This window comes from Staurois parvus, unplaced genomic scaffold, assembly GCF_062004578.1.
Source record: "Staurois parvus isolate SC_StPar_1 unplaced genomic scaffold, SC_StPar_1.0 ptg000581l, whole genome shotgun sequence".
Classification (NCBI taxonomy): Eukaryota; Metazoa; Chordata; class Amphibia; order Anura; family Ranidae; genus Staurois; species Staurois parvus.
Window position 1 is genome coordinate 6,318,369 of NW_028318377.1, and position 144,179 is coordinate 6,462,547.

Sequence of the window (144,179 nt, forward strand, 5' to 3'; positions counted from 1 at the left end):
TGTTGACTACCTGACATTTATCAAAATGAATCAGTCCTGGATCAACAGAAGCTATCAAGCCCCTGATGCTAATGTAACTGATTAAATTTGTTAGGGATCTGGGATCACTTGAAGACTGACTATGCTGCCTATCCTATTCCCGAATCCTGATTATGCTAGCTTCCAACAATGTTTTTGGTTTAGGGCACCACCAACACCCAAGGCCCACATTTTCTGCACCTGTTTGACAGGGGCATTGAATTTCAATTTGTTTCTAATTTTTAACAGTTTTTAACAGCAGGGCCCATTCCTGCACCAACCAAGAGTAACTGTGAGGGGTTACAGTGTTCAGGCACCAACAACACTCAAGGCTGAGTGACCGGTGCATATCATTTCAGTTTTTTAGAGCAGTGCCAATTCCAGCACTTATCAAGAGTAACTGTAAGGGGTTACAGTGCAGATGCACCAGCACTCAAGACCCATTTTTTCAACCTACTGTGTGACAGGTGAATTTTTTCAACCTACTGTGTGACCTGAGTCCCCATACCCCTTTTATGGCTAATAACTTGCATATAAGCCTTCACAATGGGCACTTTTGAGTTTACAAGTTTGAGTCCCAAAGACTTGCATTGAGTTTGATGTTCATGGATGAACAGGGGGGTGTTTGGTCCATCACTACTGGCAATACATCGATATATCAATACATATGCCAATACATCTCCTAATGGTTGACCAAGGAGACGTAAATATTCATTACTCAGGTTATTGGATTTTCCTACACTATAGAGAAGGACACATTCAACAGCAGGCAGAAGCAAACAATAACACAGCGCTTAGGAGAAACACAAGGAAAGCAGAACTATCAATTATAGCTGAGGGTGACTAGAGCCCAGGAGCCCTAATAATACATGAAGGACACCCTCTGCTTAGGGCAAAGTCTCTAGAAGTGTAACATTTGTCTCATGCAAAGAGATTTTTTAACATAGGAGATACCTATTAAAATCAGCAGGGCTTTTTGTAAAGAAACATACTATTCTAGACATTTTGGTTTCTGCAAGGTGAAAGGATGGTGGGGAGGGGGCGGTTGTCCCTCTTTGGACACATTCTGCAGTCTGTGTAACATAGGGCACCCATGGTGGAGAGAAAGAAATTCAAAATATCTATGGACTGCCTTAGTGACCTCGCCCTTACCTAACAACGGGCAAACGTTAGGATGCAAGGCATATGCAGTATATGAAAAATACATTTACCCTACACCCCAGCTTCTGACCACTGTGAAGATGATGTTACTGGCCTTCTGGCAAAATCCCTGGAAAGCCAAAGCATTTAGAATTTTTGTTGCATACATTTGCAAATACATGTGAAGACATTGTCAGAGATGAAGAAAAGACAGGACCAATGGGGTTATCTCAGGAATCATGGCGCTTTACCTCGGTGGTTCCCAGTATGAATAATGACAGAGGAAGGCCCAAAATAAAACTAAAAATGGGAATAGTTTACCAAAAATTTAAATAAAAGGTAGGCTCCATGCACACTAGGGACTTTTTTTAAGCTCAAAAAACACTGGAAAAAATGCTGGATAAAAAATGCTGGGAATAGCAGTTTTAGGAGTGTTTTAGTAGCGTTCAGAAGCGTTTAGGAGCGTTAGCATTTTATTAGTGTTTTTACAGTACATGTAGAGAAAAGAGAAAGCTAGAAAAAGGATGTTAGGAGCATTTTAGTATCGTTTAGCATTTTTTCTGCTGGAAAAATGCTGACAAAAATTCTACAAAAAAAATGTTTTTTCTCCTAGATGCTGAAGCTCAAAAAAATGCTACTAGCCTAAAGTAGTGTGAATGGACACATACTGTAGGATAACACTATTTAGCTTCTAGAAGCAGAAAAAAATACTGATAACAGCTTCTGGGAGCTTAAAAAACACTAGTGTACATGGAGCATGAAACTGTAAACTGCAACAATACGTACACAAGCAAATATGATCCACACAAATAATTGTTTGAGAGTAAGGTGAGTACCCCAAAATTAACTAACAGCCAATTACTCTAGGTGCTGGCTACACAGGGGAGGGTACTCCATCTGGTATGCAAACAAGGGGAGAAAGAGACACCAACGCAAACACACCATAGTGTAGTAGGCGATAACAGCATGACATTTATTAAATGTAAAAATGCACTCACAAAAGGTGACATATAACAAGCAGGTATAGCGAGCTGTAATGGAACATCAGAGCCAACAGCCTCTCCAGTCTTGGCCACAGGCATGGGGTAATGAGGACAGCTGCTGGCTCTGATGTTCCATCACAGCTTGTTTTACCCGAATGTCACCTTTGTGCATGCATTTTTATATTTACATAGTTACATAGTTAGTCTGGTCGAAAAAAGACAAAAGTCCATCCAGTTCAACCATTACAAAAAAAAAGTTATAATCCTATACTTATAATTGATCCAGAGCATAATCCAATTTGCTCCTGCAGGGGAAAAAAATTCCTTCCTGATCCCCCGAGAGGAAATCGGATATTCCCTGGATCAACTTTACCTATAAATGTTATTGTGACAGAAGCGTAGGCAGGACAGAACACACAAAGAAGATGGTAAACACACAAAGCTTTACTGAACTATGGAAGGCACTCAATCAGGACAGGAAGGTAGCGTCCAGGTACCCAAAAAGGGGAAGAGAGGGGAGGAGCCCAAAATAATTGTAATCCGGCCCACGATAGGGTGCTTCAGGTAGCGATGGCCCAAGCACTCAAGGGAGCAGTCCAGGTAGCTATAATCCGGGCACGCAATGGGGCAGTTCAGGTAAGGGTAATCTGGGCATACAATAGGCAGTCCAGGGCACTCCGCAACATGCGGCTTCTAGGGACACTCACGGTAAGCGGCTTGCGGACACTCAGCAGCAGGCGGCTTCTAGGGACACTCACGGTAGCAGGCTCACGGGGACTCAGCGGGGCCCTGTCTGTGGGGTCTGACCTCAGCACAGCCCTCACATAGCTCTCTAGGGACAACAGCTGGCTCACGGGGACTCAGCGGGATCTTGGCTGTTGGGTCTGACCTCAGCACGGCCTCCACACAGCTCTCTAGGAACAACAGCAGGCTCACGGGGACTCAGCGGGGTCTTGGCTGTGGGGTCTGACCTCAGCACAGCCCTCACACAGCTCTCTAGGGACAACAGCAGGCTCATGGGGATTCAGCGGGATCTTGGCTGTGGGGTCGGACCTCAGCACAGCCCTCACACGGCTCTCTAGGGACAACAGCAAGCCCACGGACAGTCCAGGCAGGGAAATGTAAGGGGGGGGGGAGTCCACGGACAGTCCAGGCAGGGGTGATATGGACACATACTAAGGTAGTCTAAGGAAAGCAACCCCAACACCAGCTTTTGCCACAACAGAATTTTACTTAGATGTGGCAAATAAGCACAACCACAAACGCTGGAAACATACAATAAATTTACATACACCCAGCCCAAAGGCTGAGACCCTTATGCTGCACAGCATGGCACCTTCTGATGGATGAAGGTAGAAGCTGTAGTAATTTACATAACTGGGGGGCACAACTAAGCTGCCACACCTTACCTGTTATTACCCTAAAAGAGCAGGAATCAGTGTATGGGTGAATGGTATGGGCTAGCCTGCGGTGCAGCACAACAGCTTACAATCTTACACAAATCTACAGTATTCCCCCTCCCATAACTGGTCCTGTAGCACGTGCCTGAGTATTCCTTCTGAACAAAACGCCAGTCTGGCTTGAGATTGTAGGATTTTATCAGCTCTCCTATGTGAAATGTCACCTTAAGTTGTGGAGTCCTTCCAATAATCACTAACAACACTTGTGGCCTGACACAAACAGAGACCCTAACTAACTATAGGCCTGGACTCAGTCTCAAGGCGCCAACACTGAAATGAGGTGCGTGCACGATCTTACCGACCCGGGTCTGCTTTGCATCCGCTGGTGACTCTGAACAGAACAAATGTTTCTCCAACAAGCATGCGGTCTTGCCGTATATTTTGCTTAGTTCCTCTGCTCTCATCAGCCTTCCTGGCAGCAATCTCATCAGCATTCCTGGCAGCAATCTCATCAGCTTCCTGGCAGCAATCTCATCAGCATTCCTGGCAGCAATCTCATCAGCATTCCTGGCAGCAATGTCATCAGCATTCCTGGCAGCAATCTCATCAGCATTCCTGGCAGCAATCTCTGGTTACTGAGGGACGCTTTCACACCTAGATGTCATCAGATTCTCAGCTCACACGGCCCCTTATTCACCAAGCTCCAAAACATGGCTTCTCTCTCTCCTCTGTGTGCAAAACCCCACCTCTTCATGAATATACAAATATCTATGCAGTCTGAGGCTGTGTTAGGAAAACAGTGACATCTTGTGGCTAAAGCGCAGAATGTCAGTCAAAACATTAATTTACTTCCACACAAGCAGTGTTCAAACAATGAAAGCTGTTTTCCCATCTCACAGGGGCACTCACGACAGGTAGTTTCCAGGGGCAACCAGCAGACAATGTGCAGGAACACGCACGGTTTCAGGGATGGCAGCAGTCAGTAGACAGGGACCCTCACAGGACCCTCGTCAGCTTTCCAGGGACAGCAACGGTCAGCGGACAGGAACCCTCACAGCAGTCAGCGTTCCAGGGACAGCAGCGATCAGCAGACAGGGACCCTCACAGCAGTCAGCTTTCTAGGGACAACCAGCAGGCCTACAGGGACTCAGCGGGGGTCCTGGCTGAGGGGTCTGGCCTCAGTTCAGACCCCACACAGCGCTTCTCTCAAGAGCAGGGGACCAACAGGGCCGTCAGCTTGCCAGGGACACAGCAGGCTCGCAGGGACTCGGCAGGGTCTAGGCTGTGGGGTCTGACCTTGGCTCAGACCCTGCACAGCACCCTGTCCCGAGCGGGGAACGAGTACACACACCCACCTGGGTCCCAAGCCGGTCTTCTTAAATCGGCGCAGGATACTTCACGGCCAGCCCAGCATCGGGTTGCCAGGGCAACGAGGCACGCCCCCTGACTCCAGCCACGCTTTTGGGAGCGTGACCTTTGTCTCCGGCGGGCGCAGAGCGCAGGAAGCCTTGTGCCCGCGCTGCGCCCGCCGGGGGATGCGCGGAGACAGGTTGGCGGCACCGTGCCGAACCCCCGGGGTCACTTTCCCCCCATCCTGCACAGCCTTTCTGCAAAGGCTGCGTCAGGATGTGAGGAGGTGACAAGAGGAGGGGGAGAGAGGTGCCACTTCTCATCCTGTGCAGCCTAACTTGAAATGCTGCAACAGGGTGAGAAGAGGGTGAGGGGACACGGGAGACACAAGCAGCGGGGGGGGGGGGGGGGGTCAGAAAGGAGCAGGCACTCCATGACAGTTATATCCAGTTATATTCTGTGTATCTAAGAGACAATCCAGGACTTTTTTGAAGCAATCCACTGAGCTGGCCAACTCTTGAGGGAGTCTATTCCACATTTTCACAGCTCTCACTGTGAAGAATTTAATAGATTTCATGTGAAGCCACACTGCTGCAGGAAGGTACCTCTGCAAAGTGTGGTCACCAAGGCCCTGTTTACACTTGTATTTTGGGGGGGGGGGGCAGAAAAAACACAGTTGAGTGCTTTTACTATCCCCAACCCCCCCCCCCCCTTAAGCTGCAAAGACAGCTGGAGGGGGTGCACACATGCCACAGCTGCATTGCTGCATGACAAAAAATTTACCCATCGTGTCCAGCAGTGCTGTTGCTGAATGCAAGCATTTCAAGTGAATGGAGGTGCATCATAACTGCCCTGCAACCTTGTGCATTGCATGCAATTGTGCGGTGATCCAGAATTTGTAGGCTTAAAATAGGCTGCAGGGAGACAACATATAGTCTCCTCACTAATCGTCAAGTGCCACAGAAAAGAGATTCTCCAAATATCACTTTTCAGAGGAGCAGCACGCTTTGCCACTATTGTAAACCCAACCTAAATCAAAACTATCTATAGCAATATATAATTTTTATATTATGTTAGGTTTAAAAAAACACATTAAACATTAGATGAAGCTTTACACTTCTTGCCACATGTTTACCCAGCTAGCTTTGCTAACCCTTTTTCTAGAAGTAGCCCGTTGTTTACAGACCTGAATAGCTGAAGCTTATATTACACACGCAGCTAAAAAAAAGACTTATCTCCATTCCTCGCTACTCTGGATGGCAGTGTATGAAGTTGAAGTTAGCAGGATGCAGGCACAACGGGAGAAACTGATGCTAATTAAGGGGACCCTTTATAATGACAAGTGGGATGTGTAAACCTGGGGATGTGTATGCAAAAACCTCATTACTGAAGTCCCTTAAAGCCGTGTTTTTTAAGTAATGGGTCGCAACCCAAAAAGTGGGTCACAACCAGAAGTGGACTGGGCTGCTGGGCAAGTGCCCCCCCGGCCTCTCTAATACCCGAATAAAACATCCGGTGCCCTGACAACATAGCTAAATAAAAACTGCCAGCCGCACTAATATGAATGTTAAGACGGCCAGGACTGGGGCCAGGACTTTCATTTTCAACAGTGCTGTGATTACTGAACTATCCATTTTGGAAGGAAGCCATTTGTTTACTGTTTAAAAAGTGCATATATATTGTAGATTGTTCTTGCAAAAAGCATGTAATGGGTGTACATTGAATTAAATGTTTATTTGCAAAATCAATACTTTATATAAATGGAGCAGCACAGTGGCTAAATGGTTAGCACTTCCACCTAGCAGCACCAGAGTCATTGGTTCAAATCCCAACCACAGCACCACCTGCCTGGAGCCTGCATGCCCACATGGGCCTCCCCTGGGCACTCCAATTTCCTCCCACACCCCAAAGACATGCCAGTAGGTCAATTAGATCCTGTCTAAATTGGCCCCAGTATTTGTATGAATGTGAGTTAGGGACCTTAGATTGTACACCCCTTGAGGGTGGGGACCAATGTGAATGTACAATATACATGTAAAGCATTGCATAAATTGACAGCACTATATAAGTACTAATAATAAGTAAAAAAATAAATAAATATGTAAACTGAAAAAAAGATAAAATAAGCATAGCCTGATGGTGCTATAGAAGTACCTGTAATAAATAAAATTGACTCTAAACCATTATAGCTTTTATTTAAAGTTTATTTTCCAGTAGCTACTACTGAAACCCCTATACATCAAGAACTTGGATACTCCTTCTTATTCACTTCTGTCTGCTCTGTTGTCCTCAGTAATGTGAGACAAATTGAACCGATGTTTACCATTAAATGAGGGAGGATTAAACCCGTTTCTGTACAGTACAGCTGCCACCAGTGCTCTACATCCGCGCCGAGCATTCCTGGCGGATCTTTGAAGCCCCTTGTTGCAGCAGCTGTGAGAGCGCTCCACAGTGAGATCGATTGTCACTTGTGCCCTGATAATCATTTTCCACTTTAAAAAAGGACATGTTTGAAGCACCAGATAAATTCTGTAATTTCTGGCTTGCTGGCACTCCAGTGCTATAAAATTACCAGCGGGGGTACATTAAAATGATAGACCCGCCTGTTGTTTGTACGCCATATTACAACATAGACTATAATGCCTTTGTGAGAGAGACAGTTGTTTACCCTGAGTGACCCTCAGCCACAACTATGGCAATGCATCCATAAAACTTGAGAGTATCGTTGATTGGGAAATGTAGATATTCCAACAGTACATTCAGCTACAGTTGTAGTTGGGTAATGCATTCTTAACAGCTATTTAGTACAGACATGCCCTTTTTGATGTGCAAATGCAATTAGAAACAAATATCTGATATTCTCACATAGTAGTATGGCTATTTATAATGAAAGAAGAAAAGATGAAAAAAAGATGAACAGTACAGAGATGAAGAGAGAGGAAAAGCGGAGGAAACAGAGCAAGGGAGAAGAGAGCAGAGATAGAAAGAACAAAAGGGAATAGAGAGAAGAATATAGATGGTAAGAAGAGAAAGAGAAATGAGAGCAGAGAACAATGGAGAGAGTAGGAGAGGGGTGAACAGAGTATGGAGAGAGAGAGGAGAGGGGTGAACAGAGCATAAGGGAGAGAAAAGAGGGGTGAACAGAGCATAAGGGAGAGAGGAGAGGGTAGAACAGAGTATAGGGGAGAGAGGAGAGGGGTGAACAGAGAACAGGGGAGAGAGGAGAGGGGTGAACAGAGAACAGGGGAGAGGGGAGAGGGGTAAACAGAGTACAGGGAGAGAGGAGAGGGGAGGACAGAGTACAGAGTACAGGGGAGAGAGGAGAGAACTGAGTATAGAGGAGAGGGGAAAACAAAGTATAGTGGAGAGAGGAAAGGAGTGAACAGAAAAGGGGAGAGAGGAGAAGGGAGAACAGAGTATACGGGGGAAATGAGAGTGGAGAACAGAGTATAGGGGAGAGATAAGAGGGGAGAACATAGTATGGGGGGTGAATAGAGGAGAAGGAAAAGAGGACAGAGGAGAACAGAGTATAGGGGGGAGAGGAGGAGGGTGAATAGAGTATAGGGAAATGAAAGGAACAAGGGAGAACAGGGTATAATGTAAAGAGGAAGAAAAAGAGAGAATAGAGCAGGGTGTAAGAGAAAAAAGTAGAGTTGGGGAAAGAAGAGTGTATAAAGGAGAGAAGAGGACAGAAGAGATCAAAGTATAGATGGAAAAGAGGAGAGCAGAATATAGGTGGAGACAGCAAGAGGGGATATGACAGCAGAGTATGGAGGGGAGAAAAGGAGAGGGGAGACAAGAGCAGAGTGTATATTAGGCAGGAGAACAGAGTAAAGGGGAAAGAGAATAGAGTAGAGTAGAGTAGAGAACAGAGTATAGTGTAGAAGAGAAGATGGGAGAACAGAGCAGGGTGTATGGGAGAAAAAAAATACAGGGAGAAAGCAGGACAGAGGAAAGCAAAGTATAAGGTGGAAGAAGAGAGAGCAGTGTATAACTAGGAAGGAGAGCAGAGTATAGGTGGAGACAAGGAGTGAGGAGAGCAGAATACAGATGAAAAAGGCAAGTGGGGAGAGGAGAGCAGAGTATAGGAAGAGAAGAGAGGATGATAAGGGAGAGCAGAGTGTAGATGAGGAGGGGAGAATAGAGTGTAGATGAGGATGGGAGAGTAGAGTGTAGATGAGGATGGGAGAATAGAGTGTAGATGAGGAGGGGAGGCCAGAGAGTAAATGGAGATAAGGCAAAGAGCAGAGTATATAGGTAGCGAGGGGATCAGGCTATGGATAGAGATAAGAGTGGTTATAGGTGGAGAAAAAGAAAAGGAAAGAAGAGCACAGGTGGAGGGGGGGAGAGGAGAGCCAAGTGTAGACAGAGATGAGAAGAGAGCAGAATATAAGTGGAGAGGAGAGCAGAGTTTAAGTGGAAAGGAGAAGAGATGAGAACAGGGTATAGGAAGAGTGGAGGGAAGGTGAGAGCAGAGAATAAGGGGAGAGTAGAGCCTTGTAAAGGTGGAGAAAATGGAGCAGAGGAGATGGGAGGGAGACAGGAAAAGAAAGAGGAAACAGATGAGTGGAGGAGGAAAAGACAGACGAGAGGAAATGGGAAAGGAGAAGTAAAGGGAGAGGAGAGGGGAGGAGACAGGAAAAAGAAAAGAAGCTGGATGGAGAGCGTTGGAAAACTTAGATTATGCTAAAAGAAAGGAAATGCTGGAAAAGCAGAGGGTAATGGACACAGGGTTGAGGAGAAGACGACAAGTGGAATGGAGGGGAGAGGTATAGGAAAGAAAAAGAACAAAGTAATGGTGTAAAGGAGAAAGAAGAGATGAAGACAGAGGGAAGCAGATGAATAAGAGTCAATGAAAGGGGGGCAAAGGAGGGAAGAGGAGAAATAGGGGAAGAGTGGAGAACATTGATACAAGGCCCCCTCATTTATAAATATATCTCTGAATGGGAAAGATTTGGTTCATCAACATTAATGAATACTTATATGAACCATTTAATATTCAAGACACTTTATATGACCTATAAATGTATTAGTTAACCTCATTTGGAGTTGAAGCTATTTGCATTGATCATTAATGTACCAGGAAGCTCTTTTGTGAAGAGGGAACAAATACGTTCAGACCGACAAGGACAAATATTTGCACGCGCCACTCACTTTGCAATGTATTAAACAAGACTTCTCCATCACTGTCAGTGACAGCAAAGCCTCCATAGATTTCCCATTTGTATTAATCTTGTTCTGGGATCAGGACTCTTCCACTGGGCTCACAAAGCTTTGTCAGAGACCCAGAGACTTAAAACAGCTGTTCTTGTACCGGAGAGACCCCAGAGGTCAACACAAACATTTCAGGGATCCATTTAAACCTTCCTTTGAAAAACAGACTGGAAACAGATTGACATCCACTGAAAGACACGGACTGAATCTGCGAAGACACACAACTGCTGGCATTTTAAATATTCTTCTTTTGTAATGTGCTCTGCCATAGGTTGTGCTGCACAAATAAAGAGCAATATTTATGGAGGAGCAAAATCTTCAAATTCCTTTTTGCTCAAAAATGTCAGGGCAGCCATGGACAAATCCCAATCAGTTACAATCCACCCATGGTTGTTTCCCTTTATAATCTACAAATGGCGCAGAGTGAAAATTTAAAATCTGACACTTCCTAATTTCTATAAAAATAATTTTATTTTATATATATATATATATATATATATATATATATATATATATATATATATATACGCTGTATACCAATAATCTGACCAAGAGACATTTTACATAATGAATGCTCACCTGGGATGAGTGGTGCAGTTTAGGAGAAACTGATTATATCAACAGTAAAGGTTACTGAAAAACTACCTACGGTACTCTTTTTCTATTGCTTTATTTATAGGGTATGTGTTTTTGAGGAAATTAATTTAGGCATTTTGGTTTATTTAATTTATTGTTCTTTGTCTTTGTGTTTTTATTTCCTTTTTTGTGTATTTGAGCGTTATATGTGCACTGTTGTCTAAAAAGATTTATTTTCCTTTTTTTTACCCCTCTTTATTCATTTCTCTAGAAAAAAAACAATAAAAATGAGGTTAAGGAGGGACAATGAGATAAAAGTAGTTTCCAATACTCCCACCCCTTTCTTATCCTCTAGAGCTATTTGAAGCCCAATGCACCCTTAAAACACACACACACACACATACTTCTGTTCCTCACTGTATATATATATATATATATAAATAATAAAAATAATAATAGTTGAATAAATATAAATAAAAATATAATAATTAATATTAGTAGTAGTAATAATATAGTACGAATGATAATCTTGAGGTATAACTAATGGCAATTGTTTTTACCTTTACATAGCATGGAGAGATTAGAACATACGCCAGGTGTGCCCATGTTAGGGAAATTCACTCTATTTGTCCTGGTAATCTTTATCACGGAAAGTGAAAGAATATCCCAAATTTTGAGTATTCACCATGACATGAATTGAGGGGAGAGCTTTCAATAGGGACACTAGTTTTGGTGACCCCAGTGACTATCAGGAATTGTTCTCACTTTGGAGGAATTTCCTCTCACTTCCTATTACAAACATAAGACAGGAAGTGATGAAAAATCTCCCCAGTAATACACAGATGGCAAAAAAATAAAAAAAAACCTGACAGAGGCTGCAATCCTCCCTTCAAATTTAATCATAAGATATCAATCATAGGACATGAACATATGTTTCATTTATAGGAGGTTTTTACAACTTTTATTTTTGCATTTTGTGTTCAGGTATAGGAAATGGTGACAACCACAATCAATTTATTGGCTGGGTATTAAAAAAGAACTCTGACCTAGTTAAGTAGCAAGAGTTATGGTAAGTAAGGCTATGTGGAAATAATTCAGTGTAACCATTTAACACTTCAGACCATGCCACATTTTCTGTCCTGTTGCTGATGACAAACTGTCAACTGACAAGATTTCAACAGAAAGTGGAGAAACCTGTTGCCAGTTTGCTGCATAGGAATGATGCTATAAAAATAAGTGAGAGACATTTGTCTGCTTTCTAATCAGCAATTCGGGGCACTGCCGAGGGCCCGGGGTCAGTAGGGGGCCCCATGACATGCCCCTAATACCTTTTATAGGCATTTTTGGGTGTGCTTTGAGTGTGGGCAAGGACACAGGGGCCCCATGATCCCCTATTGCCCGGGGGCCCCATGAGTTGTCAGTCCACCCCTGCACGGGACAAATACCTCATGTGCCTTTATCTAACCTAAAGCTATCCACCCCGCTCACTCCAGCTGCTTATTTAATTTGGGTCATTTTGCGCTGCAGAATTTTTTAAGCATTAGTTGGGAGATCATTTTCATACTATTATATGTTTTCCATTTTTTTCTTCAATGAAGAGAGTTGGGCACCAAGAATTTTGCAAAGGGTGTCACCAATTAAAGTCTACGTATACTGTATCTCTCATTATAGGCTTTCTTTTAAGTGGGACTCTAGGCAAAAAATCTTTTTTTAGGAGCAGCACAAGTCATAAAAGTTACCTCCAAAAGACTAACATCCTATGCCTAGGTGGCTGCTGCTTACTGTACAAATCCTCTCTTCATTGCTGATGGCCCCTCCCCACAGCACTCTTGTTCTAAATCTGTAAATGAGACATCCTGCTAGTGTTTAGTGGTGATTGGAGGTGACACGCTCTCCACCTCATCCATTTAGAAAAAGCTTTAAATTCTTTTTACTGAATGCAAGGTATTCTGTGATTGGAAAAGGGGAAATCCCAAGGTTCACCTGCCCTTCCTCTTCCCACATCCAGCCACAAAACACTTTGCATTCTTAAAAAGAATACAAGACTTTTTCTAAATGGACAAGCATTCCCTATCACCACTGTACACTAGTTGGATGTCCCTGTTAGAGCACAAAAACAAGAACGCCTTGAGGAGGAATCGGTAGCAATAAAGTTAAGATTTGTACAATAAGCAGCACACAAACTATAAATAGTGTACTCCCAATTGATAGACTCATTCAGTGATCTACAATATATGCATTAATAACAAACATGTGCATAATTGATGTGTATTACATATCAAGTATAGTATTATAATACAAATTCATTGAAAAACCATGCACATAAATATATGTAAAAGCCCCAACTATGAACCAACTCATATATTTGATAATTTGATGCTCCACCACCATATAGAATGCTTGCTCACTTGACCAACAGACCGATATAAATATACAGGTCTACATGCATATAGTCCAGTGGTCTGGTGTCTCCTCCACTTGTCATATGCTCCGGTGTTCCCCTTAGGTAAAGATCAGCAAGCCTCCTTTAAATGATAGGCATTCCCCTGGGCAGCTATAAATAATACTCAAAGAGAACCTTTTATTTTAATTTTAAAACAGTATTACAATAAACAGTTTACAATAGCACACTCACATATTTCAATACAGTTACAGACTCTCAAACAGCTTTAAAATACACTCATTTACAGTTTCGGCCCTGGGCCAGAAGTGATGTCACCCGGCTCTGCCCAACACGTTTCGTCACTTGCTCACATGACTTCTTCAGGGAAGAAAAAATCAAATTGATACAGCAATGAATTGATAAACTTATGAAGGGTAATACAAGAGCTGGGGTTTAAAAATCACCCTTCATCATTATAACAGCATATTGTTTCCTTCAAAAGGACAAATCCACTTTAAACTGGAACTGCAGAAAAACAGTAGAGGAAGGATGAGATCCTCTAGGGCAGTGGTATTGAATTAAAATTCACCAAGGTGCGGGCAGTAAAATTTGCATGCATCAGAGGTCTGAATCTTATGTAGGCCCCTGTGGTGCACTTTCGCGTGCGCCAAACCATGCGTTGCTGCAGCATGGTTTTGAAAAAAAGGGGTTAGGGACTTCTTCAGGACTCTAGGAGGTAGTGCTGACCTACCCACAATGTGTGCACCAAATGCACATGTACAGACCTGAACCAGTGTCCTCAATCCCCACTGCACAACACAGTCCCCTCCTCATTCACAGCAAGATCCCTCTTGATGAGTTTCCTCAGCTCTCCCTTTATATCACCCCCTCCACCCCTTTCACAGTATTGTTCTCACATTTCCGTGACATCAACCACCCCCCTCAACAGTACTGTCCTCTGCCCCCTTTACTGAAAAGCACCCCTTTTTACATCATCCTCCCCCATGTCACTGTCCTCAGCCCCCACATTACTGTTCTCAGCCCCCACCATGTTACTGTCCTCAGCCCTCTATTACTATCCTCAGCCCCCACGTTACAGTTATCAGCCCCTCCCACGTTAATGTTCTCAGCCCCCAAAAACCACAGTCCTTAGCCTCCCACATTACTGTCCTCAGCCCCCCCACATTCAGTCCTCGGCCCCCCTTCACACTAATGTCCTTAGCCCCTTTAACTTTGCCCCCCCCTGCTGTCCTACCTTACACAGACAGTGATTGATTGCTAGGACTGCCCTTTATCCTAGCAACAAATCACCTGATTATTAACCTCGGGCAGTTCCCACCCTTCATCCAGAACTGTCCTGCCTCCAGCTGCCATCACTGTGAGGAAGACCGTGAGACAGCTGGGGGAAGAAAAGGCTCTTAAATGGCAGGAGGACTGCATGGGCCCGGATGGGACAGTGACTCGGTCTGCATCTGGACCCTGGTCCACCATTTAGTGATGCCTAATCTAGGGGGGTTTTTTACTACTCTTTCCATCGTTTCCTGTGCTGGTGACGCAACATGAGAGGGAAAATTCCAGCTGTCACCGAAAAGGTTTCCCCATAGGATGATTTTCCCTAACCTTCCACTCCATTGACAGCTGTGAAATTCTGTATTTTCTGAGAGTCTCTCATCCCAATGGTAAATCCAGCAGCAATGAAAACCTGATGGCCATTTAATCATCTTTCAATCTCAAAACAGAAAAAAGGTTTAGGTTGAAGTTTAATTTCAGTTGTGGTACAACCCTGGGTCCATCAAGGCTGTATTTGGCCTCAAGGCTTAATTTATATCTGATGGAGACTCTATCAGTGGAAGGATTTCCTTGGAATGTTTGATGAAGATATCAGATAAGTATTCCTCCCTCATGCCTTTCATTTTCAATGTTCCTCGTTATTAAAGGGAACTCTGTGAAGGGTGATAGAATGACTGTGAGTCACTTTGTATTTATTTTATTTTCCAGCTCTCATGGCTCTCGCTATTTAGACAGCCCATCTGTTCCTTGATGACTCACTTGTCATAATTGGTCCCCCAATTGGACCTTTCATCCCAGGCTGGAGAAGCAGCATGTGACACTAACCTCCATTACATCAACTGGAAAAACGGGGCCACGACCCACCATAGAAGATGTCAGGCCTCTGCTGAGTACAGGAATAACCGAGTGCCTGCTTCATGCTTGGAATGGACCCTTAAGAGTGACCTCACCACATGGACGCTTCCCATTCCAGAGAGAGGACACTCATCTACTGCTTCCAATTGTCAATATCATTACTTTATACATTAGCAACTCCCAGTCTGAATAATAGGAATTTAGTCTTATTAAATACATCTTTTCAAGGAGAAGTCGGGTGTATATTTATTAAGGACATATTCTTATTTGTTATTGTAATGCGTACTTTAATGTAACTTGTGCTTGCTGTACTGGATGTCTATTTTATTATTGCATAAATAGATTTGGCCACCTGCAATAAATGAGACCCCCTGACCAACAACTGTCAAGAGCTGGAGGCTAATTTCCTAAGGCTAATTTTCCTCTTGTGGTTGAGGGGGTAAAAACAGGCAGGTGAGCCATGCTTTTACCACCCAAACAACAAACCCTCCCCCCCCCCTTGAGCTGCAAAGGCAGCCAGATGGGGTTGTTTACTTGCCATGGTCACAATGCTTTCCTTCAAACTGCAGCATGAATGATAACCCCTTTTGCATTTGACAGGCAGCCCATTCAAGCAAAGAGGGCCTGGCCATAACCAACCTGCAACTGCGTGCAATGTGGTGAGGGCTTTTAGGGGTTACGACAGGTGGAGAGAAGCCCTAAAGGAGACAGAAAAATGGCGCAGATTCACTTCAATTATCAATTGTATGAGTAACAAATTTCTTCTTATCTATTTTGTCTGCACATTAATTGAAGTGAAGTTTCCCTGTGTTTTTAAATGAATATTCTCAACTCCTTTAGTTAGACATCTGCAATATCTCAACCACCTAGAACATGCATTGCCTTCCGACTGGTAGATGTATATTCAGAAAGAGGAACAGTAGGGCACAATCACAGTGTAGGTAATGAATGACAAATGTGGCCACTACCTCTGCATCTAGATATACAATTTTTTCCCCTTTTCTGGGTGGTTAAGACTCTGCATGGTCAAGAGGGGGCATTTATGCCACACTTAGAACTCTGTGGTGTAAATATTTAGTTTTTTAGATTTATGAAAATATAGTGTGGCTCGGATCCCACCCTCTCCTCTGGGTCCCTAAACGGTTTGGCCCCCTGGTTTTCCTCCCCCTGGCCCCTGGTGCACCCATGATATGATACTCCATGAAACGCGTTTAGCCCAAGCCTAAAAAGAACGAGCCCAAAGTCTATAAGGAATATGCAAGAGATATGTTGTTCTTTGATGTTGTAATTTTTTTATATTATTATACAGGATTTATATAGCGCCAATAGTTTGCTCCGCTCTATACAATATAAAGGGAGACAATGTAGCAACAATACAGTTCAATACAAGAGGGTTAGGAGGGCCCTGCTCCTTGGAGCTTACAATCTAAGAGGGAGGGGCTGGTGGTACAAAAGGTAATAACTGTGGGGGATGAACTGATAGGAGGAATAGAAGATTCCGTTATTAGCTGAAAGCAGGATAGGCTTCCCTGAAGAGATAGGTTTTCAGAGATCGCCTAAAAGTGGGCAGAGTAGGCTATAGTCGGATAGATCGGGGTAGAGAGTTCTGGAGGATGGGGGAGGCTCTGGAGAAGTCCCGGAGACGAGCATGGGAGAGGGAGACAAGGGAGCTAGAGAGCAGGAGGTCGTGGGAGGAGTGTAGAGGATGGTTTGGGTGATATTTGGAGACAGGATTGCTGATGTAATTTGGGGCAGAGTTATAAATGGCTTTATATGTTATTGTTAATGTTTTGAAATTTGGGCAATGGGAAGCCACTAGCGATCTTGTCAGGGGGATGATGAAGCCACGTGACCCTGTGGCGTAATGCGTAGGGGAGAGGCTTTGACGTCACGACGCTCGGCAAGCAGTGGAGAGAGCTATCAGCTGGCTGTGTAAGAAAGAAGGCTAAACAAGATCTCTAGCAGCACTCTGGAGGAGCACATGTTTATGTTTTACATGTGAGTGGAATACCGTATATTTTAAAATAAATGTTTTTGTAAGGATAAAGCACTATGTCTTGGTTATCTTTTTGGCATTTGATCTGATGGAGGAGGATTACTAGGACAGTGAAGGAGACTCAGACCCACTGGACAGCACTTCCATCTCACCATAGTTCAAATAAGGAACACATGCTATGTATGACCTGACTTAGTGGTTTGTTCTATACATAAGGTGAGAGCACAATCAGTGGAGGTGTACATGGATTGTTTTTGGATATATCACACGAGGTGAACTGAGGAGCATTCCATTTTTATACAACAGTGGATGCAAGATAACCATAGATTTTGATGGACACTCATATAATAGTTAATTTGTTGGATGATTTAAGTTGTTTATTTATTGATAGTGGAGCACAGCACCACATTGCTATTGAACCACTTGCCGTCTGTCTGCTGTTTATAAACGGCAGGGCGGTGGCACTCCAGGGGCGGGTTGCCGTTCATAAACGGCACCCGCCTTTTCTAGCTGTGCGAGCTCCCTGGGAGCGCACAGCACCGCGATCCGGTGCCCGCTGTGTCCTCCGGACACAGTGAAACACCGATCGTCAGATGGGACCTCTGTACGAGGTCCCGATCATGTGATCACTGATTGGCCAATCAGTGATCACATGCAAAGTAGTAAGCAAGATGTCACTTGTGACATCATTGCTTACTATGTGTGAAATCTGTGAATGATCACAGAGGTCACATGGTACAAGGCTATTCACAACAGCCTTGTACCATGTGACAAGGTGTGACCAATCACAGCTCTCACAGTATTTCTCAATGGCTGCAAGAATGCACACAGAGAGAAAGAGAAATGATTGCTTTTACATCCTATATGGGTGTAAAAGCAATCACTGTAAGAAAAAAAAAAAAAAAATCTTCATCACCCCCCACAAGTAGTACAGTGTCACCATGGTGACACTGTACTGCTAGGGTGACAGTATGTAAAAAAAAAAAAAAAAAACTATAAATAATAATATATAAAAAAAAAATAAAAATGTAAAAAAAATTTTTTTCAATTATAATTTTTGGCTATAAACTAATTTGGCTTATTGTTTTTTTACTAAAAATATAACAGAATACATTTTGGTCAAGATTTATGATGAAAGATTATTTATTTGCAAAATCTTATAAGAAAAACACTTTTTTTCAAAATTTATGGGCATTTTCATTTACATAGCAACAAAAATAAAAATCCCAGCGGTGAATAAATATCACCAAAATAAAGCTTTATCTGTCTCAAAAAAATGGTAAAAAATTCATATGGGTACAGTATTGCATGACCGCGCAATTGTCATTCTAAGTGTGATAGTGCTGAAAGCTGAAAATCGCCCTGGACAGGAAGGGGGTAAAAGTGTCCGGCCAGGAAGTGGTTAAAAGAACACACCAGTGTTTTCCCAAGCTGTGTTCTTCCAAAGACGGTACGTTCCCCATGTTATTACATGTTACCATGTGTAGTGTCCTCTAGTGTTAGACAAAGTGAGGTAGATTTATTGGTGGCTCCTAGTAGTTGTGTGAGTCTGAATTTACTGTGGGTTAAGTGTGAGGTCAGGCTGAAAGGCTCTGCAGACCAGACCACTATCGCCTCCCCCTGGTTCTGGAGGTTCTTGGAAACTTCTAGATACTAGTGGGCGAAGGTAAGGAGGTGGGATCTGCATACTTAGGGGAATCTGTCCAATCAGGGGCAGGAGGTTTGGCAAGGTGGCTAGGTCATCCCTTATATATGAGAGTGCCTGGCCAGCAGTAGGAGTCGGGTGGAAGATGGATTGCTGAGTTGCTGTCGTGTGGCCTGGGAGAGGGCCCCAGGGAATGAGGGGTCTGCCTTCAGGCTGGAGGAAGAAAGGAAATGAATCTGAAAGAAGGAGCTCCACTACTCTGCAGTCTAATGGAAAAGGACAGCCTGCTTAGACTGGAGAAAAACTAGCCCAGTAGAAAGTCTTAGAGCAGTTTTATCCATAGCTGCAGGACACAAGGGACAGTGTGCATACCTCTACACCCCCAGGGCCTACAGGGGAGAGGGCTGCCAGGTTAAATACCCAGCAAGTTCTCCCTGAAACAATGTAAGGACTGTTCTGGAATCCTTTGATCTGCAATACTCTTCAATGCAGCCAGGTGGGTGGGTAGTTTTCAGCTGGGGTCTGAAGAGATTCATCCAAAGGAACATAGTGCTTCTTAAAGAGACATGGTAACTGATCCTTTAATAGTAACTGATGGTAACTGATCATTTAATAGACATGGTAACTGATTTTTTTGTACAGAAAACAGGAAGTTGTCCTCAACGTTTGTGTTCTACTAATCAAGTTGGGCATCCCATTTACCCCTAAACCCTATCCAGGTTGTTTCCCCTAAATAAAACATCAGAACAAGCCCATGGACTGGTTACTGACTTTGGGAGAAAGTTGGAAAACTGCCTGGCAGTAAATAGGGGGACCCAAAATCCAGTTCCAGTTCAATTAAAATTTCTGTTTATCCTTTTCCTGCCATATATCACATTGGACAATTGGTAACTGCTTGATAGTCAATGGGGAAAAAAAAACATTATAAATACCTTTCCCCCCTTTTTTTTTAGAGATCACATACCCTCTGCTCTCAGCTGCAGCAGGGGGAGGAGAAATATCAGAACACTGATCTTCCCAGTGAATGGTTGTGCGGTTGGGGGGGGGGAGGTGGGCATTTCAGCACAAGCCTGATCATTGGATTAGCTCCCAGCACAGCCAAAAAACTGACCATGCTGTGCTCTCCTAAGAACCCTTTTCTTCAGAAAGACTTTATTGTACCGTGGATATCCTGGACCTGTTTTCTTGCTAGAAGGACAACTCATTTTCTATTTATTTTCACAAAAAGAAAAAATGACAGACAATGAAAAAAAAGTTTAAGAATAAATTTAAAGTGACAGTACTTAAGTCACAACTTAATGCACGCACCAAAAAAAAAAGCCAGAACACTTAAAGCGGAACTATTTTAAATTGTTCTTTAGCAAGGAACATACGTTCCACATTAATTATTATACCAAAATGTTTGTGTGCTGTAAACTGCCTCCAGCATTGTTCATATTTCTTTTTGCTGGAGACTGCCATTTTGCTGAAGCCCTGAGCCCAGAAGCCCAGAGCAGCAGTAAATCTTTAGGCTGTCAGCAGATCAGCCTCTACAAATTTGACACAAGGCCTAAAACAGAGAGCAACTGAGCATGTGCAGAACAGGGTGAGGCATTGTATTACTGGATTTCAAACAATATAGGCACTCAACTTTAATGTTTTACATTACTACTGAATACATGCAAAAGGGGCCAGCCTGAACTAAAGTTCCACTTTAACCACTTAAATCCAGAGGATTTACCCCCCTTCCTGACCAGGCCTCTTTTTGCTACTCGGCGCTGCACTAATTCAACTGATAATTGCGCGGTCATGCAACGCTGCACCCAAATGAAATTTACGTCCTTTTTTTCACACAAATAGAGCTTTCTTTCGGTGTAATTTGATCACCTGTGCGCTTTTTATTTTTCATGCTATAAACAAAAAAAGGCCAAAAATTTTGAAGAAAAACGATATTTTTTACTTTCAGCTATAAAAAATATATAGTAAACTCAAAGTTGGTTATAAATTTAGGCCAAAATGTATTCTGCTACTTGTTTTTGGTAAAAAAAATCCCAATAAGTGTATATTGATTGCTTTGTGTGAAAGGTATAGCGTCTACAAACTATGGTATAGATACTGTAATTTACGCCATTTTTTTGCTATACAGCGCTGCGCTAGTTTAACGGACAATTGCGCGGTCATGCAATACGGTACATAAATTAAATTTACATCCTTTTTTTTCCCACAAATTGAGCTTTCTTTCGGTGGTATTTGATCGCCTGTGCGGTTTTTATTTTATGCGCTATAAAAAAAAAGGCTGACAATTTTGAGGAAAAAAAACAATATTTTGGACTTTTTGCTATAAAACATGTCCAGTAAAAAAAAATTTAAAAATCAAATTTAGTCAAAAAAAAAAAATCAAATAGTAAATTTCTGCCAAAATGCATTCTGCGACATGTCTTTGCTAAAAAAAAAAACAATAAGTCTAAATTAATTGGTTTACCTGAAAGTTATAGCGTTTACAAATGGCGGGAAAGATACTGGGATTTTTATTTTTTTTTATACTAATAATGGCGGCGATCAGTGACTTATGGCGGCAATCAGCAACTTATGGCGGGACTGCGGTGGACATTCTGACATTGGGGGGTACTGACTTGGGGTCACTGACATCCCCAGTGACACCAATACAGTGATCAGTGCAAAAAAAAAACACTGACACTGTACTAATGGCACTGGGGAGGAAGGGGTTAAGTTTATTTTGCAGGGAAGGGTTAACTGTGTGAGGGGAGTGTTTTACTAGGGGGCGGGGGTGTGTACTGCAGGGAACACTGCTGATCAGGAGAGAGAAACTCTTCTGTCCCGATCAACTTGTCCTGGAGCTGTCAGGGAACTGACAGAAAGCACAGCTACTGCAGCTGTGCTCTCTGTCAGCGATTGCTGCCGATCGCCGGGACATAGCTGGTAACGACTGGCTGTGACCCGGCGACTGACATCCGCGGCTGTGATCGGCAGGACACGTAGGGCGGCGGCACGCCTCACGCGCGCCCCCTACCTGTTTTAAAAACACACGTTTTAAAACGTGCTTTTGCCCAGCCGTGCCACCCTGCCGCCGTATTTCTACAGTGGCTGGGCGTCATGTGGTTAATCAATTAACCTGCCCTTAGTACACCCCCAACAACATCACCCCACCCAAAGAAGAAAATTAAAAAAAAAAAAACTTTGATAGTACAATCATATTTTATTTATTTACACAAAAAGATACACTTTAATACAAACAACAAATAAAAAAATAATAATAAATAAGCTAAAGTACCTTAAAAACTCATTTTCACTCCCCCCCTCCCCGTTTAAAAAAAATCTACTGTTGTGCTCAAAAATTTGCACACCCTGGCACTATACTTTTTTTTTTAAGTATAGTGAATGCATGGAGCCATTTATTATCCCATAGTTGTTTAGCTCCTTTTAACTCCTAATGATAACAAACGTCTCTCAAATAGCCCTGATCAAAAGTTTCCCTTCCCTGGAATGTTTGGCCTTGGTACAGGCACACAAGGTGACACACACAGGTTAAAATGCCAATTAAAGGGTAATTTCCCACATCTGTGGCCTTCAAGTTGCAATTAGTGTCTGTGTATCGTCAATGAGTTTGTTAGCTCTCACGCGGATGCACTGAGCTGCCTTGATACTGAATCATCGGGAGCAGAAAAGAACTGTCAAAAGACCTTTGTAACAAGGTATTGTAACTTTTTAAAGATGGAAAAGGGTATAAAAAGATATCCAATCCTTGAATATACCAATCAGTATTGTTCAATCACTTATTAAGAAGTAGAAAATTTGGGGAACCAAGACCAAGAAAGATTGCAGCCACAACTCTCAGAAGAATTGTTTTGGATACAAAGAAAAACCCACAGGTAACTTCAGGAGAAATAAAGCCTGCTCTGCAAAAAGATGGTGTAGTTGTTTTACAATACAACAATACAAAATGAGCTGCATGGTCGAGTTGCCAGAAAAAAGCCTTTACTGTGCCAGTGCCAATGCCACCTCACTAGTTCTGGCACACTGTAATACAACCATGAGAACTATATTTGGAGAGGGGTCAACAAGGCCTATAGGGACAAGAATACCATTCCCACTGTGAAGCATCGTGATGGCTCACTGTTGTTTGGGGGGGGGGGTAAGCTCTAAAGGCATGGGGAATCTTGTGAAAATTCATGGCAAGACGAATGCAGTACATTATCAGAAAATACTGGCAGATAATTTGCATTCGTCTGCATGAAATCTGTGCACTTTTGGACTGTCCAGCATGACAATGACCCTAAGCACAAGGCCAAATTGACCCTCCAGTGGTTACAGCAGAAAAAGGTGAAGGTTCTGGAGTGGCCATCACAAGTCTCCTGACCTTAATATCACCGAGCCACTCTGGGGAGATCTCACGTGCGGTTCATGACCAAAGATTTTGCAGACCTGGAGACATTTTGCCAAGACGAGTGGACAGCTATACCACCTGCATGAATTTGGGGCCTCATAGACAACTATTACAGAAGACTGCACTCTGTCATTGATGCTAAAGGGGGCAAAACACAGTATTAGGAACTAAGGGGATGCAGACTTTTGAACAGGGGGCATTTCATTTGTTTACTTGTTGCCATGTCTTGTTTTATGAAGGTGCCATTCTGTTATGACCTACAGTTGAACATGAATCCCATAAGAAATGAAAGGAATATGTTATGCCTGCTCACAGTTTTCTTTAAGAAAATGGTACATATCAGGGGCGGACTGACCATTTGGAAACTCAGGCACTGCCCGAGGGCCCGAGGTCAGTAGGGGGCCCCATGAGATGCCCCTGATAACTTTTTCATAGACTTTTTTTAGTTTGGGCAAGGACACAGGGGCCCCATGATCCCCTATTGCCCGGGCACCCCATGAGTTGTCAGTCCGGCCCTGGTACATACTGTATATCGCCGATTCTCCAGAAGTATGCAAACTTTTGAAAACAACTGTAAATATAAAAAGCAATAGGTTTTTGTATTGCTCATTTTGTTAATCATCTCAATGAGAACATTTAGGAGTTTGCTAAGGCTTGTGTAGACAGGCATTGTTTTCCTGCGATTGAAGCTTTCATCAGACACAGATCAGCAGATTCCCATTTACCTAAATGGTGTCGTGTAGATGACAGTTCCAAGGTTGTGTTTGATCTGCTTTGCATTGCACTTCTTTGGACACAGCAGGTCCTAATATGTGTTTGCCATGCAGAAAAATCAGGTCCAACTCAGCTTTTTGTTGTGTTTTGTATTAAAACACACATTTGAGCAATGCTTTTTAAGAATACACAAATAAAACTGAACATAATTTATAGCAGCATATAAACGTGACCATAGATATGAAAACATAAACAACAAATACAAAAATTCATATTTTGTTTTTTAATGCTGCACATTTTACATGAAAGCTCTTATTAAAAAGGGCATTGCAACAAAATGCAAGGTCACCAAAGAAAATAAAAATCTGGCAAGATTCCAGGAGCATGATGCCGCAAATCTTGCGGGAAGACACTCCAATCAAGTGCAAGAGAGTCTTTTTGTGAGATTTCCCAGGATCTTGTCTGGAGGATTGTGGCGTCACTTAAGCCTTGGAGAACATTTTTCTACAATTATTATGAAGTGATATTTACAGGGAAGGGGTGCCCTGATCTATTTGGTTGACTGTATTTTATGGCAAAGTCTTCTTTAAAAGTGACAAGTTAGAACTACTATTACCAAAAGTCAAGAAAATAACCTGTTCTGGACCAATTTTGCTATTTTTTGCTTGATAAATCTGCTAATTTGAATGCTTGTATTAGCTAGAAAATTTTATTTTTTAATTTATTTTTTTATATACATTCTCTCTCTCTCTCTCTCTCTCTCTCTCTCTCTCTCTCTCCTTTATAACGGTTTATGTAACAAATCCACTACTATTAAAAAGAACAGTAGTTCGTAATTTATTTATATATATATGGTTTTTTTTGTTCTTGTTTTTTTGTTTTTTTTTAATTTATAATTATTTAACAAATCCACCAGTACAAAAAACGGAACAGTATTAATAATTCAGCATGCAATATATTCATTTATACTGCAAGAGCTGCAACTGCCATAAGTCTGATTCACCGAAGAAATAATTTTTCAATCCACCCACTACTAATAAAATGAACAGTAGTTCGTAATTTATTTATATATATGGGTTTGTTTTTTTTTAGTTTTTTTTTTTTTAATTTATAACTTTATTTAAAAAATCCACCAGTACTAAAAACGGAACAGTGTTAATAATTTAGCATACAATATGTTCATTTATACTACACAACTGCAAAAGCTGCAACTGCCATAAATGTGATTTACCAAAGAAATCATTTTTCAATCCACCCACTACTAATAAAAGAAACAGTAGTTCGTAATTTATTTATATATATATGGGTTTTTTTTTGTGTTTTTTGTTTTTTATTATTTATAACTGTTTATTTAACAAATCCACTACTATTAAAAGGAACAGTAGTTCATAATTTATTTCTATATATGTTTTTTTTTGTTCTTATTTTTTTGTTGTTTTTTTTTATTTATAACTATTTAACAAATCCATAGTAGTAAAAACGGAACAGTATTAATAATTTAGCATGCAATATATTCATTTATACTGCAAAAGCTGCAACTGCCATAAGTCTGATTCACCGAAGAAATAATTTTTCAATCTACCCACTACTAATAAAATGAACAGTAGTTCATAATTTATTTATATATATGGGGTTTTTTTTTTTTTTTTTTTTTTATAACTGTTTATTTAACAAATCCACCAGTACTAAAAACGGAACAGTATTAATAATTTAGCATACAATATGTTCATTTATACTACACAACTGCAAAAGCTGCAACTGCCATAAATCTGATTTACCGAAGAAATAATTTTTAAATCCACCCACTATTAATAAAATGAACAGTAGTTTGTAATTTATTTATATATGGGGTTTTTTTGCGTTTTTTTTTTTTATTTATAACTGTTTATTTAACAAATCCACCAGTAGTAAAAACAGAACAGTATTAGTAATTTAGCATGCAATATATTCATTTATACTACACAACTGCAAAAAGCTGCAACTGCCATAAGTCTGATTTACCGAAGAAATCATTTTTCACTCCAGTTCACTTCAATTACCCAGTCAGGTTTAAGGGAAATATATATATTTAACTCCCCTGAGCCTAATTGGGTATTTCAAGTGAACAGAGGCAGGAGTAATGATGACTTGTTTAGAGCTCTTATGTCATAAAATAACACCTGCAGGTGGAGAGGGGAGAACAGGGACTTCAGTTGTCACCTAAAATGTATCCTTTCACTCGGAAGGATTATTTGTATATTGAGTATTCATATCCATAACAAGGCTGTATTATCTAACATGTAACACATATTTATTGCTAATAATACCAAGATTATGGGTATAAAAAAAAACTACAGGCAATTCTAAAAAAAAAAAAATTAAAACGTAATATTATAATTATAAATAATAAAAAATGATGATTCCAGTTGTGAGCACATTAGAACGTTATTAACCCCTATTAAGCCTGTAGAACAGCAGGTCCCTGCAATAGAAGAGCCATTATACTCACCTCTCTGGTGGTCTGTGTCTCCTATCTTCCCTCCATTTTGGCACTGCAGCCTCTCTTACGTCGACACTTCCAGGAGTGTTGGATACCTGTGTTCTCTGCAATGTGCTCCGGTTCTGTTGTCCACCCACTATGTTCCTTCTGAGTCCTTTACTGCTGCAAGGACGAGAGGAAGAAACCACACCTAAGGGAACACAAGTATCTGACACTCCAGGAAGTGTCAAATGCCAGAGTCTACACAGCTGAAATGGAAGGATGGGAAATGGACTATTTGAGGGGGGAGTATAACAGCTCTTCCATTACAAGGACATGCTATTTTTTTTTTGTTTTACAGACTTGCCTGGATCACTTTAAATGTATTTTCACAAAGAGTTAGTTGTCAGGAACCTAATCTGCACCTGAGACCTCTGCAGTGTCTGCCTGTGGCTCTTTTTGCTGTGCCACCTGAGATGCTGGGCAGTTCCCTGACTGATTCCTTGGACAACCTTAATTTGTTTTGTTTGTTTCTAGTGAACCTTGAACTCTTTGCACAGTGGTTAAATGGTTATCACTTCCGCCTGGCAGTACTAGGGTCATTGGTTCAAAACCCAACCACGGCATCACCTTCCTGGAGTTTGTATGTTCTCCCTGTGCCTGTGTGGGTTTCCTCCGGGTACTCCGGTTTCCTCCCACACTCAAAAGATATGCTGGTAGGTTAGTTGGATTCTGTCTAAAATTCGCCCTAGTATGTGTATGTATGAATGTAAGTTAGGGACCTTAGATTGTACGCCCCTTGAGGGTTAGGGACTGATGTGAATGTACAATATATGTATGTAAAGCGCTGCTTAAAATGACGGTAAAATGAAGTACCTGAAATAAATTATAAATCAATCAATCAATGAACTTTCTATTTAAGCCATGTCTCTACACCAGCCTTTCTCAACCTTGAGGTTTCCTCAGGGGTGCCTTGGCAAACCGTCAAAAAATTGCCCAAAACTTGTATACAAGCCTGCCTTTTAGTTACACAAAGCCACAGGCAGGGGCAGACTGACCATTTGGAAACTCGGGCACTGCCCGAGGGCCCGGGGTCAGTAGGGGCCCCATGAGATGTCCCTGGTACCTTTTTCATAGGCTTTTTTGAGTTTGGGCAAGGACACAGGGGCCCCATGATCTTCTATTGCCTGGGTGCCCCATGAGTTGTCAGTCCACCCCTGGCCACAGGTTTTCATTGTGCACCATTACTACCTTCTAGCCACCAGCATCCTGACAACCAATGACATCATCAGTTGATAAGGAGGATGTCGTCTGCCTGCACAGCATCCTTGTTTGACCCTCCTCTGCCCATCTCCATCAGTGCTGGGGTCACATTAGCTCAGTGATGGAGAAAAACTGAGGGAGAAGAGAAACATGAGAATACTAGTCAGTACCAGTGTGTAATAGTGTATTTGCTTTGGAAGAGCAAATCACCTCTAATGTTGGGTCTCCTACGTGTGTGGATGTTGCTGCGTTATATAAAACTATTAGAATAGTTTTCCACATTTTGGAATGGGGTGCCTCGGGACTGTCCATAATATTAAAGGGTGCTTCAAGTCTGTCCATAATATTAAAGGGTGCCTTGACCAAAAAAAGGTTGAGAAACACTGCTGTACACTTCCTATTTGCCAGATTATTGTGCCCTCTCCAGCCAATGTCTTGCTCCTATGAATACCTGCTGCTGTCCTTACCTTTGCAACCCTCGGCTTGTTCATGGACTACGTTTCTGCCTGATCCAATCCAGCTACTACTTGTTACTGACCTTTGTCTTGTTCATCGATGATGCTTCTGCTTTTTCCCTATCTGCGTCATCCGCTACCTGACCCCCGCTTGCTCTTTTTCCTGCTGAGACAATGCAGAGGGCCACAACCTGGCAATAGCACACAGAAAAACCCATCACCACTATGAGGAGCTTTGGTGAAGACTGACCATTGCTTAGACCCCATGCCTTGGGTGATGCCTTGGGTGATCCTGTGTCATCCACTAGCGGGATCTGCTTGTGAATTCATCCAGATGACTACTGTGTGAACCTCTCTATTGCTACAGCCACTGGTCTCCGATCCTGATGGCAGACCAGGGGCTGAATGACAACTCATGGGGCCCCAGGCAATAGGGGATCATGGGGCCCCTGTGTCCTTGCCCAAACTCAAAAAAGCCTATGAAAAAAAAAGGTACCAGGGGCATCTCATGGGGCCACCTACTGACCCCAGGCCCTCGGCCAGCGCCCGAGTTTCCAAATGTTCAGTCTGCCCCTTTCCTGGACACTAGCATTTGTACCCCAAACTGGTGTCCTCTAATGCCCTGTACAGCTGCTTTCCAAGCAAAATTTGATTATAGAACTCACTTCCCTACAACACTGCCACCTCCCCCTCCCTCCCCCTCTCCGTCGGGGTCCCCCAAGGCTCTGTCCTCGGGCCCCTCCTCTTCTCCATCTACCCCTCCTCCCTTGGCAAACTTATTCACTCCCACGGCTTCAATTACCACCTCTATGCCGACGACACCCAAATCTACCTCTCCACTCCCCACCTCACCCCCTTACTCTCTGCCCGCATCGCCCACCTCTTAAACGACATATCAGACTGGATGTCGCTCCATTTTCTCAAACTTAACCTATCCAAAACCGAGCTCCTGGTCTTCCCCCCACCCCGTACCCCCCCCATCCTCTCCATCACTACTAACAACGCCACCATCAATCCCACCCCACACGCCAAAGTCCTGGATGTCACCCTGGATTCCCACCTCTCCTTCCTACCCCACATCCAACTGTTCTCTAGATCATGCAGGCTCCACCTCCACAACATCTCCAAGATACGCACATTCCTCACCCCAGACACCACCAAACAACTCGTACACTCCCTCATCATCTCACGCCTGGACTATTGCAATTCCCTTCTCACTGGCCTACCCAAACGAACGCTATCCCCACTCCAATCGATCCTAAACTCAGCGGCTAGACTCATCCACCTCCCCAACCGCTCCACATCTGCCCCCCCCTCTACCAATCACTTCACTGGCTCCCGATTGCCCAACGCATCAAATTCAAACTGCTAACTCTGACCTACAAAGCCATTCACAACACCGCCCCAAACTACATAACTGACCTGATACCCAAATACTACCCTACCCGTGCCCTCCGCTCCTCCCAGGACCTCCTACTCTCTAGCTCCCTGGTCTCCTCCTCCCACGCCCAATTGCAGGACTTCTCTAGGACTTCCCCCATCCTCTGGAACTCCCTACCCCAATCCATCAGACTGTCACCTACCCTCCTCACCTTTAGGCGCACCATGTAAACCCTCCTCTTCAGGGAGGCCTACCCCACCCTCACCTAACACCTGACCCCACCTAACAACTAACCTCCTCCACTCCTCCCACCACTCCATCCCCCACAGCCATCTCCTCCTGTGCCACCTTCCCCTCCCTCCTAGATTGTAAGCTCGAAAGAGCAGGGCCCTCGAACCCCTCGTGTAGTGTATTGTTACTGTCTTTTCTCATGTTCTGTCCCCCTTGCTACTGTACAGCGCTGAGCAAACCCTTTGGCGCTATATAAATACTGTATATTAATAATAATACTAGACCAACTGAACGACCTCTATCCTTTAAGCCCTGCTTCACATATATGTGGCCGTGCGGGCCGTGTTTTGCACGGGCACGAGAGCCCATTCATTTGAATGGACTCCCGTGCATAAAAAAAACAAAAACAAATCGCATGTGATTTGCACAGGATTGCGGTGCGGTTCCTATGCGAATCACATGCGATATACCGCACCACACATATGTGAACCCAGGCTTGATTTCAGTAGATTTCGTCAACATTGCAAAGTTTTGCAAAATATTACTCAAATTGAGCAAACAGTCTTCTGTTCCTTTATTAGATCATCCTCATTGACACTCATAGCTATGAATAGCACAGGAGAGGCGCCTATATTAGTGTCTAGTTGCGCCCTCTAGTGCTCCACTGGGGAATTTTCTTCCTAGATGAAGCGCAGCTAAGAAAGTGCTGTAGGCTTTTCACATGGCAGAGCAGATCTAGTTACTTACTCTTTTGGATTTGTTATCATCTCCAGTAATCTGGACTTGCCCTTCATTCAAAAGGCTTTACACTGAAAATACAAATAGTGTCTCAAATGAAACAACATCTTAACATAACATTTATGAGCACACATGCCAGGAAGCTTAGCGCCATCTATTTCTGGAGCTGAATGAGAATCCTTGGAACATATTTATTAAATTCAGACCAAATACAGACGCATTCCCGTGTATAGTTTGGTGGAACCAAGTATGGGATTTTAGGCTGAACCCCTCCTTTGCAGGGTGGCGAACGCGCGGTATACTTTTGATAAGTACAAATATTGTACAATTTACCATTGTAGCAATGGGAACACTAATCATTTTATAAAGATGTATTATATTGTACATGCTAAAAATGTTACACAGATGCAGGTTTACCACTGAAGGATGAGACACCCAGATGTTGGCCAATCAGCAGGAAATGAGATCCGGTGAACAGCAAATGTACTTTATAACTATGACAGAAGAACCAATAGGAGTCCAGCACAAAGAAGCAGCAAACCAATCAGTTGTCCCTTTGGTTGTGTAGTAGGCATAAACTATTCTCGTCTAATTAAAAAGCTAGGAACCACTGAAATGACAGAATGTACCAATTTAAAGAAGAACTCTAGCCCAAATACCAAATTCTTTATAGGTTCTAATGGTGGGGCTGTGATACATAAATAAATCCCATTAAAGAAAAAGTGAAATTAATGGCCCCATGTACACGGGACACTTCTGAACGATGGAAACTGACTTCTGGAAAATGTAGGTTAAAAAAACGTCTGTTTACCCGCGTTTACATACCGCGTTTATGAGTGTTTGTGTTTAGAAACGTTTTTTAAAGATAACCTCAGGAAACCTTCCGAAATGCCCAGAATGCACTGAAAAACAGTAAAAAAAAGTAACTATTTCAGACATTTTGAGAGAAATAGCGTGAGCAGAAGCAGAGAGAGCAGTAATTAAAAATACTAACCACAGCTTACAAAGCCATCCACAACACTGCCCCTAGCTACATCGCCAACCTCATCCACAGATACAACCCAAATTGCCCACTCTGCTCCTCCCATGATATTCTCCTCTCTAGCTCCCTCATCACCTCCTGCCACGCTCGCCTCCAGGACTTCTCTAGAGCCTCTCCCATCCTCTGGAACTCCCTACCACAGCATGTCTGGTCAGCCCCCACCCTGTCTGCCTTTAGGCGATCTTTGAAAACTCACCTCTTTAGGAAAGCCTACCCCACCTCCACCTAAGAACTGTACTTGAATCACCTCCACCAGATCATCCCCCGCAGCTATCACCTTTTGTATCACCTCCCCCGTCCTTTAGATTGTAAGCTCCACGAGCCGGGCCCTCCTATTCCTTCTGTACTGAAATGTATTGTAATTGTACTGTTTCCCTTATATTGTAAAGCGCTGTGCAAACTGTTGGCGCTATATAAATCCTGTATAATAATAAATAATAATATTTGTTGAGATTAGCTGTAATTTTTGTTTTGTGGTGTTTGGATGTGTTCCAGCTCATTTCTGTGCAGAAATTATTGCAGCAGTGCCTAACATATTTTTTTTTCATGCAAAACCTCAAAGTATGATGTACCGGGTCCATTTGAGTACCGGGAAAACGCTTTCCATGCATTTTTCATGATGGAAAAAGGCTATGGACAGCATCTGGAAATGAAAGAGTTAAAAAAATTTTCAAACGCAAACGCCTATAAACGCGGTTAGCCACATTTACAAGCATTTTGTGTTTGAAATGCTGATAAAATCTACTGCTGAACGCAAGTTTTCTGCGTTCAAAAAAAACGACTGTAAACTCAACTGCCTGTAAACGACAATGTGTACATGGACACATGGAAAACATTGAGAAAACATTGAAAACATTGAGAAAGCCCCTCCCCTCTCCTGAACACTCTTGGGACATTATTTTGGCCAAGGCCAGAAAACAGGAATCAAATAAGGAAAAGTAAAAAAAAAAAAAGTTATAAAAAATATAATATACCTTCCTATCTATTTACTAACATTTTAATATTAACATTAACAATTAATGTTAATTAATGTTGTTTGAGGGATTTTATTTCGCTTTATCAATTTTGTCTCAGTATATGTATCTGGTGGTAAGTGGACACAGCTAATATGGAGATTATCTGATCCCTGGAGCTGTCATGAGACATGAGATAGCAGTTGCTGATCCAACTGTGGGTATAGGATTATAACTTTTTTTTTTTAAATGGTTGAACTTGATGGACTTTTGTCTTTTTTTAGCCAGACTATGTAACTGTGTTTGCTGGACAAGGTGGCAGTTTCCTTTTTGTGGGTCCCGTGTGGTGTTCATAATAGCATGATGGCATAAAGCCCATCTCATTCCCTAATATTCCTCCATTAAAAAGCTCAGTGCAAGGCAATCAGCTATATACTCAGCTGAAGTACATATCTGAAAGCTGGCTAACCTGTCAATGGAATTGGAATTTTATTCAGCCAGGCTTGTGGTCAAGGCAGTACAATCAAATCCTTACCTTTCACTAGAGTAGCAACCCAACTTGGTCAATAATACAACCAGGGGCAGACTGACAACTCATGGGGCCCCGGGGCATTAGGGGTTCATGGGGCCCCTGTGTCCTTGCCCAAACTCAAAAAAGCCTATGAAAAAGGTACCAGGGGCATCTCATAGGGCCCCCTACTGACCCCGGGACCTCGGGCAGTGCCCAAGTCTCCAAATGGTCAGTCCGCCCCTGAATACAACTCAAGCCCACTGATTGGGAAATGGAGGAGGAGCAACAATCACCCCTCTGCTCCCTTTCAGCATATACATCTGCACTACACCGTAAACTGATTGGCTTCTAGGCTTTACAGGAGATCAAAAAGGGTTCATTACACTAACTGCATTTAAAGTATATATGGGGTGATATTTTGTTGCATATAGAACTACATTCATTATTTTTTATCTTTATTGATCTAGATGACCCTGGAAGATGCCCCCGTCAGACGAAACGTACGTTGGGCGAAGTTTAGTAGTGACATAATCACACCCACCCGCCCAGAGCCCCGGCAGTGCTGAGTGTTATGCTCTTGTTACTTCTTTGTAAGTATTTTATCTGGTTTTACTAATACTAATACTCGCAAGACCTCCTACTCTCTAGCTCCCTTGTCTCCTCCTCCCATGCTCGTCTCCAGGAATTCTCAAGGGCTTCACCCATCCTCTGGAACTCCCTACCCCAAACTATCAGGCTATCACCTACTCTGCTCACCTTCAGGTGCACTCTGAAAATCCATCTCTTCAGGGAAGCCTACCCCGCCCCCAGCTAATACTGGAATCCTCTACTCCTCCTACCACTTCATCCCCCACAGCTAATTTCCTCTTGTACCACTATCCCCTCCCTCCTAGATTGTAAGCTCCAAGGATCAGGGCCCTCTAATCCCTCTTGTATTGAACTGTATTGTTACTGTACTGTCTCCCTCCATAATGTAAAGCGCTGAGCAAACTGTTGGCACTATATAAGTCCTGTATAATAATAATAATAATTCTACAGTACTTCACTATGGGATATCCTTGTTCTCTCCTTGATGTGTGTTTGTGCTGGTGAGATCAGTATGCGATTTTGCAACTATTCTGGAGCATGCCATATTTATGCAAAAGTGACTAGAGGCATTGTTGGCTGTGAGGAAAAGAGAGTGGGAGCCATCCAACCATGTGGGATATCTTGTCATCTAAATGCTGATTTAGATCTTTTATGATGAGCCCTCTAAATATCTAGTAAGCAGCTCTCACATGGTGGCGGGTGTACACTGGATATATAAAGATTACTTTTCACTCTCGGTGGACTTTATTTATTGATTCAACACTGGAATTTATTATTGACTGATTTATTGAACTTCACTTATTGATTTTGGTTAACAGCGCAACACTATTTTTGAATTCTTGCTTTTCTTTTGAATGAAGAACATCCAATCTAGAGAGAAAATAGCCTAGTAATCTTCGATTAGCCAGCAATTGCACTGAACCAATGGAAATGCAGTTTCGCAGGAAGAATATCTCTGTAGACATGTTATGAATACAACCCTAAATGTCACGTTTGGTGCTGAAGTTCTTTAACAATCTAAGGTTATCCTGTTAAATCTTAGGAATTACTAATAGTTGGCTGGTCTGAGCTGAACTCTTCCATCACACCATGACTGACATATGAAACACATAAAGGAAAAGGAAAATTGTGTGAGATCAGGAGAATATACAGGTGATATTTTTTTCATAGAATAGGTTATTTTTCTGAAATTGTAATGCCTTTTGTATGTTCTGTTTTATCATTATTCCAAGCACTCCATTTATTTACACCCTCACATGGGTCTACTGCTGCCCTATGAGAAGGTGGGTACTTTTTATCAGGCAGAGTAGCTAGGAATGAGGTCTCCACCTTCCCTTACAGCCCTTTAACTAGTTCTCGATGATCTGTACATTGAGAAAAGCAGAGGAAAACAGTTTCCCTTAGTTTAAATGCATGGGAAAAAAGCAAAAATTACAAAGCCTTACTTGCCCATAATGGTAGACACCTCCAACTTCCATGTTCCTGCACTCAAGCTCTGGTCCAACTCCAAAACACTGAATGCCCAACCACCATGGCTGTTGCTCTGAACTTGCCACCTTCCCCCTTATGTGTGCAACTATTGGCCCATCATTGCAGTAGACCAATGGTAACAAGGGCATTGTGCCAAAGAAGAACCTATAGAAGTTGTAGATAATTGTATTACTGAGTGGCCTTGGCACTATACATGACAATTGAGCTTGCATGGCGATGCCAGCTTGTCAGGGTTTTTAAACCCCCCACAATTTTTTGGATTATCTTAAAAAAAAGTGTTACATTATGTAGCTATCATACAACCTGATCCCCGAACACTAAGTGAAAAATATTGGGGAATAATTCACAAGTAGTCAATCCTTCCTCATATCTACAGCAGGAGACAAAGGAAACATGGTGCTGGCTTCTTAAAAGATGTTCCTCCAATGATTCATTCAAAAGCTATGTGAATAAATCAAGTTTCCAAAAATTCCTTCTTCTTCCAAGACTTTTTTCTTTTTTTAAATCCACCAGGCATACACAACATAACATCATCCTGTGGACAAAATTACAATAAACCATAAAACATTAAGAGACAGACACATTGTGATTCCCCCGCAGGGTGAGTAAAGACCCCATGTCCAAAACCCGAAAATTCTATCTTCAACTTTATAGAGTACCAATTGGTGGGTTAAGTTTAGCCGGAGGGCCAGAAGGACCAAAGTCTGTTTAATAGAGAACTTGACTTAGAACAAATAAAACCAAGTGTCTTCTTGTGGAAGGTCTTCTATATGCATGAAATCATCCACTCTTGTGAACGTGAGAGGGACTCCTATCTTCATATCCCTGGAATGCAGGTGTTGCCATTGGGGAGATTCACCATTAGAGATTTTTTTTCTATCTGGATGTAGGGATGGATGGAAGATGTAGTAATTCCATGCATTTGAAAATTATTTGAGTAACCTTAGACCAAAACTGTTTAATCTTGGGGTATTCCCAGAATAATCTCAAGAGAGTACCCCCAGTCTCTCCGTATTGCCAAAGTTTATCCACATGGACTAAAACAATAAAAGCAAGAACTGTGGGGGTTAATGTTCTGCTTTTTAAATGTTTTTGTAAAATATCTGCTTTTTTTTGTGCAAAGTGCTTCTGTGCTTACTGAGATCAGCTAGTAAACAACCATGTACAAATGGAAAACAATGGATCTACGCTCTCAGGCCACTTTATTAAGTACACTTGTTCAATTGCTCGGTAGCACAATTTGCTAAGCAGCCAATCACATGGCAGCAACTCAATGCATTTAGACATCTAGACATGGTGAAGACAGCTTGCTGAAATTCAAACCGAGCATCAGAATGGGGAAGAAAGGGGATTTAAGTAACTTTGAATGTGGCATGGTTGTTGGTGCCAGATGGACTGGTCTGAGTATTTCAAAAACTGCTGATCTACTGGGATTTTCACACACAACCAGCTCTAGGATTTACAGAGAATGGTCCGAAAAAGAGAAAATATCAAGTGAGCGGCAGTTGTGTGGATGAAAATGCCTTGTTGATGTCAGAGGTGAATGGGCAGACTGGTTCGAGATGATAGAAAGGCAACTGTAACGCATGTCAATACGGACCAAAATCTCTGAGGAATGTTTCCAACACCTTGTTGAATCTATACCATGAAGAATTAAGGCAGTTCTGAAGGTAAAAGGGGCTCCAAGCTGGTACTAGCAAGGTGTACCTAATAAAGTGGCCGTGAGTGTATGTCTTGGCAACAGATATGGAGAATGATTATACTAGCAAGCAATTTTCCATAAAACAAAACTTTTGTTTTGAATTCCAGTGGCCGGTGAGTGTATAAAGCACATATACCCGTCCCCTACCATCTCCTAGGAGAAGAGCCTTCAGTTAAACCTTCATTTACTCAATCCTTTTTTTCCCCTTTCTTTCCTTTTCTTTAAAGTCACTGACTTTCTAAATCCAAAGCGGTGAATCATTCCCTGATTTAGAAAGGGATTTGTAGGGGTCCTAGGGAGACAAGGACATATTTCAATCCCAGATCTCATTGCTGTGAATCTGTGCCACCAGCAGACCTTCTTCCTCTACAACAAAACAGGTCAGGAGAGAATAGGAAAGTTTAGTGGGAATCCCAAAGCGGGACACTGCCATTCTGACAGCCCTGTGTCTCGACCTTTTCTGAGCTCCACTGGAGACAAAACCAACTTTGTTCAGGCAGACAATAGGCATCTAACAGAGGAGAGCAGACACACAGGAATCCGCATTATGTGATACTTTGCTCTGGTTTAAGTTGGCCTGTTTGAATTGATGGATCTTTCATTCAAGGTTAAATACATTGTATTCACACAAATGGGACATCCATTCCTCCCACAATATGTAAGAATGTTTGAATACTAATGTTGTCCATTACAGCCTGATACAATGGCCTCTCTTTCATTGTCTGCAGCATCTTTTCAGGGGACCTGTTGGTTGTTTTCCATCCTTGTATCATTGTTTCTTGGCCTGTTCTTATCTTGATGCTCAACAAACATCCTGTGTCTTAGTGTTCCCATGTGACTACAGCATCACTACGCCTCCAAGTACAGAGCCAGGTGTCATTGTGCAAAATTGGGCCTTGTTCCTCATACCTGGGAATCTATATTGGTTCCGTATGAATTCTACTCACGATAATAAAATATTTTTTCTTTATAGCCAGGTAAGTATAAAAAAAATGCACATTAATTTAATGTATGTATTCCCATTTTCATATAATTTGATCAGGATTTTAAAAACTACATTTAAAAAATGTTTTTCCAAATAAATATGAAACGATGCTCATAAAACTTTTGTATGAATTTTCTTTGTTTATACATACATTGGATCAGGATTAACCACTTCCCTGCCACCGTATAGTAGAACTACCGCTACAGTGTGGCAGGGCTGCGCAAAATCACGTGTATATGCGTGATTTGCAGTTCCGGGTAGGGGGAGTGCACCGCCCTACCTGCGTCACCATTAGTGGCTACGGATGTCAATTACCGGGTCCCGATTGGAGACTCCTCGCCGGCACCTGGCGATCGCCGTGTGGAACTGACAGGAGAGAGACCTGTGTGTAAACAACATAGGTCTCTCTCCTGCCATCAAGGACATGCTGCTTTGCATTTCCCTGCACAACAGAGAAATACACAGCAGCATGTTTCCCTGGTAAAACACACACAGCACATCGTGTAAAACACACAGTCATGGGCGGACTGACCATTTGGAAACTTGGGCACTGCCCGAGGGCCCGGGGTCAGTAGGGGGCCCCATGAGATGCCCCTGGAACCTTTTTCATAGGCTTTTTTGAGTTTGGGCAAGGACACAGGGGCCCCAGATCCCCTATTGCCCGGGGGCCCCATGAGTTGTCAGTCCGCCCCTGCACACAGTTAACTCTTTGATCGTCCCAGATAATAACCCCTTGCTGGCTCCTCGGCATGTCAATCACCGGTTTCCGGCAGCCGCTTCTCCGCCGGGACTCAGTGATCGTCAGCGGAGCTGACAGGGGAGAGGTCTGTATGTAAACAACACAGATCTCTCCCCTTACAGTAGGAACAGGCTGCTTTGTATTGCTCTGCATAGCAGAATACAAAGCAGCATGTCTCCCTAGTAAAACACACACAGCACACTAGTAACCCTTTGATTGCCCCAGATGTTAACCCCTTCCTGCCCAGTGTCATTAGTACAGTATCAGTGCTTTTTATTAGCACTGATCACTGTATTAGTGTCACTGGGGATGTCAGTGGCAGTTAGTCAGTTCCCCCCAGTGTCAGAATGCCCGCCACAGTCCCGCTATAAGTCTCTGATCGCCACCATTACTAGTATAAAAAAAATAAAAATTCCATTATATATACACCGCCATTTGTAGATGCTATAACTTTCACGCAAACCAATTCATTTACATGTATTTGGATTTTTTTTTTTTTTCAGCAGACATGTAGCACATTACGTTTTGGCCTAAATTTATGAAGAAATTAGATTTTTTAAATTGTTTTACTGGATATGTTTTATAGCAAAAAGTCAAAAAACCTTTTTTTTCAAAATTGGCAGTCTTTTTTTGTTTATAGCGAAAAAAAATAAAAAACCGCACAGGCAATCAAATACCACTGAAAGAAAGCTCTATTTGTGGGAAAAAAAGGACGTAAATTTCATTTGGGTGCAGTGTTGCATAACCGCGCAATTGTCAGTTAAAGTAAGGCAGCACCATATCACAAAAAATGGCCTGATCAGGAAGGGTCTATGGACAGACACAGCCTGGCTTGGGAGCTTGCCCATAAGGATGCCTCCCAGAAAAGTAAGAACCAGACAGGGACTTCCAGAAGAGAAGGTGAGAGACCTTTCTGTGCGATATTGTTGCACAGAGCAGGTAAATATAACCTCATTTATTTTTAACAAAAAAAAAACAGCCTTTAGTGATTTTAAAGGATTGATATTTGTTTTTTGTTTTTTAAAGGATAAGTTCACCATTGGGAGCATGTTACACGTTTCACCTTTTTTTTGGGGTGGAACATGTCACATGATTCCAATGCTGCAGCCGATACCCGATCCCCCCCTGTGACATTAGTATGGGGAGAAGTTCCCTGTACTAGCTGTAAGTTTTTAAAAACAGCATAGCATGCGGGGCTCCACCCACATGGTTGCAATGCTGTGGAGCGCCGTGGTAGTTCATTGATTCTTCCAGTCAGTATATCTGCTTGTCTGTACAATCCATACATCTCGTACGGCAAGCAGATATACGGACAGGTCTGCAGGAGACCTGCATGGCACCAGCAATCTGCTGAACCCTGGTACAATGCTTTACAGGCTCCTGCAGCAAAAAATAATAAATGCACATTATTTTACCTGAAAAAAATGTTCATTTATTATTTTTGGTCAAAAGGTGAACTCATCCTTTAAAAATAACAAACTTGTTATTTTTACTTGCTGTGTGTAATGGTTTTGCACAGAACAGCCCGGATCATCCTCTTCTCAGGTCCTCTGCTGGTGCTCCTTGTGCCTCCCCACTGATCTGCTCGCTATGGGAACACTTGTGCATGCTTGCTCCTCCCGAGCCAGCTTTGTCACACAGAGCATGGCTCCGGAGTTCCCCCCCTCTTCCTCCTCACTGGCTGTAATTGACAGCAGTGGGAGCCAACGATTCCTGCTGCTGTCTCTGAGCCAATGAGGAGGGAGCGAGAGGAGAGAGCCTTTGCACTCATGCACATTGCTAGATTGAGATCAATCTCAGGTAAGTATTGGGGGAGGGGAGCTTCATACAGAAGGTTTATTAACCACTTTAAAGTGGAGCTCTACCCAAAAGGAAGTTCCACTCGTTGGGAAGGCAAAATTTTGACAGGTGCCTACTCCCACTTCCATTCTGACCGCCTAGGCCACGGGTGTCAAACTGGCGGCCCTCCAGCTGTTGCCAAACTACAAGTCCCATGAGGCATTGCAAGATTGACAGTTTCAAGCATGACTCCTAAAGGCAGAGGCATGATGGGAGTTTCGCAACAGCTGGAGGGCCGCCAGTTTGACACCCCTGGCCTAGGCGATTGGAAGCAGTTCTCCACCCCCCCTCCCCTGCAGTCTTCTGGGACACATGGCAGGTCCCAGAAAACTTTGGGACAATCCACAATGTGATGTGCTGCTCATACATGCGCAATGGGCACTCGTCTGTGAAGCTGCAAGCTGTCACAGCTGGATGCCCACTGCTAAGATGCTGGCACTGGGGAGGACAGCCGGTGAACCCGGCTGGGGTGAGGACACTGCTGGATCTCTGGACAGGTAAGTGTTTGTATTCTAAAAGTCAGCAGCTACAGTTTTTGCAGCTGCTGACTTATTTTTTTCACAGGCGACTGGAGCTTCGCTTTAAGATAAAAAACCTTCTGCCTTTAGAAGCAGTTTAAGGCTCTGTTCACATTTGTGCGATGTAGGAATGCAAGTAAAATCATGGTGGAGAAGGATCTGGGAGTTCTGGTAGATCACAAGCTTAATAATGGCATGCAATGCCAAGCTGCGGTTTGTAAAGCGAGCAAAATCCTCTCTTGTATTAAAAGAGGTATAGACTCCAGAGAGAGATATCATATTACCCCGGTACAAATCATTAGTAAGACCTCATCTGGAATATGCAGTTCAGTTTTGGGCACCAATTCACAAAAAGAACATTGGGGAACTGGAGGAAGTACAGAGAAGGGCAACCAAACTGATAAGAGGCATGGAGGAGCTCAGCTATGAGGAAAGATTAGAGGAACTGAATTTATTTTCTTTTGAGAAGAGGAGATTAAGGGGGGATATGATCAACATGTATAATACATAAGGGGGGATATGATCTCCATGTATAATACATAAGGGGGGATATGATCTCCATGTATAATACATAAGGGGGATATGATCTCCATGTATAATACATAAGGGGGAATATGATCTCCATGTATAATACATAAGGGGGAATATGATCTCCATGTATAATACATAAGGGGGGATATGATCACCATGTATAATACATAAGGGGGGATATGATCTCCATGTATAATACATAAGGAGGATATGATCTCCATGTATAATACATAAGGGGGAATATGATCTCCATGTATAATACATAAGGGGGAATATGATCTCCATGTATAATACATAAGGGGGGATATGATCACCATGTATAATACATAAGGGGGGATATGATCACCATGTATAATACATAAGGGGGGGATATGATCTCCATGTATAATACATAAGGGGGATATGATCTCTATGTATAATACATAAGGGGGGATATGATCACCATGTATAATACATAAGGGGGGATATGATCTCCATGTATAATACATAAGGGGGGATATGATCACCATGTATAATACATAAGGGGGGATATGATCTCCATGTATAATACATAAGGGGGGATATGATCTCCATGTATAATACATAAGGGGGGATATGATCACCATGTATAATACATAAGGGGGGATATGATCACCATGTATAATACATAAGGGGGATATGATCACCATGTATAATACATAAGGGGGGATATGATCTCCATGTATAATACATAAGGGGGATATGATCTCCATGTATAATACATAAGGGGGGATATGATCACCATGTATAATACATAAGGGGGGATATGATCTCCATGTATAATACATAAGGGGGGATATGATCTCCATGTATAATACATAAGGGGGGATATGATCTCCATGTATAATACATAAGGGGGGATATGATCACCATGTATAATACATAAGGGGGGATATGATCTCCATGTATAATACATAAGGGGGGATATGATCTCCATGTATAAATACATCAGTGGTTCATATAGTGAACACGGTGTAGAGCTATTCACCCTGAGGTCATCACAGAGGACAAGGGGACACTCTTTACATCTGGAGGAAAAGATATTTAATCTCCAAACACGGAAAGGTTTCTTCACAGTGAGAGCTGTGAAAATGTGGAATAGACTCCCTCAAGAGTTGGTTCTGCCCAGCTCAGTGGATTGCTTTAAAAAAGGCCTGAAATCTTTCTTAGATACACAGAATATAACTGGATACTAACATTTATAGGTAAAGTTGATCCAGGGAATATCTGATTGCCTCTCGGGGAATCATGAAGGAATTTTTTTCCCAGCAGGAGCATATTGGATCATGCTTTGCTGGTTTTTTTCCCCTTCCTCTGGACCAACTGTGGGTGTAGGATTATAACTTTTTTTTCTATGGTTGAATTGGATGGACTTTTGTCTTTTTTCAGCCAGACTAACAATGTAACTTCCACCTAGGATTGTTGGTTCGAATCCCAACCACAACACCACCTGCCTGGAGTTTGCATGTTCTCCCTGTGCCTGTGTGGGGTTCCTCCAGGTACTCCAGCTTCCTCCCACACTCCAAAGACGTGCTGGTAGGTTAATTGGCTCCTGTCTAAATTGGCCCTAGTATGTGTATGTATGAATGTAAGTTAGGGGCCTTAGATTGTACGCCTCTTGAGGGTTAGGGACTGATGGGAATGTACAATATATATGTAAAGTGCTGCGTAAATTGATGGCGCTATACAAGTACCTGAAATAAATATTATGTTAGATAACTGTTGGGATATGTCCCGATTGGTACAATGGCTTCATACAAATGGAATCCTCTGTACTTATTCCTCGGTTATAAGGAGAAGACGGTACTTGTTAATAGGAAATGTTTAAAAAGAAAACAGACGGGATCTCTCCGTTACAGGAAGTCTTTCATGCTTTGTGTCCTGAGAGAAAATAATGTATCAAAGGAAGTCGTAGAAGAAGCATGACTTCAATAACGTCATGGCCCATCGACAGGGAATGTGGCGGTATGTGCGGCAGGACTGGATGCCCATCACACTCCTCAAAACACAACATGAAAGCTTTGCTGCCTCAGAACATCCAAGGCCTGTGGGAAAGAAATCTGACAAACACCACTATGTTCTATTGTGTCTTTTGTAATGTCTACGTTCATCTCTGTTGTCACACATTTAGAAAATGCGACTTTAGGTCACAAATAAAATCAGTCACTAAACAGCTATAGCTTTCCAGACAAAGTTTCCGCTGTGCTACTCAGACAACTCATTTTACCCTGAAAGTGAATCTGTCACCAAAGGCCCGTTCCCCTTCTTTCTACCTGCCGCCAGGAGTGCGATTCTCAGATACTGGAACTTGACAAGGTAGCTTGCCTCCATCACCTAGAACAGTGGTCTTCAAACTGCGGCCCGGGGGCAGGAAAAGGCCCTTTGCTTGCTTGTATCTGGCCCTTTGGACACTATTCTTTCCAATGACTGCATAGATTGAACACTATTCTTCCCACTGACACCAATGATGGGGCACTATTGCTCACAAAGTTATCAACAATAGGACACTATTCTTTCCACTGACACCAATGATGGGGCATTATTCCTCCCAAAGATATCAACAATAGGACACTATTCTTTCCACTGACACCAATGATGGGGCATTATTCCTCCCAGTAATATCAAAAACAGGGTACTATTCCTCCCACTGACACCAAAGAAGGGTCTCAATTCTTCCCACTAACACCAATGATGGGGTACTGTTCCTCCCACTGATACCAACGATGGGTCACAATTCCTCCTACTAACATCAATGATGGGGTACTGTTCCTTCCACTGATACCAATGATGGGGCACTATTCTTCCCACTGACACCAACAATGGGGCACTATTCCTCCCATTGACACCATTGCCACTAATGATGGAGAACAATTCCTCCCACTGACACCAATGAAAAGGCACTACTCCTGCCACTGACACCAATGATGGGGCACTATTCTTCCCAAAGATAACAACAGGGCACTATCCCTCCCACTGAAAATAACAATGGGACACCATTCTTTCCACTGACATCAATGATGGGGCACTATTCCTCCCACTGACACCAATTATGAGCCACTATTCCTTACACTAGTACCAATGATGGGGTACTATTCCTCCCAAAGATATCAACAACAGGGCACTATCTCTCCCACTGAAATCAACAATAGGACACTATTCTTTCCACTGACATGAATAACAGGCACTATTCCTCCCACTGATACCAACAATGGGGCACTATTCCTCCCACTGATACCAACAATGGGGCACTATTCCTCCCACTGATACCAACAATGGGTCACAATTCCTCTCACTAATACCAATTATTGGGTACTGTTCCTTCCACCAATAACAATGATGGGGCATTATTCTTCCCACTGACACCAACAATGGGATACTATTCCTCCTTCTGACACCAATGATGGAGCACTATTCCTCCCACTGATAACAATGATGGGGCACAATTCCTTCCACTGACTCTAGTGATGGGTCTCTATTCCTCCCATTGATACCATCAATGAGGCACTATTCCTCCCACTGATACCATCAAAGGGGCACTATTCCTCCCACTGATACCATCAAAGGGGCACTATTCCTTCCACTGACACCATCAATGGGGCACTATTCTTCACATTAAAACCAATGATGAGGCTTTCTTTACTCCCACTGATGTTACAGTCAGGCCCCCTAAAGTCTGAAGGACAGGTAGCTGGACCTTTGCCTAGAAAGTTTGGAGACCCCTTACCTAGAAGAACTGGTAGCCTGGCACCGTGACAGATACCCCACTTATGTGGTCATTTGGACTAGGGTGACCAAACGTCCCTGGTTTTAGGGGACAGTTCTTGATGTCCCCGAGACACTTTTTTAATAAATTCACTCAATATATCGGGTTATTTATTTTAGAGATTTATGACGGTTTTAATGTACTTTTGAATTTAGAACTTGGAGAGGATATGGATAAAAGACACTGACCAAGGCTTGTTGTTCACACGTTGCTAAGGCATCCAAATACATGTTGTATAGAATGTGGTTTGATGTCCCACCATTGACTCTATGGGCCTCCAGACACAACAAAATAAAATTAATAAGTAAGAATAATTAAAAATAAATAAATATCGTATTTTGAACATTCACTGCTATGCAGCACTTGAGAACATGGCTCTGTCTTTATTGTGGGGGGCCAAGACACATGCGTTTTCGCATTAAAACGCAACACTGTAAATGGTCCCAAAATGATCAGCAAAATAGCGTGTCCTTCACAAGCTGCGGCAATGGCCCAGTTTTCATCTATTGATGAAGGACCTGAATGCAACACAGTTAGAGCAGACCACCCCATGTGGCGGAGGAGGCATCTGTACAGATTTCAGCGGAGAAATAACTGATTAGGCCAAGCAGTCATTCGGCACATCCTTGAGGATGTTTGATCCTAGATCTGCCCCATCTGCACACTGACAGATTGGCTGTCGCCCCCACATGGAAGCACGATGCAATCACTGGCTGCCCGGGCCCCTTTCATCTCCGTCTGTCAGGGGATACTTGGGTGACATGCGCCTGGAATGGGATGTTTTCCTTATAAAATCAGCGCCTCTCACAAATGTCCCAGACACTCAATAAGATGGATTCCGTGTAGAAAAAATGGGGGCTTTTTTGTCCATTAACAAGTATGTCCAAAGAACTGTACTTTTTACACGAACCCATCATCTTCTCCCACTTATTTTCCCCATAATACACCAGAAAGATGAATGGAGCAGCACAGTGACTTAGTGGCCAGCACATACACCTTGCAGCACTGGGGTCCTTGGTTTGAATCCCAACCAGGACACTAGTTGCATGGAGTTTGCATGTGCTTGCGTGGGTTTCCTCCCATACTCCAAAGACATGCTGGCGGATAAATTGGCCCTAGCACTGTATGTGTTTGTGGGTATACAAATAGTGGCAGAACCTGGTGACACTCAGTCCAGTGGATAATGCACCTCTGATAAGGAGCCACTGAAAACAATAAGGTTTCAAGTGCACAAAAGATTGCAACGTGGTCCAGGTAGTAAGGATGGGAAGGCTAGCATGGCAGCACAGTGGCTAAATGGTTAGCACTACCGCCTGGCAGTACTAGGGTCGTTGGTTCAAATCCCAACCATGGCATCACCTGCCTGGAGTTTGCAAGTTCTCCCTGTGCCTGCATGGGTTTCCACCAGGTACTCTGGTTTCCTCCAACACTCCAAAGACATGCTGGTAGGTTTATTGGCTCCTGTCTAAATTGGCCCTAGTATGTATATGTATGAATGTGAGTTAGGGACCTTAGATTGTACACCCCTTGAGGGTTAGGGACTGATGTGAATGTACAATATATAGGTAAAGTGCTGCGTAAATTTATGGTGCTATATAAGTACCTGAAATAAATAAAATAGCAATAAAAGCAGAAAAATAGATCCCCCAAGCAACAACAGATCTTCCCAGAAACATTAGATTCCCCAGCAACAATAGACCTTCCCAGAAACATTATATCCCCTCCAGCAACAACAGATCTACACAACAAAATACCCCTCCCCCCAGTAACAATAGATCTCCCCAGCAACAATAGACCTTCCCAGCAACAAGATATCCCCTCCAGCAACAACAGATCCCCACAACAAAATACCCCCCCCAGTAACAATAAATCCCCCCAGCAACAATAGACCTTCCTAGCAACATTATATCCCCTCCAGCAACAACAGATCCCCACAACGAAATATCCCCCAGTAACAATAGATCCCCCCAGCAACAATAGACCTTCCCAGAAACATTATATCCCCTCCAGCAACAACAGATCTACACAACAAAATACCCCTCCCCCAGTAACAATAGATCCCCCCAGCAACAATAGACCTTCCCAGCAACATTATATCCCCTCCAGCAACAACAGATCCCCACAACAAAATACCCCCAGTAACAATAGATCATCCCAGCAACATTATTTCCCCTCCAGTAACAACAGATCTCCACAACAAAATACCCCCCAGTAACAATAGATCCACCACAGCAACAGTCAACCACTGCCAGAAATAATAGACCCCACCAGCAACAATAGATCACCCAGCAGCCAGCATCAATAGACCTCTCCCTCAACAGTAGATCCCTCCAACAGCAAATGATTCCCCCAAGCAGCATAAGACCCCTCCAGCAACAATAGACCCCTCACCAGCAACAATGGACCTCCCAGCAACAGTAGAACCCCCCACAACAATAGATCCCTTCAGTACACCCCTTCACCCTTTGCCATTATATTCAGAACTGGAGGTGCCAGTACTGCATTCCCCCGAGCCCAAGCTGAAATAAAGCCCTGTCCTCAAGAAAATGTTCAAAGAGTATCCAGGACCAGAACACTTTTGGTAAATTTTCAAAGAGTGATGAAAAGCTAAAGTGGCCCTGTCACCTTGTCCATTCAGCCAGGGTCTCTTCAAAGCCACCCCCTGACCCAGTTACACTCTCCTTCCCAGCATCCTCCCACATCTGGTCCAGGTGATAGCTGGAGTGGGAGTTTACATGGAGCAGTGACGTTTCCCCACCACCACCACCCCCCGTTATATGATAGAGTTCAGACACAGCGATTGGCTGCTAGGCCTGAGCACTGCATGAAGGGAGGAGGGCACATCGTCCCTCATACTTGGAAGCACTGGGTATTTCGTGTCAACTACATGTAGGTAGCAACAGCAAGGAGCACTGTGAAGCACTGTGAAGGTCAGTATAACCATTCATCCCCCTATCACGAGGACTGTTCTGCCCTACTTTCATGTACTTTTTATATCTTGTATTGAACTGCCTTAGCTTATCAGTTTTCTGTAATATGCTGACATCTAGTGGTGGTTTCTGGCCACTACAACTTGTTTACCAATGTGTTGTTGGTACCTTCCTCTGTCCTGCCCTACTATTTAGTGTAAGTTGGTTTAGTCCTAGCTAGACCGTGCCCACATCTTCCATGCTCCCTCAGTCAGTGTTAGTTATTCACAGAGATGGGACTTATGAAAGTCATTGTCTTCTTACACTTCAAAAAAACATCCACAGTACTTCAATTAGCTGAAGTAATTTTGCACTGTATTCTTTTGTGTCTTTGCAACAGAACCGACCCAGACTGCACTTGGGTACTTCCGTTAGAATACCGCTTCCCCGTCCGAACACCGACAACAGACACCACTGCTGACCATACAAGACTAATCCAGAGTAATCCAGACTACTTTATTTTAACACAGATACAAGATATATACACTCAGGGGACAATCCCCCTCCCTGCATAATGCCACAGGGCGGGGCAATCTACATTTAGTAACAAGAGCCATACCAACAGACAGTCCCATCAGGAGGGAGGGCTGCTGGAGACACCCCCCACCAAGCCAATACACATAAACACATACATCCCATAATAGTTTGCTCCCAAGCCAGACACACAATATAACAATGGGATGCACCCACATAACATCAAACAATCAACAACCCCCTACCCCAATATTAGGACAGATCACCCTGTACCCCTAACATGCACATGGTGATTTACACATAAGAGGGATATGGGGAGCTGAGATAGGGGTCTCCCCACCTCTCCAAAGTGAGCTGGGTTCCATGGGCCCCCCACCCAAAGTGACTCCCGTCACAGTCTTATTGAAAAGTTACTACGGAACTTTACTGCATCTGAGCACCACAAATCAAAAACTCTGTTTAATTCATTTTTAATATTCAAAATGCGCCCATCCATTCATGTCTCCATGTTTTATTTTGCCGAGAAATCATATTGAAAAACACCCCTTAGCATTTTTGGCAGTGACCATCTTGATCAAGGGCAAAAGATTCCTGTAGCAATTACTTCCTGAATTCAATCTGCCCTTAGCTCAGGCATGCAGGCAGGAGGGTGTGCTTAGCTAAGAAAAGTCCTCCTCCCCTCCTAAAGACTCCTGGGATGTATGCCATCATTTGCCTAGGCCTGGAAACCAGGAAGTAACTGAAAAAATTAAGAAAAAAGTTTAAAACAAGTAAATATGATTTCCTTTCCTAACAATTTACTGTTAGCAGCAAAAGGATTGAAAAAAGTCAATGTTTGCTGTGAGGGTAAAGTTCCACTCTATGCTGCCTGTGGATGGTGCCAAGTCAGCAGCCCGTAGTGTCAAGACAGTCTGGCTCTAAGGTGGTATGTCAATGCATAAAGAGTCATCTGACACAGAACAGGAATGGTCCCCATTTTGAGGGTCTGTCCCTGGAAAACAAGTGTCCCCAACATGTCCACAGCTGTAAGGTGGTACAATATAAATATAGCACTATCCCCTTAGGAGTCGCTAGAGATTTGGGTCCTCGTATAGTCCTGCACAGCCAGGCAACACAGATTTTCCACACAGACATTAACCGGTCCTTGGGCTTGTGTTTTTTGGATTTTATTAGGGCAATTTGAACTTGGATGGGGTAAGGGGTGTATAGAATGGGATGCCCAAGGGAACGGCAACTGAGGACAATCCTCCTGGAACTACGTAGAAGTCTCTTTAAACATCACAATTTTCTTCTTGGAGAGCTAGCCAGCCTCTCCTGGTGTACCACCCCAGACTCTCCTCTATCCAGCTGTCTGAAGGAATTCTTGGGCAGGGGATCCAGTGCCTGTCACTATAAAGCTAATCCAGTTTCCCACTAGAGTGCTCCCTCCCCTTACTGGCCCAGGGGGTGTAGGTCTACTCACTCAGTCCTCTGTCGTGAGCTGATGGGTTAGTTGCTGCTCTCTGGCCTGCTGCTGGGCCTCTCCTTTCCTGGTCCTTTCTCTGGGGGCCGATGAGATCCTGAGCTTTTCTCCTTTCCAGATCCACTGACTGGAGGGGAGCCCCTTCCCAGCTGGGCCCCCTCCCCGGCTCCTGCACCTGAGCGTTCTCTCTCCATATTCCACTTGAACTCTCCTGCTGCTGAGCACGCGCTCTCACATTTAAAGTGTTACTTAACCCACAACAGGAAAATCAGTCTGTATATGCAGTAAAGCATGCTTGTTATACTCACTGTGGAACCTAAGGTGTTAATCCTCCACATTGTGTAAACAGGGTGTTTGATCCTAACATTTCTGATCCCCCCCCCCTTCTTCTGGTGTCTCCTAAATATCTCCTGATAGAACAGAGGCATGTGGGTAAGCTGCACATACTCAGTTTGGTGTGAATTGCTAAAAAGTTGTTTTTTCATTGGAGAGTGTATGCGATCAGCACAGGGCCAATCAGCACTGACCAGACAGAGGTTAGAGGTTCTGCATCCTCCTAGAGCAGAGTGAAAACTCCTACAAGCTAAAACCAGTGCTCTGCTGAACACTGATAGAAGTCAAAAGATTGCTCTAACTGCTCTAACTGCTGGTGAGAAAAGGTATTTAGCTGTTTATATTTACTAAAATAATTGCATTTCTATGATCTGTGTGTGTCCAAGATTCTAAAGCAGGGGGAGGTATCAGGGAACTAACCTGCAGAGCCTCTCAGTTCTATTACACCCAGGCTTCTACTCTGCCCTTCTAACTAAAAATTGCACTCTAGCTCCACCTGGCTATCTAGAGGGGCGCCACATTAGCTCTACAATGCGCAAGTGTCTCGGTCACTCCAAAATTGTGTGGCAGAAATCTGTAGCCTATTGATCTTGCTCATAGGGAGTTTGTCTTTATATCTTAAATGTCTGCTTCTTCTTCCAAATATCTGTGACCAATTGTTTTCGGGTGTGTTAAACATGAGGGTGTGGCTATAAAAAAAAGGGGTGTGATTTTGTGGGTGTGGTTTAAAAGTGGGCGTATTTAGTTGGATTTCATTTAGAAAATCTGTTAACCTTAGCATAACTAGATTAGGGGAATGTATTTTTTTTTAACGCACAGTTATCATAGTGACACTGTACTACTCTGGGGAGGTGATCAGAGATCAAAAATAAATAAATAAATCACTAGAAAAATTGTAATAAAAAAAGAAAACAAAATGGTAAAAATGTTTGTTTTTTAAATCTTTACATACTATTACTAGTCAGTATCCCTGATCACAACCACACCAGCTATAGGATGAAGCTGTACTACACTAGTGACATTATGTAGAAAAAAAAAAAGTTTTGAATTTTTTTTAATTTCTTCATTTTCCAAAAAAATTACAACTTCAAAAAAACTCACCATGCTTCTTACTAGATACCATGCTTTCCAAAAAGGGGTCATTTGGGGGATATTTGTACTGTCCTGGAATTTCAGGGCCTCAAGAAATGAGCTGTCAGTATATCAGGATTGATGGATTTTCAAATACACACTATATTGCCAAAAGTATTGGGACTCCTTTACATGCACATGAACTTTAATGACATCCCAGTCTTAATATTGAGTTGGCCCACCCTTTGTAGCTATAACAGCTTCAACTCTTCTGAGAAATCTGTCCACAAGGTTTAGGAGTGTCTATGGGAATGTTTGACCATTCTTCCAGAAGCACATTTGTGAGGTCAGGCATGAAGGGCGAGAAGGCCTGGCTCGCAGTCTCCGCTCATAATTCATCCCAAAGGTTCTATCAGGTGGAGGAACTTGCAGACCAGTCAAGTTCCTCCACCCCAAACTCGCTCATCCATGTCTTTATGGACCTTGCTTTGTGCACTGGTGTGCAGTCATGTTGGAACAGGAAGGGGCCACCCCCAAACTCTTCCCACAAAGTTGGGAACATGAAATTGTCCAAAATGTCTTGGTATGCCGACGCCTTAAGAGTTCCTTTCACTGGAACTAAGGGGCCAAGCCCATCCACTGCAAAACAACCCCACACCATAATCCCCCCTCCACCAAACTTTACACTTGGCACAATGCAGTCAGGTAAGTACCATTTTCCTGGCAATCACCAAACCCAGACACGTCCATCGGATTGCCAGACAGAGAAACGTGATTTGTCACTGCAGAGAACATGTCTCCACTGCTCTAGATTACAATGGCGGCGTGCTTTAAGCCACGGCATCTAACGCTTTGCATTGCACTTGGTGATGTATGGCTTGGATGCAGCTGCTCAGCCATGGAAACCCATTCCATGAAGCTCTCTACGCACTGTTGTTGTGCTAATCTGAAGGCCACATGAAGTTTGGAGGTCTTTAGCTATTGACTTTGCAGACAGTTGGCGACTTCTGTGCACTGTGCGCTTCAGCATGCACTGACCCCGCTCTGTCATTCTACGTGGCCTATCATTTTGTGGCTGAGTTGCTGTTGTTCCCAGTTGTTATAATACCACTAACAACTGAGCGTGGAATATTTAGTAGCCAGGAAATGTCACAGATGGGCTTATTGCACAGGTGACAACCTATCACGGTACCACGCTTGGAGTCACTGAGCTCCTGAGAGCGACCCATTCTTTCACAAATGTTTGTAGAAGCAGTCTGCATGCCTAGGTGATGATTTTATGCACTTGTGGCCATGGAGGTGATTGGAACACCTGAATCCAATGATTTGGAGGGGGAGGCCCAATACTTTTGGCAATATAGTGTGTGTATGCCATAGTTTGTATAAACTTTAGGCTAGGTTCACACCAATGCAGTTTGTGTTTGATGCGTTTCTGCAGTGCTTTTTGTAGTGCATTTTGCACATGCATTTTTGCCATGTTTTTGATGCATTTTGCTTTTTTTTTTCCAACTTGTTGCTGGCCAGCATAAAAACGCATCAAAAACAAACACACTACATTATTTTCTCCAGTGTCTCTATTGAAGTCTATAGAACTAAAAACGCAATGTTTTCAATTTAAAAAAGTCCCTGACCCTTTCCAAAAAACACACCGTGAAAAAGCAGAGATGTGAACCTGCCCCATAGGAAATCATGTTAAATGGACTGCAAAACGCAGCGGAAAATGCACAGGTTTGAACCTAAACTCAAACAGGCTAAATATTATAAACTGATTTGGGTTCTTTTTACCAAAGAAATGTAGCAGAATACATTTTGACCTAAATACATGATGAAAGATTATTTATTTGCTAAATTTTATAACAAAAACAAAGGAAAGCACTTTTTTTCCCCCCACAATTTTCTGTCTTTTTTTGCATTTATTTAGTAAAAAAAAACAGCTGGGATCAAATAACACCAAAAGAAATTTCTATTTTTGTGAAAAATTATAAAAATTTAATTTGGGTACATTGTTGCTTGAATAATTGTCATTCAAAGTGTGACAGCGCTGAAAGCTGAAAATTAGCCTGGCCAGCAAGGGGGTGAAAGTTTCCTAATCCTACAAGAAAAACATAAGAAGCATTAAAATGCATCAAAAACACATTTGAGGCTCCGTTCACACCAATGCGTTTTTTAGTGCTTTTTGCAGAAACGCACTACAGTCCATTTAACATGGTTTCCTATGGAACATGTTCACATCTGTGCTTTTTAGAGCTTCTGAGTTTTTGGAAAGAGTCGGGGACTTTTTTTTTTAAGCAAAAAGCAACATTTTTGCTACAATAGATTTCAATGGAGAATCTGCTGAAATGCATGGTAGTGCATTTTTACCGTGTTTTGCATTTTTATTCTGCCCAGCAACGAAAAAAAAAAAATCCACTTTAACAATAAAAAAAAAAAAAAAAAGATGAACAAAATGCAAAACGTGGTAAAAACGCATCAAAGACACAAAACGAACTGCAAAAGCCACTGCAAAATGGACAAAAAGCAAACTGCGTAAGAGTGAATGGAGCCTTAACATTAAATTCAAATGTGTAAAAAAACAACAAAAAATGCATGAGAAGCACACGCACAGATGTGAACCTAGCCTAAAATAAATTTAGCATGTGCATGTATGATACATTTTGTGTAAGTATAAAATATTTGAGGTATTTATCATCTCTTAGACCAGTGGTTCTCAACCTTCCTAATGCCGCAACCCTTTAATACAGTTCCTCATGTTGTGGTGACCCCCAACCATAAAATTATTTTCGTTGCTACTTCATAACTGTAATTTTGCAGTGGGAGGAATAGTGCCACATCATTGGTGTCAGTGAGAGGAATAGTGCCACATCATTGGTGTCAGTGGGAGGAATAGTGCCACATCATTGGTGTCAGTGAGAGGAATAGTGTCCCATCGTTGGTATCAGTGGGAGGAATAGTGCCACATTGTTGGTGTCAGTGAGAGGAATAGTGCCCCATCATTGGTATCCGTGGGAGGAATTTGGTATCAGTGGGAGGAATAGTGTCCCATCATTGGTATCAGTGGGAGGAATAGTGCCCCATCATTGGTATCAGTGGGAGGAATAGTGCCCCATCATTGGTGTCAGTGGGAGGAATAGTGCCACATTGTTGGTGTCAGTGGGAGGAATAGTGCCCCATCATTGGTATCAGTGGGAGGAATAGTGTTCCATCATTGGTATCAGTGGGAGGAATAGTGCCCCATCATTGGTGTCAGTGTGGGAGGAATAGTGCCCCATCATTGGTGTTAGTGGGGGGGGGGAATAGTGCCCCATCATTGATACTAGTGTGGGGGGGAATTGTGCCCCATCATTGGTGTCAGTGGGGGGAGGAACAGTGCCCCATCATTGGTGTCAGTAGGGGGAGGAACAGTGCCCCATCGTTGGTGTCAGTGGGGGGAGGAATAGTTCCCCATCGTTGGTGTCAGTGGGGGGGGAGGAAATAGTGCCCCATCATTGGTGTCAGTGGGAGGAATAGTGCCCCATCATTGGTATTAATGACACCAATGATGGGACACTATTCCTCCCACAGACACCAATGATACTTACCTTGCTGACTCCTGCTCCAGCCTGGGCTCGCTCCCTCCCTCTCCCATCTACAGCCAGCATACCTGGCTGCAGCAGCACCATCTGCACGCTACAGACGCTTACCTGTCAGCTGTCTTCCTTTCTTCGGCCGCTCCCTCGCTCGATCTTCTTTGCTCTTCGCGCTGCTGCTCGGCTCCTCCTCTTCAAGCTCCACCTCCTCGCCGGTGATTGGCCGCCTGTGTGCCTCTCCTGAGCTACAGTTCCGGCAGCCAATCACTGGCGAGGAGGCAGAGCTGTTGAGTGATCCCGGGGATGTGGCCAGATGACAGGGGCAGCATGTCATCCCGCGCACACATCGCGGTCCAGGGAAATGTGGACGTATCTTCATGTGGGCGGACCCGCCTGGAGACTGATAGAGGAGCGGTGTCTCGGTTCCTAAGACTATCGGAAATATGTGTTTTCCGATGGTCTTAGGAGACCCCTGTGAAAGGGTTGTTCGACCCCCAAAGGGGACACGAACCACAGGTTGAGAACCGCTGTTTTAGAGAGATCACACTACTTCTCCATGACAATGCCTTCATATGATTTTCTCATCAAGAATTTAGAGCCATCTTTGTTCTGAGATCATCCAAGGTCATTTACTTCCTGGACTTGGATAGCAGAGCAGAGATGAAAACATAAAAACCCAGGTGCCTATGCAGCTCTTGTGTTCACAAACACCTGACACAGATCAGCCCCTGTTCTAGCCTCTCAGCTTGTGACTTGTTGTAAAGTTACCATGTTGCAGTCTGATCACTGAGGGAGGTTAGACTGAGGAAATGCCCCTCCTGTCTGCAGCAGACTGATGGCATAATCTCGGTTTAGGCAACACCACTGGAATGGATTTCCAGGACAAGTTTATAATGATAAAAATGCTGATTTTGTCTTTTAAAATGATACTGTTGCTGTATATGGGGGCATATCAGAGCGTTATTCATGCAGATTTGTAATTTACTGAAAGGTCCACTTTAATTTCGCCAACAGAGGGTATCACTTAAATTCAAAACTTTCTGCAGACTTTTAAAATAAAGTCTGGTGGGAAAAGGTGGCCATCCACAAAGGCTTGCAGTCATGCATGATGGCGTGTTATGGAAATGTGATCACCTCTCGTGTAACACGGTATTTACTCTCAACAGCAAGACACGCATAAAAACTTCAATTCTACTCTCTAAACAAAATATTATAACAACACGCCTTTGAAGCATTTTATCCGAGGAATATTCTTCCATGCTCTCCGAGAAAAGGTCTGGATTTTTCTTCAATGCCTCTTTAATGTAACCAAATGTTACAATAACATGCGAGTCTGTCTCTGCTTCACCTATCCTGGATGATTGAGCCCGCTCTCCCATTGCTGGTGATTGGGGTCACTGCCACTACAGACTTGTGCATTGTACTTGGAGGCTGTGTTGTATGATTTATGTTGTTTCCTGGATCCGAGTGCTTAGGAACAGACGTTTCATGATTGAGGATGTGTGAAATGGTTAAACAAATCTACGCCTGGAAGCTTGACTACAATATTAAACAGCACGACTACTGAAATTCTCACTACGCTAAGTACTACGCTAAGTACATCTTACATAGAGGGCAACTTAGATAAACTGCCTAAGGAAAATAGGAATTTTTAGTTCTTAGCTGGCTCTGGCTAGCATTTGAGCAAAATGTAATGCAGCTACAAGAAATATAGCTCAGGGCAGGGCCGGTGTATACAGGGTGTAACTGCTACTGCAGCCCTTCTCAAACATGGCTCCATGGCAGGGGCGGACTGACCATTTGGAAACTTGGGCACTGCCCGAGGGCCCGGGGTCAGTAGGGGGCCCCATGAGATGCCCCTGGTACCTTTTTCATAGGCTTTTTTGAGTTTGGGCAAGGACACAGGGGCCCCATGATCCCCTATTGCCCAGGGGCCCCATGAGCTGTCAGTCCGCCCCAGCTCCATGGAACCATTGGGTTCCCCCAGAGGTTGCCAGGGGTTGTCTGAGCAATTAATGCCACTCAGATAAATTACCAATGACATCAATAATCTTATCTGGTACCTCTAAGAAAGGTATTTTTTCCACTGACCACCAACGTATCGGGACATTCTTCACACTGACTTCCAACGTAAGGGATATTCTTCACACTGACTTCCAACGTAAGGGACATTCTTCACACTGACTTCCAATGTAAGGGATATTTTTCCTACTGACCTCCAATGTAGGGGATATTCTTCCTACTGACCTCCATTGTAAGTGACATTCTTCCCACTGACCACCAATGTATGGGCATATTCATCACACTGACTTCCAACGTAAGGGACATTCTTCCCACTGAATGAAAATGTAAGGGACATTCTTCCCACTGATCTCCAACCTAACTGACTTCCTACTGACCACCAATGTAAGACGCTGACTTCCAATGTAAGGGACATTCTTCCCATTAACTGCCAATGTAAAGGACATTCTTTCCTCTGACCTCCAATGTAAGGGACGTTCTTTCCACTGACCACCAATGTAAGGGACGTTCTTCCCTCTGATTTCCAATGTAGGGGACATTCTTCCCACTGACCACCAATATAATGGCCATTCTTCCCAATGACCCATATTGTAAAGGACATTCTTCCCACTGACCACCAATGTAAGGGACATTCTTCCCACTGACCACCAATGTAAGGGACATTCTTCCCACTGACCACCAATGTAAGGGACATTCTTCCCACTGACTACCAATATAATGGGCATTCTTCCTACTGATCACCAATGTAAGGGACGTTCTTCCCTTTGACTTCCAATGTAGGGGGCATTCTTCCCTTTGACTTTCAATGTGAGGGACATTCTTTCCACTGACCACCAAGGTAAGGAACATTCTTCACACTGTCCACCAATGTAAGGGACATTCTTCCCATCGACCACCAATGTATGGGCATATTCATCACACTGACTTCCAACGTAAGGGATATTCTTCCCACTGAATGAAAATGTAAGGGACATTCTTCCCACTGATCTCCAACCTAACTGACTTCCTACTGACCACAAATGTAAGACGCTGACTTCCAATGTAAGGGACATTCTTCCCATTAACTAACAATGTAAAGGACGTTCTTTCCTCTGACCTCCAATGTAAGGGACGTTCTTCCCACTGACCACCAATATAAGGGACATTCTTCCCACTGACTACCAAGATAATGGACATTCTTCCTACTGATCACCAATGTAGGGGACGTTCTTCCCTTTGACTTCCAATGTGAGGGATATTCTTCCCACTGACCTCCAACGAAGAGGCATTCATCCCACTGACAACCAATGTAAGGGGGAACGTCTGTACTGACTGACCATCAATGTAAGGAGGAGCTTTTCCACTGATCTCATTGAAATTGAGGGAGCAGTACAATTTTCAGTGTTGATGTTTACAATCAGAAGAAGAAGAAAATTAACACTCTCCCCCTTATTGAATCATATAACAGGCAAGGAATACCAGGCCATATTGCCTTTCAGACAGGTTCCATTTAAAGCTGATACATACACAGAGGAAGTATATATTGGAAGAGACCAGTATTCCTTTGTATGCAGTTCTAGCACACAGCACAGACTCGTCTGGAAAGGTTTCTTGTGCTGCTTTCCTTCTCCCAGTCCAATTTCTGCTGTAAAGAGGTTTGTAAACACTGATACCAAATCAAAATGTATATACCTATACTGCTGGAATAAAAATGGAATGATGTTTTAACCACTTCCCACTGACTTAGTACCTAGGCACAGTAACAAGCCGGTACTGGAGAGCTCCTGTTGTGTACTGGCGGCCACATGATTGGAATGCCCACCTCCGCCTCCTGGCATTTAGATCCTGTTAAAGGGGCAGAAGGCGTCAGCGGGAAGGGGTTAATGAATTGACTCTATGAATGATAGTTTAAAGCTGAACTCTAAGCAGAAATAAAAGACATGAATTCATGTAGCTCTGTAATCACATCATTAAATGTATTTTTAAATGAAACCGAGTGCCTGAATTTCACCTGGTATCAGCCTCTTGCAAACCCCAGTACAGCAGAGCTTAGAGTGCAAGAAGGAGAAGCAGTACAAGGAACCAATCAGTTGTGATGACAAGAAGCACACTGATAGGAGGAGAGAGCAGAGTAACAGAGGTCCCATCACTATGCTGCTTCACCTTTCACTGACCCATCACAGGCTGGGGGAAAGTCCAGGATGACCTGGGCTCAGAGGTAGTGGGTTGAATGATGCTGGTCATCAGATTAGGGACATCTAGTGACAGAAAAAACGTACTGCAGCGTACATCTCTGGATTAAAGGTGAAAATTGCTGCAAAAAAAATGGTTTTGTATTTTATAATTTAAATCAGCTATTCAATTTTTTACCTAGTTATTTTGTCTGGAACTCTGTTTTAAATGACTAGGTACAGTGTCCTTCCTGGGCGGCAGACAGATGAATATTCCTCACTGAAGGATATTTTTCTCCACATATTTTCCCTCAGTGGTAAACTTTGGACCTCTCAGAACCGCTGCAGGAGGAAGGGGTTTGAAGCCTAATTAAAGCACGCAGCCAGGAGATAACCTATTTGGGAAAATTTTGTGTAATAAATGGAATTACAGGCATGGGGCCAGCTCCACCGGATGTCATTTACAGCAAAGGAAAAAGATACTATTGTATTACGCTGAGCTCAAAATGAGCAATAATTTCAGAATAGTAATTGGCAATGAGGGCCACTGCCAAAGAAAACAAAGATTTCCTTTACAAGTGTCCAGCATGAGGAGGAATATAAAGACCACATTGAAGAAAGATCATTACAGGTTTCGTTCCCCGTTCAGAGGTTCCTTTTTATTTAATTGACAAAATTAAAAAGAAAATGTCAAATGGCTGAGATCTGCGGGATGATGGAAGAACGGAGATTAGTGGCAGAAGGTTAAGGAAGTCCTGCAAGAACGTCTTCCTGGGAAGGAGTGGAGCGGGGCCGGTATGCTGAGGGTAGAATAACAAGATGGAAGGAGCTTACCTATTGTTTGAATATACAAGCAGGGCTGGGCAAATGGATAGACAGGCAAGGCGTTTTCTTTTGGCACAAATGGGAATGTGTTTGTGAGTTAGTTCTGTTGTAATAAGCATGCTGCGCTTCCTGCAGCTGTGTTTTCCCAGGCTTGTGCTCCAAGAAAACAGTTAAACACACAATTGACATACGTGAACTCTCCCAAATGATTAGTAAATGTGTTCAGCCAGTCTTGTGATCCAGGAAATCCTGCCACGTAGCACACCGAGTATTGGACCTCCCTGCAGCCTACACTGCACTTAAGCAATACAGCCTGGTCTAAGACCCACCCCAGAGCAGCAGCACATTGATGAGGTCATCACTCTCCTCCTGTGAGCAGCTTGACTGTGTTAGACTAGGAGTCTCTTCTGTCCCCTGAAGACGTTCCTTAGCAATGAAATGCCTTGTACGGAGCTTATTCATGACATTATCCCTCATACCGATCCCAATGCGGTAGTGTTGATGTTTGCCTGTCTCTTCTATAATATAGTGAGTGCCCTGTACTGCATAAATGAACACTTCTATATCAACAGTGCCAAACAATTAGTAAATGTGTTCAGCCAGTCTTGTGATCCAGGAAATCCTGTCACGTAGCACAGCCAAGTAGTGGACCTCCCTGCAGCCTACACTGCACTTAAGCAATACAGCCTGGTCTAAGACCCACCCCAGAGCAGCAGAACATTGATGAGGTCATCACTCTCCTCCTGTGAGCAGCTTGACTGTGTTAGACCAGAAGTCTCTCATGTTCCCTGAAGACATTCCATGGCAATGAAATGCCTTGTACGGAGCTTATTCATGACATTATCCCTCATACCGATCCCAATGCGGTAGTGTTGATGTTTGCTTGTCTCTTCTATAATATAGTGAGTGCCCTGTACTGTATAAATGAACACTTCTATATCAACTGTGCCAAACGATTAGTAAATGTGTTCAGCCAGTCTTGTGATCCAGGAAATCCTGCCTCATAGCAGAGCCAAGTAGTGGACCTCCCTGCAGCCTACACTGCAGTGAATATGGCCCAGTCTAGGACCCACCCCTGAGCAGCAGCAGATTGATGATGTCATCACTCTCCTCCTGTGAGCATCTTGATTATGATAGACCAGCCTTTCTCAACCTTTTAAATAAGGAGGAACCCTTGAAGGAAGTCCAGTCTCAGGGAACCCCTGCTACTAGATCTACAGATCACTGTACATTAGTGTGATGGTCAGTGGGAAGAATCCTTCTCTTACAAACAGCTAAAAAGATCACTGGTGTTAGTGGTTACTTATCTGAAAGGTAGAAATAGCTCAAGGAACCCCTACCAACCTGTGGAGGAACCGGTTGGCTTTTTGCTAAGCTACCTGGGATGCTGGACAATTCCTTACACAGTCCTGTCTTGACCCTTGTTTCTTTTGAACATTGAACCTCCTTCTCCTCCCATGAACTTCCATGCCTTCCTGTTTGCCAGATTATTGTGTTTTTTTCAGTGAATATTTTGCTCTTGTTACTCTTACTGCCAACTGTATCTTTACTACCACTTGTTACTGACCTGCCTTGTTCCTCGACTATGCTTCTGCTTAATCCCAGCCTGTAACCACTTGTTACCAACCTTTGGCTTGTTTACTGAGTATGCTTCTGCTTAATCATGCATTCTATGCATGAAAGTTAGAAAACCTTCTGTGTGCAGCAGTCCCCCCAAAAATACTTACCTAAGCCCCATGGTGTGTACAAGAGCCTCGGCTCTCCGGAGACTCTTCCTCTTTATTGACTGATACAGCATCAAGAGCCATTTGCTCATGCTGCAGTCAGTAACAGCCAGCAGCCAATGAGGAGAGAGATGGGGCGGGACCAAACCACGGCTCTGTGTGTGTGAATGGACACACAGAGCAGTGGCTCGGGAATGAGCCTTCTTGAGTGTCTCCATAGCAAGTTGCTTGCTGTGGGGGGCGCTTGGCAGGAGGGAGAGGCAGGTGCAGGTAGAAGAACAGGTAAGTATAACATGTCTGTTATTTTTAAAAAAATGCCTTTAATATCACTTTAAGCTGCAGATGGTGGCAAGTCAACAGGCAAGCATACTGTCTGTATAGACAGGGTCTAAGCAGGTATGGTAATGTATATGTAGCGCCCATCTAGTTAGGGGGAGCTAGATAGTATTTTAGATAGAGGCTGAGTAGAAGCCTGGGATAAATCAGCCAGGTTAACTTAGGTCACGGCTGAGGGCTCTGCAGGTCAGCTCCCAGATACTTAAATAATCAAAAATGTCGAACTCCAAAATTCATAAATAATATATAAAAAGATAACTTAAGTGCTATATCACAATTTCAACTTTTTTGGTTTTCAACTTATTTGTGCTGTGTGCCAAATATATTAAATATTCAAATTAGTAATCCTTTCAATATGAATATTTCATTCAATAAAAAGCATGCACATCAATCATCTGTGTCATCTAGTCAAAGAATTTGTGAAAAAATAAATAAATAAAATGATATAAACAATGCATAAGTCTCTGTTTTGAAAATACATATGGTGACAGTCCTAAAATAAAACAGTGGTGTGATCCGCAGTGTTATTCAGAAACTTCTGTGTATCCTTAAAGTGTTTGTTCTATGCGCTCACCTCCTTATAAGCCTAATAATTAGGTGCACTTCGCTTTTTGTTCACAATTGGAACCGAATTTTGATCTCTTGGTGCATCATATCATGGATGGTGGATATCCCTTATGGGCTTCTTAATCCTCCTCTCCTCTTGTGCCTGTATCCCTGCAGGGATCTCTCCCTCCTTAAACTCGAATTTTCTCCTCCCTCTCCCCAATTGTATCCTCGATTCTCAGCGTTTATATGGAAAAAAAAGGGAATATAGTGCCTTATCCTTTAAAATACCCTTCATTTTGTGCCCAATATTGCACTCACATTTGTTAAAATCAATCAGCACTTTTTAAAATCACAATATCTTTCTTGTGTGCGCAGCACACATCCTATACTCCCCGTCCCGGGTTAGTTGTGACGTCAGAGCCCCTCCCCTACACGTTACGCCACAGGTCCACGTGGCTTCATCAGGGGGATGCGATTGGACGTTCACTTCACCCATATTGATTTATATAAAGAAGTGAACATCCAATCACATCCCCCTGATGAAGCCACTTGGTGTGCCAGACTCCTACATCCCCTTTTGTGGTTCCACCTGCCAGGCAGTACCTTAGTGCAGCCCCTGCAGGAATAGAGCAGTGACATAGCAGCAATTGGGTGGAACCACAGTGCGCAGTAGGGGACAAAGATGTAGCACCACCCCCGAAGGAGCCGTTGATAAAGACAGGTTCTCTGTTCTTTGCCACTCACTACACGGGCCTCTACCCTATTGACACATATGGTTTTGCTTCCTCTTTGAATGGAATATTGAGTGCACAGCAATTTTCTCAGCACTCTGTATTCCACTGTTACAAAGAGACACAAGAACCATTAAAGCAGTAAATGTATTGAGTATTAGTTGGCAAAGTGATTGTCAGACAAATACAATCCAATTCAATGACTATTACCCAAGTCAGCACTCTGTGTGAGCAATGGAAGTGACAGAAGCAGTAAATTAAACAACATGTAGGTAACCAGTTGATACAATAGCTCAGATCAGCATTTAGCAACACCACCCTGAATACACATTAGGCAATAAAGTGGTCTTTTGTATGTAACAAGGGAACAGAACTCCATGGCCTGCATAAGCTGGAAGCGGCTTGCCTAAGCCTAGACTGGGGTAGTCTTTAGAATGGATCTCTGCCGGCTAATGTTGGGGCCCTGTAGGTGACTGTTGGGGCACTGATAATGGAGATTGTATCCTGCAGGAAGTAAAAGCGATAGTATTGTTCTCCTTTCACTGTACTGTGCCAACACTCACTAACCCGTAGAATGCTTGGCAAACTGTATTATAATTGTGCCCTAAGATGGCAGTCCATGAGGTGTCTGATTAGACAGGAGGGAGAGGAAAGTAGTCAAGGTTCTGCTCTCAGCAGTATATCAGATGTTAAGTGCAGGTGGGCCGATGGCCCGCTCACCAACTCTTCAGGAAACACTGTAGTCTTGTGGTGAAAGGGGGCCCCCTTGCAGGTAGACTCCGAGGTAGTGCAAACTTTCTTGATCGTTCAGCAATCTGGAGACTCAGCAGGTCTCTAATCTGCAGGCAGAACAGTGGATGTGATGAATGTAACCACACCAACCAGTGGATTGAACGCTCTGGACCCATAAAATTTCGACCGCCACACAGGTCTGTTCACTCCAAACAGGTCTGAACTGCTTGATTCGTGGGACTGAGAGAGTGGGCTTTTCCAGGGCACAGAACACTGTATAAATGGTTCCTCCTGCTGCACAGGCTATAGGGATTTGTAGTTAAGAGTAACTGTAGTCCTATGACATGGCCATCGCCATGGACTACATCTCCCAGCACCCCAAACGCTTGGTATCAAAGTCTATAGGCTTGAAGCGGCCTGGGTCTCCCCCTACTGGCAGGAGGAGAATGTTGTAACAACTTAACATTCTAAGGCTCCATGTACACTGCAGCTGATAAACTCACATTTAGGAGCTTTTCTGAGTTTTTTTCAGCAGCCCCTGAACTCTCCCTAATGTTTTCCTATGTGTCCATGTACACATCGTCATTTACAGGCAGTTGAGTTACAGTCGTTTTTTTGAACGCACCAAACTTGCGTTCAGGAGTAGATTTTATCAGCATTTCAAACGCCAAACGCTTGTAAACGCGTCTAACCATATTTATAAGCGTTTTGAAAAATTTTTTAACTCTTCCATTTCCAGATGCTGTCCAGAGCCTTTTTTCATCATGAAAAATGCATGCAAAGCGTTTTCCCGGTACTCAAATGGACCCGGTACACCATACTTTGAGGTTTCGCATGAGGTTTAGACACTGCTGCAATAATTTCTGCACAGAAATGAGCTGGAACACATCCAACACCACAAAAAAAAACAAAAAAAAAAAAAAACGGCTAATCTCAACAAATACTACTCTCTATGCTTCTGCTCTCTCTATTTCTCTCAAAATCTCTGAAATATTAATTTTTTACTGTTTTTTAGTGCATTCTGGGCATTTTGGAAGGTCTCCTGAGGTTATCTTTAAAATGGAAATGCTCCAAAATGCGGTATGCAAACGTGGCTAAACAGTAGTTTTTAACCTACGTTTTCCAGCAGTCAGTTTCCATCATTCAGAAGTGCCCCGTGTACATGGAGCCTAAGGCGGGAGAGAAGCCAGATGCATTCCCAGGAAAGGTACTGTATGACACCAGGCTTCACTGGTGTCTGGCACTCCTGAAACGTTGTCAGATGTTGAAGATACTTCAGTTAGCGTAGCTTGTGAAGACCGGACTCACTGACAGGACAGGCAAATATTACATCTCTACTTTTATGGGGTGATTTTATTATTAATAATATACAGGATTTTTATAGTGACAACAGTTTGTGTGCACTTTACAATATATACAGGGAGTCAATACAGTCACAATACAAATTAAGACAAGAGGGTTAGGAGCAGGGGCGGACTGAAAACTCATGGGGCCCCCGGGCAATAGGGGATCATGGGGCCCGTGTCCTTGCCCAAACTCAAAAAAACCTATGAAAAAGGTACCAGGGGCATCTCATGGGGCCCCCTACTGACCCCGGGCCCTCGGGCAGTGCCCGAGTTTCCAAATGGTCAGTCTGCCCCTGGTTAGGAGGGCCCTGTTCCTAATAGCCTACAGTCTAAAATGATTAAAATCTTAGATTTTTTTTTCTTACAACGAGTTGCTTTAAACAAAAAGTCTTTTTAACGATAATTGTCCATGAGATTAATGGCGATAGCTGGGCCTAAGATAAAGCAAGGAGCTGAATTCTATTTCTCCATATGTGTTTGATGGCCGGGGTGATGGCACCTTTCACACGGACACCATCTGATATTACCTTGTTACTTTTTACACAAAGTGCACTTTTGACCTGAGACTCCTGTAAAGTGTAATGGAAGCTCCAGCTAGTAAAAACTGCCCACAATTTCAAATAAATTCAGTGGGAAAAAAAAAACGGATGGAAGAGTATATGGATGACCAGGAGTGGGTGGAGGCGCTACCTGATCTGTGTTAGAGATTAGAGGGCCCAGATTGTTGTGTGAAAGATAAACCTTTATTAAATAAACAATACTTTTCACACCCCGATGATGTATCATGGGTGCATTTGATTGATGGATAGTACAGGGCTAGCAGATTAGAATGGGAGTGATAAGGAACATCTGCTGCTCTCTGAGATATGTGGGGATATTTCACACCTAAGCTGGCCAGACACGAATAGAATTTTGTACTGAAATTTTTGCTTTTGGGATGTGCGTTACAATTTTTGAATGGTTACTGGAGTCAAATTGTTCAGTTTTGGCCGCAGTCAAAAGGAGTAGGATGGAAACATTTTCTGGAATGTAGGGCAGCACAGTGGCTAAATGGTTAGCACTTCCCCCTGGCAGTACTAGGGTTGTTGGTTCAAATCCCAGCCATGGCACCTCCTGCCTGGAGTTTGCATGTTCTCCCTGTGCCTGTGTGGGTTTCCTCCGGGTACTCCAATTTCCTCCCACACTCCACAGACATGCTGGTAGGTTAATTGGATCCTGTCTAAATTGGTCCTAGTATATGTATGAATGTGAGTTAGGGACCTTAGATTGTACACCCCTTGAGGGTTAGGGACTGATGTGAATGTACAATATATATGTAAAGCGCTGCATAAATTGACAGTGCTATAGAAGTACGTGAAATAAACAAACAAAATTCTAATGGTGAATGTGGTTTTTGTTTGGGAAACATTGTATAATTCGTACATATCCACTTGCCAACTGCCTAACTGGGAAAATACGTCATTATTTATACATTTAATACCAGGGTTATGGGTGCAGCTAGATGCCATATCCCTGGTATTAAAATTTTGTTCAGGTGCCGGTCTTTCTGTAAAAGTGATCTGAGTGGTGGATTAGCTGCTGGATCACTCTTAGAAGAAGTGGGAGGGATCGTCCCCCATCGTCACTTTTCGGTGGTTATCAAGCTTACCTGGATGATCAGTGAGCCCAGGAACTGATCTAGTGCATCTCAGTGGCTGGCCACAAAGATGAGCAGAGGAAAGATAGGCTCTGCTCATCTCTATGGCCTAGGAGGACCAGAGCAACGTCACTTCCAGTTCCGGCCCGATGTAAACAATGCCAATATTTTTTTTTTTTACCTAATGCTTTCCATTGGGAAGGAGAGATGTAAGGTCTTATTGACCCCAGATTTCTCCATAAAGAGGACCTGTCACTGCTTATTTCTACCACAAAGGTAACCTTTAAAAATTCAGATTTTTTTAAGTACCCTAGTTTGACGCAATTTTAAAGCATGACATGTTAAGTATCTGTTTACTCATCTTTCATATTTAAAAAAAAAATGGGTTATATATTGTGTTTTTTTGTTTAACATGGGTTTTTTTTTTATTGAGTTTGAAAAACCACTGCGCAATTACTTTGTGACATAAAAAATTGCAGTGACCACCATTTTATTTTCTAGGGCCTCTGTTGAAAATAAATATATATATATATATATAAAATGTTTTGGGGAGTTCTAAGTAATTTTCTAGCAAAAAAGCACTGACTTTTACATGTAGGAGAGAAGTGTCAGAATAAGCTTGGTCCTCAAGTGGATTTGTACTCATGTCTGGGATGACATTCAAATAGCACATCTAGTCTAACTATTAAAGCAGAGCTCCAGTCACCTGTGAAAAAAAATAAAAGTCAGCAACTCCAAAAACTGCTCACTTTGAAAAACAGTCACTCACCTAGGATACAGCGGTGCCGTCGTCGCAGCTGGGTTCACTGACCGTCCTATATCCCCAGCACCGGCATCTTAAGTGTGGGCACCCGGGTGCGACAACTTGTGGCTTCACAGCCGGGTGCCCACTGCGCATGCACAAGCGGCGCTGCGCATTGTGAGCGGTCCCGCAGTCCTCTGGGACATGTTACGTGTCCCAGAAGACTTCGGGTGGAAGGAGGGGAGGACAACTTCCACTTCTGATCGCCTAGGCGATCGCAGCGGAAGTGTGAGCAGGTACCTGTCAAATTCGGGTACCAGCTCCCCAACGGTGCCAATCCTTAGGGAGGAACGGGGGACGAGGCCTTAAAGTGGAACTTCCTTTTTTGGTTGGAGCTCCGCTTTAAAAGCTTTACTACTAAATTAGCTGATGGTAAGAAAGGTTTTTGTGATGAGAATTTTTGTATGAACGTTTGTACAAAGTTCTACTAATGTATGGACAGCCCTAGTGTGAGCATAGCCAAGCTATGTAGAGCCATATTTTTTTGCATGCTTGCTGTCAGGGAGTGAGGAGCCAGACACACAAGGAGGTGCAATTATAGGTAGGTTTATTAATATAAAAATAAGACAAGAGTCTATGCAAGTCCAACAGCGGGGGTCAAGAGCCAGGAAGAATCATCGCCAGAGCCGGGATCAGGAGCCAGGAAGAATCGTCGCCAGAGCCGGGATCAGGAGCCAGGAAGAATCGTCGCCAGAGCCGGGATCAGGAGCCAGGAAGAATCATCGCCAGAGCCGGGATCAGGAGCCAGGAAGAATCATCGCCAGAGCTGGGATCAGGAGCCAGGAAGAATGGTTGCCAGAGCCGGGGTCAGAAGCCAGGAGGAGTCTTAGCCAAAGCCAAGTCGGTATCCAGGAAAGCAATGAGTAGCTAAACAAGAGCTTGCTGTTGTGCAACAGACAGGACACGAATGCAATGGACAGCCACAAACAGCAGACTTGTATATGATAAGCCGCCACCTTCTGGAGGAGGAGCCGCAGAGGGCTGAAAGCATAAAGGATCCCACAATGCTTTGCAGACACCTAAGATGGATGCCAGCACATGGAGCAACACAAGGTCTGAGGATAGGTAGGACCTTGACACTTGCACGTGTGTTTTTATGTACAATAGTACGGGAATGTTACCTTGTAGGCCCCGTAGACAAATTTTTCAGCTGTTTCAATTGAAGTCCAAACGATGGACCAAAAACTAGTAACTCTTCCACCCCCAAAAATACTATTTTTTAACAGACACTTCTAAACCCATTTGTTTTCATTTCCATAATTACACCACACTAAACGAGCTTATAATCAACTGTCCTTACTACACTCATGCACACTATAAGGCTGCCCAAACATATGGCAATTTTTGGTCAATTTCAAACATTTTTGAGTCACCAGGCGTAGCAAGTACCCCTCTAAGTAACTTACTGGAAACAAAGAAATGTACCTCCCATGGGTTTGATTGATCACCAGAGTTCAGCAGAATGTGAAGTTGATACTGAGCAATAAATTACCACTTTCAATACAGTTTACTAAAAGAGAAAATTGGAAAAAAATCTGCCATTTCGTTAAAGGAGCTCCTATTTGTTCGTTGAATTCAATCGAGGCATCTTGATCCCATCACCATGACTGAAGCCACCATTTTATGTCTATGATTGCTTTGCGATTTTATAAAAAGAAAAAAGAAAAAAAAAAAAGGAAGAATTAACCACTTCAAGTCTGGACACTTTCACCCCCTTCCAGTCCAGGCCAATGTTCAGCTTTCAGTGCTATCACACTTTGAATGACAATATGACAATTGCGTGGTCATGCAACACTGTAGCCATATGAATTTTTTAGCATTTTTTTGAGACAGATAAAACTTTATTTTGGTGGTTAAGTGTAACAATGTGTAAAATGTGAGCGCACAAATCACTTTAAAAGTAAAAGCAGCCAAGCACAAGGTAGCCAAAATAACCCTGAAATGAATAGTATAAAGGTGATGTGCGGCGCTAAGAAAGATATAAATATATAAAAGTAGCGTATAATGATAAACATAAAATAAGATCAAGTTTCACTGATCATAATAAATCATAAATAAGTTCATCAGGTGACCAAGGTGCTCGTTACTCCTGTGACTTCCTGGAGAAGGTGAATATAGGTGTATAAGCAATGCGCACTCACCAGAAAGTGCAAGTAAATGCGCGTTATAAATTTATCCTGATGTCATCAAATGGTCATCGTGGGGTGATGGCAGGAATCTAGTGCCTCTGTGGGTAGATGGATCCTAAGGTGTAAGCTGGTTGTTATCAGGATACTCCAGAGTTCCCTTTAGTGGGATAGGCAGGTGCAGTCCTCTGGGTCTAATGGAGGCTCCCTCTCTGGAGGTTAGGATAGCATTTCCAACTGATCCATGAGTTTTGAAAGGAATTTCCTACAGTCTGGGCTCTTGCTGACAACTTCATTCCAGTTTGCATAGAATACAAGCGACAGTAATAGGCCACCACAGGGTCCCTCTTGTCATGTTCCTGGGCTTTCCGATGTCCAGGTCAAAATGAACAGAGTGCCCCTCTTAGTGAAGTCCAAGGTAAGTCTTGTAACACAGATGAACAGCAAGAGGGGTCCAAGGCCCTAATGAAAAAGGGCGACCCCACTGGAATTGGAGTACTCTAATAGCAATGGTGAGGGGCTCCCCACAGCAGCTCGGTTTTTTGGAGATGCTAAAGGCTTGTAGGCTTTGGCCCAGTTGCCTTCATGCCAGTTCTGACAGTGGAAGCCATCACTTGATAGAGCTGAGGCATCTGAGCTTGATGATGTCCAAGAATCCAGTGAGTTGTGAGAAATGAAGTTAAAGGGGCCTGTGCCTGCATCTGAGTATGATGAGTAAGTCCATCGAGTTCAACCAATAGAAAAAGGGCTTCCAGTGACTACTAACATCTAAAGGGGTGCAGGCGTGCAATATAGACCTGTGCAATTCATTTTGTTACAAATCGCAATTCTGCTGACATTTTCATTATTAGAACATTTGGATGCATTCGAATTTACAAATCAATAGTAATGAATTTCAGGGAATCCAAAATAAATTATATAGTGTATAAATAGGAAAAGTGAGCGCACTCCAGTGAGCGGCAAATGCACAAAAAGGAACTACAAGCCCTTCCAACCAAAATAGAAACAATATAAGTGCAGCGCTACAGACAATGTCCAAGTGGCAATTGAAATATATACAATCGTCAAATATAAAAGTATTAAAGATGATAGACAGTTCAGTGAAGGGGGACTCGCAGGGAGTATAGGTGTAATCCAATCCCAGGAATAGATAAATTGCCCGCTTACCAGAAGCGCAATTAGAATGCGCATGTACAGGTTACATGTAGCCGGGGTCCCATGTAGGCGCTGCTTTATAGTACCCAGATGGTCCGTCGGTGGTAAGGCGATACTGGTCTGGTTGGATCACACTGCTCCTTGGGTCCGCACAGAGAACCTAAAAATGCTGGGGCTGAGGTATGGGAACTCAGTGCCAGGTGTAAGGAGTAAAAATACTCATAGTGTAGTATGTTTTTTAAAATATTTATTAAATCCAATACGTAAAAACCATAGGAGTTACAAAACACATGCCTGCAGCCTGTAGCCAGTAAAAGCAGCTTGAAAAAAAAGGTTCTAAACATTGACCAGTGAGAAACATGGGTGGGCCGCCGGACCTCCTGACCCGGCGGCGTAACGTCAAGGCGTGCGAAGGCTCCTCCTAAATAAATTATAATGAAACAAACTATTTGAATTTGAAAATTAATTTGAATTCAAAATGGAAACATATTGCAACAAATACAGTAAGTATGTATAAAAGTGAAATAAGATGATGATTCTACTACATTTGCGACCTGCATTTAGGGTGTCGTTAACTTGGAACTGACCCTGAAGCAGATCGCAAGGGCATTGCAATCGGAATGCGGTGTGGGAAGCTGCGCAGGAACACGGCTCTCCAGCACTGCATTCTAGTTAACGAGCCCTTAATCTCCTCTTCTCAAGAGAGAATAAATTCAGTTCCTCTAATCTTTCCTCATAGCTGAGCTCCCCCATGCCTCTTATCAGTTTGGTTGCCATTCTCTGCACTTTCTCCAGTACCTCGATATCCTTTTTCTGAACTGGTGCCCAAAACTGAACTGAATAGAATAGAAAATAAAAGAATAGAAAAGAACACAATAGAAAATAATATAAAATAAAGGAATAGAATAGAACTGAATAGAAAGAATAATGTAGAACAGAAAATAAAATAATAGAATAGAAAAACTAGAATATAAAATAAAGGAATAGAATAGAATACAAGAGAATAGAAATCAGAATAGAACAGAAAATAAAACAATAGACTATAAAAGAATAAGATAGAATAGAAAGTAAAAAACTAGAATAGAATAGAAAACAAAAAAAAATAGACCAGAATAAAATAGAACGAATATAGCCAGCTTCCAAAATTCGAATTTCAAATCAATTTGAAAATAATGACTATATGAAATGAATTCTGAAAACAAATCAGTCTAAAGTAATAAATATGACAACACAAAATGATTAACTTAACAAATAAATCCAAAACAAAACTAGTTTTTCCATCGTGCAAATCTCTAGTGCAATATTTCATGCACAACTGTGTATTTATAGTAAAATCAGAACCTCCGAGATTTACATTTTTTGATTCTGCGGCCATCCAATTTTCAGTAAGTTCAGGTTATGAGATCTGGAACAGAGTTTGTGGAAATCCATGTAACAAATATAGTTAACTTGGATGATAGTTTTTTTTTTTTTGGAGTGGAGTTGAATGTTAATGTTTTATATCCATGTAGGCTCCCCAATGGGTTTTGCAATGTTACAGTCCAGGAAAAGAAACCAAAATCAACAATCCTGACATTCCTTGCACTACACGCACATCAGGTACTAAGATGTAGCTGGCATGGCGGAGCAATGTGCTGAATTGCAAAGTACTCAAGAGGTTCACTTCCTCTGTAGACTGACGTTCAAGCCGCGACTAAACGCCAGGACCAACACGGCACAAAGTGTATTCATAGCTAAAATTCCAGGTTTTAGGCTTAACCCCCTAAACTAAAAGAAATATAATATGAAGGTACTTAAAGTGTTCCTAAACCCAGGACCCTGTATTCACTATATCTGGTCTCCCCGGACCCTGCAGTCACTATATCTGGTCTCCTTGGACCCTGCATTCACTATATCTGGTCTCCCCGGACCCTGCATTCACTATATCTGGTCTCCCTGGACCCTGCATTCACTATATCTGGTCTCCCCGGGCCCTGCATTCACTATATCTGGTCTCCCCGGACCCTGCATTCACTATATCTGGTCTCCCCGGACCCTGCATTCACTATATCTGGTCTCCCAGGACCCTGCAGTCACTATATCTGCTCTCCCACAGTACACACAACATGGAAATGCAATTATTTTAGTAAATATAAACTGCTAAATGCCTTTTCTCATCAGCAGTTAGAGCAGTCTTGTGACTTCTATCAGTGTCCAGCAGAGCACTGGTTAATCTTGTAGGAGGGTTTTAATTCTCCTCTGACCATCCTATGAGGCTGCATAACCCCTGACCCTCTGTCTGAACAGTGCTGATTGCTGTGCCGACCACATACACCCTCCCAAAAAAAAAAAAGACCTCTCTAGCAATACACACCAAACTGAGCATGTTCAGACTTGTTACTGCTGCTACAACTATGGCATAGGGACTGGGGACAGTAAAATAAGGGGAGGATCAAAGAGGACAGGATCAAACATCCTTTTTACACAATATGGAGAATTTTTTTACTAATAATGGCGGCGATCAGCGACTTATTGCAGGACTGTGGGACTGCGGCGGGCATTCTGACACTGGGTGAGAACTAACTAACTGCCACTGATATCCCCAGTGACACTAATTAAAAAGCACTGACAGTGTACTAATGACACTGGACAGGAAGGGGTTAACCGCTTCCCAACTGCCCTAGAGCAGAAGTACTGCTACAGGGTGGCAGGGATGTGCAAAATCACACATATATACATGATTTGCACTTCTGGGTAGGCGGAGCATGCACGTGCACTCCCTACCCATGGCACTATTGGCTCCTCAGCATGTTAATCACCGGGTTCCGGACGATGTTTCTCTGCCAGGACTTGGTGATCATCAGCAGAGCTGACAGAGGAGAGTCTTCTGTGTAAACAACGCAGATCTTTCCCCTGCCAGCACCGACATGCTGCTTTTTATTGCTCTGCTATGCAGAGCAATACAAAGCAGCATGTTTACATAGTAAAACACACACAGCACACTATGTAAAACACAACACAGAACGCAACCCTTTGATTGCCTGAAATGTTAACTAATCATTTTTTTTGTATAATACTCCTCTAAGGGAGCGTGGCAGGGGGTGTGTCCTATGCCTACATATTTTGCTAATAAGTGTCCCTCATTCCCGTCTCAGAAAGTTGGGAGGTATACAGACAGTAAGAAGGACACTGCATCTCTGGCAGGATCAACGGGTATTTTCTGTGCTTGCTTAACCCCTTCACGCCTAAGGGTAAAACAAATCTAAATGCCTAAGCACAATTTTGCAACGTTGACATGTGTTAGTAAAACCGTCCATATCATCACAACTACTTTGTACATCCAGGTGAATTATACCGCGTTTTTTCAGGACAAATTGGGCTTTCATTTGGTGGTAAATGGTAATGGATATCTCCTGATTTTTTTTTATTATCAAAGAAAAACTTGCCCAAAATAGTAAAAAAAATTTTTTTTTTAAATTTAGCTGTGTGTTTCTTGTTACTACCATAACCTACCATCAAAAAACAACCCAAAATAAATTCTTCAGCTCTTGACGATCGCAGCGATACCATATATGTGTATGTTATTTGCTGTTTGTACCCGTAGTACAGCCCAGAAACAATAGTGCGCGTTTTGTTTTTTGTTTTATTTAAATAAAACACACTGACACTAACTGACACTGATACCAATTTTTTTTTAAACCCTGACCTTTTGACCGTGACCTTTGGCCCTGACCTTAACCCAAACACTTACCCTGGCACTGAACTAGATCAAACCTTGATCTAGCTATTTTTTCTTTATTTTTTTATTTTATTTTTTAATATTTATTTTATTTTAATTTTTACAAAACAATTTTTCCCTCTATGCCAGGAGTTAGAGAGATACAATGTATCTCTCCTCCATTCATAGAGAGAAAAAAAACATAAGGCGGCCAGGCTGTACAGTGACTGACAACTGTGATAGCCAATCAGAGGCTATCAAAGCGATCATGTGACCCGGAATCTGGAGTCCCAGGTCTCGATCGTTAGAACGGGACCCGGGGCTCTCAGTGACACCGCGGTCTTTGTGCAGGGAGCATGCTGTGCGGCACACTCCCAGCAGAAAGACAGCTACGCAAATATGCGGCCCCACGGAAAAAAGCCAAGTTCTGTGAGGCCGCATATTTGTGTGAAGTCGGCGTCAAGTGGTTAAAGAAGAAATCTGGGCAACATTAATATTTTCCCTGCAGTGGGGCTGTGCCTGCACTACATGGGTTAAATGCTCATTTCTGTCTAGGGGCTCAGAAAGCAAAGATATACTTACCTAATCCGCCGATCCTCTGAGCGCAAGACTGGCCCCTGCCCCCCCCCCCCCGCACACTAGTGGTCTCATGAATGGGCTATTTATGACGCATCACGCCCATAGACCAGCTCCTGACATGAGGACAGCAGGAACAATCCACCACTGGATGTGGGGGAGTGCGGTTTTCCGGAGGATTGTAGGCATGGGTAAGTACAGCTTTTACCTGAGCCAAAATGAGCATTTAACCCATGCACAGCCCCACTGCATGGGAATATAAAGATTTTAACCGGAGTTCTGCTTTAAAATATTCTTGGACTGAAGAAACAGCACACCTATAGACTGGTGAGAGCCAGCACGCCTATAGACTGATAAGAGCCAGCACACCTATAGACTGGTAAGAGCCAACACACCTATAGACTGGTAACAGCCAGTACACCTATAGACTGGTAAGAGCCAGCACACTTATAGACTGGTAAGAGCCAGCACGCCTATAGACTGGTAAGAGCCAGCACACCTATAGACTGGTAAGAGTCAGCACGCCTATAGACTGGTAAGAGCCAGCACGCCTATAGACTGGTAAGAGCCAGCACACTTATAGACTGGTAAGAGCCAGCACAACTATAGACTGGTAAGAGCCAGCACAACTATAGACTGGTAAGAGCCGGCACGTCTATAGTCTGGTAAGAGCCAGCACGCCTATAGACTGGTAAGAGCCGGCACACTTATAGACTGGTAAGAGCCAGCACAATTATAGACTGGTAAGAGCCAGCACAACTATAAACTGGTAAGAGCCGGCACGCCTATAGACTGGTAAGAGCCGGCACAACTATAGACTGGTAAGAGCCGGCACGCCTATAGACTGGTAAGAGCCGGCACGTCTATAGTCTGGTAAGAGCCAGCACACTTATAGACTGGTAACAGCCAGCACGCCTATAGACTGGTAAGAGCTGGCCAGGGGCAGACTGACAACTCATGGGGCCCCCGGGCAATAGGGGATCATGGGGCCCCTGTGTCCTTGCCCAAACTCAAAAAAGCCTATGAAAAAGGTACCAGGGGCATCTCATGGGGCCCTCTACTGACCCCGGGCCCTCGGGCAGTGCCTGAGTTTCCAAATGGTCAGTCCGCCCCTGGAGCCGGCACACCTATAGACTGGTAAGAGCCAGCACACTTATAGACTGGTATGAGCCAGCACTCGTATAGACTGGTAAGAGCCGGCACTCCTATAGACTGGTAAGAGCCGGCACTCCTATAGACTGGTAAGAGCCGGTACACCTATAGACTGGTAAGAGCCGGCACGTCTATAGACTGGTAAGAGCCAGCACGCCTATAGACTGGTAAGAGCCGGCACAACTATAGACTGGTAAGAGCCGGCACACCTATAGACTGGTAAGAGCCGGCACGCCTATAGACTGGTAAGAGCCGGCACGCCTATAGACTGGTAAGAGCCGGCACAACTATAGACTGGTAAGAGCCGGCACACCTATAGACTGGTAAGAGCCAGCACGTCTATAGACTGGTAAGAGCCAGCACACTTATAGACTGGTAAGAGCCAGCAGGCCTATAGACTGGTAAGAGCCAGCACACTTATAGACTGGTAAGAGCCAGCACAACTATAGACTGGTAAGAGCCGGCACGCCTATAGACTGGTAAGAGCCGGCACACCTATAGACTGGTAAGAGCCGGCACGCCTATAGACTGGTAAGAGCCGGCACGCCTATAGACTGGTAAGAGCCGGCACGCCTATAGACTGGTAAGAGCCGGCACGCCTATAGACTGGTAAGCTGCAATATAATACATTTTTTGATTGTGGGTTTAGATATACTTTAACGGCACCGCTCCCCCTCCCCCTTCCTGCTCAAGACCAGAACACTGCGTGCTTCCAGGTAGAGGACGTATATACACTCCCCACTGGTTTCCAGAAACTGTGATTTTCCATTTAATAGTGAATGATGTAATTAAAATCTAGTGCAACACAATCCATATGGAATAGACGGTCCTGGTAATTATCTGATAGTTCCGCAAGCTGCTAAAATAAAAAAGATGCAAAATGTTCTGATCCTGTCCAGACACTTTCCCCAACATTTACGATGGGTTTTATTGCAAACATTGAGAAATAACTTTTACAAGGGCCGTGCTTCTTATATATTACAACCAACCGGGCCCCCAACACTATTTCCCTCGGTCCTCCCCGCTAGAAATTGACAGACGCACAATAAGTCTGAATGAGTTATTAAACGTTTATTTGGGCAAAGGAGGAAGAGAAATCGGAGCCAAATGTCTCGGGATTTTGTTTTCATTTTGTAAAGTTTTCTTTCCCAACCCAAAAGTTATTCATGGTCCGGATACAAAAGTGTCACAGAAACACATGCTCTGCTAATTAAAGCGAAACAGTTACAGTACTTTCACACTGATCCGTCGCAAAAACACAGCAATATTGCATTGGCCATTTTACCGCGCTTTTGCCACGCTTTCTGAGCATTTTTTTAACTACTTCAAGTCTGGACACTTTCACCCCCTTTCAGTCCAGGCCAATTTTCAGCTTTCAGCGCTATCACACTTTGAATGACAATTTCGTGGTCATGCAACACTGTACCCATATGCATTTTTTAGCATTTTTTTGAGAAAGATAATACTTTATTTTGGTGGTATTTATTCACCACTGGGATTTTTATTTTTTTTTTGCTATATAAATGAAAAAGTCCAAACATTTTGAAAAAAAAGTGTTTTTCTTATAAAATTTTGCAAATAAATAATCTTTATTCATAAATCTTGGCCAAAATGTATTGAGCTATGTTTTTATTAAAAAAAAAAACAAATTAGTTTATAACCAAAAATTATAATTGTTTAAAAATGTTTTTTAAATTTTTATTTTATTTTTTAATATTATTATTATTTATGTTTTGTTTTTTGTTTTTTTTTTAACATACTGTCACCATATATATACTGCATGTTGAAATGCGTATTTATTACAAAATACATGAAAAATATTTTTAAAAATACATTTCAAATATACTGTATGTCTTTAAAAATACAAGTCTACATTTTTGTAATGCATTTACAAATATATGTATATGTTAAAATGACTTTTTTATATGTTAAAAAAAATCTGAAGAATATATTTTTAAAAAATATATTTATAAAAATATTTTTCACATATTTTGTAATATATAATAAAAATATTTCAACATGCAGTACATACATATAAATATATATATATATATTTTATATATATTGAATATGGCCAAAATTGTAGCATTTCAAATATATGTCAATTTATTTGGGAAGAATATTTTTAAAATATATTTCAAATATATTTTTCTTCCATATGGGAGAATAAATGGCAGTAGCCTGCACATGGGGGGTGGGGCATGTTACCAGGGGCTGTGGAAGCAATCAGGTGGCAGCGCCTGCTTTCACCTGACAGGCAGGAGTCTGCCTGTCAGTTTTAGATACAATTCCGGTGATTGCAACCACAGGATTGTGTGTAAAACCCCCAACTGTCAGGTCCATACGTCATTAAAGGGTTAAAGCCTAAGTGCAGCGAAAATTAAAAAAATTACAGTAGGTAATACTTGTGGAGGATGGAGTGGTTGGAAGAGTAGAGGATTCCAGTATTAGCATAGGGCGGGATAGGCTTCCCTGAAGAGATAAGTTTTCAGTCATCGCCTAAAAGTAAGTAGAGTAGGCGATAGTCTGATAGATTGGGGTAGGGAGTTCCAGAGGATGGGGGTCGCCCTGGAGAAGTCCTGGAGTTGAGCATGGGAGGAGGAGATAAGGGAGCTAGAGAGTAGGAGGTCTTGCGAGGAGAGGCGAGTACGGTTTGGGTGATATTTAGAGACAAGATCGGTTATGTAAATTGGGGCAGTGTTGTGGACAGCTTGATATGTCATTGTTAGTGTTTTGAATTTTATCCGTTGGGCAATGGGAAGCCAGTGGAGGGATTGGCAGAGAGGGGTGGCTGATACAGAATGGTTAGTAAAGTGGATTAGTCTGGCAGCAGCATTCATGATAGACTGAAGAGGGGATAGCCTGCGATGAAGTAGGCCAGTGAGGAGGGAGTTACAATAGTCAAGGCGAGATATAACAAGGGAGTGTATAAGTTGCTTAATAGTTTCCGAGGTTAGGAACGGTCGTATCTTGGAGATGTTGCACAGGTGAAGTCTACATGAGTTTGTCAGCGATTGGACCTGGGGCTGGAAGGACAGATGGGAGTCTAGGATTACACCTAGTACCCTGGCGTGAGGGGATGGACTGAGGATGGTGTTATCGATATTTATGGTGAAGTCAGTGGAGGTGGCACGGGCTGGGGGGAATACTAAGAGCTCAGTTTTGGAAATAAAAAATTGGAGTTAAAGCACTAAGTGAATTTAATTACCACCTTAATCAGCCACAGAACCTGTGGAATAACTATGTGTTTGGTTTTAAAGGGATGAGGTGGTTGGACCGAGCCTACAGCTGCTTCATGTGTCTGAAATGGATCCTTTGTAACTTTGCTGATGTGAAGTGAGATAGTACACCGTTAAGCCATGCTAGACAGAGCAGATCATGAGATACACACTGGAAGAAGAAGAATCCCAGTAGACCCAACTGGCTGCAACCTAGTCAAGGTAGGATAGTGGTGGAAGGGGAAGTGAGAACCTGTCCTGGAACCAGAGCAAGATTTCGGGCCCAACACAGGAAGAAGCAGTGCTGACAAGTGGCCAGGAGTATGGTGAGGGTGTGCATCGGGTACACCTTGTCTTTGACACGCTATAAGTGCAGGTGTGGGAGAGAGATTACTTGAGGGCTATGGACTAAGTCTGGCCACTGCTAGTACTGAGGGAGCCCTGCTTTAGGCGGTCCCTGGTAGAAGACATGGTGGTGACTCGAGTCACGTTTTGGGACCTGAATGCAAGTGTACAATCCAAACGCACACGTTCCTGCATTAAAAATGGCTGTGTGTATAAGTGGGTGTTGTTGCAACCTTTGGCTGGAACCGGGCAGAATCAGCAAGGGAGAATGTGACGTCACATGCCTGGTGAAGGGGTTCTGCAAGACTCTGAAACGTTGTCTTGCTGTAACTGTGATCGTTCATTAAAACTTTTGGACCCATATTGGTGATCCTCTGTGTGCTGGTGACATTCTCCCTTACGTTTTGGGACCTGCCTACAAATAGAACTAAGGAGCTTACATAGGTTTTCATCAATGATCCCAACTATGCCCACCCTTTCCACTCAGCTCCTCCATTCATAGAAGCCTTCCATGAATTTACAGGATCTGTAAATGGAGGATAGGTGGATGACTGATAGCTCCGCCCCCCATTCATAGATTGTGTTTCATGCATAGAAGTGGTACTAGAGAGATTCGGGAAAATACAATATATGGTCACTAGATGGAGCTAAGGATCGTATGAAACAAGTATGATCCTTAGCTCCAACTAGTGGCCATAACTGGTATTTATGGTCACTAGATGGAGCTAAGGATCCTATGAAACAAGTATGATCCTCAGCTCCATCTAGTGGCCATAAGTGGTATTTATGGCAGCACAGTGGCTAAATTGTTAGCACTTCAGCATGGAAGTACTAGGGTCATTGGTTCGAATCCCAACCAAGGCCCCACCTGCCTGGAGTTTGCATGTTCTCCCTGTGCCTGCGTGGGTTTCCTCTGGGTACTCCGGTTTCCTCCCACACTCCAAAGACATGCTGGTAGGTGAATTGGATCCTGTCTGAATTGGAGCTAAGGATCCTATGAAACGAGAATGATCCTCAGCTCCATCTAGTGGCCATAACTGGTATTTATGGTCACTAGATGAAGCTAAGGATCCTATGAAACAAGTATGATCCTCAGCTCCAACTAGTGGCCATAAGTGGTATTTATGGCCACTAGATGGAGCTAAGGATCCTATTAAACGAGTATGATCCTCAGCTCCAACTAGCAGCCATAACTGGTATTTAAGGTCACTAGATGGAGCTAAGGATCACACGAAACAAGTATGATCCTCAGCTCCAACTAGCGGCCATAAGTGGTATTTCCCACAACCACTCCATTTTTTTTTCATGGATAATATTTGTCCTGCAGAGGAAATAGAAGGAGAACATTCAATTTACCCCATTCACACCGAATGAATGTATCAGCCCATAGAGGAAATCTTCTCAGCTGGGTTTACCAGCAACTCTTACCTTCTCTGTACAAAACTAAAAAAAAAAGTTTTGGCTTTAGATATACTTTAATGGCATGGACTGATGTAAGCAGAAGAGCAAACAAGACTGGATAGGAAGACACATTAAGAATACAATACAAATGGAGAAGAAAGGGAAGGTGCAGCTGCGGGGGAGCTACAATCTTCATCTTTGGTTTCCAGTGAGGCAACAAATCGCATAAAAATAGAGAGCAGAATGTGTTTACACCAGGTAATGGTGCTGACACAAATACAAAGAGGAAATGACTCAGTACCTACATGTGTAATGCATACAGAGCTGAGCTGTTATCTAAGAGGCAGAAGATCATTTATAACAGCATGACAAGGCAAGCAGAAGGAGGAAGGCTGACACTTATCACCTGGCCAGAGAATGCAACTTGTTAGGATTAACTTCTGCTTGGATGGAATTGTGAAGAAGTCTGCACACAAAACCAATGATCTGTGGAGGAAGTTCACTGTAGACTGTCTCTGCCAATACCTGGCCTGTGTATGAGACCAGATATTCTACCGGGTAGTTAAAACAGATCTAAACATAATATACCTTGACGTCCTTGTATAGTCAATGTTTTTTTTTAATAAACAGGATTGCTTTATTGAAGGAGCAAGCAATACATGGTATATCAGGAAATGTATAATCAATGTTATACTAGATACTCATTCTATGATTGAAGCCCTTAAGATCCCTCCTTGTGCACCTCTTACAGGCCCATAACCCTTCTGAATTGTGATCAAAAAATCTTAACCAAACTTCTCAACACCAGGCTTAGCCAGATCATCCACACTCTTATAGGTCCAGACCAAATGAGTTTCATGCCTCATAAGTCTACTGGCATAAAGATTTGCAGAATATTCATGAATATTCATACTCTACAAATCAACAAGGGCACTAGAACTATAGATTCCTTGGATATAGAAAAGGCTTCCGATACAAGGGCACTAGAACTATAGATTACTTGGATATAGAAAAGGCTTCCGATACAAGGGCACTAGAACTATAGATTCCTTGGATATAGAAAAGGCTTCCGATACAAGGGCACTAGAACTATAGATTCCTTGGATATAGAAAAGGCTTCCGATACAAGGGCACTAGAACTATAGATTCCTTGGATATAGAAAAGGCTTCCGATACATGGGCACTAGAACTATAGATTCCTTGGATATAGAAAAGGCTTCCGATACTGTGGAGTGGCCATACCTTTGGTAAGTGTAGAGGTGGATGGGTTTCCCACTTCGATTTATTAAATGGTTACAGGCCTTGTATAGTCACCCAGTGTCATCCATATGCCTAGGAGGCAATCTTTTCATTTCAGCTTTATTGGGGCACTGGACAGGGCTGCCCTCTCTCTCTCCAACTCTTTTTGTCATAGCTATGGAACCCATTGTGGAGGCTCTTCATGTGTCCCATGACTCATGAAGGTTGATTGGAAGAGAGGGTAGTTTGTATACGTGGACAATCTCCTCCTGTTCTTCAATGATGAGGGGCCCTCATTACTAGGGGTGCTTCAGGCTCTGATGAGTTTCTCAAGCATCACTGGTCTCTGGGTAAGTTGGAATAAGACCTTACTCTTTCCACTCTACCCTGGTGCCACTAAACTTGCCCCCAAAGATATCCAATTACATGAATATAGAGATTTACGCACTTAGGAGCTGTAATATCTCATAATGCCGCTGAATATCTTGCCTTGAATCTGTTGCCTGTATTACAGGAAAACCAAACTGAGGTCATGGTGAAATCTGCCTTTATCTCTTTCATATCACATAAGCTTAGATCCCAAAGTTCTTTCTGACATAATATAAATATACAGCCTTAGCTAGGTCACTCCAGCATGATGCATTAGGCCTGATTGTCATAAATATGTCTCAGCTGCCCTATTGGTGACAGCACACACTGGTGGCTCCATCGTGACACCAATAACTCCTCTACCATGTTGGAAGTTGCCATCTTACAATCCCTGGAGGCTGATCAGGCATTCCTATTTCAAGGGCTGAAGGAGCTATATTCTCCCACTCCATCCATGGAAACCACAGTTAAAGCTTGGAAAGCGGGGCTCCACTATGAACCCCAGACCAAGACCTCTAAAGTGAAAGTTTAGTTGGACTTTAATGCCAATATAATGAGACCTATTTTGTCCAGTTATATATACATACAAAATGCAGTTTTTTCACTGCTGAGTGAAGTTGGCACAGGTCCTTGAAGTTAGCTGCAGTCACTGTAGTCACTACATGAGACCCAGAAGATCACATTGATCACTGTAGTAGGGGCAACTATCTAGAGCAATGCATCTCTTCCACAGCAATTCCACAAGTATGGAATATACGTGCTTATGTTGGTCCAAGTTGGCCATTATAACTATGCAATAAAAACCATACCCAGAATTCAGATTTAAATGTATGGCATACTGCTAGCCGAACTGTCTGAAAGGCTTTTTTCATATGAAGTTACTACAATGAACCAGAAATCAGGCTGACAGTAGGAGTGGCAGGACTATGATCCAGTCAAGCTCTGCTGCATTGAATGGCATTGACAGGAATTGAATTCAGAAGGTGGAAGTGTTTAAGTAGACCACAGAAAGGGATTGCACAGGGAAGACCCCAACATTATCCTTCTGCTCATTCACAGTCCAATCAGCAGGCTGGAGGTGACACAGAAATACATTCTCTCTAAAGAAGTGTCACCCATTGATTATAGATAATGAATCCCATTAGTAAATAAATAAAATGTAGCAAGTAAAACATTTTTCATGAAATGGAATTTTATATGTGTATGTATCTGCATGGCTGCAGTTTTGCTTTAATGCTCCAGTAGTAGTCAGTTTCCCCGTCTTACTCCTGGGATTAATTATAGGTTCGGTTTGGAGCCTCAGATAATTTCATGACGACCACTGTTGGCGTCTGACATAAGACAAACACCATCCTTGTAAGTCTTATTCTGACCACCCAACACTGGTGTTTTCATAAGAAATATACTTGTTTCTCCGAGTAAATATTAGCTTTGGAAAGGGGGCACTACACAGACAGCGGGTTGTTCTTCATATTGCTAACTATTTTTGCACTACCACAAACTAGGTAGATCGAACTTAAATAGCTAGGTGGATAGGACATAAATAGCTACTGATGTGAGGCTTAAATAATGCTTGCCTCTGGGAAATGTGACTGTTCAAACAAGCATGCTGAGATTCAATAATAGGGCACATGTTGGCACGGAAAGCTGGGGAAATGTCAGTGTAAGCTTGGTAATGAAATTATGGTGCTACCCTAGGTTTACTGCTTTGCCACACTCAAGGGCCTATACTTCCCTCACTTGCATCCCAGATTGCCCTGCCACTGTGGACACTGGGGAAAGTAGTGTGAAGTAGAATGTGTGGTAGTCATCCCACACCTGTGTACCTCTTGAAGTATTTCAAACCCCCTGTGTTTAGACATATACCCCTGCCATCTGCTGAACAATATTGAGCACTGTGGCATAGTCACACTTCAGCAGCACACCTGGCTTCAATCAGTGGAGTGTAAACTGAGATCACAACACTAGTTGCTGGCTGCTCTCAGCTTATACAATTGTTACTCAGGGCTGGAGCTAGACTATTTTGCACCCTGGGCAAGACCAGCTACTTGCACCCCTCTCCTCTCCGATAGGTATATCATGTGTATCCCTCTCTCCTCTATTCTAGGTATATCATGAGTGTCCCTCTCTCCTCTCTGATAGGTATATCATGTGTATCCCTCTCTCCTCTCTGATAGGTATATCATGTGTATCCCTCTCTCCTCTCTGATAGGTATATCATGTGTATCCCTCTCTCCTCTCTGATAGGTATATCATGTGTATCCCTCTCTCCTCTCCCATAGGTATATTATGTGTATCCCTCTCTCCTCTATTCTAGGTATATCATATGTATCCCTCTCTCCTCTCTTCTAGGTATATTATGAGTATCCCTCTCTCCTCTCCTCTAGGTATATCATGTGTATCCCTCTCTCCTCTCCTATAGGTATATCATGTGTATCCCTCTCTCCTCTCCTCTAGGTATATCATGTGTATCCCTCTCTCCTCTCCTATAGGTATATCATGTGTATCCCTCTCTCCTCTCCTCTAGGTATATTATGAGTATCCCTCTCTCCTCTCTTCTAGGTATATTATGAGTATCCCTCTCTCCTCTCCTCTAGGTGTATCATGTGTATCCCTCTCTCCTCTCCTCTAGGTATATCATGTGTATCCCTCTCTCCTCTCCTCTAGGTATATTATGAGTATCCCTCTCTCCTCTCCTCTAGGTGTATTATGTGTATCCCTCTCTCCTCTCTTCTACGTATATTATGAGTATCCCTCTCTCCTCTCCTCTAGGTGTATTATGAATATCCCTCTCCTCTAGGTGTATTATGTGTATCCCTCTCTCCTCTCTTCTACGTATATTATGAGTATCCCTCTCTCCTCTCTTCTAGGTATATTATGTGTATCCCTCTCTCCTCTCCTCTAGGTATATCATAAGTATCCCTCTCTCCTCTCCTCTAGGTATATTATGAGTATCCCTCTCTCCTCTCCTCTCCTCTAGGTATATTATGAGTATCCCTCTCTCCTCTCCTCTAGGTATATCTTGAGTATCCCTCTCTCCTCTCCTTTAGGTATATTATGAGTATTTCTCTCTCCTCTTCTCTAGGTGTATTATGTGTATCCCTCTCTCCTCTCCTCTAGGTATATCTTGAGTATCCCTCTCTCCTCTCCTTTAGGTATATCATGTGTATCACTCTCTCCTCTATTCTTGGTATATCATGTGTATCCCTCTCTCCTCTCTGATAGGTATATCATGTGTATCCCTCTCTCCTCTCTGATAGGTATATCATGTGTATCCCTCTCTCCTCTCCCATAGGTATATCATGTGTATCCCTCTCTCCTCTATTCTAGGTATATCATATGTATCCCTCTCTCCTCTCTTCTAGGTATATTATGAGTATCCCTCTCTCCTCTCCTATAGGTATATCATGTGTATCCCTCTCTCCTCTCCTCTAGGTATATTATGAGTATCCCTCTCTCCTCTCTTCTAGGTATATTATGAGTATCCCTCTCTCCTCTCCTCTAGGTGTATCATGTGTATCCCTCTCTCCTCTCCTTTAGGTATATTATGAGTATTTCTCTCTCTTCTCCTCTAGGTGTATTATGCGTATCCCTCTCTCCTCTCCTCTAGGTATATCATGTGTATCCCTCTCTCCTCTCCTCTAGGTATATTATGAGTATCCCTCTCTCCTCTCCTTTAGGTATATCATGAGTATCCCTCTCTCCTCTCCTCTAGGTATATTATGAGAATCCCTCTCTCCTCTCCTCTAGGTATATTATGAGTATCCCTCTCTCCTCTCCTGTAGGTATATTATGAGTATCCCTCTCTCCTCTCCTCTAGGTGTATTATGTGTATCCCTCTCTCCTCTCTTCTAGGTATATTATGTGTATCCCTCTCTCCTCTCCTCTAGGTGTATTCTGAATATCCCTCTCTCCTCTCCTCTAGGTGTATTATGTGTATCCCTCTCTCCTCTCTTCTACGTATATTATGAGTATCCCTCTCTCCTCTCTTCTAGGTATATTATGTGTATCCGTCTCTCCTCGCTTCTAGGTATATTATGAATATCCCTCTCTCCTCTCCTCTAGGTATATTATGAGTATCCCTCTCTCCTCTCCTTTAGGTATATCATGAGTATCCCTCTCTCCTCTCCTCTAGGTATATTATGAGTATTTCTCTCTCCTCTCCTCTAGGTATTTTATGAGTATCCCTCTCTCCTCTCCTCTAGGTATATTATGAGTATCCCTCTCTCCTCTCCTTTAGGTATATCATGAGTATCCCTCTCTCCTCTCCTCTAGGTATATTATGAGAATCCCTCTCTCCTCTCCTCTAGGTATATCATGAGTATCCCTCTCTCCTCTCCTGTAGGTGTATTATGAGTATTTCTCTCTCCTCTCCTCTAGGTATATTATGAGTATCCCTCTCTCCTCTCCTCTAGGTATATTATGAGTATCCCTCTCTCCTCTCCTCTAGGTATATTATGAGTATCCCTCTCTCCTCTCCTCTAGGTATATTATGAGTATCCCTCTCTCCTCTCCTCTAGGTGTATTATTAATATCCCTCTCTCCTCTCTTCTAGGTATATTATGTGTATCCCTCTCTCCTCTCCTCTAGGTGTATTATGAATATCCCTCTCTCCTCTCCTCTAGGTGCATTATGTGTATCCCTCTCTCCTCTCCTCTAGGTATATTATGAGTATCCCTCTCTCCTCTCCTCTAGGTGTATTATGTGTATCCCTCTCTCCTCTCCTCTAGGTGTATTATGAGTATCCCTCTCTCCTCTCCTCTAGGTATATTATGAGTATCCCTCTCTCCTCTCTTCTAGGTATATTATGTGTATCCCTCTCTCCTCTCTTCTAGGTATTTTATGTGTATCCCTCTCTCCTCTCCTCTAGGTATATCATGAGTATCCCTCTCTCCTCTCCTCTAGGTATATCATGAGTATCCCTCTCTCCTCTCCTCTAGGTATATCTTGAGTATCCCTCTCTCCTCTCCTTTAGGTATATTATGAGTATTTCTCTCTCCTCTCCTCTAGGTGTATTATGTGTATCCCTCTCTCCTCTCCTCTAGGTATATTATGAGTATCCCTCTCTCCTCTCCTTTAGGTATATCATGAGTATCCCTCTCTCCTCTCCTCTAGGTATATTATGAGTATTTCTCTCTCCTCTCCTCTAGGTATTTTATGAGTATCCCTCTCTCCTCTCCTCTAGATGTATTATGTGTATCCCTCTCTCCTCTCCTATAGGTATATTATGAATATCCCTCTCTCCTCTCCTCTAGGTATATTATGAGTATCCCTCTCTCCTCTCCTGTAGGTGTATTATGAGTATCCCTCTCTCCTCTCCTCTAGGTATATTATGAGTATCCCTCTCTCCTTTCCTCTAGGTATATTATGTGTATCCCTCTCCTCTAGGTGTATTATGAGTATCCCTCTCTCCTCTCCTTCCTGTGACTTTCTTCTCTCTCTAATCTCACCTCCCTTCAGTCTCCTGGATGCAGACTCAGCGCTGGCACACAGGGTGATACATGGGAGTATGCAGCCCGACTTCACCAGGGGTGAGGGATGGATGCAGCCAGCAGGGTACCTGCACTGTCAGTGCCCGCCGTCCTCTCCCCCTCAAGTGCAGAAGCTTGGGAGACCAGCGATGCTCCTAGCAAGTGTCCCAGGATTGGGGTCCGGGTCCTGCGTGTGCCCTGGGGCTCGGTGTAGCGGCACGCTGTGTGTAGCTGTCTGATGCAGTTTCTTACACCATTCTCCCTTCTACTCCCCACTTCTCCAAGCCTGTCTATTTTCTGGATGGGGGCAGGGTCAGGAGCGCCACGGGTCTCCAATCACATGGGGGGCGAGGTGCACAAACAAGAGGGGGGATGGCATTGGGCACGCCTGGGGACTGGGAGACAGACCAGGGACAGGGAGGCTTTGTGCATGGGTGGGAGTGATCGCTATCAGCCTGATCTCTATGCTGTCTATGCTGTAGTGCATCGCTGGCAATGGGAAGCCACCTGAGTGTTAGGAAGCTGGCAGAGAGTAGGTAAACCAGCAGCCATTCCCACATGGAAGAAAAATATATTTGAAATATATTTTAAAAATATTCTTCCCAAATATATTGACATATATTTGTAATGCTACAATTTTGGCCGTATTCAATATATTTCAATATATATATATATACTGCATGTTGAAATGTGTTTTTTATATATTACAAAATATATGAAAAATATTTTTTAAACATATAAAAAAGTCATTTTAACATATATTTTTACATATATTTCTAAACGCATTCCAAATGTAGATTAAATGTATTTTTAAAGACATACAGTATATTTAAAAATGTATTTTTAAAAATATTTTTCATATATTTTGTAATAAAAATGCATTTCAACAAACAGTATCTATATATATATTATTATTATGCAGTATTTATAAAGCACCAATAGTTCGCTCAGCGCTGTACATTACAAAGGGGGACAGAACATGTGACAGAACAATAACAATACAATGCAAAACATGAGGGGATCGAGGGCCCTGCTCCTTGGATCTTACAATCTAGGAGGGAGGGGATGGTGGCACAGGAGGAGATAACTGTGGGGAAGGAGTGGTAGGAAGAGTGGAGGAGGTCGGCAAGTTAGCAGGGGGTGGGGTAGGCTTCCCTGAAGAGATGGGTTTTCAGGGTGCACCTAAAGGAGAGGAGAGTAGGTGATAATCTGATGGGTTGGGGCAGGGAGTTCCAGAGGATGGGTGACACCCTGGAGAAGTCCTGGAGGCGGGCATGGGAGGAGGAGACCAGGGAACTAGAGAGAAGGAGGTCTTGTGAGGAGCAGAGTGTGCGTGCTGGGCGGTACTTGGATATTAGGTCGGTGATGTAGTTTGGGGCAGTATTATGGACAGCTTTGTACGTCAGTGTTAGGATTTTGAATTTGATCCGTTGCGCAATCGGAAGCCAGTGGAGGGATTGGCAGAGGGGGGTGGCGGAGATGGAGCGGTTGGAAAGGTGAATGAGTCTGGCAGCTGTATTCAGGATCGACTGAAGCGGGGATAGCCAGCGGCGAGGCAGGCCAGTGAGGAGGGAGTTGCAGTAGTCGAGTCGTGATATGATGAGGGAGTGGATGAGCTGTTTAGTGGTTTCTGGGGTTAGGAAAATGCGTATTTTGTCGATGTTGCGGAGGTGGAGTCTGCATGAGTGTGTTAAAGATTGGACTTGGGGCTGGAAGGATAGGTTGGAGTCCAGAATGACACCAAGTACTCTGGCCTGCGGGGCGGGTTTGATGGTGGCGTTGTTGGATGTGATGGAGAAGTCAATGGGGGGTGGTGTCCGGGCTGGGGGGAAGACAAGAAACTCGGTTTTGGAGAGGTTCAGTTTAAGGAAGTGGAGCGACATCCAGTCAGATATGTCGCTCAGTAGGTGTGATGAGGTGGTGAGGTGGGGGGTTGAGAGATAAATTTGTGTGTCGTCGGCATAAAGGTGGTAGTTGAAGCCGTGAGAGTGTATGAGTTGGCCAAGGGAGGAGGTGTAGATGGAGAAGAGAAGGGGCCTTGAGGGACCCCAAAAGAGAGGGGGAGGTGGTACCATTATAGGTAACACTGAAAGAGCGTTGTGGCAGGTAGGATGAGAGCCAGGAGAGAGCAGAATCTCTGAGGCCGAGGGAGTGTAGTTTTTTGAGGAGGAGGGGGTGGTCGACTGTGTCGAAGGCCGCAGAGAGGTCAAGGAGTAGGAGCACTGAATAGTGGCCATTAGCTTTGGCGGTTAGCAGGTCGTTGGAGAGTTTGAGTAAGGCAGTTTCGGTGGAGTGTAGGGGACGGAAGCCGGACTGTAGGGGATCGAGGAGGTTGTTGTCATTGAGGTGAGAGCTTAGGAGGGTGTATACTAGGTGCTCGAGGAGTTTGGATGTAAATGGGAGCAGGGAGATGGGTCTGAGGTTGTTCGGGTCATTGGGGTCCAGGGAGGGCTTTTTAAGTATGGGGGTGATGTGTGCATGTTTCATATGGATACATATATATATGTATCTATCTATCTATCTATCTATTTACAGTTGTGTTCAAAATAGTAGCAGTGTGTTGAAAAAAGTGAATAAAGCTCAAAATCCTTCTAATAGCTTTTATTTCCATACATTGGGAACACTACACATTCTATTCCAAATCAAAACATGAAGAAAAATAGATCAAATTTGGGTATTCCAGCCCAGGATGATTGGACTACATTCCACAGTTCTTCCCTATTTCTTGGTTTTGCCTCAGAAACTGCATTTTTGATGTCACCCCACAAGTTTTCTATTGGATTAAGATCCGGGGATTGGGCTGGCCACTCCATAACGTAAATCTTGTTGGTCTGGAATCAAGATGTTGCACGTTTACTGGTGTGTTTGGGGTCGTTGTCTTGTTGGAACACCCAATTCAAGGGCATTTCCTCTTCTGCATAAGGCAGCATGACCTCTTCAAGTATTCTGATGTATTCACACTGATCCATGATCCCTGGTATGCGATAAATAGGCCCGACACCGTAGTATGAGAAACATCCCCATATCATGATGCTTGCGCAACCATGCTTCACTATCTTCACAGTGTACTGTGGCTTGAATTCAGTGTTTGGGGGTCGTCTGACAAAATGTCTCCGGCCACTAGACCCAAAAAGAACAATCTTACTTTCATCAGTCCACAAAATGTTGCGCCATTTCTCTTTAGGCCAGTCAATGTGCTCTTTGGAAAATTGTAACTTCTTCAGCACGTCTTTTTTTCAACAGTGGGACTTTGCGGGGGCTTCTTGCAGATAGCTTGGATTCACATAGGCGTCTTCTAATTGTAACAGTACTCACAGGGAACTTTAGACCTTCTTTGATCTTCATGGAGCTGATTGTTGGCTGAGTCCTTGCCATTTTGGCTATTCTTCTATCCATTCAAATGGTAGTTTTTCACTTTCTTCCACGTCTTTCAGGTTTTGGTTGCCATTTTAAAGCATTTGCGATCATTTTAGCTGAGCAGCCTATCATTTTCTGCACTTCATTATATGTTTTCCCCTCTCCAATCAACTTTTTAATCAAGGTACGCTGTTCTTCTGAACAATGTCTGGAACGACCCATTTTCCTCAGAATTTCAGAGAGAAATGCACTGCAACCAGCATGTACATTTGCTGCCTTCCTTCCTTAAATAAGGGCAATAATTGCCACCTGTTTTTCAAAGAATGAATGACCTCACTAATAGAACTCCACACTGCTATTATTTTGAACATGCCCCTTTCAATTAGTGATTCAATTACACAGAATCAGTAGCATGCATACTGCCAAATGTGTGGTATTTCAAATATATGTCAATATATTTGGGAAGAATATTTTTAAAATATATTTCAAATATATTTTTCTTCCATGTGGGTTGCTGTGCCCTAGTTCAGCTAATGGCAGCTTCGGCCCTGCTGATAATTCTATTTCTGCACAGAGTGCCCAAATTGATTTTCTATTAAATGAACAATCTAAAAGTCACTATTAAAGTATAACTAAAGGCAAAACTTTTTTTTTAGTTTTGGATAGAGTGGAGAGGGGTTAGAACACCTGTCAGGATTTTATTGCTGTCTGTGCCCCATCAGGAAGATTCCCCCTCTCTATTTGTCCTGTTTACCATGATCATTGAAAGTGAAAGTAACAGAAAATCTCAAACTTTGGGTTGTTACCAGAAAAGTGATAGAGAGGGAAATCTTCCAGTGGGGACACAAGTTCTGGTGACCGGTGGCAATGGATTCCCTTACTTTGCAGGGATTTCCTTTTGTTTTCTGCTATGGGACAGAAAGTGAAGGGAAAGTTCCCCAATGGGACACAAACAGCTGTGGCAGTGCGGTATCCTGCCATGGTGGAAATCATGATGGAGACACAGGATTCTCAACTAAACAGGTTGAGGGGCTCCAGGCAGTTCTCACAATGCAGAGGAAACTGATTTATAAGTTTCCTCTTTGGTTTGTAAAGCCTGTTTTGGGACCTGTAGCCTGGAGATTTCTTAGAGATTTGGGAGGGATGAAATCTCCAATCCTGGGCCCATATTTTGGGAGCAGCCAGCGTGCTGATTGCACAGGTGTGTGCAGGCCTTTTAGTGGAGGCCAGGCCATGATTCTGGGCTCCACCCCGGCAAACGGAGTCAGGAGGATTCCACCCCGGCAGGCAGGAGGTCTCTGCCGTGGAGTCAGGTGGAAGCCGGACTAGCTGTGTGCTAGTGCCATACTTTGGGAAGAGTCTGCAAGAGGCAGACTTAAAACTGCGTGCAAGCCAGGAGGCTGAATATTGTTGTGTTTGATGGTGGATACCCCTGCGTGGGAAGCATTTGTGTTTTCTTGAACTTTCTTAAATAAAAGTGGGTAAAAAAAGCCCTGAAAAGAAAGTGAGTTGCTGTGTGTTTAACAAGAAGAGCTCTACCACTTGAAGCGAGGTCCCACATATGGTGGAGGATGCCGTGGGCAGAACTAGAGATCCCAGCAAGGAAGTAAGTTCATGTGTTGAACTGTGTTTGGTGCATGACTCTGCACTATCTGTGTGTGCAGGTGAGGAGATCCTGCAAGAGAAAAGGAACTTGCCTTAAAGAGACAGTGCTCCATTGTGTACCTGGACTGTGCAAAAGTGTTGTGGAGTGACTGCAAAGATGGGGCGGTCAAAACTCAAAAAAGAAGCAAGCTTTTCTGAAATGAGAGACAGAGCCCTGTGGCTGGAGGGGTTGTTACCACCAGAACAAGCCCCATACATGGCTGCACAGAGTTTGCCACAGTGGGAAGTGCATGCTGTTGTCCCTGGCAATGCTGGTGAAAGGAAACCAGTTTTCTGTGTGCAGAGTACTAAGCCTGAAAGAGGATGCAGTGTTGGAAGTTCGGCCAAGATACTGCCGCAAGAGCGCTGTTTGCGGTGCAGTGAATGGGGGCACACTGTCTCTAAATGCCCTTTGTCTCAGCCTCCATTGCAAAGTTGCATATCAAAGCAAAGGACTGCATCTGGGTTAGGCAAGCCGGCTCTGAGTGCGAGGAAGGAGAGGCAGCCTGACCACAAGTTGGAGAAGAATGTGGTTGCCCATAGCAACACATGTGATTTCAGGCCTGCGGACCCTGTGAGAGGAGTGTCGTCTGCAGAGGATTGTGGAAACGCAGAAATGAGAGTTCAGCGCATCTGGAGGAACCCACAAAGTTCAGCTGGGAGAATGCCATCTCCCATAGCAACAGGAGAAAGCCTGCCAACCAGGAGAAGGGGCTACAAGGGAGATGTGGTTCCGTATCCCAAGAAGGTTATCGGTGGAACCATACCCTGCCTGGAATGTGGTCAGTTTGGGCATGGTATCTTTTCCTGCCCCAGATTATGGAATACCACTGATGAGGGTGCTACTGAGCAAAAGGCTTCATCTGCAAGCCCAGATTCATTTTTAAAAATGTTGGCAGCTACCCCTAGCAACAGGGATCTGGTGTTACCTGCAGGGGGTGTAAGTTGGTCCGGAATGGCTGCAGTGTTGCCCCGTGACCACATGGGGAAGTCAGTCTGTGGAGACACCACAGAGGAGAGACAACGCACTCAAGTGAAGGCTATGACACCTGCTTCAGGAAATGGTAAGACTGTTTCAGTTTGTGGGACTGAGTCCAAGGAAGTGAGAGTGTGTCCTTCAGGGAGTTCCACAATACAGATGGACATGGACTGGCTGCTGTGTGCTACCCTGAGTAGTGGGGAGGCACAGGGAACAGCCCAACGATTATCAGGACTAAATATGGAAAAGGACATGGGGACTCTGCAGGTGCCTGCTATAATCCAGCAGAAGGCTGGGGATGGTAACCTAGGGGTGACCAAAACTGCCATGGCACCGTGTTCCCTAGTGATAGGTGCTGCAGAGATGCCCAGGGAAACCTCCCAGGAGCCCTCAGTGACGGAGCAGAGGATTTCCCAGGTCAGCTATGGAGCTGCAGTCATGTCTATAGGTAATGAGAATGCTCATGGTGATAATGGGTTAACTGAGGCTGTCAGTACTGACAATATGTATGGAAGTGTTCCTGAGGTGAATGAAGCGCCATCAGAGTACGGTGGTGAAGGTGTGGTATTGCAACCTGTTGAGGTTAAAAATTTAGTGCCACAGTTTTGGTTGAACAAAAGTAATATATGTGATGTGTCTGCTGAGTCACTCTGTCCTGTGTCTCCTCCTGCAGTTGGTGCGGTACTGCGTAGTACCTCTGATTGGAGCGCAGAGAAAGTAGACTGGGACAGATGGGCTGAAAACCTGTTGGCTTTGTTGAAAGGGACCTCTGTTTCCAACAGTGGAGTGGACATGACTTCTGCTGTGCTAAATGGAGGGACGGCAGAGCAGCTTATAGACAAGGGCACACTTGCTGTTGCTGCAGATGGTCTCCCTCCCAATATGGACGGGCCAAGTGAGATTGAGCACATAGCAGAGATCGTGCCCACAACCCACAAAGGATCCAATGGTGTAGGATCGAATAGTGTGATACCAAATGAGCCAGTGTTGGTGGAAGTGTCAGATGGCACAAATCAAGTGATTGGGGTCAGTAAACCAAATGTGGAATTGTGTTATGACCGTCAGGTGTCAGGACAGTTGCTGGAAGAGGTACATGTGCCAGTGGAGCTGGTGGATAGCGACGTTGCCATGGGAGACAACCACTCCACGCTGTGCACTTGGTCTCCAGACACTGCCCTGCCAAACTTTGAAATTAATTCTGACAAAGGTGTGGATGTTTCTGGCCAGGAGGAAAAATGCAAGACCCGTGTAAATGTTGATGATGAGGAAAAGTGCGACGCACTGGTAAATTGTAAATATAATGATGTGGTAGACACAGCTGAGGAAAAAGCTGCAGTTGAATTAGGCCCCCTACAGGTTCAGGAGGGTAGACTGGGAAGGGAAACTTTAAATAGCTTATCTGCCCAGAGGGAAAACTTTAAGGAAGTGGATAATTTAAAGAGGTCCCCTGACATAAAAACATCTGAAGAGCAAGACAATCGGTCTGTCCTTCAGAAGGATAGTAGGACATTGCTGTCATCTGAGACTGTCAGTGACCAAAGGAAGCATGCAGTGTACGGGGGGAAACCAACCGAGCTATGTTTTGTCAGTAAGAAGATGCCTGTACATAGAATGCAGCGAGGGTCTAAGGTAACCCCAATAAAAGAGCCCACACTTTTTGTATTTAAAAGCGTGACCCCTTCAAAGGTAAAGGGAAACCGGCGGTTGAGAGTGCAGCGTAGCTGTAATGTTATCCAACACCTAAAACTCAGGCGTCAACCTCATCCTCAGAAATGTACCAAGTTTTGGAAGTTCCTTAATGGGAAGGTGACTTGGGTGGCCCCAAGGAAAATAGAGAGGCAACGCTTTTGGAAGCGTACCCGTAAAAAGGCACGGAGTCTTTATAGGGCCCAAGTCCATGTAATAGAACACAGGGAAAGTCGTCTCATAAGACAGGAAGGAAAGTTTCCCTTAGAAAGCAAGGTCAGTCAGGAATGGGCTCATATAGGTGAAAGCTGGCACAGAGGTGCCAAAGTAAAGAGTTTGGGCTTGTGTGTTCTGCCCCCTACGGGATCAAAACAAAGGGGGGGGATATGTGGCAGTGCGGTATCCTGCCATGGTGGAAATCATGATGGAGACACAGGATTCTCAACTAAACAGGTTGAGGGGCTCCAGGCAGTTCTCACAATGCAGAGGAAACTGATTTATAAGTTTCCTCTTTGGTTTGTAAAGCCTGTTTTGGGACCTGTAGCCTGGAGATTTCTTAGAGATTTGGGAGGGATGAAATCTCCAATCCTGGGCCCATATTTTGGGAGCAGCCAGCGTGCTGATTGCACAGGTGTGTGCAGGCCTTTTAGTGGAGGCCAGGCCATGATTCTGGGCTCCACCCCGGCAAACGGAGTCAGGAGGATTCCACCCCGGCAGGCAGGAGGTCTCTGCCGTGGAGTCAGGTGGAAGCCGGACTAGCTGTGTGCTAGTGCCATACTTTGGGAAGAGTCTGCAGGAGGCAGACTTAAAACTGCGTGCAAGCCAGGAGGCTGAATATTGTTGTGTTTGATGGTGGATACCCCTGCGTGGGAAGCATTTGTGTTTTCTTGAACTTTCTTAAATAAAAGTGGGTAAAAAAAGCCCTGAAAAGAAAGTGAGTTGCTGTGTGTTTAACAAGAAGAGCTCTACCACTTGAAGCGAGGTCCCACACAGCAAAAATAAATCTGACAGGGGTTGTAACCCTCCCTTACTCTATCTAAAATGGAAAAAAAAGTTTTGCCTATAGTGCAATTTTAAATACAAATCCTTGCAAATCTGAAGTTTCTGTTGAGGCTTTATAGGAAAATGGCATTGTAGATGAATTGCAGTCCTATATTTTAAGACAGAAGAACCTTTGAAATAATGTTCTGGTCTCAGAGAACCCCTTCTAAATATTACTGCATCTCATAGCTCACTATACATAAAAGAACAAGGAGAGGAATGCTCCTTACATTTGTGGTCAGTGGGAATAACTGCCTCTTACAAGAAAGAGATCTTTGGATTTAGTGGCTACTTATCTGAGTGGCAGGAATTGCTCCTTGATCAAGGAATCAATAGCATTCACTGGAGCAGTGTTTTTCAGCCAAGGTTCTGGGGAACCATAGGTTTCCACGAGAGGTCCCCAGGGGTCCCGCAGAGATCTACTCATCAGTTACAGGCAGCTGAAAGGTAGATCGCATCCCCTCTGCTGACTCACGCACAGCTACAAGTAAACAGTGCACTGCTGCTCCCACCAGCCCCTCTCCCCCCCCTTGTCCATCCCGGGTGCTTGCATATGACATCACCTGGGTTGGACTAGAAGAGAGAATTGGTGGAGGGGCCAGCGGAGAACAGCATGGCGGAAGAGGTCTCAGAAGATGACCTGCTTAGCTCTGCAAATGAAATGACTGCTGCCCTGCTATTTGCCCTGAGCTCATGTAAAGTGCCCTTTTCCCCTGTAAGGTGCCCCGGTCCCATGAAAGGTGCTCTGATCCCATGTAAGGTGCTCAGGTCCCATGTAAGGTTCCTGCGATCCCTTGTAAGGTGCCCCGGTTTAAAACGTGATATTGCAAAACAAGTAGGGGGCGCGCGAGAGGCACGCAACCGCCCTACCCGTTCTGCAATAAAACAGCCAGCGGTTTGTCGCTTGTCTGGCAAATTTAACCACCCACCTCTCTCACAACAGTGTTGTGAAAAGAACGGTGGGTTGACCACGCCCATGGGAAAACCACACTTTAGGCGAACAGGTCCTGCTGTCTATCCTCCGTAAAGGGGTACACCTTCTTCCCCGTTTTACAGTCGAGCGTGCACACACAGACGGGACAGCAGTAAAGAGCTTTGTAGTATTTTGAGGGGGAGTTTACTTAAAAAGGGAGAAGACAGAATCTGGAGCCACTGAGTATAGCAACCACTCAGCTCCTTGTGTCCATTTCAAACCTTCACTCAACAAGCTGAAGTGAGAAGTTGATTGCTTACGATGCACAACAACTTCGGATCCTGTCTGCACCCATTTTAAGTAAATTCCCCACGAGGTAGCCCAAAGGAGGACTATCTACAAGCTCTCTTTAGCCCATTGCACAGTAAGTCCATGAACTTTACAAGCTATATAACCACGGTAACCTACGGAAAAATCTATATCTGCTCATATACATTTTAGTTGTAGACATTTGCAAATGTATGTGGAAGCCGCACTGCCTCACCAAGGCTCCTCTGTAAAGTGCGGTCCAACTCATTATTATTTATTTCAGGTACTTATATAGCGCCGTCAATTTACGCAGCGCTTTACACATATATATATTGAACATTCACATCGGTCCCTTACCCTCAAGGGGTGTACAATCTAAGGACCCTAACTCACATTCATACATGCACATATTAGGGCCAATTTAGACAGGATCCAGTTAACCTATCAGCATGTCTTTGGAGTGCGGGAGGAAACCGGAGCACCCGGAGGAAACCCACGCAGGCACAGGGAGAACATGCAAACTCCATGCAGGAGACGCCATGGTCGGGAATCGAACCCATGACCCATTTTTACTGCAAGGCAGATGTGCTAACCATACAAGAGTCTTCCTGTTGGAACATTCACAACAGAAATAAAAATGGAACCAAATGGAGCGATATAATCACGTTTCCGCCAACAATCCTGTCCTGCATCTTCTCCATCTTCATTGGCTGGCACGAGATGACATCACTTCTGCGCATGCACAGGAGCTATTCATTCTGACACACAGAGACTGGCCCGGAGCTGTAGGCTGAGCTGTGCATGTGCAGATCAGGTTACAGAGCTGGAGATGACATCGAGCAGGTAGGTAGGGGTATTTAACTGCTTGCCATCCAGCCACCGTGGAAAAACGGCCACAAGGTGGCACCGCTGGGCAAAATCACGTTTAAAACGTGATATTGCAAAACAAGTAGGGGGCGCGCGAGAGGCACGCAACCGCCCTACCCGTTCTGCAATAAAACAGCCAGCGGTTTGTCGCTTGTCTGGCAAATTTAACCACCCACCTCTCTCACAACAGTGTTGTGAAAAGAACGGTGGGTTGACCACGCCCATGGGAAAACCACACTTTAGGCGAACAGGTCCTGCTGTCTATCCTCCGTAAAGGGGTACACCTTCTTCCCCGTTTTACAGTCGAGCGTGCACACACAGACGGGACAGCAGTAAAGAGCTTTGTAGTATTTTGAGGGGGAGTTTACTTAAAAAGGGAGAAGACAGAATCTGGAGCCACTGAGTATAGCAACCACTCAGCTCCTTGTGTCCATTTCAAACCTTCACTCAACAAGCTGAAGTGAGAAGTTGATTGCTTACGATGCACAACAACTTCGGATCCTGTCTGCACCCATTTTAAGTAAATTCCCCACGAGGTAGCCCAAAGGAGGACTATCTACAAGCTCTCTTTAGCCCATTGCACAGTAAGTCCATGAACTTTACAAGCTATATAACCACGGTAACCTACGGAAAAATCTATATCTGCTCATATACATTTTAGTTGTAGACATTTGCAAATGTATGTGGAAGCCGCACTGCCTCACCAAGGCTCCTCTGTAAAGTGCGGTCCAACTCATTATTATTTATTTCAGGTACTTATATAGCGCCGTCAATTTACGCAGCGCTTTACACATATATATATTGAACATTCACATCGGTCCCTTACCCTCAAGGGGTGTACAATCTAAGGACCCTAACTCACATTCATACATGCACATATTAGGGCCAATTTAGACAGGATCCAGTTAACCTATCAGCATGTCTTTGGAGTGCGGGAGGAAACCGGAGCACCCGGAGGAAACCCACGCAGGCACAGGGAGAACATGCAAACTCCATGCAGGAGACGCCATGGTCGGGAATCGAACCCATGACCCATTTTTACTGCAAGGCAGATGTGCTAACCATACAAGAGTCTTCCTGTTGGAACATTCACAACAGAAATAAAAATGGAACCAAATGGAGCGATATAATCACGTTTCCGCCAACAATCCTGTCCTGCATCTTCTCCATCTTCATTGGCTGGCACGAGATGACATCACTTCTGCGCATGCACAGGAGCTATTCATTCTGACACACAGAGACTGGCCCGGAGCTGTAGGCTGAGCTGTGCATGTGCAGATCAGGTTACAGAGCTGGAGATGACATCGAGCAGGTAGGTAGGGGTATTTAACTGCTTGCCATCCAGCCACCGTGGAAAAACGGCCACAAGGTGGCACCGCTGGGCAAAATCACGTTTAAAACGTGATATTGCAAAACAAGTAGGGGGCGCGCGAGAGGCACGCAACCGCCCTACCCGTTCTGCAATAAAACAGCCAGCGGTTTGTCGCTTGTCTGGCAAATTTAACCACCCACCTCTCTCACAACAGTGTTGTGAAAAGAACGGTGGGTTGACCACGCCCATGGGAAAACCACACTTTAGGCGAACAGGTCCTGCTGTCTATCCTCCGTAAAGGGGTACACCTTCTTCCCCGTTTTACAGTCGAGCGTGCACACACAGACGGGACAGCAGTAAAGAGCTTTGTAGTATTTTGAGGGGGAGTTTACTTAAAAAGGGAGAAGACAGAATCTGGAGCCACTGAGTATAGCAACCACTCAGCTCCTTGTGTCCATTTCAAACCTTCACTCAACAAGCTGAAGTGAGAAGTTGATTGCTTACGATGCACAACAACTTCGGATCCTGTCTGCACCCATTTTAAGTAAATTCCCCACGAGGTAGCCCAAAGGAGGACTATCTACAAGCTCTCTTTAGCCCATTGCACAGTAAGTCCATGAACTTTACAAGCTATATAACCACGGTAACCTACGGAAAAATCTATATCTGCTCATATACATTTTAGTTGTAGACATTTGCAAATGTATGTGGAAGCCGCACTGCCTCACCAAGGCTCCTCTGTAAAGTGCGGTCCAACTCATTATTATTTATTTCAGGTACTTATATAGCGCCGTCAATTTACGCAGCGCTTTACACATATATATATTGAACATTCACATCGGTCCCTTACCCTCAAGGGGTGTACAATCTAAGGACCCTAACTCACATTCATACATGCACATATTAGGGCCAATTTAGACAGGATCCAGTTAACCTATCAGCATGTCTTTGGAGTGCGGGAGGAAACCGGAGCACCCGGAGGAAACCCACGCAGGCACAGGGAGAACATGCAAACTCCATGCAGGAGACGCCATGGTCGGGAATCGAACCCATGACCCATTTTTACTGCAAGGCAGATGTGCTAACCATACAAGAGTCTTCCTGTTGGAACATTCACAACAGAAATAAAAATGGAACCAAATGGAGCGATATAATCACGTTTCCGCCAACAATCCTGTCCTGCATCTTCTCCATCTTCATTGGCTGGCACGAGATGACATCACTTCTGCGCATGCACAGGAGCTATTCATTCTGACACACAGAGACTGGCCCGGAGCTGTAGGCTGAGCTGTGCATGTGCAGATCAGGTTACAGAGCTGGAGATGACATCGAGCAGGTAGGTAGGGGTATTTAACTGCTTGCCATCCAGCCACCGTGGAAAAACGGCCACAAGGTGGCACCGCTGGGCAAAATCACGTTTAAAACGTGATATTGCAAAACAAGTAGGGGGCGCGCGAGAGGCACGCAACCGCCCTACCCGTTCTGCAATAAAACAGCCAGCGGTTTGTCGCTTGTCTGGCAAATTTAACCACCCACCTCTCTCACAACAGTGTTGTGAAAAGAACGGTGGGTTGACCACGCCCATGGGAAAACCACACTTTAGGCGAACAGGTCCTGCTGTCTATCCTCCGTAAAGGGGTACACCTTCTTCCCCGTTTTACAGTCGAGCGTGCACACACAGACGGGACAGCAGTAAAGAGCTTTGTAGTATTTTGAGGGGGAGTTTACTTAAAAAGGGAGAAGACAGAATCTGGAGCCACTGAGTATAGCAACCACTCAGCTCCTTGTGTCCATTTCAAACCTTCACTCAACAAGCTGAAGTGAGAAGTTGATTGCTTACGATGCACAACAACTTCGGATCCTGTCTGCACCCATTTTAAGTAAATTCCCCACGAGGTAGCCCAAAGGAGGACTATCTACAAGCTCTCTTTAGCCCATTGCACAGTAAGTCCATGAACTTTACAAGCTATATAACCACGGTAACCTACGGAAAAATCTATATCTGCTCATATACATTTTAGTTGTAGACATTTGCAAATGTATGTGGAAGCCGCACTGCCTCACCAAGGCTCCTCTGTAAAGTGCGGTCCAACTCATTATTATTTATTTCAGGTACTTATATAGCGCCGTCAATTTACGCAGCGCTTTACACATATATATATTGAACATTCACATCGGTCCCTTACCCTCAAGGGGTGTACAATCTAAGGACCCTAACTCACATTCATACATGCACATATTAGGGCCAATTTAGACAGGATCCAGTTAACCTATCAGCATGTCTTTGGAGTGCGGGAGGAAACCGGAGCACCCGGAGGAAACCCACGCAGGCACAGGGAGAACATGCAAACTCCATGCAGGAGACGCCATGGTCGGGAATCGAACCCATGACCCATTTTTACTGCAAGGCAGATGTGCTAACCATACAAGAGTCTTCCTGTTGGAACATTCACAACAGAAATAAAAATGGAACCAAATGGAGCGATATAATCACGTTTCCGCCAACAATCCTGTCCTGCATCTTCTCCATCTTCATTGGCTGGCACGAGATGACATCACTTCTGCGCATGCACAGGAGCTATTCATTCTGACACACAGAGACTGGCCCGGAGCTGTAGGCTGAGCTGTGCATGTGCAGATCAGGTTACAGAGCTGGAGATGACATCGAGCAGGTAGGTAGGGGTATTTAACTGCTTGCCATCCAGCCACCGTGGAAAAACGGCCACAAGGTGGCACCGCTGGGCAAAATCACGTTTAAAACGTGATATTGCAAAACAAGTAGGGGGCGCGCGAGAGGCACGCAACCGCCCTACCCGTTCTGCAATAAAACAGCCAGCGGTTTGTCGCTTGTCTGGCAAATTTAACCACCCACCTCTCTCACAACAGTGTTGTGAAAAGAACGGTGGGTTGACCACGCCCATGGGAAAACCACACTTTAGGCGAACAGGTCCTGCTGTCTATCCTCCGTAAAGGGGTACACCTTCTTCCCCGTTTTACAGTCGAGCGTGCACACACAGACGGGACAGCAGTAAAGAGCTTTGTAGTATTTTGAGGGGGAGTTTACTTAAAAAGGGAGAAGACAGAATCTGGAGCCACTGAGTATAGCAACCACTCAGCTCCTTGTGTCCATTTCAAACCTTCACTCAACAAGCTGAAGTGAGAAGTTGATTGCTTACGATGCACAACAACTTCGGATCCTGTCTGCACCCATTTTAAGTAAATTCCCCACGAGGTAGCCCAAAGGAGGACTATCTACAAGCTCTCTTTAGCCCATTGCACAGTAAGTCCATGAACTTTACAAGCTATATAACCACGGTAACCTACGGAAAAATCTATATCTGCTCATATACATTTTAGTTGTAGACATTTGCAAATGTATGTGGAAGCCGCACTGCCTCACCAAGGCTCCTCTGTAAAGTGCGGTCCAACTCATTATTATTTATTTCAGGTACTTATATAGCGCCGTCAATTTACGCAGCGCTTTACACATATATATATTGAACATTCACATCGGTCCCTTACCCTCAAGGGGTGTACAATCTAAGGACCCTAACTCACATTCATACATGCACATATTAGGGCCAATTTAGACAGGATCCAGTTAACCTATCAGCATGTCTTTGGAGTGCGGGAGGAAACCGGAGCACCCGGAGGAAACCCACGCAGGCACAGGGAGAACATGCAAACTCCATGCAGGAGACGCCATGGTCGGGAATCGAACCCATGACCCATTTTTACTGCAAGGCAGATGTGCTAACCATACAAGAGTCTTCCTGTTGGAACATTCACAACAGAAATAAAAATGGAACCAAATGGAGCGATATAATCACGTTTCCGCCAACAATCCTGTCCTGCATCTTCTCCATCTTCATTGGCTGGCACGAGATGACATCACTTCTGCGCATGCACAGGAGCTATTCATTCTGACACACAGAGACTGGCCCGGAGCTGTAGGCTGAGCTGTGCATGTGCAGATCAGGTTACAGAGCTGGAGATGACATCGAGCAGGTAGGTAGGGGTATTTAACTGCTTGCCATCCAGCCACCGTGGAAAAACGGCCACAAGGTGGCACCGCTGGGCAAAATCACGTTTAAAACGTGATATTGCAAAACAAGTAGGGGGCGCGCGAGAGGCACGCAACCGCCCTACCCGTTCTGCAATAAAACAGCCAGCGGTTTGTCGCTTGTCTGGCAAATTTAACCACCCACCTCTCTCACAACAGTGTTGTGAAAAGAACGGTGGGTTGACCACGCCCATGGGAAAACCACACTTTAGGCGAACAGGTCCTGCTGTCTATCCTCCGTAAAGGGGTACACCTTCTTCCCCGTTTTACAGTCGAGCGTGCACACACAGACGGGACAGCAGTAAAGAGCTTTGTAGTATTTTGAGGGGGAGTTTACTTAAAAAGGGAGAAGACAGAATCTGGAGCCACTGAGTATAGCAACCACTCAGCTCCTTGTGTCCATTTCAAACCTTCACTCAACAAGCTGAAGTGAGAAGTTGATTGCTTACGATGCACAACAACTTCGGATCCTGTCTGCACCCATTTTAAGTAAATTCCCCACGAGGTAGCCCAAAGGAGGACTATCTACAAGCTCTCTTTAGCCCATTGCACAGTAAGTCCATGAACTTTACAAGCTATATAACCACGGTAACCTACGGAAAAATCTATATCTGCTCATATACATTTTAGTTGTAGACATTTGCAAATGTATGTGGAAGCCGCACTGCCTCACCAAGGCTCCTCTGTAAAGTGCGGTCCAACTCATTATTATTTATTTCAGGTACTTATATAGCGCCGTCAATTTACGCAGCGCTTTACACATATATATATTGAACATTCACATCGGTCCCTTACCCTCAAGGGGTGTACAATCTAAGGACCCTAACTCACATTCATACATGCACATATTAGGGCCAATTTAGACAGGATCCAGTTAACCTATCAGCATGTCTTTGGAGTGCGGGAGGAAACCGGAGCACCCGGAGGAAACCCACGCAGGCACAGGGAGAACATGCAAACTCCATGCAGGAGACGCCATGGTCGGGAATCGAACCCATGACCCATTTTTACTGCAAGGCAGATGTGCTAACCATACAAGAGTCTTCCTGTTGGAACATTCACAACAGAAATAAAAATGGAACCAAATGGAGCGATATAATCACGTTTCCGCCAACAATCCTGTCCTGCATCTTCTCCATCTTCATTGGCTGGCACGAGATGACATCACTTCTGCGCATGCACAGGAGCTATTCATTCTGACACACAGAGACTGGCCCGGAGCTGTAGGCTGAGCTGTGCATGTGCAGATCAGGTTACAGAGCTGGAGATGACATCGAGCAGGTAGGTAGGGGTATTTAACTGCTTGCCATCCAGCCACCGTGGAAAAACGGCCACAAGGTGGCACCGCTGGGCAAAATCACGTTTAAAACGTGATATTGCAAAACAAGTAGGGGGCGCGCGAGAGGCACGCAACCGCCCTACCCGTTCTGCAATAAAACAGCCAGCGGTTTGTCGCTTGTCTGGCAAATTTAACCACCCACCTCTCTCACAACAGTGTTGTGAAAAGAACGGTGGGTTGACCACGCCCATGGGAAAACCACACTTTAGGCGAACAGGTCCTGCTGTCTATCCTCCGTAAAGGGGTACACCTTCTTCCCCGTTTTACAGTCGAGCGTGCACACACAGACGGGACAGCAGTAAAGAGCTTTGTAGTATTTTGAGGGGGAGTTTACTTAAAAAGGGAGAAGACAGAATCTGGAGCCACTGAGTATAGCAACCACTCAGCTCCTTGTGTCCATTTCAAACCTTCACTCAACAAGCTGAAGTGAGAAGTTGATTGCTTACGATGCACAACAACTTCGGATCCTGTCTGCACCCATTTTAAGTAAATTCCCCACGAGGTAGCCCAAAGGAGGACTATCTACAAGCTCTCTTTAGCCCATTGCACAGTAAGTCCATGAACTTTACAAGCTATATAACCACGGTAACCTACGGAAAAATCTATATCTGCTCATATACATTTTAGTTGTAGACATTTGCAAATGTATGTGGAAGCCGCACTGCCTCACCAAGGCTCCTCTGTAAAGTGCGGTCCAACTCATTATTATTTATTTCAGGTACTTATATAGCGCCGTCAATTTACGCAGCGCTTTACACATATATATATTGAACATTCACATCGGTCCCTTACCCTCAAGGGGTGTACAATCTAAGGACCCTAACTCACATTCATACATGCACATATTAGGGCCAATTTAGACAGGATCCAGTTAACCTATCAGCATGTCTTTGGAGTGCGGGAGGAAACCGGAGCACCCGGAGGAAACCCACGCAGGCACAGGGAGAACATGCAAACTCCATGCAGGAGACGCCATGGTCGGGAATCGAACCCATGACCCATTTTTACTGCAAGGCAGATGTGCTAACCATACAAGAGTCTTCCTGTTGGAACATTCACAACAGAAATAAAAATGGAACCAAATGGAGCGATATAATCACGTTTCCGCCAACAATCCTGTCCTGCATCTTCTCCATCTTCATTGGCTGGCACGAGATGACATCACTTCTGCGCATGCACAGGAGCTATTCATTCTGACACACAGAGACTGGCCCGGAGCTGTAGGCTGAGCTGTGCATGTGCAGATCAGGTTACAGAGCTGGAGATGACATCGAGCAGGTAGGTAGGGGTATTTAACTGCTTGCCATCCAGCCACCGTGGAAAAACGGCCACAAGGTGGCACCGCTGGGCAAAATCACGTTTAAAACGTGATATTGCAAAACAAGTAGGGGGCGCGCGAGAGGCACGCAACCGCCCTACCCGTTCTGCAATAAAACAGCCAGCGGTTTGTCGCTTGTCTGGCAAATTTAACCACCCACCTCTCTCACAACAGTGTTGTGAAAAGAACGGTGGGTTGACCACGCCCATGGGAAAACCACACTTTAGGCGAACAGGTCCTGCTGTCTATCCTCCGTAAAGGGGTACACCTTCTTCCCCGTTTTACAGTCGAGCGTGCACACACAGACGGGACAGCAGTAAAGAGCTTTGTAGTATTTTGAGGGGGAGTTTACTTAAAAAGGGAGAAGACAGAATCTGGAGCCACTGAGTATAGCAACCACTCAGCTCCTTGTGTCCATTTCAAACCTTCACTCAACAAGCTGAAGTGAGAAGTTGATTGCTTACGATGCACAACAACTTCGGATCCTGTCTGCACCCATTTTAAGTAAATTCCCCACGAGGTAGCCCAAAGGAGGACTATCTACAAGCTCTCTTTAGCCCATTGCACAGTAAGTCCATGAACTTTACAAGCTATATAACCACGGTAACCTACGGAAAAATCTATATCTGCTCATATACATTTTAGTTGTAGACATTTGCAAATGTATGTGGAAGCCGCACTGCCTCACCAAGGCTCCTCTGTAAAGTGCGGTCCAACTCATTATTATTTATTTCAGGTACTTATATAGCGCCGTCAATTTACGCAGCGCTTTACACATATATATATTGAACATTCACATCGGTCCCTTACCCTCAAGGGGTGTACAATCTAAGGACCCTAACTCACATTCATACATGCACATATTAGGGCCAATTTAGACAGGATCCAGTTAACCTATCAGCATGTCTTTGGAGTGCGGGAGGAAACCGGAGCACCCGGAGGAAACCCACGCAGGCACAGGGAGAACATGCAAACTCCATGCAGGAGACGCCATGGTCGGGAATCGAACCCATGACCCATTTTTACTGCAAGGCAGATGTGCTAACCATACAAGAGTCTTCCTGTTGGAACATTCACAACAGAAATAAAAATGGAACCAAATGGAGCGATATAATCACGTTTCCGCCAACAATCCTGTCCTGCATCTTCTCCATCTTCATTGGCTGGCACGAGATGACATCACTTCTGCGCATGCACAGGAGCTATTCATTCTGACACACAGAGACTGGCCCGGAGCTGTAGGCTGAGCTGTGCATGTGCAGATCAGGTTACAGAGCTGGAGATGACATCGAGCAGGTAGGTAGGGGTATTTAACTGCTTGCCATCCAGCCACCGTGGAAAAACGGCCACAAGGTGGCACCGCTGGGCAAAATCACGTTTAAAACGTGATATTGCAAAACAAGTAGGGGGCGCGCGAGAGGCACGCAACCGCCCTACCCGTTCTGCAATAAAACAGCCAGCGGTTTGTCGCTTGTCTGGCAAATTTAACCACCCACCTCTCTCACAACAGTGTTGTGAAAAGAACGGTGGGTTGACCACGCCCATGGGAAAACCACACTTTAGGCGAACAGGTCCTGCTGTCTATCCTCCGTAAAGGGGTACACCTTCTTCCCCGTTTTACAGTCGAGCGTGCACACACAGACGGGACAGCAGTAAAGAGCTTTGTAGTATTTTGAGGGGGAGTTTACTTAAAAAGGGAGAAGACAGAATCTGGAGCCACTGAGTATAGCAACCACTCAGCTCCTTGTGTCCATTTCAAACCTTCACTCAACAAGCTGAAGTGAGAAGTTGATTGCTTACGATGCACAACAACTTCGGATCCTGTCTGCACCCATTTTAAGTAAATTCCCCACGAGGTAGCCCAAAGGAGGACTATCTACAAGCTCTCTTTAGCCCATTGCACAGTAAGTCCATGAACTTTACAAGCTATATAACCACGGTAACCTACGGAAAAATCTATATCTGCTCATATACATTTTAGTTGTAGACATTTGCAAATGTATGTGGAAGCCGCACTGCCTCACCAAGGCTCCTCTGTAAAGTGCGGTCCAACTCATTATTATTTATTTCAGGTACTTATATAGCGCCGTCAATTTACGCAGCGCTTTACACATATATATATTGAACATTCACATCGGTCCCTTACCCTCAAGGGGTGTACAATCTAAGGACCCTAACTCACATTCATACATGCACATATTAGGGCCAATTTAGACAGGATCCAGTTAACCTATCAGCATGTCTTTGGAGTGCGGGAGGAAACCGGAGCACCCGGAGGAAACCCACGCAGGCACAGGGAGAACATGCAAACTCCATGCAGGAGACGCCATGGTCGGGAATCGAACCCATGACCCATTTTTACTGCAAGGCAGATGTGCTAACCATACAAGAGTCTTCCTGTTGGAACATTCACAACAGAAATAAAAATGGAACCAAATGGAGCGATATAATCACGTTTCCGCCAACAATCCTGTCCTGCATCTTCTCCATCTTCATTGGCTGGCACGAGATGACATCACTTCTGCGCATGCACAGGAGCTATTCATTCTGACACACAGAGACTGGCCCGGAGCTGTAGGCTGAGCTGTGCATGTGCAGATCAGGTTACAGAGCTGGAGATGACATCGAGCAGGTAGGTAGGGGTATTTAACTGCTTGCCATCCAGCCACCGTGGAAAAACGGCCACAAGGTGGCACCGCTGGGCAAAATCACGTTTAAAACGTGATATTGCAAAACAAGTAGGGGGCGCGCGAGAGGCACGCAACCGCCCTACCCGTTCTGCAATAAAACAGCCAGCGGTTTGTCGCTTGTCTGGCAAATTTAACCACCCACCTCTCTCACAACAGTGTTGTGAAAAGAACGGTGGGTTGACCACGCCCATGGGAAAACCACACTTTAGGCGAACAGGTCCTGCTGTCTATCCTCCGTAAAGGGGTACACCTTCTTCCCCGTTTTACAGTCGAGCGTGCACACACAGACGGGACAGCAGTAAAGAGCTTTGTAGTATTTTGAGGGGGAGTTTACTTAAAAAGGGAGAAGACAGAATCTGGAGCCACTGAGTATAGCAACCACTCAGCTCCTTGTGTCCATTTCAAACCTTCACTCAACAAGCTGAAGTGAGAAGTTGATTGCTTACGATGCACAACAACTTCGGATCCTGTCTGCACCCATTTTAAGTAAATTCCCCACGAGGTAGCCCAAAGGAGGACTATCTACAAGCTCTCTTTAGCCCATTGCACAGTAAGTCCATGAACTTTACAAGCTATATAACCACGGTAACCTACGGAAAAATCTATATCTGCTCATATACATTTTAGTTGTAGACATTTGCAAATGTATGTGGAAGCCGCACTGCCTCACCAAGGCTCCTCTGTAAAGTGCGGTCCAACTCATTATTATTTATTTCAGGTACTTATATAGCGCCGTCAATTTACGCAGCGCTTTACACATATATATATTGAACATTCACATCGGTCCCTTACCCTCAAGGGGTGTACAATCTAAGGACCCTAACTCACATTCATACATGCACATATTAGGGCCAATTTAGACAGGATCCAGTTAACCTATCAGCATGTCTTTGGAGTGCGGGAGGAAACCGGAGCACCCGGAGGAAACCCACGCAGGCACAGGGAGAACATGCAAACTCCATGCAGGAGACGCCATGGTCGGGAATCGAACCCATGACCCATTTTTACTGCAAGGCAGATGTGCTAACCATACAAGAGTCTTCCTGTTGGAACATTCACAACAGAAATAAAAATGGAACCAAATGGAGCGATATAATCACGTTTCCGCCAACAATCCTGTCCTGCATCTTCTCCATCTTCATTGGCTGGCACGAGATGACATCACTTCTGCGCATGCACAGGAGCTATTCATTCTGACACACAGAGACTGGCCCGGAGCTGTAGGCTGAGCTGTGCATGTGCAGATCAGGTTACAGAGCTGGAGATGACATCGAGCAGGTAGGTAGGGGTATTTAACTGCTTGCCATCCAGCCACCGTGGAAAAACGGCCACAAGGTGGCACCGCTGGGCAAAATCACGTTTAAAACGTGATATTGCAAAACAAGTAGGGGGCGCGCGAGAGGCACGCAACCGCCCTACCCGTTCTGCAATAAAACAGCCAGCGGTTTGTCGCTTGTCTGGCAAATTTAACCACCCACCTCTCTCACAACAGTGTTGTGAAAAGAACGGTGGGTTGACCACGCCCATGGGAAAACCACACTTTAGGCGAACAGGTCCTGCTGTCTATCCTCCGTAAAGGGGTACACCTTCTTCCCCGTTTTACAGTCGAGCGTGCACACACAGACGGGACAGCAGTAAAGAGCTTTGTAGTATTTTGAGGGGGAGTTTACTTAAAAAGGGAGAAGACAGAATCTGGAGCCACTGAGTATAGCAACCACTCAGCTCCTTGTGTCCATTTCAAACCTTCACTCAACAAGCTGAAGTGAGAAGTTGATTGCTTACGATGCACAACAACTTCGGATCCTGTCTGCACCCATTTTAAGTAAATTCCCCACGAGGTAGCCCAAAGGAGGACTATCTACAAGCTCTCTTTAGCCCATTGCACAGTAAGTCCATGAACTTTACAAGCTATATAACCACGGTAACCTACGGAAAAATCTATATCTGCTCATATACATTTTAGTTGTAGACATTTGCAAATGTATGTGGAAGCCGCACTGCCTCACCAAGGCTCCTCTGTAAAGTGCGGTCCAACTCATTATTATTTATTTCAGGTACTTATATAGCGCCGTCAATTTACGCAGCGCTTTACACATATATATATTGAACATTCACATCGGTCCCTTACCCTCAAGGGGTGTACAATCTAAGGACCCTAACTCACATTCATACATGCACATATTAGGGCCAATTTAGACAGGATCCAGTTAACCTATCAGCATGTCTTTGGAGTGCGGGAGGAAACCGGAGCACCCGGAGGAAACCCACGCAGGCACAGGGAGAACATGCAAACTCCATGCAGGAGACGCCATGGTCGGGAATCGAACCCATGACCCATTTTTACTGCAAGGCAGATGTGCTAACCATACAAGAGTCTTCCTGTTGGAACATTCACAACAGAAATAAAAATGGAACCAAATGGAGCGATATAATCACGTTTCCGCCAACAATCCTGTCCTGCATCTTCTCCATCTTCATTGGCTGGCACGAGATGACATCACTTCTGCGCATGCACAGGAGCTATTCATTCTGACACACAGAGACTGGCCCGGAGCTGTAGGCTGAGCTGTGCATGTGCAGATCAGGTTACAGAGCTGGAGATGACATCGAGCAGGTAGGTAGGGGTATTTAACTGCTTGCCATCCAGCCACCGTGGAAAAACGGCCACAAGGTGGCACCGCTGGGCAAAATCACGTTTAAAACGTGATATTGCAAAACAAGTAGGGGGCGCGCGAGAGGCACGCAACCGCCCTACCCGTTCTGCAATAAAACAGCCAGCGGTTTGTCGCTTGTCTGGCAAATTTAACCACCCACCTCTCTCACAACAGTGTTGTGAAAAGAACGGTGGGTTGACCACGCCCATGGGAAAACCACACTTTAGGCGAACAGGTCCTGCTGTCTATCCTCCGTAAAGGGGTACACCTTCTTCCCCGTTTTACAGTCGAGCGTGCACACACAGACGGGACAGCAGTAAAGAGCTTTGTAGTATTTTGAGGGGGAGTTTACTTAAAAAGGGAGAAGACAGAATCTGGAGCCACTGAGTATAGCAACCACTCAGCTCCTTGTGTCCATTTCAAACCTTCACTCAACAAGCTGAAGTGAGAAGTTGATTGCTTACGATGCACAACAACTTCGGATCCTGTCTGCACCCATTTTAAGTAAATTCCCCACGAGGTAGCCCAAAGGAGGACTATCTACAAGCTCTCTTTAGCCCATTGCACAGTAAGTCCATGAACTTTACAAGCTATATAACCACGGTAACCTACGGAAAAATCTATATCTGCTCATATACATTTTAGTTGTAGACATTTGCAAATGTATGTGGAAGCCGCACTGCCTCACCAAGGCTCCTCTGTAAAGTGCGGTCCAACTCATTATTATTTATTTCAGGTACTTATATAGCGCCGTCAATTTACGCAGCGCTTTACACATATATATATTGAACATTCACATCGGTCCCTTACCCTCAAGGGGTGTACAATCTAAGGACCCTAACTCACATTCATACATGCACATATTAGGGCCAATTTAGACAGGATCCAGTTAACCTATCAGCATGTCTTTGGAGTGCGGGAGGAAACCGGAGCACCCGGAGGAAACCCACGCAGGCACAGGGAGAACATGCAAACTCCATGCAGGAGACGCCATGGTCGGGAATCGAACCCATGACCCATTTTTACTGCAAGGCAGATGTGCTAACCATACAAGAGTCTTCCTGTTGGAACATTCACAACAGAAATAAAAATGGAACCAAATGGAGCGATATAATCACGTTTCCGCCAACAATCCTGTCCTGCATCTTCTCCATCTTCATTGGCTGGCACGAGATGACATCACTTCTGCGCATGCACAGGAGCTATTCATTCTGACACACAGAGACTGGCCCGGAGCTGTAGGCTGAGCTGTGCATGTGCAGATCAGGTTACAGAGCTGGAGATGACATCGAGCAGGTAGGTAGGGGTATTTAACTGCTTGCCATCCAGCCACCGTGGAAAAACGGCCACAAGGTGGCACCGCTGGGCAAAATCACGTTTAAAACGTGATATTGCAAAACAAGTAGGGGGCGCGCGAGAGGCACGCAACCGCCCTACCCGTTCTGCAATAAAACAGCCAGCGGTTTGTCGCTTGTCTGGCAAATTTAACCACCCACCTCTCTCACAACAGTGTTGTGAAAAGAACGGTGGGTTGACCACGCCCATGGGAAAACCACACTTTAGGCGAACAGGTCCTGCTGTCTATCCTCCGTAAAGGGGTACACCTTCTTCCCCGTTTTACAGTCGAGCGTGCACACACAGACGGGACAGCAGTAAAGAGCTTTGTAGTATTTTGAGGGGGAGTTTACTTAAAAAGGGAGAAGACAGAATCTGGAGCCACTGAGTATAGCAACCACTCAGCTCCTTGTGTCCATTTCAAACCTTCACTCAACAAGCTGAAGTGAGAAGTTGATTGCTTACGATGCACAACAACTTCGGATCCTGTCTGCACCCATTTTAAGTAAATTCCCCACGAGGTAGCCCAAAGGAGGACTATCTACAAGCTCTCTTTAGCCCATTGCACAGTAAGTCCATGAACTTTACAAGCTATATAACCACGGTAACCTACGGAAAAATCTATATCTGCTCATATACATTTTAGTTGTAGACATTTGCAAATGTATGTGGAAGCCGCACTGCCTCACCAAGGCTCCTCTGTAAAGTGCGGTCCAACTCATTATTATTTATTTCAGGTACTTATATAGCGCCGTCAATTTACGCAGCGCTTTACACATATATATATTGAACATTCACATCGGTCCCTTACCCTCAAGGGGTGTACAATCTAAGGACCCTAACTCACATTCATACATGCACATATTAGGGCCAATTTAGACAGGATCCAGTTAACCTATCAGCATGTCTTTGGAGTGCGGGAGGAAACCGGAGCACCCGGAGGAAACCCACGCAGGCACAGGGAGAACATGCAAACTCCATGCAGGAGACGCCATGGTCGGGAATCGAACCCATGACCCATTTTTACTGCAAGGCAGATGTGCTAACCATACAAGAGTCTTCCTGTTGGAACATTCACAACAGAAATAAAAATGGAACCAAATGGAGCGATATAATCACGTTTCCGCCAACAATCCTGTCCTGCATCTTCTCCATCTTCATTGGCTGGCACGAGATGACATCACTTCTGCGCATGCACAGGAGCTATTCATTCTGACACACAGAGACTGGCCCGGAGCTGTAGGCTGAGCTGTGCATGTGCAGATCAGGTTACAGAGCTGGAGATGACATCGAGCAGGTAGGTAGGGGTATTTAACTGCTTGCCATCCAGCCACCGTGGAAAAACGGCCACAAGGTGGCACCGCTGGGCAAAATCACGTTTAAAACGTGATATTGCAAAACAAGTAGGGGGCGCGCGAGAGGCACGCAACCGCCCTACCCGTTCTGCAATAAAACAGCCAGCGGTTTGTCGCTTGTCTGGCAAATTTAACCACCCACCTCTCTCACAACAGTGTTGTGAAAAGAACGGTGGGTTGACCACGCCCATGGGAAAACCACACTTTAGGCGAACAGGTCCTGCTGTCTATCCTCCGTAAAGGGGTACACCTTCTTCCCCGTTTTACAGTCGAGCGTGCACACACAGACGGGACAGCAGTAAAGAGCTTTGTAGTATTTTGAGGGGGAGTTTACTTAAAAAGGGAGAAGACAGAATCTGGAGCCACTGAGTATAGCAACCACTCAGCTCCTTGTGTCCATTTCAAACCTTCACTCAACAAGCTGAAGTGAGAAGTTGATTGCTTACGATGCACAACAACTTCGGATCCTGTCTGCACCCATTTTAAGTAAATTCCCCACGAGGTAGCCCAAAGGAGGACTATCTACAAGCTCTCTTTAGCCCATTGCACAGTAAGTCCATGAACTTTACAAGCTATATAACCACGGTAACCTACGGAAAAATCTATATCTGCTCATATACATTTTAGTTGTAGACATTTGCAAATGTATGTGGAAGCCGCACTGCCTCACCAAGGCTCCTCTGTAAAGTGCGGTCCAACTCATTATTATTTATTTCAGGTACTTATATAGCGCCGTCAATTTACGCAGCGCTTTACACATATATATATTGAACATTCACATCGGTCCCTTACCCTCAAGGGGTGTACAATCTAAGGACCCTAACTCACATTCATACATGCACATATTAGGGCCAATTTAGACAGGATCCAGTTAACCTATCAGCATGTCTTTGGAGTGCGGGAGGAAACCGGAGCACCCGGAGGAAACCCACGCAGGCACAGGGAGAACATGCAAACTCCATGCAGGAGACGCCATGGTCGGGAATCGAACCCATGACCCATTTTTACTGCAAGGCAGATGTGCTAACCATACAAGAGTCTTCCTGTTGGAACATTCACAACAGAAATAAAAATGGAACCAAATGGAGCGATATAATCACGTTTCCGCCAACAATCCTGTCCTGCATCTTCTCCATCTTCATTGGCTGGCACGAGATGACATCACTTCTGCGCATGCACAGGAGCTATTCATTCTGACACACAGAGACTGGCCCGGAGCTGTAGGCTGAGCTGTGCATGTGCAGATCAGGTTACAGAGCTGGAGATGACATCGAGCAGGTAGGTAGGGGTATTTAACTGCTTGCCATCCAGCCACCGTGGAAAAACGGCCACAAGGTGGCACCGCTGGGCAAAATCACGTTTAAAACGTGATATTGCAAAACAAGTAGGGGGCGCGCGAGAGGCACGCAACCGCCCTACCCGTTCTGCAATAAAACAGCCAGCGGTTTGTCGCTTGTCTGGCAAATTTAACCACCCACCTCTCTCACAACAGTGTTGTGAAAAGAACGGTGGGTTGACCACGCCCATGGGAAAACCACACTTTAGGCGAACAGGTCCTGCTGTCTATCCTCCGTAAAGGGGTACACCTTCTTCCCCGTTTTACAGTCGAGCGTGCACACACAGACGGGACAGCAGTAAAGAGCTTTGTAGTATTTTGAGGGGGAGTTTACTTAAAAAGGGAGAAGACAGAATCTGGAGCCACTGAGTATAGCAACCACTCAGCTCCTTGTGTCCATTTCAAACCTTCACTCAACAAGCTGAAGTGAGAAGTTGATTGCTTACGATGCACAACAACTTCGGATCCTGTCTGCACCCATTTTAAGTAAATTCCCCACGAGGTAGCCCAAAGGAGGACTATCTACAAGCTCTCTTTAGCCCATTGCACAGTAAGTCCATGAACTTTACAAGCTATATAACCACGGTAACCTACGGAAAAATCTATATCTGCTCATATACATTTTAGTTGTAGACATTTGCAAATGTATGTGGAAGCCGCACTGCCTCACCAAGGCTCCTCTGTAAAGTGCGGTCCAACTCATTATTATTTATTTCAGGTACTTATATAGCGCCGTCAATTTACGCAGCGCTTTACACATATATATATTGAACATTCACATCGGTCCCTTACCCTCAAGGGGTGTACAATCTAAGGACCCTAACTCACATTCATACATGCACATATTAGGGCCAATTTAGACAGGATCCAGTTAACCTATCAGCATGTCTTTGGAGTGCGGGAGGAAACCGGAGCACCCGGAGGAAACCCACGCAGGCACAGGGAGAACATGCAAACTCCATGCAGGAGACGCCATGGTCGGGAATCGAACCCATGACCCATTTTTACTGCAAGGCAGATGTGCTAACCATACAAGAGTCTTCCTGTTGGAACATTCACAACAGAAATAAAAATGGAACCAAATGGAGCGATATAATCACGTTTCCGCCAACAATCCTGTCCTGCATCTTCTCCATCTTCATTGGCTGGCACGAGATGACATCACTTCTGCGCATGCACAGGAGCTATTCATTCTGACACACAGAGACTGGCCCGGAGCTGTAGGCTGAGCTGTGCATGTGCAGATCAGGTTACAGAGCTGGAGATGACATCGAGCAGGTAGGTAGGGGTATTTAACTGCTTGCCATCCAGCCACCGTGGAAAAACGGCCACAAGGTGGCACCGCTGGGCAAAATCACGTTTAAAACGTGATATTGCAAAACAAGTAGGGGGCGCGCGAGAGGCACGCAACCGCCCTACCCGTTCTGCAATAAAACAGCCAGCGGTTTGTCGCTTGTCTGGCAAATTTAACCACCCACCTCTCTCACAACAGTGTTGTGAAAAGAACGGTGGGTTGACCACGCCCATGGGAAAACCACACTTTAGGCGAACAGGTCCTGCTGTCTATCCTCCGTAAAGGGGTACACCTTCTTCCCCGTTTTACAGTCGAGCGTGCACACACAGACGGGACAGCAGTAAAGAGCTTTGTAGTATTTTGAGGGGGAGTTTACTTAAAAAGGGAGAAGACAGAATCTGGAGCCACTGAGTATAGCAACCACTCAGCTCCTTGTGTCCATTTCAAACCTTCACTCAACAAGCTGAAGTGAGAAGTTGATTGCTTACGATGCACAACAACTTCGGATCCTGTCTGCACCCATTTTAAGTAAATTCCCCACGAGGTAGCCCAAAGGAGGACTATCTACAAGCTCTCTTTAGCCCATTGCACAGTAAGTCCATGAACTTTACAAGCTATATAACCACGGTAACCTACGGAAAAATCTATATCTGCTCATATACATTTTAGTTGTAGACATTTGCAAATGTATGTGGAAGCCGCACTGCCTCACCAAGGCTCCTCTGTAAAGTGCGGTCCAACTCATTATTATTTATTTCAGGTACTTATATAGCGCCGTCAATTTACGCAGCGCTTTACACATATATATATTGAACATTCACATCGGTCCCTTACCCTCAAGGGGTGTACAATCTAAGGACCCTAACTCACATTCATACATGCACATATTAGGGCCAATTTAGACAGGATCCAGTTAACCTATCAGCATGTCTTTGGAGTGCGGGAGGAAACCGGAGCACCCGGAGGAAACCCACGCAGGCACAGGGAGAACATGCAAACTCCATGCAGGAGACGCCATGGTCGGGAATCGAACCCATGACCCATTTTTACTGCAAGGCAGATGTGCTAACCATACAAGAGTCTTCCTGTTGGAACATTCACAACAGAAATAAAAATGGAACCAAATGGAGCGATATAATCACGTTTCCGCCAACAATCCTGTCCTGCATCTTCTCCATCTTCATTGGCTGGCACGAGATGACATCACTTCTGCGCATGCACAGGAGCTATTCATTCTGACACACAGAGACTGGCCCGGAGCTGTAGGCTGAGCTGTGCATGTGCAGATCAGGTTACAGAGCTGGAGATGACATCGAGCAGGTAGGTAGGGGTATTTAACTGCTTGCCATCCAGCCACCGTGGAAAAACGGCCACAAGGTGGCACCGCTGGGCAAAATCACGTTTAAAACGTGATATTGCAAAACAAGTAGGGGGCGCGCGAGAGGCACGCAACCGCCCTACCCGTTCTGCAATAAAACAGCCAGCGGTTTGTCGCTTGTCTGGCAAATTTAACCACCCACCTCTCTCACAACAGTGTTGTGAAAAGAACGGTGGGTTGACCACGCCCATGGGAAAACCACACTTTAGGCGAACAGGTCCTGCTGTCTATCCTCCGTAAAGGGGTACACCTTCTTCCCCGTTTTACAGTCGAGCGTGCACACACAGACGGGACAGCAGTAAAGAGCTTTGTAGTATTTTGAGGGGGAGTTTACTTAAAAAGGGAGAAGACAGAATCTGGAGCCACTGAGTATAGCAACCACTCAGCTCCTTGTGTCCATTTCAAACCTTCACTCAACAAGCTGAAGTGAGAAGTTGATTGCTTACGATGCACAACAACTTCGGATCCTGTCTGCACCCATTTTAAGTAAATTCCCCACGAGGTAGCCCAAAGGAGGACTATCTACAAGCTCTCTTTAGCCCATTGCACAGTAAGTCCATGAACTTTACAAGCTATATAACCACGGTAACCTACGGAAAAATCTATATCTGCTCATATACATTTTAGTTGTAGACATTTGCAAATGTATGTGGAAGCCGCACTGCCTCACCAAGGCTCCTCTGTAAAGTGCGGTCCAACTCATTATTATTTATTTCAGGTACTTATATAGCGCCGTCAATTTACGCAGCGCTTTACACATATATATATTGAACATTCACATCGGTCCCTTACCCTCAAGGGGTGTACAATCTAAGGACCCTAACTCACATTCATACATGCACATATTAGGGCCAATTTAGACAGGATCCAGTTAACCTATCAGCATGTCTTTGGAGTGCGGGAGGAAACCGGAGCACCCGGAGGAAACCCACGCAGGCACAGGGAGAACATGCAAACTCCATGCAGGAGACGCCATGGTCGGGAATCGAACCCATGACCCATTTTTACTGCAAGGCAGATGTGCTAACCATACAAGAGTCTTCCTGTTGGAACATTCACAACAGAAATAAAAATGGAACCAAATGGAGCGATATAATCACGTTTCCGCCAACAATCCTGTCCTGCATCTTCTCCATCTTCATTGGCTGGCACGAGATGACATCACTTCTGCGCATGCACAGGAGCTATTCATTCTGACACACAGAGACTGGCCCGGAGCTGTAGGCTGAGCTGTGCATGTGCAGATCAGGTTACAGAGCTGGAGATGACATCGAGCAGGTAGGTAGGGGTATTTAACTGCTTGCCATCCAGCCACCGTGGAAAAACGGCCACAAGGTGGCACCGCTGGGCAAAATCACGTTTAAAACGTGATATTGCAAAACAAGTAGGGGGCGCGCGAGAGGCACGCAACCGCCCTACCCGTTCTGCAATAAAACAGCCAGCGGTTTGTCGCTTGTCTGGCAAATTTAACCACCCACCTCTCTCACAACAGTGTTGTGAAAAGAACGGTGGGTTGACCACGCCCATGGGAAAACCACACTTTAGGCGAACAGGTCCTGCTGTCTATCCTCCGTAAAGGGGTACACCTTCTTCCCCGTTTTACAGTCGAGCGTGCACACACAGACGGGACAGCAGTAAAGAGCTTTGTAGTATTTTGAGGGGGAGTTTACTTAAAAAGGGAGAAGACAGAATCTGGAGCCACTGAGTATAGCAACCACTCAGCTCCTTGTGTCCATTTCAAACCTTCACTCAACAAGCTGAAGTGAGAAGTTGATTGCTTACGATGCACAACAACTTCGGATCCTGTCTGCACCCATTTTAAGTAAATTCCCCACGAGGTAGCCCAAAGGAGGACTATCTACAAGCTCTCTTTAGCCCATTGCACAGTAAGTCCATGAACTTTACAAGCTATATAACCACGGTAACCTACGGAAAAATCTATATCTGCTCATATACATTTTAGTTGTAGACATTTGCAAATGTATGTGGAAGCCGCACTGCCTCACCAAGGCTCCTCTGTAAAGTGCGGTCCAACTCATTATTATTTATTTCAGGTACTTATATAGCGCCGTCAATTTACGCAGCGCTTTACACATATATATATTGAACATTCACATCGGTCCCTTACCCTCAAGGGGTGTACAATCTAAGGACCCTAACTCACATTCATACATGCACATATTAGGGCCAATTTAGACAGGATCCAGTTAACCTATCAGCATGTCTTTGGAGTGCGGGAGGAAACCGGAGCACCCGGAGGAAACCCACGCAGGCACAGGGAGAACATGCAAACTCCATGCAGGAGACGCCATGGTCGGGAATCGAACCCATGACCCATTTTTACTGCAAGGCAGATGTGCTAACCATACAAGAGTCTTCCTGTTGGAACATTCACAACAGAAATAAAAATGGAACCAAATGGAGCGATATAATCACGTTTCCGCCAACAATCCTGTCCTGCATCTTCTCCATCTTCATTGGCTGGCACGAGATGACATCACTTCTGCGCATGCACAGGAGCTATTCATTCTGACACACAGAGACTGGCCCGGAGCTGTAGGCTGAGCTGTGCATGTGCAGATCAGGTTACAGAGCTGGAGATGACATCGAGCAGGTAGGTAGGGGTATTTAACTGCTTGCCATCCAGCCACCGTGGAAAAACGGCCACAAGGTGGCACCGCTGGGCAAAATCACGTTTAAAACGTGATATTGCAAAACAAGTAGGGGGCGCGCGAGAGGCACGCAACCGCCCTACCCGTTCTGCAATAAAACAGCCAGCGGTTTGTCGCTTGTCTGGCAAATTTAACCACCCACCTCTCTCACAACAGTGTTGTGAAAAGAACGGTGGGTTGACCACGCCCATGGGAAAACCACACTTTAGGCGAACAGGTCCTGCTGTCTATCCTCCGTAAAGGGGTACACCTTCTTCCCCGTTTTACAGTCGAGCGTGCACACACAGACGGGACAGCAGTAAAGAGCTTTGTAGTATTTTGAGGGGGAGTTTACTTAAAAAGGGAGAAGACAGAATCTGGAGCCACTGAGTATAGCAACCACTCAGCTCCTTGTGTCCATTTCAAACCTTCACTCAACAAGCTGAAGTGAGAAGTTGATTGCTTACGATGCACAACAACTTCGGATCCTGTCTGCACCCATTTTAAGTAAATTCCCCACGAGGTAGCCCAAAGGAGGACTATCTACAAGCTCTCTTTAGCCCATTGCACAGTAAGTCCATGAACTTTACAAGCTATATAACCACGGTAACCTACGGAAAAATCTATATCTGCTCATATACATTTTAGTTGTAGACATTTGCAAATGTATGTGGAAGCCGCACTGCCTCACCAAGGCTCCTCTGTAAAGTGCGGTCCAACTCATTATTATTTATTTCAGGTACTTATATAGCGCCGTCAATTTACGCAGCGCTTTACACATATATATATTGAACATTCACATCGGTCCCTTACCCTCAAGGGGTGTACAATCTAAGGACCCTAACTCACATTCATACATGCACATATTAGGGCCAATTTAGACAGGATCCAGTTAACCTATCAGCATGTCTTTGGAGTGCGGGAGGAAACCGGAGCACCCGGAGGAAACCCACGCAGGCACAGGGAGAACATGCAAACTCCATGCAGGAGACGCCATGGTCGGGAATCGAACCCATGACCCATTTTTACTGCAAGGCAGATGTGCTAACCATACAAGAGTCTTCCTGTTGGAACATTCACAACAGAAATAAAAATGGAACCAAATGGAGCGATATAATCACGTTTCCGCCAACAATCCTGTCCTGCATCTTCTCCATCTTCATTGGCTGGCACGAGATGACATCACTTCTGCGCATGCACAGGAGCTATTCATTCTGACACACAGAGACTGGCCCGGAGCTGTAGGCTGAGCTGTGCATGTGCAGATCAGGTTACAGAGCTGGAGATGACATCGAGCAGGTAGGTAGGGGTATTTAACTGCTTGCCATCCAGCCACCGTGGAAAAATGGCCACAAGGTGGCACCGCTGGGCAAAATCACGTTTAAAACGTGATATTGCAAAACAAGTAGGGGGCGCGCGAGAGGCACGCAACCGCCCTACCCGTTCTGCAATAAAACAGCCAGCGGTTTGTCGCTTGTCTGGCAAATTTAACCACCCACCTCTCTCACAACAGTGTTGTGAAAAGAACGGTGGGTTGACCACGCCCATGGGAAAACCACACTTTAGGCGAACAGGTCCTGCTGTCTATCCTCCGTAAAGGGGTACACCTTCTTCCCCGTTTTACAGTCGAGCGTGCACACACAGACGGGACAGCAGTAAAGAGCTTTGTAGTATTTTGAGGGGGAGTTTACTTAAAAAGGGAGAAGACAGAATCTGGAGCCACTGAGTATAGCAACCACTCAGCTCCTTGTGTCCATTTCAAACCTTCACTCAACAAGCTGAAGTGAGAAGTTGATTGCTTACGATGCACAACAACTTCGGATCCTGTCTGCACCCATTTTAAGTAAATTCCCCACGAGGTAGCCCAAAGGAGGACTATCTACAAGCTCTCTTTAGCCCATTGCACAGTAAGTCCATGAACTTTACAAGCTATATAACCACGGTAACCTACGGAAAAATCTATATCTGCTCATATACATTTTAGTTGTAGACATTTGCAAATGTATGTGGAAGCCGCACTGCCTCACCAAGGCTCCTCTGTAAAGTGCGGTCCAACTCATTATTATTTATTTCAGGTACTTATATAGCGCCGTCAATTTACGCAGCGCTTTACACATATATATATTGAACATTCACATCGGTCCCTTACCCTCAAGGGGTGTACAATCTAAGGACCCTAACTCACATTCATACATGCACATATTAGGGCCAATTTAGACAGGATCCAGTTAACCTATCAGCATGTCTTTGGAGTGCGGGAGGAAACCGGAGCACCCGGAGGAAACCCACGCAGGCACAGGGAGAACATGCAAACTCCATGCAGGAGACGCCATGGTCGGGAATCGAACCCATGACCCATTTTTACTGCAAGGCAGATGTGCTAACCATACAAGAGTCTTCCTGTTGGAACATTCACAACAGAAATAAAAATGGAACCAAATGGAGCGATATAATCACGTTTCCGCCAACAATCCTGTCCTGCATCTTCTCCATCTTCATTGGCTGGCACGAGATGACATCACTTCTGCGCATGCACAGGAGCTATTCATTCTGACACACAGAGACTGGCCCGGAGCTGTAGGCTGAGCTGTGCATGTGCAGATCAGGTTACAGAGCTGGAGATGACATCGAGCAGGTAGGTAGGGGTATTTAACTGCTTGCCATCCAGCCACCGTGGAAAAACGGCCACAAGGTGGCACCGCTGGGCAAAATCACGTTTAAAACGTGATATTGCAAAACAAGTAGGGGGCGCGCGAGAGGCACGCAACCGCCCTACCCGTTCTGCAATAAAACAGCCAGCGGTTTGTCGCTTGTCTGGCAAATTTAACCACCCACCTCTCTCACAACAGTGTTGTGAAAAGAACGGTGGGTTGACCACGCCCATGGGAAAACCACACTTTAGGCGAACAGGTCCTGCTGTCTATCCTCCGTAAAGGGGTACACCTTCTTCCCCGTTTTACAGTCGAGCGTGCACACACAGACGGGACAGCAGTAAAGAGCTTTGTAGTATTTTGAGGGGGAGTTTACTTAAAAAGGGAGAAGACAGAATCTGGAGCCACTGAGTATAGCAACCACTCAGCTCCTTGTGTCCATTTCAAACCTTCACTCAACAAGCTGAAGTGAGAAGTTGATTGCTTACGATGCACAACAACTTCGGATCCTGTCTGCACCCATTTTAAGTAAATTCCCCACGAGGTAGCCCAAAGGAGGACTATCTACAAGCTCTCTTTAGCCCATTGCACAGTAAGTCCATGAACTTTACAAGCTATATAACCACGGTAACCTACGGAAAAATCTATATCTGCTCATATACATTTTAGTTGTAGACATTTGCAAATGTATGTGGAAGCCGCACTGCCTCACCAAGGCTCCTCTGTAAAGTGCGGTCCAACTCATTATTATTTATTTCAGGTACTTATATAGCGCCGTCAATTTACGCAGCGCTTTACACATATATATATTGAACATTCACATCGGTCCCTTACCCTCAAGGGGTGTACAATCTAAGGACCCTAACTCACATTCATACATGCACATATTAGGGCCAATTTAGACAGGATCCAGTTAACCTATCAGCATGTCTTTGGAGTGCGGGAGGAAACCGGAGCACCCGGAGGAAACCCACGCAGGCACAGGGAGAACATGCAAACTCCATGCAGGAGACGCCATGGTCGGGAATCGAACCCATGACCCATTTTTACTGCAAGGCAGATGTGCTAACCATACAAGAGTCTTCCTGTTGGAACATTCACAACAGAAATAAAAATGGAACCAAATGGAGCGATATAATCACGTTTCCGCCAACAATCCTGTCCTGCATCTTCTCCATCTTCATTGGCTGGCACGAGATGACATCACTTCTGCGCATGCACAGGAGCTATTCATTCTGACACACAGAGACTGGCCCGGAGCTGTAGGCTGAGCTGTGCATGTGCAGATCAGGTTACAGAGCTGGAGATGACATCGAGCAGGTAGGTAGGGGTATTTAACTGCTTGCCATCCAGCCACCGTGGAAAAACGGCCACAAGGTGGCACCGCTGGGCAAAATCACGTTTAAAACGTGATATTGCAAAACAAGTAGGGGGCGCGCGAGAGGCACGCAACCGCCCTACCCGTTCTGCAATAAAACAGCCAGCGGTTTGTCGCTTGTCTGGCAAATTTAACCACCCACCTCTCTCACAACAGTGTTGTGAAAAGAACGGTGGGTTGACCACGCCCATGGGAAAACCACACTTTAGGCGAACAGGTCCTGCTGTCTATCCTCCGTAAAGGGGTACACCTTCTTCCCCGTTTTACAGTCGAGCGTGCACACACAGACGGGACAGCAGTAAAGAGCTTTGTAGTATTTTGAGGGGGAGTTTACTTAAAAAGGGAGAAGACAGAATCTGGAGCCACTGAGTATAGCAACCACTCAGCTCCTTGTGTCCATTTCAAACCTTCACTCAACAAGCTGAAGTGAGAAGTTGATTGCTTACGATGCACAACAACTTCGGATCCTGTCTGCACCCATTTTAAGTAAATTCCCCACGAGGTAGCCCAAAGGAGGACTATCTACAAGCTCTCTTTAGCCCATTGCACAGTAAGTCCATGAACTTTACAAGCTATATAACCACGGTAACCTACGGAAAAATCTATATCTGCTCATATACATTTTAGTTGTAGACATTTGCAAATGTATGTGGAAGCCGCACTGCCTCACCAAGGCTCCTCTGTAAAGTGCGGTCCAACTCATTATTATTTATTTCAGGTACTTATATAGCGCCGTCAATTTACGCAGCGCTTTACACATATATATATTGAACATTCACATCGGTCCCTTACCCTCAAGGGGTGTACAATCTAAGGACCCTAACTCACATTCATACATGCACATATTAGGGCCAATTTAGACAGGATCCAGTTAACCTATCAGCATGTCTTTGGAGTGCGGGAGGAAACCGGAGCACCCGGAGGAAACCCACGCAGGCACAGGGAGAACATGCAAACTCCATGCAGGAGACGCCATGGTCGGGAATCGAACCCATGACCCATTTTTACTGCAAGGCAGATGTGCTAACCATACAAGAGTCTTCCTGTTGGAACATTCACAACAGAAATAAAAATGGAACCAAATGGAGCGATATAATCACGTTTCCGCCAACAATCCTGTCCTGCATCTTCTCCATCTTCATTGGCTGGCACGAGATGACATCACTTCTGCGCATGCACAGGAGCTATTCATTCTGACACACAGAGACTGGCCCGGAGCTGTAGGCTGAGCTGTGCATGTGCAGATCAGGTTACAGAGCTGGAGATGACATCGAGCAGGTAGGTAGGGGTATTTAACTGCTTGCCATCCAGCCACCGTGGAAAAACGGCCACAAGGTGGCACCGCTGGGCAAAATCACGTTTAAAACGTGATATTGCAAAACAAGTAGGGGGCGCGCGAGAGGCACACAACCGCCCTACCCGTTCTGCAATAAAACAGCCAGCGGTTTGTCGCTTGTCTGGCAAATTTAACCACCCACCTCTCTCACAACAGTGTTGTGAAAAGAACGGTGGGTTGACCACGCCCATGGGAAAACCACACTTTAGGCGAACAGGTCCTGCTGTCTATCCTCCGTAAAGGGGTACACCTTCTTCCCCGTTTTACAGTCGAGCGTGCACACACAGACGGGACAGCAGTAAAGAGCTTTGTAGTATTTTGAGGGGGAGTTTACTTAAAAAGGGAGAAGACAGAATCTGGAGCCACTGAGTATAGCAACCACTCAGCTCCTTGTGTCCATTTCAAACCTTCACTCAACAAGCTGAAGTGAGAAGTTGATTGCTTACGATGCACAACAACTTCGGATCCTGTCTGCACCCATTTTAAGTAAATTCCCCACGAGGTAGCCCAAAGGAGGACTATCTACAAGCTCTCTTTAGCCCATTGCACAGTAAGTCCATGAACTTTACAAGCTATATAACCACGGTAACCTACGGAAAAATCTATATCTGCTCATATACATTTTAGTTGTAGACATTTGCAAATGTATGTGGAAGCCGCACTGCCTCACCAAGGCTCCTCTGTAAAGTGCGGTCCAACTCATTATTATTTATTTCAGGTACTTATATAGCGCCGTCAATTTACGCAGCGCTTTACACATATATATATTGAACATTCACATCGGTCCCTTACCCTCAAGGGGTGTACAATCTAAGGACCCTAACTCACATTCATACATGCACATATTAGGGCCAATTTAGACAGGATCCAGTTAACCTATCAGCATGTCTTTGGAGTGCGGGAGGAAACCGGAGCACCCGGAGGAAACCCACGCAGGCACAGGGAGAACATGCAAACTCCATGCAGGAGACGCCATGGTCGGGAATCGAACCCATGACCCATTTTTACTGCAAGGCAGATGTGCTAACCATACAAGAGTCTTCCTGTTGGAACATTCACAACAGAAATAAAAATGGAACCAAATGGAGCGATATAATCACGTTTCCGCCAACAATCCTGTCCTGCATCTTCTCCATCTTCATTGGCTGGCACGAGATGACATCACTTCTGCGCATGCACAGGAGCTATTCATTCTGACACACAGAGACTGGCCCGGAGCTGTAGGCTGAGCTGTGCATGTGCAGATCAGGTTACAGAGCTGGAGATGACATCGAGCAGGTAGGTAGGGGTATTTAACTGCTTGCCATCCAGCCACCGTGGAAAAACGGCCACAAGGTGGCACCGCTGGGCAAAATCACGTTTAAAACGTGATATTGCAAAACAAGTAGGGGGCGCGCGAGAGGCACGCAACCGCCCTACCCGTTCTGCAATAAAACAGCCAGCGGTTTGTCGCTTGTCTGGCAAATTTAACCACCCACCTCTCTCACAACAGTGTTGTGAAAAGAACGGTGGGTTGACCACGCCCATGGGAAAACCACACTTTAGGCGAACAGGTCCTGCTGTCTATCCTCCGTAAAGGGGTACACCTTCTTCCCCGTTTTACAGTCGAGCGTGCACACACAGACGGGACAGCAGTAAAGAGCTTTGTAGTATTTTGAGGGGGAGTTTACTTAAAAAGGGAGAAGACAGAATCTGGAGCCACTGAGTATAGCAACCACTCAGCTCCTTGTGTCCATTTCAAACCTTCACTCAACAAGCTGAAGTGAGAAGTTGATTGCTTACGATGCACAACAACTTCGGATCCTGTCTGCACCCATTTTAAGTAAATTCCCCACGAGGTAGCCCAAAGGAGGACTATCTACAAGCTCTCTTTAGCCCATTGCACAGTAAGTCCATGAACTTTACAAGCTATATAACCACGGTAACCTACGGAAAAATCTATATCTGCTCATATACATTTTAGTTGTAGACATTTGCAAATGTATGTGGAAGCCGCACTGCCTCACCAAGGCTCCTCTGTAAAGTGCGGTCCAACTCATTATTATTTATTTCAGGTACTTATATAGCGCCGTCAATTTACGCAGCGCTTTACACATATATATATTGAACATTCACATCGGTCCCTTACCCTCAAGGGGTGTACAATCTAAGGACCCTAACTCACATTCATACATGCACATATTAGGGCCAATTTAGACAGGATCCAGTTAACCTATCAGCATGTCTTTGGAGTGCGGGAGGAAACCGGAGCACCCGGAGGAAACCCACGCAGGCACAGGGAGAACATGCAAACTCCATGCAGGAGACGCCATGGTCGGGAATCGAACCCATGACCCATTTTTACTGCAAGGCAGATGTGCTAACCATACAAGAGTCTTCCTGTTGGAACATTCACAACAGAAATAAAAATGGAACCAAATGGAGCGATATAATCACGTTTCCGCCAACAATCCTGTCCTGCATCTTCTCCATCTTCATTGGCTGGCACGAGATGACATCACTTCTGCGCATGCACAGGAGCTATTCATTCTGACACACAGAGACTGGCCCGGAGCTGTAGGCTGAGCTGTGCATGTGCAGATCAGGTTACAGAGCTGGAGATGACATCGAGCAGGTAGGTAGGGGTATTTAACTGCTTGCCATCCAGCCACCGTGGAAAAAACGGCCACAAGGTGGCACCGCTGGGCAAAATCACGTTTAAAACGTGATATTGCAAAACAAGTAGGGGGCGCGCGAGAGGCACGCAACCGCCCTACCCGTTCTGCAATAAAACAGCCAGCGGTTTGTCGCTTGTCTGGCAAATTTAACCACCCACCTCTCTCACAACAGTGTTGTGAAAAGAACGGTGGGTTGACCACGCCCATGGGAAAACCACACTTTAGGCGAACAGGTCCTGCTGTCTATCCTCCGTAAAGGGGTACACCTTCTTCCCCGTTTTACAGTCGAGCGTGCACACACAGACGGGACAGCAGTAAAGAGCTTTGTAGTATTTTGAGGGGGAGTTTACTTAAAAAGGGAGAAGACAGAATCTGGAGCCACTGAGTATAGCAACCACTCAGCTCCTTGTGTCCATTTCAAACCTTCACTCAACAAGCTGAAGTGAGAAGTTGATTGCTTACGATGCACAACAACTTCGGATCCTGTCTGCACCCATTTTAAGTAAATTCCCCACGAGGTAGCCCAAAGGAGGACTATCTACAAGCTCTCTTTAGCCCATTGCACAGTAAGTCCATGAACTTTACAAGCTATATAACCACGGTAACCTACGGAAAAATCTATATCTGCTCATATACATTTTAGTTGTAGACATTTGCAAATGTATGTGGAAGCCGCACTGCCTCACCAAGGCTCCTCTGTAAAGTGCGGTCCAACTCATTATTATTTATTTCAGGTACTTATATAGCGCCGTCAATTTACGCAGCGCTTTACACATATATATATTGAACATTCACATCGGTCCCTTACCCTCAAGGGGTGTACAATCTAAGGACTCTAACTCACATTCATACATGCACATATTAGGGCCAATTTAGACAGGATCCAGTTAACCTATCAGCATGTCTTTGGAGTGCGGGAGGAAACCGGAGCACCCGGAGGAAACCCACGCAGGCACAGGGAGAACATGCAAACTCCATGCAGGAGACGCCATGGTCGGGAATCGAACCCATGACCCATTTTTACTGCAAGGCAGATGTGCTAACCATACAAGAGTCTTCCTGTTGGAACATTCACAACAGAAATAAAAATGGAACCAAATGGAGCGATATAATCACGTTTCCGCCAACAATCCTGTCCTGCATCTTCTCCATCTTCATTGGCTGGCACGAGATGACATCACTTCTGCGCATGCACAGGAGCTATTCATTCTGACACACAGAGACTGGCCCGGAGCTGTAGGCTGAGCTGTGCATGTGCAGATCAGGTTACAGAGCTGGAGATGACATCGAGCAGGTAGGTAGGGGTATTTAACTGCTTGCCATCCAGCCACCGTGGAAAAACGGCCACAAGGTGGCACCGCTGGGCAAAATCACGTTTAAAACGTGATATTGCAAAACAAGTAGGGGGCGCGCGAGAGGCACGCAACCGCCCTACCCGTTCTGCAATAAAACAGCCAGCGGTTTGTCGCTTGTCTGGCAAATTTAACCACCCACCTCTCTCACAACAGTGTTGTGAAAAGAACGGTGGGTTGACCACGCCCATGGGAAAACCACACTTTAGGCGAACAGGTCCTGCTGTCTATCCTCCGTAAAGGGGTACACCTTCTTCCCCGTTTTACAGTCGAGCGTGCACACACAGACGGGACAGCAGTAAAGAGCTTTGTAGTATTTTGAGGGGGAGTTTACTTAAAAAGGGAGAAGACAGAATCTGGAGCCACTGAGTATAGCAACCACTCAGCTCCTTGTGTCCATTTCAAACCTTCACTCAACAAGCTGAAGTGAGAAGTTGATTGCTTACGATGCACAACAACTTCGGATCCTGTCTGCACCCATTTTAAGTAAATTCCCCACGAGGTAGCCCAAAGGAGGACTATCTACAAGCTCTCTTTAGCCCATTGCACAGTAAGTCCATGAACTTTACAAGCTATATAACCACGGTAACCTACGGAAAAATCTATATCTGCTCATATACATTTTAGTTGTAGACATTTGCAAATGTATGTGGAAGCCGCACTGCCTCACCAAGGCTCCTCTGTAAAGTGCGGTCCAACTCATTATTATTTATTTCAGGTACTTATATAGCGCCGTCAATTTACGCAGCGCTTTACACATATATATATTGAACATTCACATCGGTCCCTTACCCTCAAGGGGTGTACAATCTAAGGACCCTAACTCACATTCATACATGCACATATTAGGGCCAATTTAGACAGGATCCAGTTAACCTATCAGCATGTCTTTGGAGTGCGGGAGGAAACCGGAGCACCCGGAGGAAACCCACGCAGGCACAGGGAGAACATGCAAACTCCATGCAGGAGACGCCATGGTCGGGAATCGAACCCATGACCCATTTTTACTGCAAGGCAGATGTGCTAACCATACAAGAGTCTTCCTGTTGGAACATTCACAACAGAAATAAAAATGGAACCAAATGGAGCGATATAATCACGTTTCCGCCAACAATCCTGTCCTGCATCTTCTCCATCTTCATTGGCTGGCACGAGATGACATCACTTCTGCGCATGCACAGGAGCTATTCATTCTGACACACAGAGACTGGCCCGGAGCTGTAGGCTGAGCTGTGCATGTGCAGATCAGGTTACAGAGCTGGAGATGACATCGAGCAGGTAGGTAGGGGTATTTAACTGCTTGCCATCCAGCCACCGTGGAAAAACGGCCACAAGGTGGCACCGCTGGGCAAAATCACGTTTAAAACGTGATATTGCAAAACAAGTAGGGGGCGCGCGAGAGGCACGCAACCGCCCTACCCGTTCTGCAATAAAACAGCCAGCGGTTTGTCGCTTGTCTGGCAAATTTAACCACCCACCTCTCTCACAACAGTGTTGTGAAAAGAACGGTGGGTTGACCACGCCCATGGGAAAACCACACTTTAGGCGAACAGGTCCTGCTGTCTATCCTCCGTAAAGGGGTACACCTTCTTCCCCGTTTTACAGTCGAGCGTGCACACACAGACGGGACAGCAGTAAAGAGCTTTGTAGTATTTTGAGGGGGAGTTTACTTAAAAAGGGAGAAGACAGAATCTGGAGCCACTGAGTATAGCAACCACTCAGCTCCTTGTGTCCATTTCAAACCTTCACTCAACAAGCTGAAGTGAGAAGTTGATTGCTTACGATGCACAACAACTTCGGATCCTGTCTGCACCCATTTTAAGTAAATTCCCCACGAGGTAGCCCAAAGGAGGACTATCTACAAGCTCTCTTTAGCCCATTGCACAGTAAGTCCATGAACTTTACAAGCTATATAACCACGGTAACCTACGGAAAAATCTATATCTGCTCATATACATTTTAGTTGTAGACATTTGCAAATGTATGTGGAAGCCGCACTGCCTCACCAAGGCTCCTCTGTAAAGTGCGGTCCAACTCATTATTATTTATTTCAGGTACTTATATAGCGCCGTCAATTTACGCAGCGCTTTACACATATATATATTGAACATTCACATCGGTCCCTTACCCTCAAGGGGTGTACAATCTAAGGACCCTAACTCACATTCATACATGCACATATTAGGGCCAATTTAGACAGGATCCAGTTAACCTATCAGCATGTCTTTGGAGTGCGGGAGGAAACCGGAGCACCCGGAGGAAACCCACGCAGGCACAGGGAGAACATGCAAACTCCATGCAGGAGACGCCATGGTCGGGAATCGAACCCATGACCCATTTTTACTGCAAGGCAGATGTGCTAACCATACAAGAGTCTTCCTGTTGGAACATTCACAACAGAAATAAAAATGGAACCAAATGGAGCGATATAATCACGTTTCCGCCAACAATCCTGTCCTGCATCTTCTCCATCTTCATTGGCTGGCACGAGATGACATCACTTCTGCGCATGCACAGGAGCTATTCATTCTGACACACAGAGACTGGCCCGGAGCTGTAGGCTGAGCTGTGCATGTGCAGATCAGGTTACAGAGCTGGAGATGACATCGAGCAGGTAGGTAGGGGTATTTAACTGCTTGCCATCCAGCCACCGTGGAAAAACGGCCACAAGGTGGCACCGCTGGGCAAAATCACGTTTAAAACGTGATATTGCAAAACAAGTAGGGGGCGCGCGAGAGGCACGCAACCGCCCTACCCGTTCTGCAATAAAACAGCCAGCGGTTTGTCGCTTGTCTGGCAAATTTAACCACCCACCTCTCTCACAACAGTGTTGTGAAAAGAACGGTGGGTTGACCACGCCCATGGGAAAACCACACTTTAGGCGAACAGGTCCTGCTGTCTATCCTCCGTAAAGGGGTACACCTTCTTCCCCGTTTTACAGTCGAGCGTGCACACACAGACGGGACAGCAGTAAAGAGCTTTGTAGTATTTTGAGGGGGAGTTTACTTAAAAAGGGAGAAGACAGAATCTGGAGCCACTGAGTATAGCAACCACTCAGCTCCTTGTGTCCATTTCAAACCTTCACTCAACAAGCTGAAGTGAGAAGTTGATTGCTTACGATGCACAACAACTTCGGATCCTGTCTGCACCCATTTTAAGTAAATTCCCCACGAGGTAGCCCAAAGGAGGACTATCTACAAGCTCTCTTTAGCCCATTGCACAGTAAGTCCATGAACTTTACAAGCTATATAACCACGGTAACCTACGGAAAAATCTATATCTGCTCATATACATTTTAGTTGTAGACATTTGCAAATGTATGTGGAAGCTGCACTGCCTCACCAAGGCTCCTCTGTAAAGTGCGGTCCAACTCATTATTATTTATTTCAGGTACTTATATAGCGCCGTCAATTTACGCAGCGCTTTACACATATATATATTGAACATTCACATCGGTCCCTTACCCTCAAGGGGTGTACAATCTAAGGACCCTAACTCACATTCATACATGCACATATTAGGGCCAATTTAGACAGGATCCAGTTAACCTATCAGCATGTCTTTGGAGTGCGGGAGGAAACCGGAGCACCCGGAGGAAACCCACGCAGGCACAGGGAGAACATGCAAACTCCATGCAGGAGACGCCATGGTCGGGAATCGAACCCATGACCCATTTTTACTGCAAGGCAGATGTGCTAACCATACAAGAGTCTTCCTGTTGGAACATTCACAACAGAAATAAAAATGGAACCAAATGGAGCGATATAATCACGTTTCCGCCAACAATCCTGTCCTGCATCTTCTCCATCTTCATTGGCTGGCACGAGATGACATCACTTCTGCGCATGCACAGGAGCTATTCATTCTGACACACAGAGACTGGCCCGGAGCTGTAGGCTGAGCTGTGCATGTGCAGATCAGGTTACAGAGCTGGAGATGACATCGAGCAGGTAGGTAGGGGTATTTAACTGCTTGCCATCCAGCCACCGTGGAAAAACGGCCACAAGGTGGCACCGCTGGGCAAAATCACGTTTAAAACGTGATATTGCAAAACAAGTAGGGGGCGCGCGAGAGGCACGCAACCGCCCTACCCGTTCTGCAATAAAACAGCCAGCGGTTTGTCGCTTGTCTGGCAAATTTAACCACCCACCTCTCTCACAACAGTGTTGTGAAAAGAACGGTGGGTTGACCACGCCCATGGGAAAACCACACTTTAGGCGAACAGGTCCTGCTGTCTATCCTCCGTAAAGGGGTACACCTTCTTCCCCGTTTTACAGTCGAGCGTGCACACACAGACGGGACAGCAGTAAAGAGCTTTGTAGTATTTTGAGGGGGAGTTTACTTAAAAAGGGAGAAGACAGAATCTGGAGCCACTGAGTATAGCAACCACTCAGCTCCTTGTGTCCATTTCAAACCTTCACTCAACAAGCTGAAGTGAGAAGTTGATTGCTTACGATGCACAACAACTTCGGATCCTGTCTGCACCCATTTTAAGTAAATTCCCCACGAGGTAGCCCAAAGGAGGACTATCTACAAGCTCTCTTTAGCCCATTGCACAGTAAGTCCATGAACTTTACAAGCTATATAACCACGGTAACCTACGGAAAAATCTATATCTGCTCATATACATTTTAGTTGTAGACATTTGCAAATGTATGTGGAAGCCGCACTGCCTCACCAAGGCTCCTCTGTAAAGTGCGGTCCAACTCATTATTATTTATTTCAGGTACTTATATAGCGCCGTCAATTTACGCAGCGCTTTACACATATATATATTGAACATTCACATCGGTCCCTTACCCTCAAGGGGTGTACAATCTAAGGACCCTAACTCACATTCATACATGCACATATTAGGGCCAATTTAGACAGGATCCAGTTAACCTATCAGCATGTCTTTGGAGTGCGGGAGGAAACCGGAGCACCCGGAGGAAACCCACGCAGGCACAGGGAGAACATGCAAACTCCATGCAGGAGACGCCATGGTCGGGAATCGAACCCATGACCCATTTTTACTGCAAGGCAGATGTGCTAACCATACAAGAGTCTTCCTGTTGGAACATTCACAACAGAAATAAAAATGGAACCAAATGGAGCGATATAATCACGTTTCCGCCAACAATCCTGTCCTGCATCTTCTCCATCTTCATTGGCTGGCACGAGATGACATCACTTCTGCGCATGCACAGGAGCTATTCATTCTGACACACAGAGACTGGCCCGGAGCTGTAGGCTGAGCTGTGCATGTGCAGATCAGGTTACAGAGCTGGAGATGACATCGAGCAGGTAGGTAGGGGTATTTAACTGCTTGCCATCCAGCCACCGTGGAAAAACGGCCACAAGGTGGCACCGCTGGGCAAAATCACGTTTAAAACGTGATATTGCAAAACAAGTAGGGGGCGCGCGAGAGGCACGCAACCGCCCTACCCGTTCTGCAATAAAACAGCCAGCGGTTTGTCGCTTGTCTGGCAAATTTAACCACCCACCTCTCTCACAACAGTGTTGTGAAAAGAACGGTGGGTTGACCACGCCCATGGGAAAACCACACTTTAGGCGAACAGGTCCTGCTGTCTATCCTCCGTAAAGGGGTACACCTTCTTCCCCGTTTTACAGTCGAGCGTGCACACACAGACGGGACAGCAGTAAAGAGCTTTGTAGTATTTTGAGGGGGAGTTTACTTAAAAAGGGAGAAGACAGAATCTGGAGCCACTGAGTATAGCAACCACTCAGCTCCTTGTGTCCATTTCAAACCTTCACTCAACAAGCTGAAGTGAGAAGTTGATTGCTTACGATGCACAACAACTTCGGATCCTGTCTGCACCCATTTTAAGTAAATTCCCCACGAGGTAGCCCAAAGGAGGACTATCTACAAGCTCTCTTTAGCCCATTGCACAGTAAGTCCATGAACTTTACAAGCTATATAACCACGGTAACCTACGGAAAAATCTATATCTGCTCATATACATTTTAGTTGTAGACATTTGCAAATGTATGTGGAAGCCGCACTGCCTCACCAAGGCTCCTCTGTAAAGTGCGGTCCAACTCATTATTATTTATTTCAGGTACTTATATAGCGCCGTCAATTTACGCAGCGCTTTACACATATATATATTGAACATTCACATCGGTCCCTTACCCTCAAGGGGTGTACAATCTAAGGACCCTAACTCACATTCATACATGCACATATTAGGGCCAATTTAGACAGGATCCAGTTAACCTATCAGCATGTCTTTGGAGTGCGGGAGGAAACCGGAGCACCCGGAGGAAACCCACGCAGGCACAGGGAGAACATGCAAACTCCATGCAGGAGACGCCATGGTCGGGAATCGAACCCATGACCCATTTTTACTGCAAGGCAGATGTGCTAACCATACAAGAGTCTTCCTGTTGGAACATTCACAACAGAAATAAAAATGGAACCAAATGGAGCGATATAATCACGTTTCCGCCAACAATCCTGTCCTGCATCTTCTCCATCTTCATTGGCTGGCACGAGATGACATCACTTCTGCGCATGCACAGGAGCTATTCATTCTGACACACAGAGACTGGCCCGGAGCTGTAGGCTGAGCTGTGCATGTGCAGATCAGGTTACAGAGCTGGAGATGACATCGAGCAGGTAGGTAGGGGTATTTAACTGCTTGCCATCCAGCCACCGTGGAAAAACGGCCACAAGGTGGCACCGCTGGGCAAAATCACGTTTAAAACGTGATATTGCAAAACAAGTAGGGGGCGCGCGAGAGGCACGCAACCGCCCTACCCGTTCTGCAATAAAACAGCCAGCGGTTTGTCGCTTGTCTGGCAAATTTAACCACCCACCTCTCTCACAACAGTGTTGTGAAAAGAACGGTGGGTTGACCACGCCCATGGGAAAACCACACTTTAGGCGAACAGGTCCTGCTGTCTATCCTCCGTAAAGGGGTACACCTTCTTCCCCGTTTTACAGTCGAGCGTGCACACACAGACGGGACAGCAGTAAAGAGCTTTGTAGTATTTTGAGGGGGAGTTTACTTAAAAAGGGAGAAGACAGAATCTGGAGCCACTGAGTATAGCAACCACTCAGCTCCTTGTGTCCATTTCAAACCTTCACTCAACAAGCTGAAGTGAGAAGTTGATTGCTTACGATGCACAACAACTTCGGATCCTGTCTGCACCCATTTTAAGTAAATTCCCCACGAGGTAGCCCAAAGGAGGACTATCTACAAGCTCTCTTTAGCCCATTGCACAGTAAGTCCATGAACTTTACAAGCTATATAACCACGGTAACCTACGGAAAAATCTATATCTGCTCATATACATTTTAGTTGTAGACATTTGCAAATGTATGTGGAAGCCGCACTGCCTCACCAAGGCTCCTCTGTAAAGTGCGGTCCAACTCATTATTATTTATTTCAGGTACTTATATAGCGCCGTCAATTTACGCAGCGCTTTACACATATATATATTGAACATTCACATCGGTCCCTTACCCTCAAGGGGTGTACAATCTAAGGACCCTAACTCACATTCATACATGCACATATTAGGGCCAATTTAGACAGGATCCAGTTAACCTATCAGCATGTCTTTGGAGTGCGGGAGGAAACCGGAGCACCCGGAGGAAACCCACGCAGGCACAGGGAGAACATGCAAACTCCATGCAGGAGACGCCATGGTCGGGAATCGAACCCATGACCCATTTTTACTGCAAGGCAGATGTGCTAACCATACAAGAGTCTTCCTGTTGGAACATTCACAACAGAAATAAAAATGGAACCAAATGGAGCGATATAATCACGTTTCCGCCAACAATCCTGTCCTGCATCTTCTCCATCTTCATTGGCTGGCACGAGATGACATCACTTCTGCGCATGCACAGGAGCTATTCATTCTGACACACAGAGACTGGCCCGGAGCTGTAGGCTGAGCTGTGCATGTGCAGATCAGGTTACAGAGCTGGAGATGACATCGAGCAGGTAGGTAGGGGTATTTAACTGCTTGCCATCCAGCCACCGTGGAAAAACGGCCACAAGGTGGCACCGCTGGGCAAAATCACGTTTAAAACGTGATATTGCAAAACAAGTAGGGGGCGCGCGAGAGGCACGCAACCGCCCTACCCGTTCTGCAATAAAACAGCCAGCGGTTTGTCGCTTGTCTGGCAAATTTAACCACCCACCTCTCTCACAACAGTGTTGTGAAAAGAACGGTGGGTTGACCACGCCCATGGGAAAACCACACTTTAGGCGAACAGGTCCTGCTGTCTATCCTCCGTAAAGGGGTACACCTTCTTCCCCGTTTTACAGTCGAGCGTGCACACACAGACGGGACAGCAGTAAAGAGCTTTGTAGTATTTTGAGGGGGAGTTTACTTAAAAAGGGAGAAGACAGAATCTGGAGCCACTGAGTATAGCAACCACTCAGCTCCTTGTGTCCATTTCAAACCTTCACTCAACAAGCTGAAGTGAGAAGTTGATTGCTTACGATGCACAACAACTTCGGATCCTGTCTGCACCCATTTTAAGTAAATTCCCCACGAGGTAGCCCAAAGGAGGACTATCTACAAGCTCTCTTTAGCCCATTGCACAGTAAGTCCATGAACTTTACAAGCTATATAACCACGGTAACCTACGGAAAAATCTATATCTGCTCATATACATTTTAGTTGAAAACATTTGCAAATGTATGTGGAAGCCGCACTGCCTCACCAAGGCTCCTCTGTAAAGTGCGGTCCAACTCATTATTATTTATTTCAGGTACTTATATAGCGCCGTCAATTTACGCAGCGCTTTACACATATATATATTGAACATTCACATCGGTCCCTTACCCTCAAGGGGTGTACAATCTAAGGACCCTAACTCACATTCATACATGCACATATTAGGGCCAATTTAGACAGGATCCAGTTAACCTATCAGCATGTCTTTGGAGTGCGGGAGGAAACCGGAGCACCCGGAGGAAACCCACGCAGGCACAGGGAGAACATGCAAACTCCATGCAGGAGACGCCATGGTCGGGAATCGAACCCATGACCCATTTTTACTGCAAGGCAGATGTGCTAACCATACAAGAGTCTTCCTGTTGGAACATTCACAACAGAAATAAAAATGGAACCAAATGGAGCGATATAATCACGTTTCCGCCAACAATCCTGTCCTGCATCTTCTCCATCTTCATTGGCTGGCACGAGATGACATCACTTCTGCGCATGCACAGGAGCTATTCATTCTGACACACAGAGACTGGCCCGGAGCTGTAGGCTGAGCTGTGCATGTGCAGATCAGGTTACAGAGCTGGAGATGACATCGAGCAGGTAGGTAGGGGTATTTAACTGCTTGCCATCCAGCCACCGTGGAAAAATGGCCACAAGGTGGCACCGCTGGGCAAAATCACGTTTAAAACGTGATATTGCAAAACAAGTAGGGGGCGCGCGAGAGGCACGCAACCGCCCTACCCGTTCTGCAATAAAACAGCCAGCGGTTTGTCGCTTGTCTGGCAAATTTAACCACCCACCTCTCTCACAACAGTGTTGTGAAAAGAACGGTGGGTTGACCACGCCCATGGGAAAACCACACTTTAGGCGAACAGGTCCTGCTGTCTATCCTCCGTAAAGGGGTACACCTTCTTCCCCGTTTTACAGTCGAGCGTGCACACACAGACGGGACAGCAGTAAAGAGCTTTGTAGTATTTTGAGGGGGAGTTTACTTAAAAAGGGAGAAGACAGAATCTGGAGCCACTGAGTATAGCAACCACTCAGCTCCTTGTGTCCATTTCAAACCTTCACTCAACAAGCTGAAGTGAGAAGTTGATTGCTTACGATGCACAACAACTTCGGATCCTGTCTGCACCCATTTTAAGTAAATTCCCCACGAGGTAGCCCAAAGGAGGACTATCTACAAGCTCTCTTTAGCCCATTGCACAGTAAGTCCATGAACTTTACAAGCTATATAACCACGGTAACCTACGGAAAAATCTATATCTGCTCATATACATTTTAGTTGTAGACATTTGCAAATGTATGTGGAAGCCGCACTGCCTCACCAAGGCTCCTCTGTAAAGTGCGGTCCAACTCATTATTATTTATTTCAGGTACTTATATAGCGCCGTCAATTTACGCAGCGCTTTACACATATATATATTGAACATTCACATCGGTCCCTTACCCTCAAGGGGTGTACAATCTAAGGACCCTAACTCACATTCATACATGCACATATTAGGGCCAATTTAGACAGGATCCAGTTAACCTATCAGCATGTCTTTGGAGTGCGGGAGGAAACCGGAGCACCCGGAGGAAACCCACGCAGGCACAGGGAGAACATGCAAACTCCATGCAGGAGACGCCATGGTCGGGAATCGAACCCATGACCCATTTTTACTGCAAGGCAGATGTGCTAACCATACAAGAGTCTTCCTGTTGGAACATTCACAACAGAAATAAAAATGGAACCAAATGGAGCGATATAATCACGTTTCCGCCAACAATCCTGTCCTGCATCTTCTCCATCTTCATTGGCTGGCACGAGATGACATCACTTCTGCGCATGCACAGGAGCTATTCATTCTGACACACAGAGACTGGCCCGGAGCTGTAGGCTGAGCTGTGCATGTGCAGATCAGGTTACAGAGCTGGAGATGACATCGAGCAGGTAGGTAGGGGTATTTAACTGCTTGCCATCCAGCCACCGTGGAAAAACGGCCACAAGGTGGCACCGCTGGGCAAAATCACGTTTAAAACGTGATATTGCAAAACAAGTAGGGGGCGCGCGAGAGGCACGCAACCGCCCTACCCGTTCTGCAATAAAACAGCCAGCGGTTTGTCGCTTGTCTGGCAAATTTAACCACCCACCTCTCTCACAACAGTGTTGTGAAAAGAACGGTGGGTTGACCACGCCCATGGGAAAACCACACTTTAGGCGAACAGGTCCTGCTGTCTATCCTCCGTAAAGGGGTACACCTTCTTCCCCGTTTTACAGTCGAGCGTGCACACACAGACGGGACAGCAGTAAAGAGCTTTGTAGTATTTTGAGGGGGAGTTTACTTAAAAAGGGAGAAGACAGAATCTGGAGCCACTGAGTATAGCAACCACTCAGCTCCTTGTGTCCATTTCAAACCTTCACTCAACAAGCTGAAGTGAGAAGTTGATTGCTTACGATGCACAACAACTTCGGATCCTGTCTGCACCCATTTTAAGTAAATTCCCCACGAGGTAGCCCAAAGGAGGACTATCTACAAGCTCTCTTTAGCCCATTGCACAGTAAGTCCATGAACTTTACAAGCTATATAACCACGGTAACCTACGGAAAAATCTATATCTGCTCATATACATTTTAGTTGTAGACATTTGCAAATGTATGTGGAAGCCGCACTGCCTCACCAAGGCTCCTCTGTAAAGTGCGGTCCAACTCATTATTATTTATTTCAGGTACTTATATAGCGCCGTCAATTTACGCAGCGCTTTACACATATATATATTGAACATTCACATCGGTCCCTTACCCTCAAGGGGTGTACAATCTAAGGACCCTAACTCACATTCATACATGCACATATTAGGGCCAATTTAGACAGGATCCAGTTAACCTATCAGCATGTCTTTGGAGTGCGGGAGGAAACCGGAGCACCCGGAGGAAACCCACGCAGGCACAGGGAGAACATGCAAACTCCATGCAGGAGACGCCATGGTCGGGAATCGAACCCATGACCCATTTTTACTGCAAGGCAGATGTGCTAACCATACAAGAGTCTTCCTGTTGGAACATTCACAACAGAAATAAAAATGGAACCAAATGGAGCGATATAATCACGTTTCCGCCAACAATCCTGTCCTGCATCTTCTCCATCTTCATTGGCTGGCACGAGATGACATCACTTCTGCGCATGCACAGGAGCTATTCATTCTGACACACAGAGACTGGCCCGGAGCTGTAGGCTGAGCTGTGCATGTGCAGATCAGGTTACAGAGCTGGAGATGACATCGAGCAGGTAGGTAGGGGTATTTAACTGCTTGCCATCCAGCCACCGTGGAAAAACGGCCACAAGGTGGCACCGCTGGGCAAAATCACGTTTAAAACGTGATATTGCAAAACAAGTAGGGGGCGCGCGAGAGGCACGCAACCGCCCTACCCGTTCTGCAATAAAACAGCCAGCGGTTTGTCGCTTGTCTGGCAAATTTAACCACCCACCTCTCTCACAACAGTGTTGTGAAAAGAACGGTGGGTTGACCACGCCCATGGGAAAACCACACTTTAGGCGAACAGGTCCTGCTGTCTATCCTCCGTAAAGGGGTACACCTTCTTCCCCGTTTTACAGTCGAGCGTGCACACACAGACGGGACAGCAGTAAAGAGCTTTGTAGTATTTTGAGGGGGAGTTTACTTAAAAAGGGAGAAGACAGAATCTGGAGCCACTGAGTATAGCAACCACTCAGCTCCTTGTGTCCATTTCAAACCTTCACTCAACAAGCTGAAGTGAGAAGTTGATTGCTTACGATGCACAACAACTTCGGATCCTGTCTGCACCCATTTTAAGTAAATTCCCCACGAGGTAGCCCAAAGGAGGACTATCTACAAGCTCTCTTTAGCCCATTGCACAGTAAGTCCATGAACTTTACAAGCTATATAACCACGGTAACCTACGGAAAAATCTATATCTGCTCATATACATTTTAGTT